General features: G+C 40.5%; 1 protein-coding gene across 2 annotated transcripts; it reads right to left on the minus strand.

Annotated features, from left to right (window-relative positions):
• Window positions 1-12,922: 12,922 nt before the first annotated feature.
• On the minus strand, window positions 12,923-105,899 carry LOC133618569 (zinc finger E-box-binding homeobox 1-like). 2 transcript variants are annotated; one of them, XM_061979052.1, is made up of 8 exons: window positions 105,810-105,899; window positions 59,695-59,865; window positions 43,397-43,585; window positions 35,691-35,890; window positions 33,221-33,338; window positions 19,064-20,751; window positions 18,778-18,928; window positions 12,923-15,297 (listed from the first exon to the last, which is right to left on the minus strand). In XM_061979052.1, exons 1-8 carry the CDS (start codon window positions 105,865-105,867, stop codon window positions 14,522-14,524), a joined length of 3,351 nt encoding a protein of 1,116 aa, XP_061835036.1. In that variant the 5' UTR covers window positions 105,868-105,899; the 3' UTR covers window positions 12,923-14,521. The 2 variants fall into 2 exon arrangements, with proteins under 2 accessions (XP_061835036.1, XP_061835037.1); XM_061979053.2 differs by having other exon boundaries at window positions 104,519-105,894.
• Window positions 105,900-144,179: the final 38,280 nt, after the last annotated feature.

Here is a 144,179-nt window from a genome sequence, read left to right on the forward strand (position 1 = left end):
GCTGAAGCCGCATACCGTTTGGCCTGTCGGTACCTGTCCGCTGCCTCTGGAGTCCTATGAGCCAAAAGAACCCGATAGGACTCCTTCAGCTTGACGGCATCCCTCACCGCCGGTGTCCACAGCTCCAATCAGCCGCCTCGACAATAGAGGTGCGGAACATGGTCCACTCGGACTCAATGTCCAGCACCTCCCTCGTGACATGTTCAAAGTTCTTCCGGAGGTGGGAATTGAAACTCTCTCTGACAGGAGACTCTGCCAGACGTTCCCAGCCGACCCTCACAATGCGTTTGGGCCTGCCAGGTCTGTCCGGCATCCTCCCCCACCATCGTAGCCAACTCACCACCAGGTGGTGATCAGTAGAAAGCTCCGCCCCTCTCTTCACCCGAGTGTCCAAAACATGAGGCCGCAAATCCGATGAAACAACTACAAAGTCGATCATGGAACCGCAGCCTAGGGTGTCCTGGTGCCAAGTGCACATATGGACACCCTTATGTTTGAACATGGTGTTTGTTATGGACAATCTGTGACGAGCACAAAAGTCCAATAACAAAACACCAGTCGGGTTCAGATCCGGGCGGCCATTCTTCCCAATCACGCCTCTCCAGGTTTCACTGTCGTTGCCAACATGAGCGTTGAAGTCCTCCAGTAGGAAAAGGGAATCACCCGGGGGAGCACTTTCCAGTACTCCTTCGAGTGCATCCAAAAAGGGTGTGTACTCTGAGCTGCCGTTTGGTGCGTAAGCACAAACAACAGTCAGGACCCTTCCCCCCACCCGAAGGCGGAGGGAAGCTACCCTCTCGTCCACATTTTATGACATTTGTCATAAAATTCGGACTTTTATCACAATATTGCCAATTTTTTTGTTGTTCTTGTAAAATAGTGACATTTTTCAAGTAAAATTCCGATAATTATTATAATTTTGCCAAAGTTTGAAAGTTTTCTTATAATATTGTGACTTTTGTCAAGTAAAATTGCGGCTCTTTTCATAAAATTGCCAAAATGTTAAGCTTTTCTTGTAAAATTGCGACTGTTATTGAGTAAAATTTAAACTTTTTTCATGATATTGCACAAATGTTCAGGTTTTTCCTTGTAAAATTTTGACTTGTGTTGAGTAAAATTAAGACTTTTATTATAATACTACCACACTGTGTGTGTGTGTGTGTGTGTGTCCTAATACGGAAAACCATCACATCTCATAGAGAATGTCTCATTTGCACCCCTGGTGGTGAAATCTATCAAAATGAGGGTGGTCCCAAAAAGGAGGGATTTTTCAAATTAACTGCGTGTCTCTTTTAAAAGTGCTCCCCCTCTGGCCAACATATGATATAACAAGTGTGTGGCAAAAATCAATTTAAAAAAATTATATATATAAATATATATATATATATATATATATATATATATATATATGTATACATAGACACACAGTAAATAATGAAGATTAAAAACCAATTACAAACAAAAAAAATATTTGCATAGTATGCATGTATTATTAATGTTGAAAATACAAATCTATATATCTAGAAAGGGTGGTCCTAAAGAGGTAGGCTTTTTTCGGATGTCTCAAGTAGGTAACAAATACAAGAGTGTGTGTGTTTTTGTGTGGGTGTAAGTGTGTGTGTGTGTGTGTGCGTGTGTGTATACTGTACTCTATGTATGTATGTATACATTTTGTGTATGTTTCATTTTGTACTTATTATGTACATACATTTGTATATATAGTAAATGTTTTGTACATTTATACAATAATGTAAACTGAATGAAAATAGGTTGAGAAATGAGCAAGAAATTATTTATTTTCAATTTAGATTTGTTGCTTTCATTGAGTACTTTGCTGTCCTTAAAAATGGCCAACTCACAGAACTTTTTACTATGTGTGTGCATGGTCAAATCTACCAAGCAACAGCGGTTGGTCCTCACAACTACAAAAGTAAAATATTGTTTTTACTTTGTGTGTTTTGCATTCTGAAGTGAGGTTGCAACTCTCTACTCCCATATAGTGCTAGATATATTTTTTCATCATTCTAGCTATAGTGGAAAGGGGGGCCCTCACAACCTACTGACCAAACGTGGGTCCACACAAAGTAGGCAAGACATGTATATGTGTGTGTGTGTGTGTGTCAGTGTGTGTGTGTGTGTGTGTGTGTGTGTGTGTGCGTGCGTGTGTGTGCGTGTGTGTGTGTGTGTGTGTGTGTGTGTGTGTGTGTGTGTGTGTGTGTGTGTGTGTGTGTGTGTGTGTGTGTGTGTGGAGGTGCTGAAAGCCACATTTTCAGTGAAAGGACAGAAATGAGGATTTTGGGGAAGTTCTACATGGATGCTGAGATGTTAAAGACATAATTTCAGCTAAAAAAAAGTGCTAACGTGGGTAACACGCACACAAAGAAGCTGTGAGAGTAAGTCAAGCTGTCTAGCAGATTTTGATAAGAAGAAATTTCTGCCGACTTCATTTAAATCCTCAAAGAGATCCACTCTTTCATGTTCATAGGTAAGGTAAGGTAGCATTTAGGGACCCGAGTGGTGTGCAGAGGGTATTAAAGAAAAGTGTGTGGAAAAGTCCACACATTGACAGGTTCAGATTGACAAAATGAGTATTCATTCCTTAAAGGTCAAAAGGCACACCAGTAATGTGCCCTGCAGATCATTTCAAAGTAGAACTTTGCATTCTTTGCAGGAACGTGTTAGTGCTTGTCAGTCATAAAGTGTCACGCTGTGATTGCTGCTAATAAAATGCACTTTTGCCCATTTGAAATTCCCATCTGACACCAAAATAACATGAGCATCAGGTGCCTGCATGTATATTCATCACATTTAGTCCAAAGCACTCAGCTGTCATATTCTGCGGCCTCACATGGATTTGATTTTACATTTTCCTTGCACTTAAAAGGCTCACGTGTTCAATTCAAACTTCACGTTCATCTTGTTTTTCTTGCACTTTTAAAATGTAATGCCTTTTCTTCATGTTTGAGATGTATCAGAAATAATTTTTTTAACAACTTTTCTGCAGTTTAATGTGGAAATTCAAAGACACACACAATGTGTTGTCTTGTCTTTTGGGGCCCTCTGGTGGTGTAAAATACTTCTGCCATACTAGTCCACAGCCTGGTCACCTCTCGCCTGGACTACTGCAACTCTCTCCTGTTTGGTCTCCCTCACAAGTCACTTCACAAACTTCAGCTTCTCCAGAACTCTGCAGTCCGGATAATCACCAGAACCCCTTCAATCCAGCACATCACCCCTGTTCTGCAGCAACTCCACTGGCTACCCATCAAACATCGCATCCACTTTAAAATAATTCTCCTCACTTTCAAAGCCATCCATAACCTCTCTCCATCATATCTCTCTGACCTGATCCTCACGTTCCCTAAGATCCTCTTCATCCATCCATCTCACTGTCCCTTTATCTAAACTGTCCACCATGGGTGCCCGAGCTTTCAGCCGCTCTGCCCCACATCTTTGGAACTCTTTACCACCAGACCTTCGCAACTTAGATTCAATATCCCTCTTCAAATCAAGACTCAAAACATACCTATTCCTGACTGCTTATTCATTGTAATCATCTTTTCTTTTCTCTTTGTTGTTTTTTTTATCCAATTTGATTTTATTGTTGTGATTTTATACGGTGTCCTTGAGTGCCCAGAAAGGCGCCTTATGAATAAAATGTATTATTATTATTATTATTATTATTATTATTAATAAAATGTTCCAAAAAGGTGTTATTCTTCATTGCTGAGCTCACCAATTAGGAAACCAGCAATAAAGTGTAAAACCAACAAGGATCTTCACATTAAAGTTTGTCCTCTGCTTCTCAAAGGTTGTGCAAGGATTATATTTACAAACTACCAGCCATTAAATCCAGGTAAAGTAGAAACTAACCAAAAACCTGGCACAAAAACACAAACTTAGTAGAATTTCTCACATGTCAATAAATGTTTATTTTGTTTGGCCTGCAATCTAAAGTGTAATTTCGGTTTTATATTCAAACATCTGAACGTTCTAGTCATATATTCTACACTCGTAGCCTGGTTCCAGTGAGTACTGGCTGTGTACTATTAAACGGGAACATTATCACAATTTCAGAAGGGTTAAAACTATTAAAAATCAGTTCCCAGTGGCTTATTTTATTTTTCGAAGTTTTTTTCAAAATTTTACCCATCACGCAATATCCCTAAAAAAAAGCTTCAAAGTGCCTGATTTTAACCATCGTTATATACACCCGTCCATTTTCCTGTGACGTCACATAGTGATGCCAATACAAACAAACATGGCGGATGGACAGCAAGGTATAGCGACATTAGCTCGGATTCAGACTCGGATTTCAGCGGCTTAAGCAAAATTGAAGAAGAAACTGAAGCTATTGAGCCATATCGGTTTGAACCGTATGCAAGCGAAACCGACGAAAACGACACGACAGCCAGCGACACGGGAGAAAGCGAGGACGAATTCGGCGATCGCCTTCTAACCAACGATTGGTATGTGTTTGTTTTTAAGTGTTGTAATGTTTTTAAGCTAAATTATTGGTAAACACAGTTTATGTATAATAATTTACGTAAAACTGCGAGTAATAAATAAAGTTTTCATCAATTAATATATTCTGTAGACATACCCTCATCCGCTCTCTTTTCCTGAAAGCTGATCTGTCCAGTTTTGGAGTTGATGTCAGCAGGCCAGGGAAGCTAGGGTCGATAATCTTCTCTTGATCATCTTCGGTGGCTTAAGGGACGGTAGAAGCGGTGTGAGCCAAGACATCCAGGGGGTTTAGCTCGCTCGTCTGCGGGAACAAACTGCCGCCATTGCTTGCCGTGCTACCGAGGTCCTTTGTCCCTGAAAAGCTCACACACTCCGGCAGATTCAATGGGGGTCTGGCGGAAGATTTCTTTGACTTTATCGTTGGAAATGCATCTGCTTTGAGTGTTGCAGGATATCCACACATTCTTGCCATCTCTGTCGTAGCATAGCTTTCGTCGGTAAAGTGTGCAGAACAAACGACTGACCATTTTCGTCGGCTTTCCCCACACCCTCGTATTTTGAACAACATTCGTCCAATTTCTTGCCACTTTCGCATCTTTGCGCCACTGATGCAACTTGAATCCGTCCCTGTTCGTGTTGTTACACCCTCCGACAACACACCGACGAGGCATGATGTCTCCAAGGTACGGAAAACAGTCGAAAAAAGGGAAAATAACAGAGCTGATTTGATTCGGTGATTGTAATGTGTTTGAGAAAATGGCGGATTGCTTCCCGATGTGACGTCACGTTGTGACGTCATCGCTCCGAGAGCGAATAATAGAAAGGCGTTTAATTCGCCAAAATTCACCCATTTAGAGTTCGGAAATCGGTTAAAAGAATATATGGTCTTTTTTCTGCAACATCAAGGTATATATTGACGCTTACGGTACATAGGTCTGGTGATAATGTTCCCCTTTAACGGAAGTAACGGATTCATTTGCGAATGCGCCAAAAGTCAGCCACTTCCGTTCCTTACTGTTTTATTATTTTAAGGTTTGCGAAAGTATCAACTAAAAATCTCAAATAGTCGATAACTACACTTTAAAAGCCGGAAGAGTGTTTTTTTTTTTATGCACCGCATCTTTCTTTACACGGCCCATTGTGTAAAGAAATGGGCTCTGAATACAAGGTACTTCTGTACCATTCTAATGTTTGGTGGTGCTGAATCGTGTTTTTGCCATGCGTGTAGAATTAGCCCTGTTTTTGCAAGAGCACCAACATTATCATGCAGATTGCTTCAAAAATTCTGAGTTCACTCTCATTTTGGCGTACATGGTTGATAAATTTCACAGCGTTCAATCATCTCAATCAGCAGATCCAGGGCAGTGGAGTCAACATCATCGAAGCGGAAGAAAACTTGAAGGTTTTTCAAAACAAGCTACCGTTCAATCGATCAATAAAAGTTATTTACCGTATTTTTCGCACTATAAGTCACAGTTTTTTTTCATAGTTTGGCCGGGGGTGCGACTTATACTCAGGAGTGACTTATGTGTGAAATTATTAACACATTACTGTAAAATATCATATATTATTTAGCTCATTCACGTAAGAGACTAGACCAGGGGTCGGCAACCCAAAATGTTGAAAGAGCCATATTGGACCAAAAATACAAAAACAAATCTGTCTGGAGCCGCAAAAAAAATTAAAAGCCATATTACATACAGATAGTGTGTCATAAGATATAAATTGAAATAAGAGGACTTAAAGGAAACTAAATGACCTCAAATATACCTACAAATGAGGTGTAATGATGCAATATGTACATATAGCTGGCTAAATAGCATGTTAGCATCGATTAGCTTGCAGTCATGCAGTGACCAAATATGTCCGATTAGCACTCCACACAAGTCAATAACATCAACAAAACTCACCTTTGTGCATTCATGCACAACGTTAAAAGTTTGGTGGACAAAATGAGACAGAAAAAGAAGTGGCATAAAACACGTCCGAGAAAGTTATACATGTAAACGAACTACGGTGAGTTCAAGCACCGCCAAAATTAGTGGGACAAAACGGCGCTCGCCAAATACTCGAATCAGTGAGGCATGTTTAATACAAACAGTGTGCTTTATAACAATTGGGGAGGTTTGTGTCATGTTTTTCCTCCTTCAGAAACCATATTAACACAAAAAATGTATTTTTTTTCCCTCATCTTTTTTCATACATTTTCGAAAAAGCTCCAGAGAGCCACTAGGGCGGCGCTAAAGAGACGCATGTTGGTACTCATTTTCATTAATTACTAGTTTCTATGTAACTGTTTTTATATTGTTTTACTTTCTTTTTTATTCAAGAAAATGTTTTTAATTTATTTATCTTATTTTATGAATTTTAAAAAAAAGTACCTTATCTTCACCATACCTGGTTGTCCAAATTAGGCATAATAATGTGTTAATTGCACGACTGCATATATCGGTTGATATCGGTATCGGTTGATATCGGTATCGGTAATTAAAGAGTTGGACAATATCGGAATATCGGATATCGGCAAAAAGCCATTATTGGACATCCCTAGTTTTGTTATTTTCTGCTAGTTTTGGACTCCATAGTTCCTGTTTTTGCACTTCTTTGTTTGTTTTGTCACCATGGCGACTCATTAGTTTCACCTGCCTCATTTGTTTGGACTCACGCACCTGTTATAATCAAGAGACTATTATTTAAACCTGTTTTTTCAGTTAGTCGTCCTGGCGACATTACTCTGTTATTGCTCTGTGCTGATAGTTTCATGTTGATACTCTGTGTTTGCTCTGTCCATGCCATAGTTCCTGTTCATAGTTTCATGCTGATGTTCATTTCTTGCTCTGCCCATGTTGGTACTCTGAATTGCTCTATTGATGATCCTTTCATGCTTGTTTTCATGCGATTGTTCGCTTCATGCTATGCCACAGTAAGTCTTGTTTGTTTATGACCATAGTTCAGGCTAAGTGTTTACGTTTTTTTTTCTTTCGTTCAATTGTGCCTTCGCCTTGAGCGCCTTTTGTTTGTACCCCTTTTTTGAGTCAAGATAAAATCATGTTTTTACCCTCAAGCCATGTCTGGTCTAGTCCGTTTGCTGCGTAAAAATCCACGTCATGACAGAACTAACTTGAACGTCAACACTTTGCATTTCGATATCCAGAAAAACATGCATGCATTTATTTATTTTTTTAAAAAGGACCTTATCTTCACCATACCTGGTTGTCCACATTAGGCATAATAATGTGTTAATTCCACGACTGTATATATTGGTATCGGTTGATATCGGTATCGGCTGATATCGGTATCGGTAATTAAGGGTTTGGTCAATATCGGAATATCGGATATCGGCAAAAAAGCCATTATCGGACATCCCTAGTTGAAACTATACAAGACGGTTGAGTTATTCCCTGCCTTCTAGGCATCACAATGTATTGATATACAAATAAAAGCTGTGCAATGTGTGAACAATTTCAACAAACCAAAAATAAACACTTAAAAGATTGACAGTATGGCAGTAAATCACACACTGTTCACGTTCTTTAAATTTGCACAGAAGACATTAATTTTCACAGAACTATATCAATGTGCAGTGTCTCATGCAGCATTTAAAGTGGGGTTACCAATTGTTTATTTTATTCCTGTTTGCTTTATCTTGTACCTCTTGCTTGGTATACTTGCTCGCCCCGGTATAAACTATTTGCTTGCCTAAGAGAATTGCTATTGCGACATCCTGTGGACCCATTTAGAACAGCAGTATCTTTAATTTAAAAATGCAGCTCAATTTTATGTGGGCTGGATTGAACCTATTTGTCATCCCTGCACTAGGTGGAGACGGTGACCGGTTTAGGATGGCGGCCCTACGGCTCATCAGCGGCAATAGGTACTTGCGGTCGATGAGGCATCTATATATAAGATACTTATGCCCTTCTCGCTTCACTTCTGTTTAAGACGCTTCAGTTCCGTTGTCGTCACCCCTTAGAGTGGGCGCAACTTAGACTTAAAGTTGGGGTGACTTGGAGTGGATGCAATTTAAGAGTAGTTCTGCGCAGCTGCAGCTACCGTATTTTTCGGACTATAAGTTGCTCCGGAGTATAAGTCGCACCGGACAAAAATGCATAATAGAGAAGGAAAAAACATATATAAGTCGCATTTTTTGGGGGGAAATTTATTTGATAAAACCCAACATCAGGAATAGACATTTGAAAGGTAATTTAAAATAAATAAAGAATAGTGAACAACAGGCTGAATAAGTGTACATTATATGAGGCATAAATAACCAACTGAGAACGTGCCTGGTATGTTAACGTAACATATTATGGTAAGAGTCATTCAAATAACTATAACATATAGAACATGCTATACGTTTACCAAACAATCTGTCACTCCTAATCGCTAAATCCCATGAAATCTTATACGTCTAGTCTCTTACGTGAATGAGCTAAATAATATTATTTGATATTTTACGGTAATGTGTTAATAATTTCACACATAAGTCGCTCCTGAGTATAAGTCGCACCAAACTATGAAAAAAACTGCGACTTATAGTCCGAAAAATACGGTAGATGTACTTGAAGAGTACAATATTTGACGAAAAACGACGCTAAAAGTTGCATGCACTCCAGTCCAAGGGAGGAGAGTCGAAAACTGCACAAGTTTGCAGTGATCCCTTTGTTAAATGTTTGTTTGCTACACTTTTAACGTTTATTATTTACCATTTGAGTGTTACCTTGATATTAGGGACGTCCGATAATATCGGACTGCCGATGTTATGTAATATCGGAAATGATCGGTATCGATTTCAAAATTATCGGTATCGGTTTCAAAAAGTAAAATGTATGACTTTTTAAAACGCCGCTGTGTACACGGACGTAGGGAGAAGTACAGAGCGCCAATAAACCTTAAAGGCACTTCCTTTGCGTGCCGGCCCAGTCACATAATATCTACGGCTTTTTACACACACAAGTGAATGCTTGGTCAACAGCCATACAGCCATACAGGTCACACTGAGGGTGGCCGTATAAACAACTTTAACACTGTTACAAATATGCGCCACACTGTGAACCCACACCAAACAAGAATGACAAACACATTTCGGGAGAACATCCGCACCGTAACACAACATAAACACAACAGAACAAATACCCAGAACCCCTTGCAGCACTAACTCTTCCGGGACGCTACAATATAAACCCCCCCGCTACCCCGTACCCCCCCACCCCCGCCCACCTCAACCTCCTCATGCTCTCTCAGGGAGAGCATGTCCCAAATTCCAAGCTGCTGTTTTAAGGCATGTTAAAACAAATAATGCACTTTGTGACTTCAATAACAAATATAACAGTGCCATGTTGGCATTTTTTTTTCCATAACTTGAGTTGATTTATTTTGGAAAACCTTGTTACATTGTTTAATGCATCCAGCGGGGCATCACAACAAAATTAGGCATAATAATGTGTTAATTCCACGACTGTATATATCGGTATCGGTTGATATCGGAATCGGTAATTAAGAGTTGGACAATATCGGAATACCGGATATCGGCAAAAAAGCCGATAGTTTATTACATAAACTTTGTAATTGTGAAAAATAGGGACAATTGTCAAACAAATGCATTATGTTAAACCACTAATTGTATATAAGATAGCCGGTGGTGTTCTTGTTGTATGTTTTAATTTGAAAAATGTGACAGTGAGGAAGTTGCAAACAGCACCGAAATTGTTTGTATATTGTCAATAAATACTGTTTGTGTGTTCAATTGTTCAATACAAAAAAATACGGTTACTACCCATTTATATGACATTGTTCTTGAAATAAAGATCACAAAAATAAGAAAACCTATTCTAAAAGTGACAGCAAGCATAAACTGCCTTAAAACAAGTTGACAGAAAGTGACGTAGACTTCGCGCATGCGTAGACCGATCGGGTCTCCCGGAACTGAAACAAGGTTTGTTAATGGTGATAGTTGTAATACACACTTTACCCACTAGATGGGACTCAGTGATCAGCTGTGGCAGACATAGACATCTTATAAGTAGACGCAGCATGGAGCGCTACTGCCTACTGGCGCTGACGAGACGCGGGGCCGCCATCTTGGAGTGGTGATCCGCTCCACTCAGTGCAACTCATTTGGCAGGACCAATGAACTGTCAGCGAGTTTAATTCATTTTACCTCACTGAATACCACTGATTTTCACGCGTTTTTTTTGTAATACGTGTAGCTATGATAAAGGGCACATGTTTTGGCGTGTTTTATTATTCATAGTTTGCGTGACAGTAATAGAATATTCTTATATGCAATAAGTGACCAGACGTCCGAGATCAAAACTGGGAATATAATCCCAGAAAAGGGGGAAAAAAAACGGTCAGCTATTTTTAAATTGAAAAAACAATATATTATAAAATATTTTGTACTCCCTCGTCCCAGGAAGAATGCTTTGCGGAAATCTTTTATTTATAGATCTTCATCGCTCTGGAATAACCGGCCTCGAATTCTCACCGGCATTGAAAGTAAACAGCTTTTTAAAAAGAAAGTAATATTTTATCTGAGTTTTTAAATTAGTTTGCTCGTTGATGATTTGTTTGGTTTTATATTGTGTAGTTATATTTATATGGTAATTATTATTCTGTGACTGTAAATTGTTTGCTTTGTTTTCTTACTGATGCTTTTATTTTTTTCTGTATTGTATAGTTATAATTACATGCTTTTACTTGTAATTGTATTGAATTGTGGACCCCAGGAAGACTAGTGGGTTGTTGAGGCAACCAGCTAATGGGGATCCTTAATAAAAATCAAAAATCAAATATATACATGCATATATCCTACATAAACAATGTATGAATACATGAGATATCTATATATCTTAGGGACCTATAGACTATATCTCTGTTGCTGCAGCAGCAGAGAGTCTTGACACTTTGTATTGATATTTTCTATTACATTCTTCCCTTAAATGATAATGTTTACAGTGATTGTTTTATATGTGTTTTTTATGTATGTCGCTTTATTGGATAAAAGTCCCAAACACATTTCACATAGGTGGGCTACACAAAATTGGGTTGGAAAAGACTAAATTTAGACTTGTATAATATTGTATAGCCACTGTCCATCTGATTGTCTAGTTAGCTAACATATATTACCCCCCCGACACAATCTGGACTGTGGTCCTAACTTTTACCCCTGTTGGCTTTTACAATCTTCATCTTCATCTTTTATTTCAACTTTGTGTTATTCAAGTATGACATTTTTAAATGTAATTAATTTCATTGACAAGCAATTATATTATGGTCATACTCTTGTTTGCTAGCGGCTACGATTTCAGTACTATTGAAGATCTTTGCTCCTTCTCAACTCTGTGGTAATGTTCTTTTCACAAAATGCAACCAATAGTACGTTAATGTTGAATCTTACTTGTGAAAAGTAATTCCCCGGTTCATATTTTCAACAGTCCGCTCATTTGAGCAGGAAAACGCTGAACACCAGCCCGTCATCTTTGTTTTCTACCTGTCAACTGTCAGTTTCGGCTGCTCGCCGGCTCATCACCACTTCAAGATGGCGGCCGAATTTCTCGCTTCACAGCAGCCAACGCTGTGTCTACTTAAAATATGTCCATGCATTGAACGTAATGATACAAAAAAACTACTTCCGGATTATGGCAAACCACAAAGGACAAAATAAAATGATTGCATACTTGCAAATGAGACTCAGAAATGTAAGAAGACAATATATATAACAACTGGTGTTAAATCAGCTCAGTTAAAATTTGAATGAAAACCAAAATAATATTACATAAATAAAGATGTATTACCACATTAACCTTCAAAAGTACCATATATTGGAGCAGTTTAATACTAATTTCAATTCAAATGTTAGAGGTACTCAGGGTGCCAAAATATATTTTTAAAGCTATGTCCACACAATTTGTGTATATGGCACAACTCAGACGCCTAGTGGTTAGTGTCTGCCCTGAGATCGGTAGGTTGTGAGTTCAAACCCCGGCCGAGTCATACCAAAGACTATAAAAATGGGACCTATTACCTCCCTGCTTGGCACTCAGCATCAAGGGTTGGAATTGGGGGTTAAATCACCAAAAATGATTCCCGGGCGCGGCCACCGCTGCTGCTCACTGCTCCCCTCACCTCTCAGGGGGCGATCAAGGGTGATGGGTCAAATGCGGAGAATAATTTCGCCACACCTGACCTCGTGCGCGTGTGACAATCATTGGTATTTTAACTTTAAATACGGCTACAGTATTTAAAGAGGAATGTGGTTAATCCTGGACAAAATTGGCACCCTTTTACTAATTGAGGGACCAGAGGGCTGAAGACAAAACCAGCATGGACATTGCATGGGCACGACGACCCCAAACGCGCAAAGAAACTGGTCCAGATATAAAGATATGCATTTTTAAGAATATGACAGATTTCTTGGCACTGTGAGCAATGAGGACGCCGAGAAGGCCATTACTCGGGATGCAGTCACATCTTTATTGTGATGGGAGTCATAAAAATGGAGCAGAAGTAAAAGAAAGACATTAGAAAGGACAGTGGGTTCATTGCAAACATGACGCAGCCTTCAATGGGCCGCTGGAACAAATTCATGGCACGGAACAGGACACAAAAAAACCAAAATACTCTATAAAGAAAAAAGTGGGAGGAGAAACGTCTGCGAGGACATCCATCGCTGAAACCACGACGATTCATGCACTTCAAATCAGTAGCTTCATAACGACGATAACATTTTCATTCCTCGTCTTTGTGTTAATAGAATACATGTGGTACATTTTCACCTTTTTGTAAAACAGAAAACGGGATTATTTTTCATACTAAAATATATTATTGTATCAATTCAGCCTACAGTCATGTACACTACAATGTGTAATAAATAACCATCAAAGAAAATACAAAAATAAGACACATAAATATTTAAGAAAAAAAAAAAAGTTGTCTAAAGACTAAAACTGTGGAAAAAAGTTCTAATACTGGCTTTTGTTAAAACATTAAATGAAACAAGTGGGAGGAAACAACAAATACTGTTAAGGTAAAATGAAGCACAAGAACGTCACGTTGGCTGACGTTTGCCACCTGAAGTGCGGGACAGCTCGCCGCCATCTTAACCTGAAGACAAGTGCACAAGTCGGACCAATATAGTTGATGATGTTCAACGTGAGCAAAGATAAAATCCACAGGTGAGTTCAGTGTGCAACATTTTGTCTGCATTAAAAAGCTTCCTCACGTTAATAAAAGCGTCCAACTCAGTAATCAATAAAGATGATCGCAGGCTGATTATGACACCATCAACTTTGTACTAGTACTTCCTGTCATGCTACATGCCATCTTTGGGATAGTTTATTGTAAAAAACCTTGTAAACTTGAGATCTCGGGGAGAAAAATCTCAATGAGCATTTACTTCTTTACCATTTTTAAAAGCATGACTATTTTTGTGTCCTTGGTGGCATGCGGCGGCTGTTGTGAGCAGGCGGTCAAAGGCGAGCCAACGCGGCGCTCGAATCGAGTAACAGACGTAACGAAATAATAGCAATAATACTGTCCAAGCGACAACACTGTTCAATGGCACTTTAACAGCACGCAGGTCTTGCATAAGGCAGGGGGCGCCGGCGTGGAGCAGCTCGACCCGAATGAGGAGTTTGTGTTTTTTTTTCTTCTGCTAGCTTTCTGGTGTTATGACTCCCAGGAACCACCCCAGTTTGTTTTCCTTAAGGCTAACAGTCTGAAACTGAAAACGCCGGCTAGCGCACAAACGTAACACTGAAGGACTTGACGATGGGTGAGGCGCGTACCCGCAGCGGGAATACCGTAGTGCAGAGCGTTTTTGTTCGTAGAACTCAATAAAATACTGACTTTTAGGAAACTTCATTGGCAATAAAAAGGTCGTAGAAACAAGTCGAGCGAGTTAGTAACCGGGAGCAAACAAACGACGTTTATAAACATTTGTAACACTGATATTTTGCACGGGAAAACAAAAAAGCTTGTGGAGTTCAGGCACACCCGGCGGTTTCAACACAGTAGTGGACCGTTCTCGTCAAAGTGTCCTGAAGGAATTCGCTCATTTGGCGTTTGTCACAGCTTCGTCCGAGGATCCCTCGCTGTCCGACCAATCCCTGATGTTTTTGTAGGTGCAGTCCGCTACCTGCTCCAAATTTACACCCGCAGACTCCTCTTTGTCCTCTGTGGATTCCTGCGACTGGTCGTGCGTCAGCTCCACCTCCACAACCCCGCATACAAATTCATCCACTTCCATGTCTGCCGCTTCCGCCTTCTTCCCTTTCCCCTCGTCTTTCTTTTCCCCTTCCTCCTTCGGCGCCTCTTCTTGCAGCATCTCTTCTTGCTCCTCCTCCGGCGCATCTTCTTGCTCCTCCACCTGCGCCTCCACTTGCTCCTCCTCCTCCTCCTCCTCCTCCTCCTCCTCCTCTCCATCCTCCTCGTCCTCTTCCTCGTCATCGTCGTCGAAGTTTCCCTCGTAGATCTCGCACACGCCGTCGTCCACCTGCACCACTCTGACGTCGTCCACGCACATGGCTTCGTCGTCCTCGCTCTCCCTGCCGTCAGAGTCCAGCTGGGAGATCGGCATTGGGCCGAAGCTGTCCGACGTCGGGCCGAAGCTGTCCGATGTCGGGCCGATGTCCTGGCTGAACGCATCTCTCTTGCAGTAGGAGTAGCGGTGGTTCATGTGCTGCGAGTATGAGCCCGAGTGCGAGAAGCGTTTACCACACTTGTTACACTGGTAGGGCTTCTCGCCTGAGTGCAGGCGCGAGTGCTCCAGCAGGTGGTGCTTGTGTTTAAAGGCCTTCTTGCAGACCGGGCACTCATGCGGACGCTTTCCTGCAATATAAGTCAACAGAGAATGTTAAGAGGAAACAGTGGCGTCTTTGGGCAAGGACTACAACTAGAGATGTCCGATAACATCAGACTGCCGATATTATCGGCCGATAAATGCTTTAAAATGTGATATCGGAAATTATCGGTTTCAAAAAGTACAATTTATGAATTTTTAAAACGCAGCTGTGCGGAGGGAGTGGTACACGGACATAGGGAGAAGTACCGTATTTTCCGCATTATAAGGCGCACCTTCAACGAATGGCATATTTCAAAACTTTGTTCATATATAAGGCGCACCTATGCATCCATTAGATGGAGCTGCGCTAAAGTAGTATGGATTAGGGCTGGGCGATATATCGATATACGCGATATATCGCGGGTTTGTCTCTGTGCGATATAGAAAATGACTATATGGTGATATCGAGTATACGTTCTCACACAGTTGCTTTTAGCTGCGGGCATTACACTACAGGCTCTCCTCCTCTTTCCAGTCTCTCCTTCTCACAGACAGACAAGCGCACCTTCTTACATACGTCACATACTGTCACGTCATACGTCACATACGTATACGCCCTCCCTGAGCAGAGAGGTAACAGCATGGCTAACGTTAGCTGTGATGCTAGCGGTAATACAAGAGAAAGAAGGTGCGAATCTGGTAACAAATGGAGGAATAATTAATTCACAAGAAAAACAGCAGGGGGTCTATCGTCTGGCGGTGGTTTGGCTTCAAGTGGGAAGATGTGGAACAGACAACCGTAATTTGTCAAGTGTGGGGCAAAAGCGTTGCTATAAAAAGTAGAATTACTGCTGTAACAAACAGTTCAGGGTGTCCCAAGTTATTGGAGTGTGTTAGGTAAGGAGGAGGAGTGTTGTTCTTCCAGAGTTGCCGTAGGGCTGTGACGTAGGGTGTGTGTGGTTGTGGAAGGAGGTGTGTGATGTTGACATTAAAGAAGCGGTGGCTACCGAACCTGCTCTAATCTCTCCTGTTTATTATTTTATTAGATAAGTACACTGTATAGGCGAACCCAGGACACTCGGCTACACCGCTAATATGTAGCATCATTTGAAAAGTCACCCGCTAGACAATGAAGAGGGCTTACTCCGCACGTCAATATCTCCGTTTGGTGCCACACGTCCACACCATCAAAATGCCGAGGCAAACATTTCCAGATCAACACCGTATGAAAAAAATAGTGATTTTTTTAGTTGTGATTTCCTTCTCTGCATGAAAGTTTAAAAGTAGCATATATTAATTCAGTATGAAGAAGAATGGTTTAATGTAGACACATAGAATCATCATACTGCTGTGATTATATGCATCAAGTGTTCATTCAAGGCTTAGGCAAAATATCGAGATATATATCGTGTTTCGCGATATGGCCTTAAAATATCGCGATATTAAAAAAAGGCAATATCGCCCAGCCCTAGTATGGATGCATAGGTGCGCCTTATAATCCGGTGAATAAAGTACTATCTAAAGGGAATGTCAACAAAACAGTCAGATAGGTCAGTCAAACTTTATTAATAGATTACAAACCAGCGTTCTGACAACTCTGTTCACTCCCAAAATGAATAAACTGCTGTTTTATTATTTTCCCTGAGGTAAAGTCAGTGATGTGGGGTTTTGTTTATCTTTTAACAACAGCAAGGTATAACATGTAGTGCAACATTTATATCACATAGTGGAGGGGAACTTTCCCCTGATTCAATAAACACGTAAAAAACAGTGATACTGTTACGGTAAATCAAACGTTAGTGTAATCACAATATAGTAACACTCGAAATAGTGTAGAGCAATAACAATATATCAATAACTCAACATTGCTCAAACGTTAATGTCACACAACCCAACACACAAAATAAACATGTAAAGCTCACTTTATGAAGTTATTCCTCATCCACGAATCCCTCGAATTCTTCTTCTTCAGTGTCCGAATTAAACACCATTGATTCGTTTATGTTAAGTTCTCTTGCCGCTGCTCTATTCCCGTGTTCTACTGCGTGACTGATCGTCTTAAGTTTAAACTCTGCGTCGTAAGCGTGTCTCTTAATAGGAGCCATTTTTGGGTTAGAAGCGTTTTTCTTCTATGGGGGAAAATGAACTCGGCGGCTGCTTACCGTAGAAGAAGAAGCAGTTACCGTAGTTGCGAGATCTAAACTTTATGAAAATGAAGTTTAGGTTTGTTGTGGCTCAATATTGGTCCATATATAAGGCGCACCGGATTATAAGGCGCACTGTCAGCTTTTGAGAAAATTTGAGGTTTTTAAGTGCGCCTTTTAGTGCGGAAAATACGGTACGGAGCGCCAATAAACCTTAAAGGCACTGCCTTTGCGTGCCGGCCCAATCACATAATATCTACGGCTTTTCACACACACAAGTGAATGCAAGGCATACTTGGTCAACAGCCATACAGGTCACAATGAGGGTGGCCGTATAAACAACTTTAACACTGTTACAAATATGCCCCAGACTGTGAACCCACACCAAACAAGAATGACAAACACATTTCAGGAGAACATCCGCACCGTAACACAACATAAACACAATAGAACAAATACCCAGAACCCCTTGCAGCACTAACTCTTCCGGGACGCTACAATATACCGTATTTTTCAAACTATAAGTCGCAGTTTTTTTCATAGTTTGGCCGGGGGTGCGACTTATACTCAGGAGCGACTTGTGTGTGAAATTATTAACACATTACCGTAAAATATCAAATAATATTATTTAGCTCAGTCACGTAAGAGACTAGGCGTATAAGATTTCATGGGATTTAGCGATTAGGAGTGACAGATTGTTTGGTAAACGTATAGCATGTTCTATATGTTATAGTTATTTGAATGACTCTTACCATAATATGTTACGTTAACATACCGGGCACGTTCTCAGTTGGTTATTTATGCGTCATATAACGTACACTTATTCAGCCTGTTGTTCACTATTCTTTATTTATTTTAAATTGCCTTTCAAGTGTCTATTCTTGGTGTTGGGTTTTATCAAATAAATTTCCCCCACAAATGCGACTTATACTCCAGAGCAACTTATATATGTTTTTTTCCTTCTTTGTTATGCATTTTCGGCCGGTGCGACTTATACTCCAGAGCGACTTATACTACGAAAAAATACTGTACACATCCCCCCCACCTCAACCCCGCCCACCTCAACCTCCTCATGCTCTATCAGGGAGAGCATGTCCCAAATTCCAAGCTGCTGTTTTGAGGCATGTTAAAAAAAAATGCACTTTGTGACTTCAATAATAAATATGGCAGTTGAGTTGAATTATTTTGGAAAACCTTGTTACATTGTTTAATGCATCCATCGGGGCATCACAACAAAATTAGGCATAATAATGTGTTAATTCCACGACTGTATATCGGTATCGGTTGATATCGGAATCGGTAATTAAGAGTTGGACAATATCGGAAATCGGCAAAAAAGCCATTGTCGGACATCTCTAACTACAACTGTGGGAGGCGACTCACCGGTGTGTTCGTATTTGTGCCTGAGCAAGGAGCTGCCCTTTTGGAAGACCTTGGAGCAAAGATCGCAGGCATAGACGCCGTTTTCAAGCCTCGCCTTCTTCAGTTCCTTTTGGTCCTCAGCCGCAGACACGTCAGAACTTGTGTCAGGCGTCTACGAGAAAGAAAGAATACACATGAATCCATCTGTTTATTTCATTAGCAAAAAGCAGCACGCACATGAAAATGAGCTCAAGTGCCGCAAGGTTCTGTCCTGAGACCCCAGTTATTCAGAAAACAGTGTTCTTACCTTGTGTCCGTTGAGGACAACCGTCTTGGCTGCGTTGTCGGTCGTGGCGGCGTAGGTGTAGGTTAGCTGCGGGATGAGGATGGTTCGCTTGGCTGAAGTGTTGAGGGAGCCCAGACAGCCCACCGTGCCCTGACCGGTGATGGCCACCAGGGTGGGCATCTGCGAGGCAGGGACGATGTTGCGGGTCTGAGGTGTGGCTACGTAGACCGTGCGCCCACCGACCTGCTCTTTCCGCAGGCAGGCCAGGTTGAGAGTCTGCGGTGGCTTCTTGGCAGGAGGCGGGTCTTCCGGCACGGCTCGAGCCTGTTTCGGAAGGGAAAGGTCCAAAGGTTCTGCTTGGGAGTCCGGAGCCTCCGGGTCCTCCGGCTCGCTTTTGACAATGACCAGGTCGCTGGGGTTGAGACTTAACGACGAGGAATCGGATGGGGAAGCACTTCCACACTCCAATGAGGCTTTGGTATCTTCCTGTCTCTCTCCACTCTGATTGCAGGAATCCAAGTCAGACTTTGGCGGTAGAATCGGTTTGGAATCTTCCATGTCACTGCTTTTCTTGCCAGTGTTCATCTTGACAAACCATTTCCTAACCACAACCACGGGTATACTGACAGAGTCTGAGATCTTCTCCAGATCTTCCTTGCTAGGGTTGGCGTTGGAGGCGAAGTAGCTCTTGAGGTGCGACAGGAGGTCGTCCACGGGAGGTTCCTGAAGCGTCACCCCTGCCTCGCTGAGAAGATCGGCAAAGGAAGGGTCCAGAGTGGCAGAGTCCACGGCATCGCTGTTGGCCGCCTTGTGGTGCTGGAGCAAGTGCAGCGCCTCCAGGTTTTCAGGACAGTCGTCACAAAGTAAACAAGCATTGGCGCCGTCAGCTTGGGGAACGTCAGCCGCTTCCGTCTTTATGGTCTTCTGCATCTGCTGGTTTGGTTCTGTTTCTGTGACAAGCATTGACTCAGGTTCTTCCTTGACGCGGCTGAGGTCTATTTTTGGAGTGGGTGGTTTGTCCGTTTTAGTGGGGGTAGGGGCAGCGGCGATCGGGGTAAGAGGAGTGAGGGGGAGGTTGTTTTTAACAAAAAGCGACATGGGCTGGGTAGAGGCGGTGGTGGCGGGTGCCGGACCGATGCTGTAGTTGATGATGATCTTGGTGGTGCCGTCATGGTCCACAAAGGCGGGCAGACTGATGATCTGCTGCTGAGGCTGCAACACGGTGCCGTTGGCCGTACCCAGCACCTGCCTGAGCACGTTCCCATCCATGGCCACTTTCAGAACGTTCTGCAGGTCATTCATGTTGATGTTGAGTGGTGCCCCCAGGCCCATGGTGGGCAGAACCATGGCCACGCTCTGAGGCAGCGCAGCAGGCGCCGCTGCTGGCTGGGAGGTCACCGTATTCGCCACCCCGGCCGGTGCGGCCACAGGCGGCTTGCAGGAATGTTCCACTGGTTCTGATTTGATCTGAGTGACGGGGAGCTGTTCTTGGAGAGGTTTGCTATCAGGCTTCTCTTTGAGGGCCGGGCGGACCGGGGCGATGGAGACTCGCATGGCGGCGGAGTTCCCGATGGGCAACTTTGTGGGTTTGTGAGCGACGCCGTTTGGCGTGACTGCTCGCACACACTTCTTGCTGCTGATGTGGGAACTGTATGAGCCCGAGTGGGAGAACCTCTTCTTGCAGTTTGAGCATTCGTACGGTTTCTCTCCTGGAAACGACACATGCAGAAGTCACTGTTAAACACACAATTGTATTTTTTTTTCCAAAACAGGTGGGCTACATTCCAGTGCTAATTTCAACAGCAGTTTTTTTAATTTACTTTTAGTCATAGTCTTTTGATGAAAAACTATTCTAGTTTTAGTCATATTTCAGGCATCTAAATTGATTCTGTTTTAGTCGACTGAATTCCTCAGCATTTTAGTCGACTAAATTTAGTCGTCTTAACAAGTATAAAAGATAACGCATCTTTGAAGTTGTCGTGATACCACTGTTATTGAGGTTATTAAAATTACTTTACAATTAGAGATGTCCGATAATATCGGCTGATAAATGCTTTAAAATGTAATATATCGGAAATTATCGGTATCGGTTTCAAAAAGTAAAATGTATTACTTTTTAAAACGCCGCTGTACGGAGTGGTACACGGACCTATGGAGAAGTACAGAGCGCCAATAAACCTTAAAGGCACTGGCTTTGCGTGCCGGCCCAATCGCAAAATATCTACGGCTTTTCACACACACAAGTGAATGCAAGGCATACTTGGTCAACAGCCATACAGGTCACACTGAGGGTGGCTGTATGAACAACTTTAACACTTTTACAAATATGCGCCACACTGTGAACCCACACCAAACAAGAATGACAAACACTATTCGAGAGAACATCCGCACCGTAACACAACAGAACAAATACCCAGAACCCCTTGCAGCACTAACTCTTCCGGGACACTACAATACACCCCCCCCCCCCCCCCCCCCTCATGCTCTCATGTCCCAAATTCCAAGCTGCTGTTTTGAGGCATGTTAAAAAAAATAATGCACTTTGTGACTTCAATAATAAATATAGCAGTGCCATGTTGACATTTTTTTTTTCCATAACTTGAGTTGATTTATTTTGGAAAACCTTGTTACATTGTTTAATGCATCCAGCGGGACATCACAACAAAATGAGGCATAATAATGTGTTAATTCCACGACTGTATATATTGGTATCGGTAATTAAGAGGACAATATCGGATATCGGCAAAAAAGCCATTATCGGACATCTCTATTTACAACGTAATAGTTTAGTTCCGCACTGCATAACTTAGCATATACAGATGCATCACATTATTTCAGAATCAATTCAGGCTAACAGACTAATTAAAGCTTCAAAATGATTTAGTTAATTTCCGAATGTGCATTCAATAGTGTGTTATGCAACAGAACAGATCGTCCGCCATTGGATTAAGCACACGGGCTGGGTAGAGCTCCGTGCATGGCGGGATACAACGTGTTCACTTGCTCTGAGCAGAATGAAATACTTGTAATAATAAAACAGGAAAACATGGAAATGGAAAATAAACATGTATTTCACTCTCAAATCTTAATATTACGAATGTAATGAGGACTGCTATAATACACGTTACGTTATTTACATACACACAATTGTATATATGAACCGTTTTACATTTGGAGTGCACAACAGCTGACCGGGACATTCGAAAGTTCTCTTGCCGTCTTGAGATGTGTCGTACCCAAAATAGCTGCAATCGCGCGTTTCCTTCACTTAAGGTATTCATGTGTGATTTCCACAAGCGTCTGTACATGTAGAAGAAGGAGAAACACGGGCATGTCTGGATCACTCGCCTCCATTTTTCCAGTGGTTAGCTCTGGTTGTTATGAAGCTGGCTGTGGCGCGTTCTTTCTGACGTCACTTCCTGTGCGGGGCGAGGTCTTTCTGACTTCACTTCTTTTCCGAACTTCCCCCCCCCCCAAAACCTTTATTTATAAGGTTCAACATTTACATACAATCAAATAAATAATAATAACAACAGTACAAAACATCGCCAGGGGGTTGTAAACTCAATAAAGCCTAAAGAAGAATGCAAAAAAAAAAAAAAAAAAAAATTATATATATACATACACAATATATATATATATATATATACTTGTACTTGTACTTGTATAGCGCTTCTACCTTCAAGGTACTCAAAGCGCTTTGACACTACTTCCACATTCACACACTGATGGAGGGAGCTGCCATGCAAGGCGCTAACCAGCACCCATCAGGAGCAAGGGTGAAGTGTCGTGCTCAGGACACAACGGACATGACGAGGTTGGTACTAGGTGGGGATTGAACCAGGGACCCTCGGGTTGCGCACGGCCACTCTTCCACTGCGCCACGCCGTCCCTATATATATATATATATATATATATATATATATATATATATATATATATATATATATATATATATATATATATATATATATACATATAAATAATATATAAATATATACATATGTATATATATATATATATATATATATATATATATATATATATATATATATATATACAGTATATATATAATACAAATATAATAATATATATATATATTTATATAAATAAATATATTTATATATAAATAATTTATATATATATATATATATATATATATATATATATATATATATATATATATATATATATATATATAATAATACGGCGTGGCGAAGTTGGTAGAGTGGCCGTGCCAGCAATCGGAGGGCTGCTGGTTACTGGAGTTCAATCACCACCTTCTACCATCCTAGTCACGTCCGTTGTGTCCTTGGGCAAAACACTTCACCCTTGCTCCTGTTGGGTGCTGGTTAGCGCCTTGCATGGCAGCTCCCTCCATCAGTGTGTGAATGTGTGTGTGAATGGGTGAATGTGGAAATACTGTCAAAGCGCTTTGAGTACCTTGAAGGTAGAAAAGCGCTATACAAGTATAACCCATTTATCATTTATATATTATATATTATTATTTTATATATATATATATATATATATATATATATATATATATATATATATATATATATATATATATGTGTGTGTGTGTGTGTAAAGCCATAGGCTCACACAAGTTCAGTAAATAATCCAAGTTTGAAGCACAGCATCATAGTTTTCACAGCCTTTGGTTGTTAGAGGTAGAAAGCATTTTAAAGTAAATTTCTAATTATTTTTTAAAAGGCACAAAAAACAGGTCTGATATTGAGAAACTTACATTTTTGTATATATAACTTAGCCAATAGTATAATGAGGTTGCAAAGGTAAAATTCCTTTTCAATTTTTTTCCTCATACTGTGTAAATCCAAATAGCAACATCTTTAAAACAAAGCACAAATTTGTTATGAATATTGTCCAGGATTAAACGACAGATGCCCTGCCATAGTGATCGAGTGCTTTCACAAGTCCAAAACAGGTGGTTAACAGTCCCTAGATGCATGTTACATAAGGTGCATGTAATATCAATGTCCTTTTTGTATCTAACCATCACAATCTTTACAGGGTAATAACTATGAATGATTTTCAAAGAAATATCTTTGACTTTGTTCCTAAGTAAATACCGGTTAGGAAGAGACCATGTTTTGACCCAGCAGATGTCATTCACAGCATTATTCCAGAGCGCAACCATTGGAGACAGACACACAATCATTTTGGAATAAGCTGCGGATTTTTCTATTATTTTTCTGATTAAAACAAAGTTTCCCTACAGGAGTGTCAAGTGGCTCATTCACAATTGTTACAGCAGAAAGAGGAAATGAGTAAACCCTGTACAACATAACAACACCTGATGGAATGGCATCAAATACAATGGCAAATTGTTTGGGAGTCACAGGGACCTTGGCGCAGTGGAAGAATGGCCGTGCGCGACCCGAAGGTCCCTGGTTCAATCCCCACCTAGTACCAACCTCGTCATGTCCGTTGTGTCCTGAGCAAGACACTTCACCCTTGCTCTTGATGGGTGCTGGTTAGCGCCTTGCATGGCAGCTCCCTCCATCAGTGTGTGAATGTGTGTGTGAATGGGTAAATGTGGAAGTAGTGTCAAAGCGCTTTGAGTACCTTGAAGGTAGAAAAGCGCTATATAAGTACAACCCATTTATCATAATTTATATCATTTAAAATGGTTGAGAAATCCTTGGTAATTAAAACGTTGACTTTCCTTATTGAAAAGCTGAAATAATACCATTTTTGAACCAATTGTTGCGGAAAAGAGATTTCCTTTTGTAACATATGTCTTTATTGTTCCAGATGAAGTATTTGGTAGGTGAGAAATTCTGCTTGTAGAGAAGAGACCATGCCAGAAGAGCTTGTTTGTGGAAGTTTGAAAGAGCAACAGGAATCCTATCAATGTTGTAGTTACACAATAACAACAATTTTAGGCCTCCGAGATTAGAAAATACATGATGAGAAATGAAGTTCCAAATTGAGGTAGGATCTTTTAAATAGTGTCTTATCCAATTCATCTTGAAGGTGTTGTTTAGTGTAGTGAAATCGAGAAAGTTTAGACTAGCCTGATTGTAATTGTTCATTATAACAGATTTCTTGATATAATGAATTTTGTTTTTGCCAAATAAAGTCAACAAGTATTTTGTCAATAGTCTTACATATTTTTTGGTTTACATCTAAAGAAATAGCCGCATACGTAAGCCTGGAGATACCTTCCGCTTTGGAGAGTAAGGTTCTGCCTTTTTAAGGATAAATCTCTCTGCAGCCATTGGTTAAATCTTTTCTTGTTTTTTTCTACAATTGGAGTAAAGTTTAAGACCGATCTAGAACTCTGATTTTTAGTAATAAGTATTCCTAGGTAATTAATACTCTCCTTAATTGGAATTTTACACATAGACAGCATTTGACATAGCTTCACAGCCATTAGTTCACACTTATTCACATTTAAATGGAGACCAGAAGCCAAAGAGAGTACATGAATCACATCCATCCTCTCCAAACTCAGTTTGTAAACGATCAATGAGTCCATACAAAGCTAAGAGGCGGAGATTCAAGAAATACACGGCAGGCTTACCTGTGTAAAAAAATGTCCGAGTAGAGGGACCTTAAACGATAGTTTAGTGTGGCTGAAACGAGGCTTATGCTAAATGATTATTCGTTTAAGGGTTTATCCGGCTTAGTGTAGACATAGCCTTAGACAATTCATATTTTCACTGTAATGTTCAGTCACATTGTAACTATTTTCTGTTCCATCATTAAAATGAATTGTGTACATTCTATCATGTGGTCAACTATTTATTTAGACAATTATGACCAAGCAAAAATATCACTGATCTATAGTTTGTTCTCAACGCCAACACTCTCAACACCAGTGTAAAGTGCATAAAAATATGTGTGTATGTTTATGGTCATATGAAGAAACAAACTAGTTTTATTCTATATTGCGTACAACTACGCTGAGTGTGCACAATAATTGGCGTCTTGGCAACTGTCCCATATAAATACAGCAACCAGTGTTACAAAACTAACGTATATATACATATAAAACAAATTAAAGTGATATATTGTAAGAATGGATATACCGTATATAGTATTTTATTTACATACTATTGGGTATAATAAGTTTGACTAACGTTCCTCAATGCTTTAATTAGAAAAAAAAGCATCTAAATCGCCTGTCAGAAGAGCGTCAGCTGGTCATGCACCTAAACAGAATAAATTTAAGAGAAAGCTAATTGATGCAATTGTTAGTAAAGCCAGTGTAATCTAATAAATCTTTTGACATTACTATGGAGTCCCGACAATAACGTGTAACGTTACGCCTTGTGCGTCTTCAAACCTCCATTTGGACATCGATGTGTGAAGTGTGCATGTTGTTCTCATGCGTGTGTGGGTTTTCTACGGGCACTCCAGTTTCCTCCCACATTCCAAAAATAGCTTAATTGAAGACTGCAAATTGTCCATGGATATGAATGTTAGTGTGAAGGATTGTCTATATGTGCCCTGCGATTGGCCATGCTAATTTGAGTTAGCTTTTCTATGAGCTAGTCCTTTATATGATAGCATTAAGCAAGTGGCATTAGAGCTCAACCTTCATCCTGCATAATTTAATTGCTTTTTTCAGTTTATTCCAAATTATATTACTAATCTAACGTGATTCCTAAATGTAGGTGCACTTCATGTGTATATATAGTATTTTTTTTTTAGTGTGGTTAGTTCATACTTGCCAACCTTGAGACCTCCGATTTCGGGAGGTGGGGGGTGGGGGCGTGGTAGGGCGTGGTTGGGGGCGTGGTTAAGACGGGAGGAGTATATTGACAGCTAGAATTCACCAAGTCAAGTATTTCATATATATATATATACATATATATATATATATATATATATATATATAGCTACATCCTGAAAATATGCAAACAAAACTGTGTTTAGATAATTAATACTTCAAACTTGCATAAATAAATCTTAAGGAATATAACATAACTTGGCTTCTGAGAGCTTCAAAATGTAATGAATAAAATGCTAAAGTTGTTGATAAACAAGCAATTATTTTAATAATTAAATATGGTCATTTTAAATGAATTATTATGATAATTTAAAATTAATTATTTCAAATATGTTTATTTTAATGTATAATTCTAATGCCTGGATGTAATAAGGAGTCAGAAAAAATACAAATAAAAATACAATTAATTTTGATGTTTTTAGCAAAATATAGTAAAAATGTATTTTTTTTTTTTTTTTTAAATTAATAAATATATTTATTTTTAGGTAAGATAAACATAATAATACAATAATAATACAACCCTCCCGGAAAATTCGGGAGGGTTGGCAAGTATGGGTTAGTTTTATATATAATATATAATTTATACATATACACACACACATACATTATGTGTGTGTGTGTATATATATATATATATATATATATATATATATATATATATATATATATATATATATATATATATATCCATCCATCCATCCATTTTCTATCTCTTGTCCCTTTTGGAGCCTATCTCATATACACACATATACAGTGGGGCAAAAAAGTATTCAGTCACTCACCAATTGTGCAAGTTCTCCCACTTAAAAAGATGAGAGAGGCCTCTAATTGTAGTCATAGGTATACCTCAACTATGAGAGACTAAATAAGAAAAAAAAATCCAGAAAATCACTGTATGATTTTTAAAGTATTTATTTGCAAATTATAGTGGAAAATAAGGATTTGGTCAATAACAAAAGTACATCTGAATACTTTGTTATATACCCTTTGTTGGCAATGACAGAGGTGAAACGTTTTCTGTAAGTCTTCACAAGGTTTTCACACACTGTTGCTGGTATTTTGGCCCATTCCGCCATGCAGATCTTCTCTAGAGCAGTGATGTTTTGGGGCTGTCGCTTGGGCAACACGGACTTCCAACTCCCTCCAAAGATTTTCTACGGGGTTGAGATTTGGAGATTGGCTAAGCCACTCCAGGACCTTGAAATGCTTCTTGCAAAGCCACTCCTTCGTTGCCTGGACGGTGTGTTTTAGTATCACAGTCATGCTGAAAGACCCAGCCATGTTTCATCTCCAATGCCCTTGCTGATGGAAGGAGGTTTTCACTCAAAATCTCACATCATTTTCTTTACATGGATAAGTCGTCCTGGTCCCTTTTGCACAAAAGCTGCCCCAAAACATGATGTTTCCACCACCATGCTTCACAGTAGGTATGGTGTTCTTTGGACGCAATTCAGCATTCCTTCTCCTCCAAACACAACAAGTTGAGTTTTTACCAAACGTTCTATTTTGGTTTCGTCTGACCATATGACATTCTCCCAATAGTCTTCTTGATCATCAGATCTATCATACTTCAGACGGGCCTGGGCATTTACTGGCTTAAGCAGGGCACTGCAGGATTGAAGTCCCATGCGGCGTAGTGTGTTACTGATGGTAGCCTTTGTTACTTTGGTCCCAGCTCTTTGCAGGTAATTCACTAGGTCCCCCCCGTCTAATTGTGGAATTTTGCTCACCGTTCTTGTAATCATTTTGACCCCACGGAGTGAAATCTTGTGTGGAGCCCCAGGTCGAAGGAGATTATCAGTGGTCTGATATGTCTTCCATTTGCTAATAATTTCTCCCACAGTTGATTTCTTCACACCAAGCTGGTGGCCTAGTGGTTAGAGTGTCCGCCCTGAGATTGGTAGGTTGTGAGTTCAAACCCCGGCCGAGTCATACCAAAGACTATAAAAATGGGACCCATTACCTCCCTGCTTGGCATTCAAGGGTTGGAATTGGGGTTAAATCACCAAAATGATTCCCGAGCGTGGCCACCGCTGCTGCTCACTGCTCCCCTCACCTCCCAGCCTGGTGCAGGTCTACAATTTTGTTTCTGGTGTCCTTTGACAGGTCTTTGGTCTTGGCAATAGTGGAGTTTGGAGTGTGACTGTTTGAGGTTGTGCACAGGTGTCTTTTACACTACTGATAAGGCCAAACAGGTGTCATTAATACAGGTAACGAGTGGAGGACAGAGGAGCCTCTTAAAGAAGAAGTTACAGGTCTGTGAAAGCCAGAAATCTTGCTTGATTGTAGGTGACCAAATATTTATTTTACAGAGGAATTTACCAATTAATTAATCAAAAAGCCTACATTGTGATTTCCTGGATTCCTTTCCCCCATTCTGTCTCTCATAGTTGAAGTGTACCTATGATGAAAATTACAGGTCTCTCTCATCTTTTAAAGTGGGAGAACATGCACAATTGGTGGCTGACTACATACCTCTCTGCCCCACTGTGTGTGTGTATATATATATATATATATATATATATATATATATATATATATATATATATATACACATAGTTGTCTTTCTTTGTGTACTAGCTTGAAAAATGACAAATCTGGTCTTTTGGGTTGTCAAGCAATTAATAGCTGAACAGTGTGCCGAGGACATCAATAAAGTGCACTGTACAGGTATATTTATTGGCGGGTAAGCTCGGCTCAGCTGATCGACAACTACAGCAGTTTGTTTTTATGTCAGTACCGGTATTTGTTTTTGGACATGTGGTACTGTAAGCGGTCTTGCTCTTGCTCTACCGTCTTTAATAGTAACAGTAACACAGTACATTATGAGTCATTTCCAAATATTACCGTATTTTTCGGAGTATAAGTCGCTCCGGAGTATAAGTCGCACCGGCCGAAAATGCATAATAAAGAAGGAAAAAAACATATATAAGTCGCATTTTTGGAGGAAATTTATTTGATAAAACCCAACACCAATAATAGACATTTGAAAGGCAATTTATAATAAATAAAGAATAGTGAACAACAGGCTGAATAAGTGTACGTTATATGAGGCATAAATAACCAACTGAGAACATGCCTGGTATGTTAACGTAACATATTATGGTAAGAGTCATTCAAATAACTATAACATATAGAACATGCTATACGTTTACCAAACAATCTGTCACTCCTAATCGCCAAATCCGATGAAATCTTGTACGTCTAGTCTCTTACGTGAATGAGCTAAATAATATTATTTGATATTTTACGGTAATGTGTTAATAATTTCACACATAAGTCGCTCCTGAGTATAAGTCGCACCCCCAGCCAAACTATGAAAAAAACTGCGACTTAAAGTCCAAAAACTAAGGTAGCTTCAGCCTATTTACTGTTGTGGGGATGTCCTGATGGATAGACTGCAGATGGCGCTTCAAGTTTGTAGTATTTTTGTCGAAGAAAATCAAGTCACGGGGGTTTACAAGTTGTTTGTTATCTCCCGCGGCAAAGGTGAAGTGCGTCCAAATGTATGGTCTTCTCTTTCTTTCCGGTGTAGAAGACATATTGTATTGATGTCTTGTATTGATCTTGCTTTCCCACTATTTCTGATTGGATACCCTTCGTGCTTTTCCACCCGCCACTCTCCTACATGCAACCGTGACTGGCTGTTTTGTCCCACCCGCTTAAAGACAAAACTAAATATGATTGCATTTTGTCACCGCCATCATTTTTGTCTCGTTTTAATTAGTTGACTAAATTGTCATTTAATTTCAGTAATTGTTTTAGTCAAAGTGCATTAGTTTCCATTTGTTATCATCTTAATTTCATTAAGGGAAAATAGGTCGTTGACGATATTGAAGACAACATTTTTTAGTCAACTCAATGAACACTGCTGCATTCAAGCTATGAGGGATGTCTTGTCTTGGTTTCTTCTGTCTTGTGAATTGCATGTTTTAGTTTGAAAAGTAACTCTTCTCGTTTCAGATCACTTGCCCTTCCTTTTGTGTCATCAGTCTGACATCATGCCTGACCCTTGATTGTTTCCACCTGTTCCCCATTACCCTCATGTGTCTTATAAGCCCACGCCTCCCTTTGTTCTGTGCCAGATTGTCTCGTTTATTCGTGCCTCTCTAGGTTCCTGTCCATGCCTTGCCTCGTCTCGTGTTTTGAATAACTTGATCCTGAATTCCTTCGTTGCTCTTTTGAGTTCTCTTTTTCTCTTCCTCAGCAGAGTGAATTTGTGTTATTTAGTTTTTCAGCCGAAGTGGTGAGTTTTCAGTTTTTCTTACAGTTCTTCCTTTTCCTCAATTTTTTTGAGTGACATTTTTTCTTAACCTTTATATATTTTTAGATTAGAGAACGTGTATAATTTTCATAGCCATTGTTTCTTCCTCCTGTTGGACCATTTTTTGTTTATAAATACATTTCATAGAATATACGCCAAGTATAGTTCGTTATTGTTTTTGCGTTTTCCTCCTTTCGGAGTGATTTTCGGTTGTTCCTTTTTTGGAACGTTTTTTGCCGACTAGGTTAGTTATAGCCTTTATTGAATTGCCCTGACTCTGGAGGTGAAAGGAAGCTATCAAAATAAAAGCCTGCCGAATTAATCCCTACTCTGCATCAGAGTCCTATCTTTTGACCAAGCCTGACAAGCTTAGCCCGGTGACATTCTTGTCGAAACAAGAACCTTATTGTTGTTGTTGTTTTAATGATCTAGAAACCTGAGGTAGTTGGGTTCAAAGTTCATAGTGCTAAATAGTCTTTGTCACCTATTTACTATTAGTGACTACTGTCAAAAGCAAGAACCCTATTGATTTCAAAACATATCAAATGGTACTTGAGACATCTGTCAGGGGTCAAATCAGTGCAAACTACTAGGCATATTTTTTGTCCTCATAGGAAATTGTTGTAGTGTTATGTCAGAGCAGGAACCCTGATGATTTTGGTAGTGGTTTGTCCACTCACAATATTTAACTAGTCAGCAAACAGTTAAGACTAGAGATGTCCGATAATATCGGCCGATAAATGCTTTAAAATGTAATATCGGAAATTATCAGTATCAATTTCAAAAAGTAAAATTAATGACTTTTTAAAACGCCGCTGTACGGTAAAACACGGACGTAGGGCATACTTGCCAACCCTCACGATTTTCCCGGGAGACTCACATATTTCAGTGCCCCTCCTGAAAATCAAACCATTCTCCCGAATTTCTCCCGATTTCCACCCGGACAACAATATTGGGGACGTGCCTTAAAGGCACTGCCTTTAGCGTCCTCTACAATCTGTCGTCACGTCCGCTTTTCCTTTATACAAACAGCGTGCCGGCCCATTCACATAATATATGCGGCTTTCACACACACATAAGTGAATGCAAACGCATACTTGATCAACAGCCATACAGGTCACACTGAGGGTGGCCGTATAAACAACTTTAACACTGTTACAAATATGCGCTACACTGTGAACCTACACCAAACAAGAATGACAAACACATTTCGGGAGAACATCCGCACCGTAACACAACATAAACCCAACATAACAAATACCCAGAACCCCTTGCAGCACTAACTCTTCCGGGACGCTACAATATACACCCCCGCTACCACCAAACCCCGCCTACCTCAATCCCGCCCGCACCATCTCCCAAATTCGGAGGTCTCAAGGTTGGCAAGTATGCTCTAGTATACTCTGGACTGAAGCTGTGTGCCTTCATTGTTTTTTATAGCTGTTGTTTTGAGGCATGTTTAAAAAAAAATAAAAATAATGCACTTTGTGAAAGTCAAAGTATAGTATTTCCCATAGTTGGAATGGGTATCAGGATTATCTCAGGGAGAGCATGTCCCAAATTCCAAGCTGTTTTGAGGCATGTTAAAAAAAAAAAAGCACTTTGTGCCATGTTGGCACTTTTTTCCATAACTGGAGTTGAAGTTGTTCTCTTATTTTGGAAAACCTTGTTTTTGATTGGTTGATTGATTGAAACTTGTATTAGTAGATTGCACGGTACAGTACATATTCCGTACAATTGACCACTAAATGGTAACACCCGAATAAGTTTTTCAACTTGTTTTAGTCGGGGTCCACGTTAATCAATTCATGGTAAAGTTACATTGTTTAATGCATCCAACGGGGCATCACAACAAAATTAGGCATAATAATGTGTTAAATCCACGACTGTATACATCGGTATCGGTTGATATCGGAATCGGTAATTAAGAGTTGGACAATATCGGAATATCGGATATCGGCAAAAAAGCCATTATGGGACATCTCTAGTTAAAACTGTTCTATGTCAAAACTAGAACCCTAATTATTTTGATACCTGAAATGAACCCTATTGATTTTTCATAGATATCCAACCTTACATGCAGATTTTAGAGCTATTAGAAAAGTGTGCAGTAAAAAAAATAAATTGTAGGGTTGCTATGGCAACAACTCACCACTGTGAATGCGCAGGTGCTCTTTCAGGTGGTGCTTGTACTTGAAGGCCTTGGAACACTCGGTGCACTTGAACTTACGCACCCCTCCGACTCCACAGCTGGACAGCGACACGTGACGCTGACAACAAAGAAGACAAACGTTAAGACGCAAGCAACGGTTTTTGTAAGGGTCAGTATGGCTGGCTGAAAGGACCAGCGTGACCTTCTGTCAGAGTGCTAACATGTAGCGAGCCGCTAAGGCTTGGTCACGCAAGGCAGGTGAGAGAGCATGTGTCACCAACCAGGAAGTTAGAAAACAAGACATGGGCTGTTCCACTGGGATAAGAGTAAAAGGAGTGGCCAGGTGCAGGAGGGGGTTCAGGAAAGGGTCAACTATTTGTATCCAAACAAACTTACTGGAAAAAAAAAAAAAAAAAAAGATTGGTACTCTTGATTTATTTGTAGAAACGTAAAATCAAGTTGATAATTAGGTGGAGTAGAACAGAAGTGGTATGGGTGCAGCTGCTGCTACTTAAGTTAATCATTTTCTTTTCTCCTGTAAGGTGAAGCCGTCACTTTGCTTTGTTGACTGTCAACAATGAAGTAAAACTAGAACGTCTACTTCACCCGGCTACATATTACACACAACCCACTTCATTCCGTGCATGACACTGTCAGGCTTGTCCCTGGCAGTTTGGTTATGTTTTAGTTTTCCTTCTGTTTGTCTGTATTTCCTGTCAGCGCCTTTATTTTGGTTGTTTCCTGCTTGTCTCCCTGAACGCTGTTTCCACTCAGCGGCGGCTGATTGACACCTGGCCACACCTGGTGTCAATCAGCCGGCTGCTATTTATACCTGCCCTGCCCTCCAGTCACTGCTGGAGTATTGTCGATGTCAGTGTAGCTGTAAGCTGAATGCTGTGGACTGATTTTTTTTTTCCATAGTTCCTGTTTTCCTGGTATCCTGTTTCCTGTCTTCAAGTTACTGGTTTGTAGTGATGGGTTGATGAGGCGTCATGAAGTGTTTCGACACATTGCAAAACTGTATTGATACTGTGTCACTAAATACTGACATCTGCTGGACATTAAAAATCCCTACAGGCAACCTATGGACCGACTCAACTGACAATGATTTTATGACCTAGTACAGTGGTTCTCAAATGGGGGTACGCGTACCCCTGGGGGTACTTAAAGGTATGCCAAGGGGTATGTGAGATTTTTTTTAAATATTCTAAAAATAGCAACAATTCAAAAATCCTTTATAAATATATTTATTGAATAATATTTCAACAAAATATGAATGTAAGTTAATAAACTCAGTGAAGCACAAGCTCAGGTTTGTCACTAAAATGTCTGTCAAAAAGAACTGAAAAGAAATGCAACAATGCAATATTCAGTGTTGACAGCTAGATTTTCTGTGGACATGTTCCATAAATATTGATGTTAAAGATTTATTTTTTTGTGAAGAAATGTTTAGAATTAAGTTCATGAATCCAAATGGATCTCTAATACAATCCCCAAAGAGGGCACTTTAAGTTGATGATTACTTCTATGTGTAGAAATCTTTATTTATAATTGAATCACTTGTTTATTTAAGTTTTTAGTTATTTTTATATCTTTGTTTTCCAAATAGTTCAAGAAAGACCACTACAAATGAGCAATATTTTGCACTGTTATACAATTTAATAAATCAGAAACTGATGACATAGTGCTGTATTTTACTTCTTTATCTATTTTTTTCAACCAAAAATGCTTTGCTCTGATTAGGGGCTACTTGAATTTAAAAAAAATTCACAGGGGGTACATCGCTGAAAAAAGGTTGAGAACCACTGACCTAGTATATACAATAATATAAACCAAGTCATTGTATTTCATTTAGGATTATTTCATAACTTCATCTAAATAAAAATATATTTTTTGTCTTTTTTAGATACAGTCAATAAATAATGTGAACATGTATCATAACATGGAAATCTGAGAGAACGTGTTGTGAATGAGGATGCTTGTGGACCTGGAAATTATCATTTTTTTTACACATTTTTATTTTAAAAAAAAACAGTTTTTCCAACGTATTCAATTTTAGACGCTTTCTGTTCTTAGTTATTATTTCTCCGGCTGTAGAAAAGACCCGCTCACAGGGCACAGAGGAGGCGTCAGTGCGACACAGTTCGCGTATCGGTCACGTGACCAAAACAGCTCATGATCGGTCACGTGACTTTCTAAAAGCGGTACGCGCACCGACTCAGGGTTTTGCTCTATGAGCTCGACGCATGCGCCGATGCATCGGTGTTGCCGGACCCATCACTACTGGTTTGTGTTTTCTTTATTTTCAACATTAAATCATGTTTTCCTGCACAAAGCCTGCCTTCTCTGCATCCTGGGGTTCGTCACCAACACACCTTACAAATAAACTAATGCTCACTTTGTGTGTTATTGTGTCGGCTGTACTGCATCTTACCAGCGCCTGTTTCTAGTATTTTGGAGATTGGTGTACCTGCTCCTTGCTGCCCCTGTGGTGGCTCATGTGCCGCTCTAGCTGCGAGCGGTACGTGAAGGTGTAGCTGCAGTGCGAGCAGCTGTAGTTGTCTTCGCTGGTCTCGTGGCGGTACTTGATGTGCTCCTTCAGTGAGGCGTTGCGCTTGTAGCCCCGCGAGCAGTAGGGACACGTGTGCAGCTGCGACGAGTCCGGCGTGCCTGTTTGGCGGCATACAGAGGCAGTTTAGAGCTGTGTTCATTTGAGGGGGGGGAAACAAAATCGTCTTTGATGTTTATTGAAGACTCATATTTGTCTTTGACATATGAGAAACCAGTTAAAACTTTAATTCGTCTTGGATTGTTACGAAAACAGGTTTGTTATGTTCACCGAAGACTTGGAACTTGTCATGTTCTGTGGTCTGGATTATGTTTTGTTTAGAGATGTCCCCGATAAATGCGTTAAAATGTAATATCGGAAATTATCGGTATTGTTTTTTTTATTATCGATATCGTTTTTTTTTTTTTTTTGTTAAATCAACATAAAAAACACAAGATACAATTACAATTAGTGCACCAACCCAAAAAACCTCCCTCCCCCATTTACACTCATTCACACAAAAAGGTTGTTTCTTTCTGTTATTAATATTCTGGTTCCTACATTATATATCAATATATATCAATACAGTCTGCAAGGGATACAGTCCGTAAGCATGCATGATTGTGCGTGCTGCTGGTCCACTAATAGTACTAACCTTTAACAGTTAATTTGACTCATTTTCATTAATTACTAGTTTCTATGTAACTGTTTTTATATTGTTTTACTTTCTTTTTTATTCAAGAAAATGTTTTTTATTTATTTATCTTATTTTATGAATTTTAAAAAAAAGTACCTTATCTTCACCATACCTGGTTGTCCAAATTAGGCATAATAATGTGTTAATTCCACGACTGCATATATCGGTTGATATCGGTATCGGTAATTAAAGAGTTGGACAATATCGGAATATCGGATATCGGCAAAAAGCCATTATCGGACATCCCTAGTTTTGTTATTTTCTGCTAGTTTTGGACTCCATAGTTCCTGTTTTTGCACTTCCTTGTTTGTTTTGTCACCATGGCGACTCATTAGTTTCACCTGCCTCATTTGTTTAGACTCACGCACCTGTTCTAATCAAGAGACTATTATTTAAACCTGTTTTTTCAGTTAGTCGTCCTGGCGACATTACTCTGTTATTGCTCTGTGCTGATAGTTTCATGCTGATACTCTGTGTTTGCTCTGTCCATGCCATAGTTCCTGTTCATAGTTTCATGCTGATGTTCATTTCTTGCTCTGCCCATCTTGGTACTCTGAATTGCTCTATTGATGATCCTTTCATGCTTGTTTTCATGCGATTGTTCACTTCATGCTATGCCACAGTAAGTCTTGTTTGTTTATGACCATAGTTCAGGCTAAGTGTTTACGTTTTTTTTTCTTTCGTTAAATTGTGCTTTCGCCTTGAGCGCCTTTTGTTTGTACCCCTTTTTTGAGTCAAGATAAAATCATGTTTTTACCTTCAAGCCATGGTCTAGTCCAGGGGTCGGCAACCCGCGGCTCCGGAGCCGCATGCGGCTCTTTGATCACTCTGATGCGGCTCAGCAGCTTACTTGCTGAACCCCCCAATTTTCCCGTGAGACTTCCAGATTTCAGTGCCTCTCGCAGAAAACTCCCGGGATCAATATTCACCGATTTTTACCCTTACAGCTATAATAAGGGCGTGCCATGATGTTACAACATTTGGCACCCTCTACAATCTGCATTAACAGCGTGCCAGCATAACACTTGTTATACAATATACATCTTCTGCTTGCACACGTACGTGACAGCAAGGCATACTTGGTCAACAGCCACACAGGTTACACTGACGGTGACCATATAAAACAACTTTAACACTCTTACTAATAATGCGCCACACTTTGAACCAAAACCAAACAAGAATGACAAACACATTTCGGGAGAACATCTGCACCTTAACACAACATAAACACAACAGAACAAACCCCCAGAATCCCATGCAGCCCTAACTCTTCCGGGATACATTATAGACCCCTGCTACCACCAAACCCCGCCCCTACCCCAAGCCTGCTCCCTCACAATGTGCGACGGTTGAGGTGGGCGGGGTTTGGTAGCGGGGGTGTATAATGTATCCCGGAAGAGTTAGGGCTGCATGGGATTCTGGGTATTTGTCCTGTTGTGTTTATGTTGTTGCAGATGTTCTCCCAGTGTGGCGCATTATTAGTAAGAGTGTTAAAGTTTTTTTTTTTTTATACCGCCACCGTCAGTGTAACCTGTGTGGTTGTTGAGCAAGTATGCCTTGCAGTCATCTATGTGAGCAAGCGGAAGCCCCATACAACATGTGGCTGATCTGGCACGCTGGATGTAGTGGGCGCTATATGCTGTACCATCACGGCACGCATGACGCTGACAAACGCTATGCAGTTAGAACCCGCACCAGCCTAAAAATTCCATGTAAAGGTGTGGGCAGCGTGTCTGAGACCCCTGGTTTATACATAGCACAAAGCAAAAAAAAAAAACTTTGTATGCAGTGTTATTTCATTTAAAATTTCAAAAATGTTTGCGGCTCCCATTGTTTTCTATAATTTGTGAAACTGGTCAAAATGGCTCTTTGACTGGTAAAGGTTGCCGACCCCTGGTCTAGTCCGTTTGCATCCCGGGAAAACAATCCACGCAGTAAGCTGCGTAAAAATCCACGTCATGACAGAACTAACTTGAATGTCAACACTTTGCATTTCAGGTTGGTTAAAGACTTTAAATTCAGCTTCGATGGTTACAAAAACACTTGGGAAAACATGTATGCTATGTGTGCTAAAGATCTTAAATTGGCTTTAATGTTTATAAAAAAACACTACAGTATACTGAGCAATCTAAATGTCGTTGGGTTAGTGGAAAAACAACAAAAATCCGCTTTCACAAGTTCGTTGGAAGCCACTCTGACAGAAATCAACGAATGTAAGTAAGTACGTTAAAGGTTAAAAAAATACTTTCTATCTGCGTCAATGTTTATGAAAACTATCAATCAAAGACCCTTAATTACAATGTTCACAGAAATGTGTAGGTTAAGTTCAAGGAAAGGCTTAAATTTGTCTTTCCCGTAAGCGAAAACCAAAACATTTGTCTTTGATAAGTACGCATACGTTGTGTTTTGTTGAAAGTTCGTACAAACTTGACTTTGACGTTAATGACAACACATTCTCACCCTGGTCAACACTTGTTCAACCTGCTGCCATCAGGGAAGAGATTTCGGTCACACAAGAGCAGGACAAATAAGTTAAAAACTATTTTTACCCGTAAGCCATTAGGATATTGAATCTGTACCAATAGCTTACACAGTTTTTCACTGTTGCATAATGTTTATATTGTATTTTAAATGAACCTAATAGAGTAGTTACCTGTATTTTTTTGACATGCTCTCATGATTGATGACAATAAAGCATTCTATTATATCTAAATTTCAAGTCTATACAAAAACGCGTAAACTAGATCCGTTAAAGACAAGCTGATTGGTCGACCTGGAACACCCTGGAGCAGGGGTGTCAAACTCATTTTAGCTCAGGGGCCGTATGGAGGAAAAATCTGTGCACACGCGGGCCGGACTATTAAAATCATGGCATTAAAACAAAAAAATAAAGACAACTTCAGATTGTTTTCTTTGTCATACTTTGGCCAAAAATAGAAAAAACACGTTCTGAAAATATTACAATAAAAATATAGGAAAAAATACCGGCAGCGGTAAAGTTTAGATCCATGAAGGAAAGAAGAAAGTGAATGAATGTTTATAACTGAATACATTTACATATTAGGGGTGTAACGGTACGTGTATTTGTATTGAACCGTTTCGGCACGGGTTTTTTTTTTTTTGTGTTGAAAAAATGCGGAGGCACACCACCAGCAGAAATCATTAAAAAACTAAACTCAGTTGACAGAAAAAAAGTCATTTGGATATGACTTTAAAGCATAACCAAGCAGGCATCACTATAGCTCTTGTCTCAAAGTAGGTGTACTGTCACCACCTGTCACATCACACCCTGACTTATTTGACTTTTTTGCTGTTTTCCTGTGTGTAGTGTTTTTCTTCTTGTCTTGTGCTCCTATTTTAGTGGCTTTTTCTCTTTTTTTGGTATTTTCCTGTAGCAGTTTCATGTCTTCCTTTGAGCGATATTCCCCGCATCTACTTTGTTTTAGCAATCAAGAATATTTCAGTTGTTTTTATCCTTCTTTGTGGGGACATTGTTGATTGTCATGTCATGTTCGGATGTACATTGTCTTGCTCCACAGTAAGTCTTTGCTGTCGTCCAGCATTCTGTTTTTGTTTACTTTGTAGCCAGTTCAGTTTTAGTTTTGTTATCCATAGCCTTCCCTAAGCTTCAATGTCCTTTCTTAGGGGCACTCACCTTTTGTTTATTTTTGGTTTACGACGTTTAAAAAGCGATTAGCTACCTGCTGCCACCTACTGATATGGAAGCGTATTACACAGTTACTCAGCCGAGCTCTAGACAACAACGGCACTATTTTTAACCCAAATAGGTGAAATGACATAATCTCCCACGGCACCCCAGACTGTATCTCACGGCACACCTGTGTGCCACGGCACAGTGGTTGAAAAACACTGATCTATAGCAGGGGTGTCAAAAGTGTGCCCCGGAGGCCATTTGCGGCCCACAGCTAATGTTTTAAAGGACCACGGCACATTCTAAAAATACTATTAAAATAAACAAAAACATAACAAAAGTGAAATAAAAAAGCTTAAAGGTTAAATGTAATTTAGAAAAAGTTGCAATGTTGACTAATAAAACAAAGCTGTTTTTTTTTTTTTCCAAACTGTCATTGTTCAAAACATAATATTGAATCAAAATCAATGTTATTATGAATAATTGACCTATCCAAGGTTCCCATTACTTCACATCACTAAGAAAAATATTTTTGGTGGAAGATTTTGCAAATTTGGTAAATAAATAACCCAAAAATTTATATTTTGTTGTTTTCTTACTGTACCGAAAATGAACCCAACCGTGACCTCTAAACCGAGGTACGTACCGAACCGAAATGTTTGTATACATATTACATATGTATACAAATGTTTTCTTTTGTATTATTTTTTCAATGAATTATGTAACGTTTATGACAACCTTTTTCCAAAACACAATATAAAATGTGAGATACAACAGGATAATGCATACGTTTATGATTTGTTTTCAAAACGGTTACAAATAAGTTGTACCCCAAAAATGTACTGTGGGACCCCATTTTTATGACTTGATGGGGTCCCAGGGACCCCATTTTGAAAATTCCTAGCGCCAACACTGATGGAGTATTGGTGCGTGCAAAACAGCGGGTCGGTTCTAATACTAAATGGTAAATGGGTTATACTTGTATGGCGCTTTTTTACCTTCAACGTACTCAAAGCGCTTTGACACTATTTCCACATTCACCCATTCACACACACATTCACACACTAATGCATACCTGCCAACTTTTGAAATCAGAAAAACATAGTAGCCAGGGTCCAGGGGCCGCAGGCCCCGGTAGGTCCAGGACAAAGTCCTGGTGGGGGTTTCAGGGGGGCGAAGCCCCCCGCCGCAAAATGATTATTAGCATTCAGACAGGTTAAAATGTTGCTAAAACCATCACTGTTTGGGCAACGAAAAACGTTGAAAGTTTTCCACTTGTATCGCTAGCAACGGCATTAGACTTGTGTTTTTTTGTCCCAACGTGGTCTTTTACATCGCTAATTCCTCCGTGTGCGATCGAAAAATCTTGTCTGCACAAGGTGCAATTCGCGTAGTTTTCACCGTTTTTGGAACGGATAATTATTCCCGGATAGGCTTTTGAATATTCTTCACGGAATGACTGCAGTTTTCTTTTCGGTTTAAGACTCGTTTGCGATTTTTCTCCGGCTGATTCCATGATCGTTCGCTCGTTTGGAAACAATGGCAACTGTATGGCGTCACATTAGTGCCAAAAATCCGAGCGCATAAAAACTGTTATCGCGCGCCGATTCTCCACTTCGTGCGCGCGCGCGACACCATTTTGCACGCGCGTGGTGCCTTTCTGAGCGCGTGCGGTGCCTTTTAGCGCGCTTTCTGTGTACTCCTGGCATCTCTCCTCGCGCTGTCATGTTTCTTTTTGGCACTTAGACGGCCCCTTCTTTCTGATTGGCTGTGAGCATTTTTCATATGACCAATCATTCTCCAGTGTAGCAACGTTGTAGCCATCTTACCTCGGACATCTAGCCTCAATCATTACATTGATGTCAATGGTACATGTACTACTTAAATTACCATAACTTGCTCGATTTTCGACCAATTTACAAACGATTTGCCTTGTTACAAATCTTATTACATGTAGATATGACATAGGATGCTGTACCTGTTGAAATTACCTCTTTCGCTTTAAAAAAAAAAAGACTTAATTGTGCAACATAGTTGTGTAGGGTCAGTGTTAGTCAGTTCTCTGATTATTTTAAACTGTTTCAGAATACATTATTAAAAGCTATTTTTAACATTTTAAAAACAAAATTCAAAGATTATTTCATTAATTTTATGGCTGAATCAAAAGAAATTCCATAAATTAGAAAACAAATGTTCAAGAAGAAGTGAAAATATAAAATAATGTTATGGTTGGATGTTATTGCTGGTGGACCAGTTCTGGCTGAAAGATGTGATTATGGTGTTTGTTGTCTTATTATTTATTTGGGTCGCATTTTGTATTACCCTGTATTGTGTTTATGTGGTATGAAATAACCTTCATCAGCGCGCGACATTTTTTTATCCACTTCTTCCTCCGTAAATCTTGATACATATTGACGATGACCCGCCCTGCTATACTTCTGATTGGCTCTGAGCATTTTTCAGCGTTTTTCACCTGACCAATCAGAAAGGAGGGGCCGTCTAAGCGTACCCGCCCCCAAAGTGCCAAAAATAAACATGACAGCGCGAGGAGAGATGCCAGGAGTACACAGAGAGCGCGCAGAAAGGCACCGCGCGCGCGCTAAAAGGCACCATGCGCGCGCAAAATGTTGTCGCGCGCGCACGAAGTGGAGAATCAGCGCGCGATAACAGTTTTTATGCGCTCGGATTTTTGGCACTAATGTGACGCCATACAACTGGTGCCTCGTGCTTGGCAGCGGTGCTATAAATAGCTTCGCGCATGGCATTCGGAATGGCTCGATAGGAAGTTACGGGAAGCAGTGTCGATTGTCATTGTTGTTATGCGATTTCGTGAATAAAACTTAAAAAAAAATTTTTTTTTTTAATTAATGAAAAACCGTATTTTTTATCACTGCAACCGTAACCCGGAATAGGTTGATGAAAACCGTACTAATTACGGGAAAACCGGAGTAGTTGGCAGGTATGCTGATGGCGGGAGTTGCCATGCAAGGCCTTTAACCACGACCCATCAGGAGCAAGGGTGAAGTGTCTTGCTCAAGGACACAACGGACGTGACTAGGTTGGTAGAAGGTGGGGATCGAACCGCGCCATGCCGTCCCCCTACTGTACTAAAGAAATACCATAGATAATTCATTCGCGGGCCGGATCTTTGACACCCCTGGTGGAAATGGAGGGTGTCAGTGCTGTGATGAGTGATCAGTCAAGGATGACTTAGTCTCTCTCTTAATATAACACAAACAACAGAGACACACTACACCATGGATACACAACAAATGTTACCGTTTTCATCCACTCCGCCCATCTCTGCTGGACTCTGGTCATCGTCGGGGGCTTCTGGGTAGATGATGGCCGTGTCTCCTTTCTGGAGGATGCCATCCACCAGATCATCGGTCACTGCATCCTCCTCCTCCTCTTCCTCCCCTGCTTCTTCGTCTTCATCTTCTTCTTCAGACACAAACTCTTCTGTCACTGAAGACACACAACCACACACATACATGCATTTGTCAAATAAAAAAGGAACATCCAAATGGTGACATTTATATGTACCCTGACAGGGCACATCTGTTGTTCTCGGAAGCGCCACTAGAGGGCGCCAGCGCTACATATTCTGCCTGTTTCCTGTGACAAACAGATTCTTCTTAACAAAAAGTTGAGGAACACCAACAAGATAATTTACTTGAATCTTGCAACTGAAGATGTTTACAGACTCAAAGATGATCAGGATTTGGGGCCAGTAGGCTAAGATACGCATTATGCACAACTAAACATTCTCTGGCCAGGCTGAGTCAAGGCATTGTTACTTAATCTGGATCTCCTCCAGGTTTAGTTGCGTGTGACGGTCCAACGAGCCTCCTTGTCCTATGATGGCTGACATAATTCGCCACCTGTTGATCCCGACGGCAGTGTCAACGTGGAAGTGTCGCAGTGCTGAATGCTTTTCTTTAGCAGGCCTGCAGGAAGGGCACACGTGTTTAAACTTTTTTGGCTCCTTATGAGCTTTCCCAGATCGCCATGGAGACTGAGCATTATAATGAGAGCTATAATGGGCGCCAAGTGCCACGCCCCTTCCTGCAGCGCCTGGTCAGGGCCAGGTGAAACTGTGTGTGTGTGTGTGTTGACAAAGAAAGGGTGGTGCTACATTCCTGTTTTGGCCTGCTTGCTTTTCCTGGCTGTATCTCGCTCTCTTTTTATTCGCTGCCCTCAGTTGCCATGGCGCCAGTGGAAGGCGGGCGAACTGAGTACACCTGACTGTAATTACAATGGGCTTCTTAAGCTGATTGCCCGCACCTGCTTCTTGCTGGTTCTTTCCCTCCTGTTCTCTGCCGCACACAGACCATGCCATCAACTTTTTGACCATATCTTTGCTTCTATAGTACTTTTGTGTTGATTATATTTTTTTGCTTAGTTCCTCCCTGCCTTTCTATTTTTTCCCCTAATGTTTTGCAGCAATCGTTACTCCATTCAGTACCATTGTTTTGTGTTCATACCCTACTACATGATTGGTGTTCCCCACAACCTCACCCAAAATGTTCCTTCCTTTGCTCGTCACCTCCACCTGCAGCAGATTATTGTAATGTTTCCTTTTTTAACTAAACTCTATACTACAGCCGTTTCCCAGTGTTTACATGGCTAAAGATTTTTCTTACATTAAAAAAAAACTCATTCGAAAGGGATGCACGCTCAGGAACACACAAAATTACATGTCCATATTCTTTCCCAAATTTTGGAAATGTGAGCCAATACCGTATTTTTCGGACTATAAATCGCAGTTTTTTTCATAGTTTGGCCGGGGGTGCGACTTATACTCAGGAGCGACTTATGTGTGAAATTATTAACACATTACCGTAAAATATCAAATAATATTATTTATCTCATTCACGTAAGAGACTAGTGCAGGGGTCGGCAACTCAAAATGTTGAAAGAGCCATATTGGACCAAAAATACAAAAACAAATCTGTCTGGAGCCGCAACAAATTAAAAGCCATATTACATACATATAGTGTGTCATGAGATATACATTGAATTGAGATGACTTAAAGGAAATATATAAATATAGCTACAAATGAGGCATAATGATGCAATATGTACATATAGCTAGCCTAAATAGCATGTTAGCATCGATTAGCTTGCAGTCTTGCAGTGACCAAATATGTCTGATTAGCACTCCACACAAGTCAATAACATCAACAAAACTCACCTTTGTGCATTCATGCACAACGTTACAAGTTTGGTGGACAAAATGAGACAGAAAAAGAAGTGGCATAAAACACGTCCTCGAAAATCGGAGAAAGTTATACATGTAAACAAACCACGGTGAGTTCAAGGACCGCCAAAATTAGTAGGACAAAACGGCGCTCGCCAAATACTTGAGTCAGTGAAGCATGTTTAATATAAACAGTGTGCTTTATAACAATTAGGGAGGTTTGTGTCATGTTTGTCCTCCTACAAAAACCATATTAAAACAAAAAATATATTTTTTCCGCTCATCTTTTTCCATTTTTCATACATTTTTGAAAAAGCTCCAGAGAGCCACTCGGGCGGCGCTAAAGAGCCGCATGCGGCTCTAGAGCCGCGGGTTGCCGACCCCTGGACTAGACGTATAAGATTTCATGGGATTTAGCGATTAGGAGTGACAGATTGTTTGGTAAACGTATAGCATGTTCTATATGTTATAGTTATTTGAATGACTCTTACCATAATATGTTACGTTAACATACCAGGCACATTCTCAGTCGGTTATTTATACTTATACTCCGGACCTACTTATACTCCGAAAAATACGGTACTAGTTTTGGCTTTTGTTTAGTTATTGTGATCTAGCCGCTTTGCTTGCTAAAAAACATTTTTAAGTTCAATAATCTATTGTCGAATTATCGAATCGGGATTTGAAATTTGATTGGGACATCCCCCATGTTGTGTATAGGGATGTTAAAACACGAACATTTCCAAAGTTATTACCGTATTTTTCGGACTATAAGTCGCAGTTTTTGTCATAGTTTGGTCAGGGGTGCGACTTATACTCAGGAGCGACTTATGTGTGAAATTATTAACACATTACCGTAAAATATCAAATAATATTATTTAGCTCATTCACGTAAGAGACTAGACGTATAAGATTTCATGGGATTTAGCGATTAGGAGTGACAGATTGTTTGGTAAACGTATAGCATGTTCTATATGTTATAGTTATTTGAATGACTCTTACCATAATATGTTACGTTAACATACCAGGCACGTTCTCAGTTGGTTATTTATGTGTCATATAACGTACACTTATTCAGCCTGTTGTTCACTATTCTTTATTTATTTTAAATTGCCTTTCAAATGTCTATTCTTGGTGTTGGGTTTAATCAAATAAATTTCCCCCCTAAAATGCGACTTATACTCCAGTGCGACTTTTATATGTTTTTTTTCCTTCTTTATTATGGATTTTCGGCCGGTGCGACTTATACTCCGGAGCGACTTATACTCCAAAAAATACGGTACTAGTTTTGGCTTTTGTTTAGTTATTGTGATCTAGCCGCTTTATTTTGTTAAAAAAAAATGCATGTAGCATTCAATACCAAAAATGTAATAACTAATTTACAGCAATACTACCAGGTTCTAGATTTAATAAAGTAAGCTTTATAAATATGTGCTATTGTGTTTACTTTAGTTGCTTGCTAAAAAACATTTTTAAGTTCAATAATCTATTGTCGAATTATCGAATTGGGATTTGAAATTTGTTGTGTATAGGGATGTAAAAACACGAAAATTTCCAAAGTTATTACCGTATTTTTCGGACTATAAGTCGCAGTAAAATATCAAATAATATTATTTATCTCATTCACGTAAGAGACTAGACGTATAAGATTTCATGGGATTTAGCGATTAGGAGTGACAGATTGTTTGGTAAACGTATAGCATGTTCTATATGTTATAGTTATTTGAATGACTCTTACCATAATATGTTACGTTAACATACCAGGCACCTTCTCAGTTGGTTATTTATGCCTCATATAACGTACACTTATTCAGCCTGTCGTTCACTATTTTTAATTTATTTTAAATTGCCTTTCAAATGTCTATTCTTGGTGTTGGGTTTTATCAAATAAATTTCCCCCAAAAATGCGACTTATACTCCAGTGCGAGTTATATATCTTCTTTATTATGCATTTTCGGCCGGTGCGACTTATACTCCGGAGCGACTTATACTCGGAAAAATACGATACTATTGCAGAATTTTTTTATGTGCTCAAAAAGTACTTATACACACACTGAAATATTTTGACCAAGTGCTTTTAACTATAATAAATAGGCACACAGTTAGAAAATCTCTATTTTGCATGTTTTCTGTTTGTTTTGCTTCATTGACAGTATTTTAGCATTAGTCTTAAATCTGTTTTAAATAGCTTTGCTTTGAATATTGGTTTGTACTGTTGCCACTTTTAAGGTTTATTTTAAATGAAAAATGTGTAATAAATAAAAAAATATTTATTAAATCTGGTGGGCGTTGTGTCGTCCAATGTTCAGCGGTCTTTGAACGCACCGTAAAAACACCTCTGTTTCATAATCCTCCATGCTAAGAGCGTATAGCTTTTGATTGGTTGATTGATTGAAACTTTCATTAGTAGATTGCACAGTTCAGTACCGTATTTTTCGGACTATAAGTCGCTCCGGAGTATAAGTTGCACCGGCCGAAAATGCATAATAAAGAAGGAAAAAAACATATATAAGTTGCACTGTAGTATAAGTCGCATTTTTGGGGGAAATTTATTTGATAAAACCCAACACCAAGAATAGACATTTGAAACTTTTTGAAACTCAACACTAAGAAAACAGAAATGCTGATTATCGGTCCTGCTCAACACCGACACCTATTTAATAATACCACCTTAACATTTGACAACCAAACAATTACACAAAGCGACTCGGTAAAGAATCTGGGTATTATCTTCGACCCAACTCTCTCCTTTGAGTTACACATTAAGAGTGTTACTAAAACGGCCTTCTTTCATCTCCGTAATATCGCTAAAATTTGTTCCATTTTGTCCACTAGCGACGCTGAGATTATTATTCATGCGTTCGTTACGTCTCGTCTCGATTACTGTAACGTATTATTTTCGGGTCTCCCTATGTCTAGCATTAAAAGACTACAATTGGTACAAAATGCGGCTGCTAGACTTTTGACAAGAACAAGAAAGTTTGATCATATTACGCCTATACTGGCTCACCTGCACTGGCTTCCTGTGCACTTAAGATGCGACTTTAAGGTTTTACTACTTACGTATAAAATACTACACGGTCTAGCTCCGTCCTATCTTGATTTGTATTGTACTGTACCATATGTCCCGGTAAGAAACCTGCGTTCAAAGAACTCTGGCTTATTAGTGATTCCCAGAGCCCATAAAAAGTCTGTGGGCTACAGAGCGTTTTCCATTCGGGCTCCAATACTCTGGAATGCCCTCCTGGTAACAGTTAGAGATGCTACCTCAGTAGAAGCATTTAAGTCCCATCTTAAAACTAATTTGTATACTCTAGCCTTTAAATAGACCCCCTTTTTTAGACCAGTTGATCTGCTGTTTCTTTTCTTTTCTCCTCTGTCCCCTCGCCGGGTTATTCCGGTTCCGGTGACCATGGATGAAGTGCTGGCTGTCCAGAGTGGAGACCCGGGGTGGACCGCTTGCCTGTGCATCGGTTGGGGACATCTCTGTGCTGCTGACCTGTCTCCGCTCGGGATGGTCTCCTGCTGGTCTCCTGCTGGCCCCACTATGGACTGGACTCTCACTACCATGTTAGATCCACTAAGGACTGTTCTTTCACAATATTATGTCACTCGACATCCATTGCTTTCGGTCTCAACTAGAGAGGGGGGGTTACCCACATATGCGGTTTCTCATAGTCATTCACATCAACGTCCCTTATGTGGGCTCTGTACCGAGGATGTCGTTCTGGCTTGTACAGCCCTTTGAGACTTTTGTGATTTAGGGCTATATAAATAAACAAACATTGATTGATTGATTGATTGATTGATTGAAAGGCAATTTAAAATAAATAAAGAATAGTGAACAACAGGCTGAATAAGTGTACGTTATGAGGCATAAATAACCAACTGAGAACGTGCCTGGTATGTTAACGTAACATATTATGGTAAGAGTCATTCAAATAACTATAACATATAGAACATGCTATACGTTTACCAAACAATCTGTCACTCCTAATCGCTAAATCCCATGAAATCTTATACGTCTAGTCTCTTACGTGAATGAGCTAAATAATATTATTTGATATTTTACGTTAATGTGTTAATAATTTCACACATAAGTCGCTCCTGAGTATAAGTCGCATCCCCGGCCAAACTATGAAAAAAACTGCGACTTATAGTCTGAAAAATACGGTACATATTCCGTACAATTGACCACTAAATGGTAACACCCGAATAAGTTTTTCAACTTGTTTAAGTCGGGGTCCACGTAAATCAATTCATGGTAAGCTTTTAGGTTTAATGTGCACAATTAAATGGTTTAGTTGCTCAGACAGTAAAATGTTCCTTAATGGGGAAAATACATTGTCTTTTGTTTTCATGTTAGCATTTAAGCTCGAGAGTTGGCACCGGTCCGTCTGTCAGTTTGTCAAAGTGCAGTTATCAGTCACGGTTTTTCGATATTTTTTAATTTAAAACCGTAATATTCCCTTGTTGTGTGGTTGTGTAGGCTTCACTACTAAGTAGCCACCAGCAGAGGGTGCAATCTTTTTCAGGGAGTTAACAGGAAGTGAAGTTGTTAAAAGGCAATTGTTAGATCTACATTTCTTCTTGAGCTGTTTCAAGAGTTTCATTGGGGAACAGATGCACTTCTTTGAAATGTATGCCATGGAAGTGAGTACTATTCCTCATTGCAGTGATACCTCAGGGATGTTTTTCCGGATACAAGCTATCTCTCATTTATTTATGTTGGAAATAAAAAAATTGGGGTTACGAGCCTCCCCACCGCCCGTTGCCGTAGAAAATGTCACAATAAAATCCCATCTTACTCGCTAGTATTAGCATATTGATAGAGAGTGACATTTTTCCAACCATGGGAAGGAAGAAAGTGAATGTTAAGGACAGCGCTGAAAAAAAAGAAGTGGATGATATCCAATGAAATAAAAATTAAAAAAATATCAAAAACATGACCAAGTGTGTTGGAGCGCATCACTGCTCGTCTGCTCTATACTAAAGCAGAAAGAATTTCTCTGTCGGGTTCTGTTGATCTTGAACCCCAAGATGCAGGGATGGCAGGCGTAGCGCAGGTAAACATGACTTTAATGTCAAAAAGGAAATAGTGCAACTGGTAAGTGCACATGCAGGAAACAGGAAATAATCATCGAGCCCTGACTGGAGGGCGAGGCAGGCATAAATAGCAGCCTGATTGACAACAGGTGTGGCCAGGCTGCCAATCAGCAACAGGTGAGGGGAAATAGCGCTCAGGGAGACAAGCAAGAAAAGGAACCAAACATAAGAGCGCTACAGAGGAAATAAACACAAAACCAAGGAAACGTGACAGATCGTCACAGGATCGAGGACATAAATATCTAAACGTAAATAACACCTAAACAGTGAAAGTTTATCCATGAAAATATGGAGAAACTGCTGATTGTGTGTTTTTGATGGAGAAGGAGCTCCAAGGAGATACTGTAAAAGTCCTTGTACATCATTATTACATTACTTCATAAAACTACCGTCACTCTTATTAGTACATTCTGTTGTATCGTTTTTATAAAATATTTCTGTTGTAAAAGTTAGTACATTTTTTTAAAGGCATTTTATATGTTAAAAATTGTGCTGTTGTTGGGGTGGGGCAAGCACCAATTGAATTGATTTTAATTCATTTTAAATAGGCGACGCTGTTTTGCAGGTTTTTCAAGGTACAAGTTGCATCTTAGAACCATCCATCCATTTCCTACCGCTTGTCCCTTTTGGGGTATAGGGGGGTCGCTGGAGCCTATCTCAGCTGCATTCGGGCGGTAGACGGGGTACACCCTGGACAAGTCGCCACCTCATCGCAGGGCCAACACAGATAGACAGACAACATTCACACTCACATTCACACACTAGGGCCAATTTAGTGTTGCCAATCAACCGATCCCCAGGTGCATGTCTTTGGAGGTGGGAGGAAGCCGGAGTACCCGGAGGGAACCCACGCAGTCACTGGGAGAACATGCAAACTCCACACAGAAAGATCCCGAGCCCGGGATTGAACCCAGGACTACTCAGGACCTTCGTATTGTGAGGCAGATGCACTAACCCGTCTTCCACCGTGCTGCCCCAATCTTAATCTTAGAACCAATTAAACTCATATCTTGAGGTACTACTCTAGTTTCTTGACAATTAGCGTTTCTTGAATGCACCTTGAGGTGAACATTTTAGAATGGATCAAGACCTAAATAAGATACCCGACGTCTCTCTGGTCTGCGGTGTGAATTTTAATCACTGAACAAAAATGGCAGCACCAATTTAGTGACACTACAACATTACCCCTGGAGGATTAGGTCCTAAGAAGTGTGTCCACAAGTGGAGAAAGAAGGTGTAGCGCCAGAGGAATGTTCCCGCAGAAGCTTTACTTTCAAGAAAGATCACAGTAAAAAAAAACTCTGCATGACTGCCAGCAGCAGCAGCTTTGATTCACGACTTTACCTTAGTGCGCTTAATTTCCTCGCCTTGTCTTTAGCTGCCCCCCTCCTTGTTCCTTACATGCTGATCCAGCACTCCTTACACCAGAACATCGCAACCCAGAGCGGCGATCTCGTACTGCATCAATGAATGAATCGATGGGAGGTTGGAGTCTTGAGTTGACCCTGAATCTTAATTCTCCATCTCAGCAAGACATTTTAGACAAAAGTATTGTACTTTGTTGGAACACGTTGGGGAATCTGGTCTGCTTATTCCCGTTAAGTAGGAGGAAAACTCCACTTTTTCTACATGTTATTTACTCACTACTGTAGGTGGAATTTAAACACATTTGGGAAGGGAGTGACGTCTCGTGAATAATTGACCATGTAAAAAAAATGAGAAGCGAAAAAAATTACAAGACAAGATATATATCTTGATAAAACTAACCTTGATTCACAATTCACGAGTCGATTAATTTAATATACCTCTCCATCGATTGGCGATTCGATTAGTTACCACATCACACTTAAAATTTTGTGGCTTCACTGCATTGCAGATTTATTCATATTTTTTACATATTTTTGGCATTTAGGTGTTATATTATATGTCAAGTCTCATATATATTACTATTAGAGATGTCCGATATTATCGGGCGATAAATGCTTTAAAATGTAATATCGGAAATTATCGGTATGGGTTCGGAAATTATCGGTATTGGTTTCAAAAAGTAAAATGTATGACTTTTTAAAACGCCCCTGTACGTAGCGGTACACGGACGGAGGGGGAAGTACAGAGCGCCAATAAACCTTAAAGGCACCGCCTTTGCGTGCCGGTCCAATCACATAATACCTACGCTTTTCACACACACAAGTGAATGCAATGCATACTTGGTCAACAGCCATACAGGTCACACTGAGGGTGGCCGTATAAACAACTTTAGCACTGTTACAAATATGCGCCACACTGTGAACCCACATCAAACAAGAATGACAAACACATTTCGGGAGAACATCCGCACCATAGCATAACATAAACACAACAGAACAAATACCCAGAACCCCTTGCAGCACTAACTCTTCCCGCTACAATATACACACCCTGCTACCCCCTACCCCAACGCTTCTCCCCCCAACTCCGCCCACCTCAACCTCCTCATGCTCTCTCAGGGAGAGCATGTCCTAAATTCCAAGCTGCTGTTTTGAGGCATGTTAAAAAAAAAAAAAAAAAATACACTTTGTGACTTTAATAATAAATATGGCAGTGCCATGTTGGCATTTTTTTCCATAACTTGAGTTGATTTATTTTTGAAAACCTTGTTACATTGTTTAATGCATCCAGCGGGGCATCACAACAAAATTAGGCATAATAATGTGTTAATTCCACGACTGTATATATCGGGATCGGTTGATATCGGAATCGGTAATTAAGAGTTGGACAATATCGGAATATCAGATATCGGTAAAAAAGCCATTATCGGACATCTCTAATTACTATGCAATATTTGTCTTACTCTCGATTATTATGTTGTGGCAATTGATAAAGATATTTACCAAGCGAGACGTCTGTTTTCGGGTTCCTGGTTACAATGCTAACAGCAACACGGCGGCCAATCTTGATGCTATCTTCACCGCGACCAACTTTTGACAGAACAACTTTTTGACGCACCATCTACATTCTGATTAATATGTATCACGATTCAAATGTGTCTAGACGACACTGATTCCATGTAGTTACATGCTTGCCTTTTTATTGTTGTTGCATGCACAGGCCTACACATGATTCCTGTCGCGTAAACTAAAAGGAAGTTATAAACGCAATTTGGCTAATTATTGGTTAGGTTTTTGTTAAAACACATTAAAATTGTTTTCTTTATTCAATACGAGGTAAAACCTGATGCACCTTGATTTTTCCACCTAAACAGAAGTGATTTAAAGCTGCTCTACCGATGCAGCCATATCTTGCATACGCATGTCCGACCTGTTAATCTTCCTATCCCTAATAACTACACATAATATTTCTTCTGTCATTATAATCATGGTTGTCTGTGACTGCTTTTAGATGAAAGGAGTGGGGCACAGCAGCACCTGCTTTGATTGATTGATTGATTGAAACTGTTATTAGTAGATTGCACAGTACAGTACATATTCCGTACAATTGACCACTAAATGGTAACACCCGAATAAGTTTTTCAACTTGTTTAAGTCGGGGTCCTCGTTAATCAATTCATGGTAAATTCATGCTGGTCGTTAAGAAGAGCAATTCGAGCGATTATGTCAGTCTTTTCAGATTTTCTGCGCTTTTTTTGAAAATAGGGCTGATTATTCTAAATAATTGCTAAATTGGCAACTCCTGCTGTGTCCTCTTATGCTCTGGCAGACCAGGTGTTGTTATAATGCCTTTATAGGTACCAACGTAGGTACATGACATACAGTTTATGTTCATAATAATAGCAGTGTGTTTAAAAAGGTGAGTAAACCTCAAACTTATTCAAATAAATTGTATTTTAATGAACACAAATGCATTGGGGACACTGCACATTCTATTTCAAATCCAGAAAATTGGAAAAAAGTAATTTAATTTGTCAATATTTTACAGAAAGTCAAGAAATATAAAACAAAAAAATAGCAGTGTTGACATCTTTTTTTACAAAACTCAAATATACTGTATAAACCAGTGGTTCTTAACCTGGGTTCGATCGAACCTTAGGGGTTCGGTGAGTCGGGCTCAGGGGTTCGGTGGAGGTCAAAACACGCCTGACTCATCGTGTAAATAAAAACTTCTCCATATCGGTGTATTACGGATACGGCAACGGCAGAATACAGACTAATTTGCAGGTGAGTAATTTGTTGTGAGTTTATGCACTGTGTTGGTTTTGTTCTTTGAACAAGGTGATGTTCATGCACGGTTCATGTTGTGCACCAGTAAAAAAACATGGTAACACTTTAGTATGGGGAACATATTCACCATTAATTAGTTGCTTATTAACATGCAAATTAGTAACATATTGGCTCTTAACTAGTCATTATTAAGTACTTATTAATGCCTTATTTGGCATGGCCTTGTTATAACCCTAACTGTCTAACCCTGGCCCTAACCCTCTAACCCTAACCCTAACTAAATAACTCTAAATTAAGTCTTTGTTACTTAGAATATGTTCCCCTAGTGTCCAAAAAACTCTAAATTAAGTCTTTGTTACTTAGAATATGTTCCCCATACTAAAGTGTTACCAAAAACATAACTTTGTCTTGAATTTGAGAAAAAAAATAAACATTTTATTTTTCACTAAAGAAGGGTTCGGTGAATGCGCATATGAAACTGGTGGGGTTCGGTACCTCCAACAAGGTTAAGAACCACTGGTATAAACTAAGAAAGGCTTGCAGATTCAACTTTCCTTCGAATTATTAACTATAATTTAGTTGCATAACCACGGTTTTTGATAACTGCTTCACATCTGTGGCACATGGAGTCGACCAACTTCTGGCACCGGTCAACAGGTATTGCAGCCCAGGACATTTGTACTACGTTCCACAATTCCTCTGCATTTTTTGGTTTTGCCTCATAAACAGCATTTTTTATGTCAGGCCACAAGTTTTCAATGGGATTAGGGTTCGGGGATTGTGCAGGCCTCTCCATTACTTGAATTCTGTTTGTTTGGAAACATGATTTTGCTCGCTTGCTGGTGTGTTTGGGGTCATTGTCTTGTTGAAACACCCATTTCAAGGGCATTTCCTCATGACTACATGACTTCTTCCAGTATTCTGATGTACTCAAACTGATCCATGATCCCTGGTATGCGATAATTAGGACCAACACCATAGTACGAGAAACATCCCCATATTATGATGCTTGCACCACCATGCTTCACCGTCTTCACTGTGTACTGTGGCTTGAATTCAGTGTTTGCAGGACGTCTGACAAACTGTCTGTGGCCCTTAGATCCAAAAAGAACAATCTTACTCTCACCAGTCCCCAAATATTACACCATTTATTTTTAGGCCAGTCAATGTGTTCTTTGGCAAATTGTAACCGCTTCAGCACGTCTTTTTTTTTTAACAATGGGACTTTGTGGGGGCTTCTTGCTGGTAGCTTGGCTTCACGTAGACATGTTCTGATCGTTACAGTACTCACATGCCATCTTAAATCTTCTTTCATCCTCCTGGACCTGATCATTGGCTGAGCCTTTGCCATTTTGGTTATTCTCCCATCCATTCCAATAGTCTTTTTTTCTTTTTCTTCCTCGCCTTTTTGGTTTTGGCTGCCATTTTAAAGCGTTTGATATCATTTTAGCTGAACAGCCTATCGTTTTCTGCACTTCTTTATAGGTTTTCCCCTCTTTTATTAATTTCTTAATCAAAGAACGCTCTTCTTCTGAACAGTGTCTTCAACGACCCATTTTACTCTGTTTTTCCAAGGACAAATTGCACAGCCAGCATATACAGCGTCAGTTGCCTCGATCCTTAAATAAGGGCCACTTGTTTGACACCTTTTTTTCCCACATAATCAATGACCTCACTAATTGAACTACGCACTGCTATTTTTTTGAACACGCCCCTTTCAGTAAATTATTCAGTTTCACAGAATCAGCAGCATGCACGTCATGCCTGTTGGGTCTGTTGGTTTTCTATACCTTTACTAAACATTCTAGAAACTTACTTGCCGTGTAGAAGTTGAAATTCTAACAAAAACAGTGATGTATCTTGCTAGTGATGTGGGACTGCTATTATTTTGAACACAACTGTACATAAATGAATTGGGAAAAAATGTAAGAGGTCCTGAATAGGGATGTTCCGATCCAGGTTTTTGCACTTCCGATCCGATACCGATATTGTTTTTGCATTTCCGATCCGATACCGATACTGACCGATACCGATACTGACCGATACTGGCCTATCCGAGCATGTATTAAAGTTTAAAGTTATTTAGCCTACCGTATTTTCCGCACTATAAGGCGCACCTAAAAACCACAAATTTTCTCAAAAGCTGACAGTGCGCCTTATAACCCGGTGCGCTTTATATATGGATAAATATTAAGATTCATTTTCATAAAGTTTAGGTCTCGCAACTACGGTAAACAGCCGCCATCTTTTTTTCCCCGTAGAAGAAGCGCGCGGTGCATGCTGGGATATGTGACGTTTCATTTCCATTTGTGTGTTTATGTAAAGACCCCAAAATGGCTCCTATTAAGTGTGTTGTCTGTCTAATTATAAATAATGCAGACGAGGCGTGTTAACTGAGTTCTCAACGTTTACTCACAGCGTGCTCATAACCACATTCTAACTGCCAGCATACAACGCTTCTCAGGGCTACCGCGCATGCTCGTAACTATCGTTGCATGCTGGGTAGTGTAGTTGTTATATTTGCTAGCTCATAACAGCACATTAAGAGACACGCTTACGCGCTTAATTCAATACTCGCCGTCATTCCGGGTGGATTGACAAAAGACCTCCAGCCGCTAGATATTGGTGTCAACAGGGCATTCGAAGCTAGACTGCTAACTGCGTGGGAACAGTGGATGACGAAGAAGCGCGCGGTGCATGCTGGGATATGTGACGTTTCATTTCCATTTGTGTGTTTATGTAAAGACCCCAAAATGGCTCCTATTAAGTGTGTTGTCTGTCTAATTATAAATAATGCAGACGAGGCGTGTTAACTGAGTTCTCAACGTTTACTCACAGCGTGCTCATAACCACATTCTAACTGCCAGCATACAACGCTTCTCAGGGCTACCGCGCATGCTCGTAACTATCGTTGCATGCTGGGTAGTGTAGTTGTTATATTTGCTAGCTCATAACAGCACATTAAGAGACACGCTTACTTACGCGCTTAATTCAATACTCGCCGTCATTCCGGGTGGATTGACAAAAGACCTCCAGCCGCTAGATATTGGTGTCAACAGGGCATTCGAAGCTAGACTGCTAACTGCGTGGGAACAATGGATGACAGAAGGCGAACACACCTTCACTAAGACGAGGAGGCAGCGCCAGACGACGCCAACATCTGCCAGTGGATCGTAAATTTGCCCAACTTTTCACTTCGGACACCGAAGACGAAGGATTTACGAATGAAGAATAACTTCAGAAAGTGAGCGCTATGTTTATTTTGTGTGTTGTGACATTAACGTTCGAGCAACATTATGTTGCTATTGCTCTGCACTATTTTGAATTTTACTATGTTTGTGATTGCACATTTGCGTACATTTTGGGAGTGAACAGAGTTGTTAGAACGCTGGTTTTTAATATATTATTAAAGTTTGACTGACCTATCTGACTGTTTTTTTGACATTCCCTTTAGCGCAGCGTAGGCGCGGCTTATAGTCCGGGGCGGCTTATTGGTGGACAAAGTTATGAAATATGCCATTCATTGAAGGTGCGGCTAATAATCCGGTGCGCCTTATAGTGCGGAAAATACGGTACTTAGTTGTCAGAATCATGTTGAAAAGGGTTTTAGTACTCTTGATAACAACTAGCCAGCTGAATTAGGGGAGTTTGAATAATACACAATGGTTGGTAACAAGAAACTGACCTGTTTATTCAAGGATAAACACAAAATAGACAAAATTATACATGACAAACAGAAATGGCATCATTGAACTAGGGCTGGGCGATATGGCCTTTTTTTAATATTGCGATATTTTAAGGCCATATTGCGATACACAATATATATCTCGATATTTTGCCTTAGCCTTGAATGAACACTTGATGCATATAATCACAGCAGTATGATGATTCTATGTGTTTTGATTGATTGATTGAGACTTTTATTAGTAGGTTGCACAGTGAAGTACATATTCCGTACAATTGACCACTAAATGGTAACACCCCAATAAGCTTATCAACTTGTTTAAGTCGGGATCCACTTAAATTGATTCATGATACAGATATATACTATCAGATATATACTATCATCATAATACAGTCATCACACAAGATAATCACATTGAATTATTTACATTATTTATAATCCAGGGTGTGGAGGGGGGCGCCGGATGTAAGTGTCAAAAAGACAGCCAAAAGAGTTTGATATGAGAATAAATCTAAAGTTAAAATATAGGGTAGATTTGCAGGAAATGTAGTCTTGATTTTCAAAATTTTCTTTCAAGGCTTGCATGTCTACATTAAAACATTCTTCTTCATACTGCATTAATATATGCTACTTTTAAACTTGCAGAGAAGGAAATCACAACTAAAAAAATCACTAATTTTTTCATACGGTGTTGATGTGGAAATTATTGCCTCGGCATTTTGATGGTGTGGACGTGTGGCACCGAATGGAGATAGGCGTCTCGACAGACGTCACAATATTTGAACAATGATGACGAAAACTGTTTTCTCTTTCGTGTCCGTGTGTCGAAAATTGTTATGCGCTTATTTTTTTATTTGATTTTGTGCGTGGCATAGATTTGCTATGCGCAGAGGACGCTTAAACAGTGCGCAATTGCACAGGCGAGCACCTTAGAGGGAGCGTTGCTCGCACGGCTGCGCTAGCATCACAGCTAACGTTAGCCATGCTGCTACCTCTCTGCTCGAAGAGGGCGTATACGTATGTGACGTATGACGTGACAGTATGTGACGTGTGTAAGAAGGTGCACTTGCTGTCTGTGAGAGGGAGACACAGGAAAGAGTGAGAAGAGCCTGTCGTGTAATGCCAGCAGCTAAAAGCAACTGCGTGAGAATTCACAGACCTATGGATGTGTTGAAGGTGTGCTGGAAAAAGGCGGAACGGAAATTAGGAAGCAGCAGAAAAGTGGAATGTATTATTTAAATCGGTGCGTTGGAAAACACGGACCGGAGTTTTTTTTTAAACTGGATCTGGATCGGCATTTTCCCATGCCTTGCCGATACGCAATTTTTGGCAAATATCGGCAGCCGATTCGATCCAAATATCGGATCGAGACATCCCTAGTCCTGAAGCTCCATTGCTGAAAGACTTTTCTATGGTAATGTCTTACCTCCTTTCCAGAAGCCGTTTTGTGGTAATAGTCTGGCGGCACCGCCACGGGTTTCCTTTGCCTTGGCATTGGCAACATCCGGCTCCAGCAGACTGTCCTCCTCCACAATATGTAGCTTGTCGTCATCGTCCGAGTCTGAACTGGCCTCCAGGCCGCCGTTCAAGTTTGGCACTGAAAAGAAAAACAGAATGTCCCAATCAGCGCAGATGAGACACCTTACTGCTGCAATCAGCATCACATTAACAGCGTAGCAGGTAGGCACAATTAGACGGATGATGTCTTGGGAGATGGGCTGATTGCTCCCCTTTGTCTGTGTGTGTGTTTAAATGATACCAAGTAAGCATACGTATGTAGGTAAAAAAAAAAAAAGTAAAAACATTATAACATATACATAGTGCATCGGAAAAGTATTCACAGCGCTTCACTTTTTCCACATATGTTCATGTATTTCAAAATGGGATGAATTTATTTTGCCCTCAAAATTCTACATGCATTACTCCATAATGACAATGTCAAAAGTTTTTTTTAGAGCTTTTAAAATGTATTAAAAAGAGTAAGAACTTACATGTAAATAAAAATTCACAGCTTTTGTTCAAAACTTTGTGTAACGATCGGGTCGCATTGTGAAGTGAAGTGAAGTGAATTAGATTTATAAAGCGCTTTTCTCTAGTGACTCAAAGCGCTTTACATAGTGAAACCCCATATCTAAGTTACATTCAAACCAGTGTGGGTGGCACTGGGAGCAGGTGGGTAAAGTGTCTTGCCCAAGGACACAACGGCAGTGACTAGGATGGCGGAAGCGGGAATCGAACCTGGAACCCTCAAGTTGCTGGCACGGCCACTCTACCAACCGAGCTATGCCGCCCAACCGAGCTATGCGGGGGTTGTCCTCCCAAGATGCAGACGGACTCCGGACACAGTGTGAAGGTAGAAAATGATTTATTTTAACAATAAATTAGGCAGGAAAAAACCAAAAGCGTGCTCATAGCACACGAGGCAAAGCTGAGGAGGCTAGCGTGGGAGCTAGCATACAAAGAAGGAGTGTTGCGTAGCATTCAAAAGGAATCAAAATACCGTTGTTAACTGTTGCGTGTAGCATACTAGGAAGCCACTCTGACTGACCGGAAAAGGCAGTTCTAAATAGCTCTCTGATTAGTGCTTGGCAGCAGGTGAGCGTGCCGAATACTAATCAGAGGCAGGTGAAACCAATAAGCACCCATGGTAACTGAAAAACACAAACTCAGGGGTGCAGAAAACAGGACTGAGGAAGTCAAAACATGATCCGGGCTACGGATCATAACACTTTGTTGATGCACCTTTGGTAATACAATGCCACAAGCTTGGCACACCTATCTTTGGGCAATTCCGACCATTCCTATCAGGTTGGATGGGAAGCGTCGATGCAGAGCACTTTTATGATTTCTCCAGATATGTTCAATGGGATTCAAGTCTGGGCTCTGGCCACTCAAGGACATTTACAGACTTGTCCTGAAGCCATTCTTTTGATATCTTGGCTGTGTGCTTAGGGTCGTTGTCCTGCTGAAAGATGAACCGTCTCCCCAGTCTGAGTTCAAGAGCGCTCTACAGCAGGTTTTTATTCAGGATGTCTCTGTACATTTCTGCAATCATCTTTCCCTCTATCCTGATTAGTCTCTCAGTTCCTTCTGCTGAAAAACATCCCCACAGCATGATGCTGCCACCACCATGCTACACTATTGGAATGAATGGCCTGGTGATGAGCGGTGCCTGGTTTGCTCCAAAAATGACGCCTGGCATTCATGCCAAAGAGTTCAATCTTTGTCTCATCAGACCAGATAATTTAGTTTCTCATGGTTTGAGGGTCTTTCAGGTGCATTTTGGCAAACATTCACGTAAGAATGGCTTCCGCCTGGCCACTCTACCATATTGGCCTGATTGGTGGATTGCTGCAGAGATGGTTTTCCCTCTGGAAGTTTCTCCTCTCTCCACAGGGGAATGCTGTAGCTCTGACAGAGTGAAAATACGGTTCTTGGTCACCTCCCTGAGTAGGGCCCTTCTCCCCCAATACCTTAGTTTAGACTACTGGCCAGCTTTAGTAAGAGTTCTGGTGGATCCAAACTTCTTACATTTACGAATGATGAAGGCCACTATGCTCGTTGGGACCTTCAAAACAGCAGATATTTTTTTGTACCCTTCCCCAGATTTGTGTCTCAACACAATCCTGTCTCAGAGGTCTACAAACAATTCATGCTTCATGCTTGGTTTGTGCTCTGCCATGCACTGTCAAGTGTGGGACCTTATATTGCTTGTATTCTGACACGTGACTGCTTCCCAAAAGTAAAAACCAGTGGTGGTCAACCCAGCCAAAATGACTGTGGTACAGCAAGCAAAGCGCAAATTATCTGAGTACAAAAGAGGCTTAAATATTTCTGAAAAAAGCAGATACGGTCAAAAATGCAAACTATGCAATATAATCTATACATATACTTTATCAAAAGAAAGATTTTGTCGAGTGATAAAGGATTATACGTCGGTCGCCTTCCCAGACACATCAAACTATTGAGCTCTAGACACCATTTTACACGACAAAACAGATAGAAACTTGGAAAAGCATGGAGGTCTACAACTTATTAGTGTGTGGTTGGGTCAAGGGAATTAGTATCGAAACTCTTTCGGATAAATATGCATCGTTTTTGCTCGGGTAAGGTTGCATTTCATGATTTAACTTCGTGTACTGCCATGTTTGTTGCTGTTGCAGGTGCCGTTTACGAGTAGCGTGTTTTTCCCCGTCTTTATCAAAATATACTTATAGATGGCAACATTGTGTATGTGCTGAATTATTTACGATTGCTGCCTTTGCTAAAAACTCAAAACTTTTAGGTTTTGTGCACGTTTGCTTTCTTTTAGACTCGCCGAGTTCATGCTTTTCGAAAAACTTGTAGCAAACATGTTTAAGAAATACAAATCATATTAAAATAATACTTAAATTGGAAATAATAAATGTTAAAAGTATGTCAAACAAACCTTTAACGAAGTGATCACTGCAAACTCATGCATTATTTGACTCTGCTCCCTTGGCTGCTTTACTCGCCGTTTTTTCGAAAAATCTTGCATTGTTGCGGCCTTTTTGATTACCTCTCAAGGAACTCCGAAGAAATGTTTATCTTTTTTGCGATTTGATTAATTCGTACACCCGATAACGCATGCATAGGGCATTTTTTTTCCCAAGTATGGCGCCTAGTACCCAATAAGAACAGCGCTAGCTTGGCCACCAAGCATATATAACGGGCGGGACATGAGCCGGATGTGAAGTCTTTAAAATCAAAGCAATATAGACAGGTATGTGCCTCTCCAAATCATGTCCAACCAAATGAATTTACCACAGGTGGACTCAAGGATGATTAGTTGAAGCAAGATGAATTTGAGCTCACTTTTAAGCTTCATGGCAAAGGCTGTAAATACTTATGTACGTGCAATTTAAGTTTATTTCAAATAAATTTGAAAAAAAAGCCTAAAAAAAAACGTTGCCACATTGTCATTATGGGGTATTATTGTGTGTAGAATTCTGAGCAACAAAAAAATAATTTATTCCATTTGGTAATAAGGCTGTAACATAAAAAAAATGCAGAAAAACTGAAGCGCTGTGAATACTTTGTGGATGCTCTGTATGCAAGTATATATTAAAAATAAATAAATAAATAAATAAAACAATTTAAAAAAAACAAATAAATTTAAAAAAATACAAAAAATATATATTAGACTTAGACTTTCTTTTTATTGTCATTCAAATTTCAACTTTACAGTATAGATAAGAACGACATTTCGTTGCATTAGCTCATGGTAGTGCAGGATAAAAAAATCAATAACGTTCAGATATAAATAAATAGATTACTGTACAGATAAATATATTGCACTTTTGCATATGCATCCACATTTATGGATGTATGTTACAGTATATTGTCTTTATATTCCAGCGAGTTAATCCAAAAGGTATATACAGTGGGGCAAAAAGGTATTTAGTCAGCCACCGATTGTGCAAGTTCTCCCACTTAAAATGATGACAGAGGTCTGTAATTTTCATCATAGGTACACTTCAACTGTAAGAGACAGAATGTGAAAAAAAATCCAGGAATTCACATTGTAGGAATTTTAAAGAATTTATTTGTAAATTATGTTGGAAAATATGTATTTGGTCACATCAAACAAGAAAGATCTCTGGCTCTCACAGACCTGTAACTTCTTCTTTAAGAAGCTCTTCTGTCCTCCACTCGTTACCTGTATTAATGGCACCTGTTTGAACTCGTTATCTGTATAAAAGACACCTGTCCACAGCTTTTTGGTATAAACTCAACTCGTCGTGTTTGGAGGAAGAAGAATACTGAGTTGCATCCCAAGAACACCATACCCACTGTGAAGCATGGGGGTGGAAACATCATGCTTTGGGGCTGTTTTTCTGCTAAGGAGACAGGACGACTGATCCGTGTTAAGGAAAGAATGAATGGGGCCATGTATCGTGAGATTTTGAGCCAAAACCTCCTTCCATCAGTGAGAGCTTTGAAGATGAAACGTGGCTGAGTCTTCCAGCATGACAATGATCCCAAACACACCGCCCGGGCAACGAAGGAGTGGCTCCGTAAGAAGCATTTCAAAGTCCTGGAGTGGCCTAGCCAGTCTCCAGACCTCAACCCCATAGAAAATCTGTGAAGGGAGTTGAAAGTCTGTGTTTCTCGGCGACAGCCCCAAAACATCACTGCTCTCGAGAAGATCTGCATAGAGGAAAGGGCCAAAATACCAGCTACTGTGTGTGCAAACCTGGTAAAGACCTATAGTAATCGTTTGACCTCTGTTATTGCCAACAAAGGTTATATTACAGAGTATTGAGTTGAATTTTTGTTATTGACCAAATACTTATTTTCCACCATAATTTACAAATAAATTCTTTAAAAATCCCACAATGTGAATTCCTGGATTTTTTTTTCACGTTCTGTCTCTCACAGTTGAAGTGTACCTATGATGAAAATTACAGACCTCTGTCATCATTTTAGGTGGGAGAACTTGCACAATTGGTGGCTGACTAAATACTTTTTTGCCCCACTGTATATATATTTATATATATATATATATATATATATATATATATATATATATAATATGTGTGTGTGTGTGGTGTGTGTATGTGTATATTAATTTATATATATATATATATATATATATATATATATATATATATATATATATATTAGCGTGTGAATGTGAATGTGATTGGTTGTCTGTGTTGGCCCAATGAGGTGGCGACTTGGCCAAGGTGTACTCTGCCTTCCGCCCAAGTGCAGCTGGGATAGGCTCCAGCCCCCCTTTGGCCCCGAAAGGGACAAGTAGTAGAAAATGGATGGATATAAATATATACACACTGGAGTTAGTCACATGTTTTGAAAGTGAAAAATTAAACTGCCTGTTATCGCTTCCTGGTCGGAACAAAGCGAGCACGATCCTTGGCCCACATGCACCACTGACTTCCTGTTTAGGGTCACTGTTGGGTGGCACACCGCAAAAAAAAAGTGACTCAGCCGCATCTGGGTCAAAGGTCGAGGAAGGTAGCGTGGCAGAATAGCCCACACCCGAAGAGAGCATCTGGCCAAAATAAGAGTTTGGCCAATATTCCTATCTGATGTCATCATGATGTGATGACTGGCTGCTACAGGTGAGCAAACATGTGTCATTATGACAACGTGACAAATTTAAGGTGCTCAGCAAACAAGCATGATGACACCACTGTTACAATGTGCGTGCTTGTGTGCACATACGTGTGCACGTGTTGACCCAGTGCAGCTGTGCAGCACGGGAAGACCGCCAAGCCCCCAACAGACAATTACCCCACTGTGTGTGTGTATATACGCGTGTGCATCAGTGAAGTTGTCTGTCTACGACTGGATGTGACCAGACTTTAACACAGTAAGCAGCTGCAAGACCTCTTAAAGGGACAGTCACACTGTTTTCCTGCTTTATTATTAAAAATATTTAATGTATATTTATCACAAAATACAAAATGTTAAATATGTCAAGTGTCACCAGGATGCTTAAAGGGGAACATTATCACCAGACCTATGTAAGCGTCAATATATACCTTGATGTTGCAGAAAAAAGACCTTTTTTTTTTTTAACCGATTTCCGAACTCTAAATGGGTGAATTCTGGCGAATTAAAAGCCTTTCTAATATACGCTCTTGGAGCGATGACGTCACGTCGGGAAGCAATCCGCCATTTTCTCAAACACCGAGTCAAATCAGCTCTGTTATTTTCCGTTTTTTCGACTGTTTTCCGTACCTTGGAGACATCATGCCTCGTCGGTGTGTTGTCGGAGGGTGTAACAACACGAACAGGGACGGATACAAGTTGCACCAGTGGCCCAAAGATGCGAAAGTGGCAAGAAATTGGACATTTGTTCCGCACACTTTACCGACAAAAGCTATGCTACGACAGAGATGGCAAGAATGTGTGGATATCCTGCGACACTCAAAGCATATGCATTTCCAACGATAAAGTCAAAGAAATCTGCCGCCAGACACCCATTGAATCTGCCGGAGTGTGTGAGCAATTCAGGGACAAAGGACCTCGGTAGCACGGCAAGCAATGGCGGCAGTTTGTTCCCGCAGACGAGCGAGCTAAACCCCCTATCGACCCTAGCTTCCCTGGCCTGCTAACATCAACTCCAAAACTGGACAGATCAGCTTTCAGGAAAAGATAGCGGATGAGGGTATGTCTATAGAATATATTAATTGATGAAAATTGGGCTGTCTGCACTCTCAAAGTGCATGTTGTTGCCAAATGTATTTCATATGCTATAAACCTAGTTCATAGTTGTTAGTTTCCTTTAATGCCAAACAAACACATACCAATCGTTGGTTAGAAGGCGATCGCCGAATTTGTCCTCGCTTTCTCTCGTGTCGCTGGCTGCCGTGTCGTTTTCGTCGGTTTCGCTTGCATACGGTTCAAACCGATATGGCTCAATAGCTTCAGTTTCTTCTTCAATTTCGTTTTCGCTACCTGCCTCCACACTACAACCATCCGTTTCAATACATGCGTAATCTGTTGAATCGCTTAAGCCGCTGAAATCCGAGTCTGAATCCGAGCTAATGTCGCTATAGCTTGCTGTTCTTTCCGCCATGTTTGTTTGTGTTGGCTTCACTATGTGACGTCACAGGAAAATGGACGGGTGTTTATAACGATGGTTAAAATCAGGCACTTTGAAGCTTTTTTTAGGGATATTGCGTGATGGGTAAAATTTTGAAAAAAAACTTCGAAAAATATAATAAGCCACTGGGAACTGATTTTTAATGGTTTTAACCATTCTGAAATTGTGATAATGTTCCCCTTTAACAATGCACAAAAGGCGTGGTGTTAATGGCGTGCATGACAACAACATGATTCACCAACGTGAACCACACAAAACAATATGTTGGCCATCTGCAGTATTTTAGTGGATTTTACATTCATTTCTTCAAGTTGAGTTAAACGCAAAACAGCTGATTGCCGATTGATACAATCCACCAAAGGGTACAGTCACTTCCTGTCTAGTCCTTTCAGTATAAAGCTTCACAGTCAGAAGCTGTTTTAAACAATGCAACATTATTTAGCCAAATGTCACATAAAAAGCCATGCGGTGCATTTATGATCACCTTTAACCTACATCGACAAAACAAAACCATGGCACACAACAGGAAGTGACATACGAGTAAGTGAGGTGCTGGCAGGGGGGAAGTGACGTCTGAGGAAGTGGAGGTTAAAAGTGGATAGCAGCTACTTCCTGTTTATCTTCTCCTGTCCGTCACCACCCGGCTCTGTTCTGCCTTCGGGACGTCTCACTGTGGATTGTGGAATATAAATAAGCACACGTTTAAAGCATACTGATGCTTTTCAGTCGGGGAGATGTGGATGAGGGGTTAAAAATGAGGCTTATGAGCAAAGGGTTGCATGTTTGATTCCCCTTGAGTCATAGTTGAGCTGGCTTTCTATCCTAAACATCACTCATCTCAAACAGGAAGTTTGTTTACCACGGTCAGGCATGGAACAACTGTTTATTAACACAAGAAAGAGATTTGGATAGATACTGTAGATTTGAAATCAATTGCTGTATCGTGATAATGCACGTTGATGGCACATTCTAGCTGTGTCCCGCAAATTTTGCAATGGCGTGTCCTCAAAGCAATGTTGCATCCTTGCGAGCAAGTAGCCTTCCCTTCACAGTGCTAAGCCGCTTCTAAGTCACTAATCCTCAGATCTATGTGTCATGTTTGTGTAATCATGTTTTGTTTTAAGTCATGTTTTGTTTAGTTTCTGGCTTTTCATTCCCTTGTCTTGTCACCATAGCAACCATTAGTTTTCACCTGTCACGTCACGCACCTGTTTCACGTCTTGAGTCACGCACCTGTTTTCGTTAATCATGTCTGTAGTATTTAAGCTCAGTGTTTTTCAGTTTGTTTTTCTGACGACCTCGCACCCCATACCGCACCACATTTATGCTCTGTCCATTCCTCTATGATCCTGCTTCATGTCCCTTGTCACAGTAAGTTTTGGTTCCTGTCAGAGTTTGTAGGTGACGAACCCCAAGATGCAGAGAAGGCGGAAGGCGTGATACGGGAAAACATGATTTAATGTTCAAAATAAAGTAAAAACACAAACTAGGAACAGGCAAAATGGAAACAGGAACCAGAAAACAGAAAAACTGGAAATAGCAAACGGCTAACAGGATCTGGCTAACAGGAAAACAAGAAGCTAGGAGAAACCAACCGTAAATAGCTATAAGGAACAGCTTACCGCTATGACGACAGCGACAAGGACAGGTAGACACTACAATGACATTGGCAATGACACGACAGGTAGTGATGACAGCATACAGCAAACAACGACACGACAGGTAGGAACGACAATGATCCAGCCATGACTGGAGGAGAAGGCAGGTTTAAATAGTAGCTGGCTGATTGACACCAGGTGTGGCCAGGTGCCAATCAGCCACAGCTGAGGGGAAGCAGCACTCAGGGAGACACTCAGGAAATGAAGACAAAATAAAAGCGCTGACAGGAAACTAAGACAAACAGAGAAAAAACTCAAACATAGTCAAACTGTCAGGGACAAGCCTGACAGTTCCATGTTTATAGTCTTTTTGTTTTTTCATAGTTTATTCTCCGCCACTGTGCGCGCTTTCATTTATTCCTTTTTTGATATATTAAATAAATCATGTACCTCCATTCCCGTCTCGCACGAGCCAACTTTCCGTTGCATCCTGGAAAAGCAAACACCCCGGACCAAGTCGTGACACTATGGCAGCAACTAAACTACGTTTCTTACAGGTATCACTATCACTGGAGGGCTGGATGACAATGATTAGCTAAACATGCAATACTACACAATATACAATAAGCCATGCTAGAGCTCTTGATTGTAAACAAGGGTGGATCAATACCAATATTGATACCAAGCATTAGAGGTGGGTATCTTTGGGCACCTCACAATTCGATTATACTTCAGGGGCTACGATTCGATAATAAATGTATTATTTATACATCTATAATTGTATATTATTATCCATCCATTCATCCATTTTGTAAATTGCTAATATATTGTAAATTATTAACATATATCCTAAATCTATTACATATATTTATTAATAATATTAACTAGAGATGTCCGATAATGGCTTTTTTGCCGATATCTGATATTCCGATATTGTCCAACTCTTAATTACCGATTCCGATATCAACCAATACCGATATATACAGTCGTGGAATTAACACATTATTATGCCTAATTTTGTTGTGATGCCCCGCTGGATGCATTAAACAATGTAACAAGGTTTTCCAAAATAAATCAACTCAAGTTATGGAAAAAAATGCCAACATGGTACTGCCATATTTATTATTGAAGTCACAAAGTGCATGATTTTTTTTAACATGCCTCAAAACAGCAGCTTGGAATTTGGGACATGCTCTCCCTGAGAGAGCATGAGGAGGTTGAGGTGGGCGGGGTTGGGGGGGCGGGGTTAAGGTGTGTGTGGGGGTGGGGGATGGGGGGGTAGGGGGTAGTGGGGTGTGTATATTGTAGCGTCCCGGAAGAGTTAGTGCTGCATGGGGTTCTGGTTATTTGTTCTGTTGCGTTTATGTTGTGTTACGGTGCGGATGTTCTCCCGAAATGTGTTTGTCATTCTTGTTTGGTGTGGGTTCACAGTGTGGCGCATATTTGTAACAGTGTTAAAGTTGTTTATACGGCCACCCTCAGTGGGATGTGTATGGATGTTAACCAAGTATGCATTGCATTCGCTTGTGTGTGTGAAAAGCCGTAGATATTATGTGATTGGGCCGGCACGCAAAGGCAGTGCCTTTAAGGTTTATTGGCACTCTGTACTTCTCCCTACGTCCGTGTACCACTCCGTACAGCGGCGTTTTAAAAAGTCATAAATTTTACTTTTTTGAAACCGATACCTATCATTTCCGATATTACATTTTTAAAGCATTTATCGGCCGATAATATCGGCAGTCCGATATCATCGGACATCTCTTGTAGAAAGGAGTAGGCAAAAACGTAGTCAAAGGCAAAAATAGTTCAGCATCAAACAAAGACTAAAGCTAAACGCTACAAACGGACAGGACCGTGTGGTCAGGCTAAACAATACTGCCTGAGGCAGCTGGGCTGAGGAGGGTATATATATAGATGTTTGGTAATGAGTCACAGGTGAGTGTGGAATGGCCGAGTTTGATTGGCTGTGAGGCAATGAGCAGATGAGCAGACAGCTGAGTGTCGTTAATAGACTGGAGATGAGGATCTCTGGAGAGAGGGACTCGGCGTGATCCTGACAGTTGCCTAAATGTTTTATGGCAAGAATATTTTTGTAAGTAGAAACATATCGTGTTGTTTATTCTTATAAAGTAATTAGTTAGCCGTTACTATGTCAAAGCAGTTTCTGTTAATTTTGTTCATTAACGTGAGGTCAGTGAGATTCTACTCGCTCACTACGGTGAAGGCCGCCGGCTGTCCAGTTTGAAACTATTCTTTAGCCACCCAGCCGCTATGATAGGTTAGTCCGCACTGGCTATGTGGAGAGGCTTTTTCAAGCCGAGGTGTCGCTAAACATTTGACACACCGAGTGAGCAGCAGAGAGGAGCTATTGCTAGTTGCTGTGCTAGGTCGCTAACAGAACTGAACAACATAAACAGATGAGATTAGTGATAACGTCGCTACAAGGGGAGATATAGGCTCTCAAGCAAATTGGTGTAAGTGTAAATAAGGCTGTATAGCCAAATGCAGTCGGTTTTGATTGATTGATTGAGACTTTTATTAGTAGGTTGCACAGTGAAGTACATATTCCGTACAATTGACCACTAAATGGTAACACCCGAATAAGTTTTTCAACTTGTTTAAGTCGGGGTCCACTTAAATTGATTCATGATACAGATATATACTATCATATATACTATCATCATAATACAGTCATCACACAAGATAATCATCAGGGTGTATACATTGAATTATTTACATTATTTACAATTCGGGGTGTGTGGGGGGGGGGGGGGGGGTGGTTTGGTTGTTATCATCAGTCATCAACAATTAAGAACAGAGAAATGGATATTGAAACAGTGTAGGTCTGACTTGGTAGGATATGTACAGCAAGTAGTGGACATAGAGAGAGAGAGAGAGATCAGAAGGTATAAGAAAAATATCTGCATTTGATTGTTTACATTTGATTATTAACAACAATCCGGGGAGGGTGTTAGTTTAGGGTTGAAGTTGCCTGGAGGTGTACTTTTATTGTGGTTTTGAAGGAGGATAGAGATGCCCTTTCTTTTACACCTGTTGGGAGCGCATTCCACATTGATGTGGCATATAAAGAGAATGAGTTAAGACTTTTGTTAGATCGGAATCTGGGTTTAACGTGGTTAGTAGAGCTCCCCCTGGTGTTGTGGTTATGGCGGTCATTTACGTTAAGGAAGTAGTTTGACATGTACTTCGGTATCAGGGAGGTGTAGCGGATTTTATAGACTAGGCTCAGTGCAAGTTGTTTTACTCTGTCTTACTCTGACCAAGAAGTCAGCACCGGAGACGCCATTTTCTTTTAAAAAGTTTGTTGTGTTGCGTCATTGTGCGTCAGAGGGGCCAACGTAAACACGCAAAGGGAATGGGTTGAGCCAAAAGGAAGGCCCCTGTGCTTCGTCCGTCAGGCGCAGAAAAGAGCAAACGGCCGTAACAAAGGCATGGTACTGTCTCAAATATGTGTGTGTGACAATCATTGGTGCTTGAACTTTAACTTCCATCCATCCATCCATTTCCTTCCGCTTATCTGAGGTCGGGTCGTGGGGGCAGCAGCCTAAGCAGAGAAGCCCAGACTTCCCTCTCCCCAGCCACTTCGTCCAGCTCCTCCCGGGGGATCCCGAGGCGTTCCCAGGCCAGCCGGGAGACATAGTCTTCCCAACGTGTCCTGGGTCTTCCCCGTGGCCTCCTGCCGGCCGGACGTGCCCTAAACACCTTCCTAGGGAGGCGTTCGGGTGGCATCCTGAGCAGATGCCCGAACCACCTCATCTGGCTCCTCCCAATGTGGAGGAGCAGCGGCTTTAGTCTGAGTTCCTCCCGGATGACAGAGCTTCTCACCCTATCTCTAAGGGAGAGACCCGCCACCCGGCGGAGGAAACTCATTTCGGCCGCTTGTACCCGTGATCTTGTCCTTTCGGTCATAACCCAAAGCTCATGACCATAGGTGAGGATGGGAACGTAGATCGACCGGTAAATTGAGAGCTTTGCCTTCTGGCTCAGTTCCTTATTCACCACAACATACAGTGTCCGTATTACTGAAGACGCCACACGATCCACTCTTCCCTCACTCGTGAACAAGACTCTGAGGTACTTGAACTCCTCCACTGAACTTTAACTTAATATCTCTAAAATATACTAGTGTTAACTCTAATTTAGACGGCGTGGCGAAGTTGGGAGAGTGGCCGTGACAGCAATCTGAGGGTTACTGGTTCAATCCCCACCTTCTACCATCCTGGTCACGTCCGTTGTGTCCTTGAGCAAGACACTTCACCCTTGCTCCTGATGGGACCGGTTAGCGCCGTGCATGGCAGCTCCCGCCATCAGTGTGTGAATGTGTGTGTGTGAATGGGTGAATGTGGAAAATAGTGTCAAAGCGCTTTGAGTTCCTTAAAAAGGTAGAAAAGCGCTATACAAGTACGACCTATTTACCATTTACCATAATACCGGTATAGCGCCCAGCCCATATCCCACATGACAGTTTGGGCTTTTTGTGCTTTCCTGTGTTTGTTATCATTATCTGTCCTAGTGCTCTTGTTTTGGTAGTATTTCCTGTTTTGGTCTCTGTGTAACCCTAACACTTGTGTTCCTTGTTCCGCATGGCTCATTATCTTCTGTATACCAGAGTGTTTCGTTGTGTTCCTGTTAGAACTGAGTTACTTTATTCTACCTGCTCCCTGATAAAAGGACCTCCTGCTTGCACTTTGCCTACCTTCTTTGCATCCTGGGATCATGCCAACGCCAACATGTGGCATCGTCACACTATATTTTTTTAATTATTCCCAGCTGATTTTCAGGTCCTACCCGTGTCCCTTTATTATGCGTTGCTGTGGCACCTGACAGCAGTGTCATAATTACGTGACGGTTAACTGGTTTAAAAAAAAATCATTGGTCCAGAATATTAACGGTCCTCCTTTACCAACCCAATTAGGAATCGGTACCAAATAATCCTGATGCTTGGTGTACATCCCTATTCGTAATGGAATCTACTAAATACCAAACCATCATCACAGCAAACTCCTTCTGTGTGTGCATGTTTGTGCGTGTCTTTCACGTCTACCTTGAGCATAGCTTGTAGACGAAAGCTGCCTTAGTAACACACGCATTAATCTGCCGCATCAGAAGGTGCGCACTAATCTGGTCTACACGTGGATTATAAAAGATATACAGTCATAAACCACAGATGACGGACGACAACACGAGCGGGGGAGCACATAACGGAACACGCTGATGCGTTTAATGCAGATGGCGTAGGTTTAGATTCCCGACCAGGACCCCAACACCCAGCCATTGGAGATGTCCACTGCGGTTCCCAAATCGGACAAATAGAAGGGTTTCGCTTGAGAAAAGACATCCGGTATAAGAAAAATGTTTAATCCTGAAAAATGTTTGTCTTTAAGACTATTGGACACGTGTGTGTGGTTTTTTTTATTTGTGTTTCCACACTGCAAAAAGTCAGTGTTCAAAAACAAGAAAACATTTTTTTAAATGAGGGGTATTTTATTTGAACTAAGCAAAATTATCTGCCAACGGAACAAGAAAATTCGGCTTGTCAAGACTTTCCAAAACAAGTCAAATTAGCTAACCTCAATGAACCCCAAAATACCTTAAAATAAGTATATTCCCACTAATAACAAGTGCACTTTTCTTGGTAGAAAAAAAAGAGACCTTTTTGCTCAATATGTTGAAAAATATTCTTAAATTAAGTAAATTCTAGTGCCATTATCTTGACATAATGATATGCGCTCGGCATTACATTTCTTAAAATTAGCAAACTTATAATAAAAACTAGTTCATTTTCTTAAAGGGGAACATTATCACCAGACCTATGTAAGCGTCAATATATACCTTGATGTTGCAGAAAAAAGACCATATATTTTTTTAACCGATTTTCGAACTCTAAATGGGTGAATTTTGGCGAATTTAACGCCTTTCTATTATTCGCTCTCGGAGCGATGACGTCACAACGTAACGTCATATCGGGAAGCAATCCGCCATTTTCTCAAACACATTACAAACACCGAGTCAAATCAGCTCTGTTATTTTCCGTTTTTTCGACTGTTTTCCGTACCTTGGAGACATCATGCCTCGTCGGTGTGTTGTCGGAGGGTGTAACAACACGAACAGGGACGGATTCAAGTTGCACCAGTGGCCCAAAAATGCGAAAGTGGCAAGAAATTGGACGTTTGTTCCGCACACTTTACCGACGAAAGCTATGCTACGACAGAGATGGCAAGAATGTGTGGATATCCTGCGACACTCAAAGCAGATGCATTTCCAACTGGACTGGACAGATCAGCTTCCAGGAAAAGAGAGCAGATGAGGGTATGTCTACAGAATATATTAATTGATGAAAACTGGGCTGTCTGCACTCTCAAAGTGCATGTTGTTGCCAAATGTATTCCATAAGCTGTAAACCTAGTTCATAGTTGTTAGTTTCCTTTAATGCCAAACAAACACATACCAATCGTTGGTTAGAAGGCGATCGCCGAATTCGTCCTCGCTTTCTCCCGTGTCGCTGGCTGTCGTGTCGTTTTCGTCGGTTTCGCTTGCATACGGTTCAAACCGATATGGCTCAATAGCTTCAGTTTCTTCTTCAATTTCGTTTTCGCTACCTGCCTCCACACTACAACCATCCGTTTCAATACATGCGTAATCTGTTGAATCGCTTAAGCCGCTGAAATCCGAGTCTGAATCCGAGCTAATGTCGCTATAGCTTGCTGTTCTATGCGCCATGTTTGTTTGTATTGGCATCACTGTGTGACGTCACAGGAAAATGGACGGGTGTATATAACGATGGTTAAAATCAGGCACTTTGAAGCTTTTTTTAAGGATATTGCGTGATGAGTAAAATTTTGAAAAAAACTTCGAAAAATAAAATAAGCCACTGGGAACTGATTTTTAATGGTTTTAACCCTTCTGAAATTGTGATAATGTTCCCCTTTAATGGAAAGGCAACAAGGCAACCGCTTGTTACTCCCGGGGTCTCCTAGCCGCTCAGGCAAATCATATGGTCTAAAGATGCATTTTTCCATCGATAACATGACATCATTGCGCCAAGTGCGTGCTCTTTCAGTCAATTAGTGCACATATATACAGCCCGGCCCCCGGCCAAATTTTTTTTAATTAAAATTTTGAAGAATTTATCTGAATGTGCATGAACTATTTCTGTTCAAAATCGTTTGAAACGTCACAAGTTAAATGTTTAAATATTAACTGTCAGTTTACTGTACTGTGCCAACTGTACTACTATATGAGTACGTATTTTCTATTGTTTCATTGAAAATAAAACAGCAAAGTCCATTCGGCTGTCATCTGTTTTAATTATGAGACACATTTGTGTCAAAATCATGATTTTTTTTTTTTCCACGCATGAAGTAAGAAATTATTATTTTAAAAAAGAAGTTTTATACTTGTGAGTGTTAATGACAAAGCTTTGCAACAGTTGATATTCTAGTTTCAAGCATGTTTTACTCAATATAGGTCATAAAATCTCAGCAACAAGCTGTAATATCTTACTGAGATCATTTAGGACCAAAACCCTTAAAACAAGTAAAACACTCAATAATAAAATCTGCTTAGTGAGAAGAATTATCTTATCAGACAGAAAATAAGCAAATATCACCCTTATTTGAGATGTTTAATCTTACTTAGATTTCAGTTTTTGCAGTGCAGTCACACAATACAAGGAGGGAGGAGGGGTTAGGAAAACATGGCGACCAAAAGGCTCAGCAAAATTCAAATTCTCTGGCATTCAAGTGACTTTTGTGAAGCTCTGAATGTGACATTTGGGGATGCAGGGACAGGGAGGGCAAGGCTTCACCCTCTATGACACTATTATCACTAATATCTTTTTAAAACTGATTTATTTTTATTACTTTTGGATCTCATTCGCTGGTGTTCCTAATGGAAACAGCCACAATGCTGATGACGCGGCAAAAAAAGACATGCATGTTCGGCAGTTAGCAAACCAAGCTGCCGCCACAGCTGCCATCTATCCATCAGGCAGGCCCGGGTGGCCTCCATTAGCGCTACTCCTTGGGGACACGGCCGCCTCCGGAGGTGCGGGAACCTTAGCTTCGTTACTTACTCCCCCCCTCACCTAACCTCGCCAGGAGACTCATGCACACTCCCAACACACACACCTATAATTCAATCACGACAATTCTACTAGGTTATCCCTGCTTTGCATCTGTGTCTACAATTAGTAGAGTAATAATAAGCTGCACAATAATTCATTGATTAATCGTTTTGAGTTGAATGCTTAAAAAAACATTTTTCAGAAACAATTATCTTCTGCTACGGTCTTCAAAAGCAAAAAAAAAAAAAAGTACAAAAGACGACGTCACTGTTGTATTTTAATGTGAGTCATGCCCATAAATCATGACTTGTCATAGGCCGGTGTGTTGTCCTTCATCACATTTCTGTTGCCGCAGCAACAGGAGACAAAATGTCTGACGGCCGGGCCGCCAGCATGCCGCAGACGCAGTAAATCACCTTGTTGGGCCTCTTAATCGAATTGTCTGCTTCCACTCCCTCCCTGATCACACCCACCTGTCCTGCTGCTGCCCTCTTATATAACGGCTCAGCGGTGTCTTTCGTGACTTCAAGCTCCTCCCAGCACACCTGTCCGCTGCTGACGAACCATGTCCCCCGAGAGGCTGCCTGATGCCATACTTGCCAACCCTCCCGGAATTTCCGGGAGACTCCCGAAATTCAGCGCCTCTCCCGAAAACCTCCCGGGGCACATTTTCTCCCGAAAATCTCCCGAAATTCAGGTGGACCTGGAGGCCACGCCCCCTCCAGGTCTGCATGCATGGAGCAATGTTGTTGTAATATTTTGAGTTGGAGGCAATAAACAGGCGAGGGGATGAAGTATGTTCCTTTACTGTAGACTTCAGAACAGACTCACACACTTGACGTCAGGTGCGCAACACCACGTAAATCGTTGGCCAACCAAAAAGTAACCCCAGTACGCTATAGCCAACATTCACCAGGAGATGGCAACAGACAAACATAGATCACTCTATTACATTCCAGTCTCTCCATGTTTTCTCGCCATGGTAACATGTGATCCACATGCACTGTGCGCTGTCTCTGTCCCTCTTTATATATATATATATATATATATATATATATATATATATATATATATATATATATATATATATATATACATATATATATATATATATATATATGTATATGTGTATATATATATATATATATATATATATATATATATATATATGAAATACTTGACTTGGTGAATTCTAGCTGTAAATATACTCCTCCCCTCTTAGCCACGCCCCCAACCACGCCCCCGCCCCACCCCGACCACGCCCCCCCACCCCCCACCTCCCGAAATCGGAGGTCTCAAGGTTGGCAAGTATGCCTGATGCTGTCATGATATGTTTTGACTGTCTCGTCTTCCTACATGAAATAACCGAAATATTAGAAACACTAGGGGGCCTGATTTACTAGAGGTTTGCAAAACACGTGCAAACTTGATAGCACATGCAAAGCCGACCTACTAAACGTGTGCAAAGTGGATTGTGTCTGTTCAGTGAGCAAAATAAAGCGTGTCCATTTTGCGTCTCTGTCTTCATTAATATGCAGAATATATGCTGATCATCAAAATGCCCCAAAAATGGGAGGAGAAAATGCAAATACAATTATTTAGCACGCACAATGTGATTTATCAACACTCATCACTGTTTTGTGAGCACTATTTTGCGTTTTATTTAGCAGGATCGGTGCCCACGCTGCACAGGGGACAGAGGAGAATCTCCCGTCCTACGTGTGTGTGTCAACATTTTGGACAGTCAGAGGTTAAAAAAAATATTAGACATCTATTCAGCAAAATAATTTTATAAAGTCATAACTGCTAGGGCAGTGTTTTTCAACCACTGTGCTGTGGCACCGTGCGAGACAGTTTGGTGTGCCGTGGGAGATTATCTAATTTCACCTATTTGGGTTAATAATATTTTTTGCAAACCAGTAATTATAGTCTGCAAATGATGTGTTGTTGTTGAGTGTCTGTACTGTCTAGACCTCTTCCATATCAGTAGTTGGCAGTAGGTAGCTAATTGCTTTGTAGATGTCGGAAACAGCGGGAGGCAAGTGCAGGTAAAAAAGGAGTCTAATGCTTAAACCAAAAATAAACAAAAGGTGAGTGCCCCTAAGAAAAGGCATTGAAGCTTAGGGAAGGCTATGCAGAACGAAACTAAAACTGAACTGGCTGCAAAGTAAACAAAAACAGAATGCTGGACGACCGCAAAGACTTACTGTGGAGCAAAGACAGCATCCACAATGTACAGTACATCCGAACATGACATGACAATCAATGTCCCCACAAAAAAGGATAAAAATAACTGAAATATTCTTGATTGCTAAAACTAAGTAGATGCGGGAAATATCGCTGAAAGGAAGACAGGAAACTGCTACAGGAAAATACCAAAAAAAGGGAAAAAGCCACCGAAATAGGAGCGCAAGACAAGAACTAAAACACTACACACAGGAAAACAGCAAAAAAAACTCAAAATAAGTCACGGCGTGATGTAACAGGTCGTGACAGTACACCTACTTTGAGACAAGAGCTATAGTGATGCATGCTTGGTTATGGTTTAAAGTCGATTCCAACAATTGCGACAACGACTTTTTACTGTCAACTGAGTTTCGTTTTTTAATTATTTCTGCTGGTGGTGTGCCTCCGGATTTTTTCAACGCAAAAAATGTGCCTTGGCTCAAAAAAGGTTGAAAAACAACTGTGCTCGGGGACTTAAAAGTACCAGTAGAGTAGAAAAACAAGTTGACTTTATATTCTTATTGTGTTTCATTGTATCCAATAAACCATATCCCAGTTGTATTCACAAAGGACAGTCAGAAGTAAAAAAAAATATTAAGACATCTATTCAGCAACATCATTTTATAAAGTCATAGCTGCTAGGGGACTTAAAGTACCAATAGAGTAGAAAAACAAGTTGACTTTATATGCTTATTGTGTTTCATTGTATCCAATAAACCATATCCAATTGTATTCACAAAGGACAGTCAGAAGTCAAAAAAAAAAAATTAAACATCTATTCAGCAACATCATTTCATAAAGTCAAAGCTGCTAGGGGACTTAAAGTACCAGTAGAGTAGAAAAACAAGTTGACTTTATATTCTTATTGTGTTTCATTGTATCAAATAAACCATATCCAGTTGTATTTACAATCCGCAAAGTATGTGAAAATATTGTCTAAACGTCACAAAATACCACAAATTCAGTCAGCCATTTTGAATATTCCACTCCGAATATCTTGGGCAATTTTCGTAGATTCTACGTCACTGGAGTGATGCCCCACTGGATGCATTAAACAATGTAACAAGGTTTTCCAAAATAAATCAACTCAAGTTATGGAAAAAAATGCCAACATGGCACTGCCATATTTATTATTGAAGCATACCTGCCAACTTTTGAAATCAGAAAAACCTAGTAGCCAGGGTCCAGGGGCCGCAGGCCCCGGTAGGTCCAGGACAAAGTCCTGGTGGGGGGTTCAGGCTTCGCCCCCCGACGCAAAATGATTTGCATTCAGACAGGTTAAAATGTTGCTAAAACCATAACATCAGTCACAGTGACTTTTCAGAACCAAAATTTTACAGCAAAAATCATATGGGTTGATTGACATGTTTATTCTGTAAGCTAACTTCAATAGTTTGAAATTATTTTGACAGTTAATGCCAGTTATCCTGTCAACCTTTCACAAGACTTCAATTTGTTAATTGAAAGTATAAACAGTATAAACACTTTTTACAGTAAACAAATGGTAAAACAGTACTAAACAATTCCATTAAAAAAAAAATTGGTGTCATTATTAACTTTCTGTCCAAGCTTGTATAATCTACTGCCTTGTTCAATTGTAAAAAATATTCTGTGCCTAAAATTCACATTTCTATCACAATTATCATACTGTAAACATGGTAAGCTAACTTCATTAAAATTAATAGTCCTGTCAATAGCATGGAATTACAATTCAAATGTAGTTTTTTTGTAAGCCTTTCAAAATAATTCAAAATATGAAAAATTAATGAAAATTAATTTAAGCCATCAGACACTTGAAAAGTGGCACATCACATCTCTAATGTAATCATTTTAACTTTTCAACAGAAATAGCACTGCAAAAATATTAAGGACATACTTCTGTATTTTGGTAGTTATGCTGTCAACATTTAACAAGATTTCTTCAACTTGGACTTGAAAGCATAAATAGTATAAACACTTTTAACAGTATAACAGTACTAAACAATTCCAATAGATAACATTGGTGTCATTACCTTTTTGTGGCTAAAATCCGAAAAACGTTGAAAGTTTTCCACTTGTATCGCTAGCAACGGCATTAGACTTGTGTTTTTTTGTCCCAATGTGGTCTTTTACATCGCTAATTCCTCCGTGTCCGATCGAAAAATCTTGTCTGCACAAAGTGCAATTCGCGTAGTTTTCACCCTTTTTGGAACGGATAATTATTCCCGGATAGGCTTTTGAATATTCTTCACGGAATGACTGCAGTTTTCTTTTCGGTTTAAGACTCGTATGCGATTTTTCTCCGGCTGATTCCATGATCGTTCGCTCGTTTGGAAACAATGACAACAGGTGCCTCGTGCTTGGCAGCGGTGCTATAAATAGCCTCACGGAATGGCTCGATAGGAAGTTACGGGAAGCAGGTCGAATGTCATTGTTGTTATGCGATTTCGTGAATAAAACTTTTTTTTAAATATATTTTTTTAATTAATGAAAAACCGTATTTTTTATCACTGCAACCGTAACCCGGAATAGGTTGATGAAAACCGTACTAATTACGGGAAAACCGGAGTAGTTGGCAGGTATGTTGAAGTCACAAAGTGCATTATTTTTTTTAACATGCCTCAAAACAGCGTTAAGAGTTTGAGAAGAAATAGGTCGAATAGGAAGTAACTATACACCATGAAACATTAATAAAATGTTAAGTCTGTCACGTCGGGGTCGCATTGTACCGCGTGGGTCGTTCTCCCGGGATGCAGACAGAACTCCGGACGAAGCGTGCAGGTAAGAATATGATTTATTGCTCATAAATCATACAGAATACAAAAATACCGTAAATAAACAAAGAGACACGTGCCGATCGCACGGGGAGCTAAGGCTAAAACTTAACACAGGAATCATAAGCAAGTAAATGAGAAATCCTCCAACGTAACTGTTGCTTACAGCAAACAAGGAAGCCAGACAGTGAGTAACTCTCTGATTAGTGCCCGGCAGCAGGTGAGCGTGCCGAACATTAATCAGAGGCAGGTGAAACTAATCAGCACCCATGGTAACCAAAACACAAACCCAGGGGTGCTGAAAACAGAACTGAGGTAGTGGAACAAAGAACAAAACTAAACAAAACATGATCCGGGCAACGGATCATGACAATGTCACATGAATGGTTTTTAAAGTAACAACTTTTTGACTTGAAAAAAACCCCACAAGAAATGTAAAAAACATGGTGTTTACTTTTTGATATCAATTAGAGCTGCAACAACTAATCGATTAAATCGATTAAAATCGATTATAAAAATAGTTGGCGATTCATTTAGTCATCGATTCGTTGGATCTATGCTATGCGTATGCGCAGAGGCAATTTTTATTATTATTATTTTTTATTTTTTTTATAAACCTTTATTTATAAACTGCAACATGTACAAACAGCTGAGATACAATAATCAAAATAAGTATGGTGCCAGTATGCTGTTTGTTTTTTTCAATAAAATACTGGAAAGGATAGAAATGTAGTTTGTCTCTTTTATCCGATTATTAATCGATGAATCGAAGTAACAATCGACAGATTAATCGATTATCAAATTAATCGTTAGTTGCAGCCCTAATATCAATATAAAAAAACAAATCAGTTTGGTTAATGAATATAAAGTCAAATAAACATTGCTTTGTTCTTCTCCAACAACACGTTTTGTGCCTCTGGCAACTCAACGTGTTGTCACTTCGCAGCCTGTGTTCAATTCAATGAGATGACAAAACATTTGAGCTAGTATTGATGTTATTGCAACACTGACAAAGTTAGCAGTTAAATAAGAGACGAGATATCGTCCTAGTAAACAAACGGCTAGATTTTATAAACCAGTTGTGGAAAAGTTTCCTACACATTATTTGTGACGGTAAGGGCATGGTTAGGGGTGCTGTGGGGGCGTGGTCACAATGATGTAATCGTATAATTCCCTTTGATATGATATTCTTTAAGAATGCTCAAAATATATATATATACATTTTAAAACAAATATAATATTAGTAATAATAACAAGTATACATTGAATTTATATTTAAGAAATACAAAGACACTTTACAATATACAGATACAAATAATTAAAAGATAATTATAAAAACAACAAAAGATAAAATCGGCAAGTACAGATAAAATAATTAAAAAGATAATGGTAAACAAATAGAGGACAGTGTAGAAGCAGTTATAGTAAGTAAGCAATTTTATACAAATGGTAGGGGTGTAACGGTACACAGAAATTTCGGTTCGGTACGTACCTCGGTTTAGAAGTCACGGTTTGGTTCATTTTCGGTACAGTAAGAAAACAACAAAATATACATTTTTGGGTTATTTATTTACCAAATTTGTAAACAACGGCTATATCCATTTAACATTGGGAACACTATAATAATTCTGCCCACGTTAATCAACATTAAACTGCCTCAAGTTGTTGCTCAGAATAAATACAATGACAAAACTTTTCTTCTACATATAAAAAGTGCAACATTAAACAGTTTCAAGTCAACTCATCATGCTTAATTTATTACAGCATTTGGGAAGCCTGTAGTTGATTTTTATTATGTAAATGTTATATTTTTATCAACATGTGATAGCAGGGACCCTGCCATTCAAAACTGCTGCATTTCTAATGATTAATGTAACTTTAGCTGAAAAAAATGGTACAATAGCAATAGGAGAGACTATTCATCCCTGAACACCATGGAGTTAATGTAGGCTTAATGATGCAGTTACATTATTATATCAACTATCAGAGACAGAAACTCTTCATTTAACATTATGTCCTTTTTTGCTGCTTCAACACAGCTCAATCAACACAGAAAAAGGTAAAGTGAAATAACAGACAGACAGGGCTTTGCTGTCCGTAACACACACACACACACACACACACACCAAAATGAGCTAACGTTACGCTAAAAGCGAATTAGCCTTCACCTCAAGTCAGGACTGCGAGCGAGCTGAACTGCCTTTTATATTTCTAGAAGGTCAACGGGCTCATAGTGATGTTACTAGTAGTTGACTGGGAGGTCCGCTGCCTGATGCTTACCTGCTAAACGCTAAGCACTGACTACATGCGCTCTGAATACGCACTGCTGATTGGCTGTTACTGCTCTGTTTGTAACCAATCAGATGGTTGTGTGGGTGGGACAATGCTGGATGCTGTGTAGAGTCCTGACAGAGACAGAGGCAGAAGGAAGCGGAGGCGGCTACTTAATATGTTCGTGTGGAAACTCGTTCGGTACACCTCCGAACCGAACCAAATCCCCCGTAGCGAAACAGTTCAATACAAATACACGTACAGTTACACCCCTAACAAATGGGTTTTGAGTCTTGATTTAAATGTATGAAGGCAGTCAATAATGCGGATTTCAGGTGGGAGAGAATTCCAAAGTTTGAGAACAGAGTAACTGAAAGCTCTGCTCCCCATGGTGAGGAGGCGGGTTGATGGCACAGCAAGGTGTATGGAAGAGGAGGATCTGAGGGAGCGTGCTGAAGTAATGATGTGGAGAAAGTCGGACGAATAAGGAGGGGTTAAATTGTGGATGGCCTTGAAGGTATATAGATGGATTTTTTTAATTCTTTGCCTAACCGGGAGCCAGTGAAATGTTTGCAAGATGGGTGTGATGTGATGGAATGAGGGGGTTTGGTTATGATTCGGGCAGCAGAGTTATGGACCAGTTGGAGCTTGTGGAGGGACTCCTGGGTGAAGCCAAAGAGAAGGGATTTACAGTAATCAATGCGGGAGGTGACCTGACTGTGAACAAAGATGCAGGCAGCATGGATAGTAAGACAGGGGTGGAGCCGGTTAATATTACGCAGGTGGAAATAAGCAGTGCGAATTACGTTATTGATGTGAGATTGGAATGGCAGTTTGCTGTCTCAGATGACACCCAGACTCACCCAGTATTAACATATATTGTTATATCATTTACAAATGACGTTTGATATTTTACATACGTTTACATAAATAGCTAAAACACTGCCGATGGACGTTAGCCGCAAGCTGGCTATGTTTTAAAGCACCTTTTCCAGGGCGAGGCTTCAGTGTTTATAGCTTCAACTTTATCGTTCGTTTTTAAGCCCAAATGCATCCATTCTCCCTTTTCTGTCTCCACACTGTGTCTGCTTGTAAGTACTCAGTGCATGTGTGTTGCCTCATATGCGCCTCTGCACGTTTTACCAGCGATGTCACGACGACGCAACTTCATGTCCGGAAAAAAAAAGTACCCGAATTTTTCAGAAGCACTATAGTACTGTTTTTAATTCATTAATATCACGGTACATTATTCGTATGGGTATACCGTACAACCCTATTTTAATTTTTTTTTTTTTTACTATTTTGAAGTTGGGGTGGCTATGAATTTGACCTGGCTGTGCCCCACAGTCAGTTACATTAGGGGGACACCCTGCCTGTTTATATTGACAAATGTGCTGTTTTAGACTGCAATATTGTTAATTAAGGACACTTATTAGGATTGTATCGATACAATACCTTTGTCAGGCTTGTCACTGACCGTTTGGGTATGTTTTAGTTTTTCCTCTGTGTTTGTGTTTTATTTCCTGTCAGCGCTCTTATTTTGGTTGAGTTTCCTGCTTGTCTCCCTGAGCGCTGTTTCCCCTCACCTGCGGCTGGCAGCCTGGCCACACCTGGCGTCAATCAGCCGACTACTATTTATACCTGCCTCGCCCTCCTGAAGTATTGTTTGCTGTTTCCTGTTAGCTGTTTCTAGTTTGCCTGTTTCCTGGTTCCTGATTCCTGTTTTCCTGCATTTTATTTTTGAAATTAAAAGTCATGTTTTCCTGCATCAAGCCTGCCATCTCTGCATCTTGTGGTTCATCACCAACACTTCCTGACAACCTTATTGATACCGGTATTTAACGGTACTCTTATCGGTACTGTATGTAATTGGTGTACATAAAGATGTTTAAAAAATAATTCCTATTACAATTTTTGTTAACACAAAAGCTTAACATGTGCAACATCTTACAGCAGGGAAGTTTTTAATCTCAACACCTGCTTTGTAAGTCTTAAATAAATCAAGTATGTTTTCATCTACCGTATTTTTCGGAGTATAAGTCGCTCCGGAGTATAAGTCACACGGCCGAAAATGCATAATAAAGAAGGAAAAAAACATATATAAGTCGCATTTTTGGGGGAAATTTATTTGATAAAACCCAACACCAAGAATAGACATTTGAAAGGCAATTTAAAATAAATAAAGAATAGTGAACAACAGGCTGAATAAGTGTACGTTATATGAAGCATAAATAACCAACTGAGAACGTGCCTGGTATGTTAACGTAACATATTATGGTAAGAGTCATTCAAATAACTATAACATATAGAACATGCTATACGTTTACCAAACAATCTGATCGCTAAATCCCATGAAATCTTATACGTCTAGTCTCTTACGTGAATGAGCTAAATAATATTATTTGATATTTTACGGTAATGTGTTAATAATTCCACACATAGGTCGCTCCTGAGTATAAGTCGCACCCCCGGCCAAACTATGAAAAAAAACTGCGACTTATAGTCCGAAAAGTACGCTACACTCAGCTGGAAATTATATTTACAGGGCTCAAATGTAACCACGGCAACCGCTGCAGACCGCCCTTGTCACTTTACATAATGCCCTAAAAAATTGACCAGCATTTAGCACTGCAGCGTTGTCATATTTAATTGCCAAACTTTCAAATAGTTGAGAGGTGTTCTCTAATATGTGTAAGACTCGACCTCTTATACATCAACGCTCTTGCTGTATACTAGGACAAAAAGTGCAGTTACATCTTATGGCCATCTTTCACATTTTTACATTTATTTCTATTTATGTTATTTTATTTCTGCCATATTACTCTGTTAATAATACCTATGTTGCTTTCATATGCACATTTATTTTCAACTTGAGGTACATGTAACAGTTATCTACAATGTTTATTCTACAAAGTATATCATTTTGAATGTGTTATTGTCATGATCCGTGGTCGGATCATATTTTGTGTTATCGGTTTGTTTTGGACTCCTTTTAGTTCCTGGTTATGCACTTCCTGAGTTTAGTCACCATGGTTACTTATGATTTTCACCTGCCTTTTCGCGCACCTGTTGCTCATCAGAGACTCTATTTAGTTCTGCCTTTTCCGGTCACTCGGTGTGGATTCATTATTTGTATCACGCCTGTCACCAAGTAAGTTTTGTAGTTCCATGTCATAGCATCTGTTTAAGTGATTAGCCTCTCGTGTTTTAGGCACGCCTGCCTTTCTTTTTGTTGTGTAGCCTGCACTGTTGGTAGTTTGAATTATTTATGTTTAATAAACCAAAGCCTACCTTCACGCTGTCGTCCGGAGCCGTCAATTGTTGCATTGAGAGAACGAACCGCAGCAAGCTGCAACCCCCACGTGACAGTTATTTGTTTTTTAAAAGGTGCCATATGTAATAATATGGCCAGAAATGGTACTGCAATCACGGTCATAATTCTGTAGTCCCCTCCCCGTCTCCCTGACTGAGGTTGCCAGATACACAGCCGAATCCAGCTCGATGGACTGGACTACTCCAAGGAACTACAAACTTCCACTGCCTCTTACTAGGGGTTGAGGTCCTGGACCGTAATAGCTGAATAGACAAGCGTTTTGTTAATAACAAATCTCTAACCAACACATTTTACACAGAAATTAGGCTATTTTCAAGAAGAAGTACATCATGCCTGCGTACAATATCACAACAAATGACAATCATATGGTTATTGTCCGTACTACCAGAAAACAAAGACTACAACAAACTACAACCAACGCTAGCAATGGTTATACTGGTGAAAATAAGTAGAGCATGCTTAGCAGCCTAATGTACGCCCAAAACTAAAGAGGAGACAATTTACCAAGGTATGCTGATAGGCTACACCAGTGATTTTCAACCTTTTTTGAGCCAAGGCACATTTTTTGTGTTGACAAAATCCGAAGGCACACCACCAGCAGAAATCATTAAACAACGAAACTCAGTTGACAGTAAAAAGTCGTTGTCGCAATTGTTGGATATGACTTTAAACCATAACCAACCATGCATCAATATAGCTCTTGTCTCAAAGTAGGTGTACTGTCACCACCTGTCACATCACGCCATGACTTATTTGGAGTTTTTTGCTGTTTTCCTGTGTGTAGTGTTTTAGTTATTGTCTTGCACTCCAATTTTGGTGGCTTTTTCACTTTTTTTGGTATTTTCCTGGAGCAGTTTCAGGTCTTCCTTTGAGCGATATTTCCCACATCTACTTTGTTTTTATCCTTCTTCGTGGGGACTTTGTCGATTGTCATGTCATGTTCGGATGTTACATTGTGGACACCATCTTTGCTCCACAGTAAGTCTTTGCTGTCGTCCAGCATTCTGTTTTTGTTTACTTTGTAGCCAGTTCAGTTTTACTTTCGTTCTGCATAGCCTTCCCTAAGCTTCAATGCCTTTTCTTAGGGGAACTCACCTTTTATTTATTTTTGGTTAAAGCATTAGACACCCTTTTACCTCCACGCTGCCTCCCGCTGTTTTCGAAATCTACAAAGCAATTAGCTACCTGCTGCCACCTACTGATATGGAAGAGTATTACACGGTTACTCTGTCGAGCTCTCGACAACACATCATTTACAGACTATAATTAATGGTTTGCAAAAAATATTTTTTACCCCAAATCGGTGAAATTAGATAATCTCCCACGGCACACTAGACTGTATCTCACGGCCGCGGCACAGTGGTTGAAAAACACTGGGCTACACGAAAGAGGAATTATTTTATCATGTGATTTGTCTCCATACGTTTCACATTGCCATGATGACATCCATGCTAATGTTGGAATCCATTTCCTCTGCGTATCAGCATATTGAGAACGAAATAGGCACTGACACTACCCCTATTCACATAGGTTTTAGGCATGATATATATATATATATATATATATATATATATATATATATATATATATATATATATATATATATATATATATATATATATGTCTTAATAAGGTTATCCAAAAAATAGTGCTCGATACCGTAGTAGAGCGCAATATATGTATGTGTGGGAAAAAAATCACAAGACTACTTCATCTCAGAGATGAAGTAGTCTTGTGATTTTTTTCCCACACATACATATATATATATATATATATATATATATATATATATATATATATATATATATATATATATATATATATATATATATATATATATATATCACTGCTCAATATATATATACAAATTATATGTAAACAATGTTAAAAAAACATTGTAAAACTTAACTAGGAATGTGCAGAGAAAGGTGAGTAAAAATAAAGGCAATTTAAACAAGGTTTTCCTGGTATGTAGTTTAGGTGTAAGTGGTTGCTGCTTCGCTTAAATGAAACTTTGCTGCACTCAACTGCTTCTTTTCAGCCTCTCAGGCTGGGAAGAAGAAAGAGAAAGTAGGACGGCGAGATATGCAAATTGTTCCGCCACCAAAAGAGAGAGAGAGGAGTTTCCCACCGCTAAGATACAGAAGAGGAGGAGGGATTTGTCTTATACACGTACACACTCACACACTCACACACACACACACACACACACACACACACACACACACACACACACACACGCACACACACACACAGTTTGAATAGCTGGCGACACATACACACACAGGCCCACGTGCACCCCCCGCCACACACACACACACACACACACACATTTAAACCCCAAAAGCCATCGTGGAATTCCTTACACATGACCACGTGTTCTCACGTGGGAATGAGTGGAGAAACATTTTTTTTTTCTTTCTTTCAGGGCTCGAAAAAAAAAAAGTGTCGGTGCACCGCAGGACGTCTTTCACAGCTCAGGACAGATTAAAGCTTTAGCGGTTACATGAATATTCAGGTGGATAAATGGATGAATAGGGGATGAAGATGCCAACAAATCAGGTGAATGATTACAGCAGAGAACCAGAAGAAGAACACAAAGATTAAAAACCTCTCCTGCAAAGTCATAGAATGCTTTAAAAGCCCACAAAACGACACATCGCTCTAAAGATTTGTACTTTTATGTTGTCTTTAAATCAGACGACCCAATTAAAGTGTATTAGGATAATTCAAACAAAAAGTGTGTCTTGAAAAAAATTATGTCATAGCATGTTTGTGCGAGATGTAATCTGATTACTTCAGCGTCCACACTGTGCTGGGAGCACATGTGTCCCATGTGCTCTGCAGGCGAACAAAGCGTGAGAGGCAGCCGGTGTGACCTCTAACCTCTGCGGGGGTGGGGGTTGGAGGGCCGCCCGTCCAAATGCGGCATTGTCCAGTCGCGTAGGCCACGCCGCCTCGACACAGAGCGACACAGCGCGCTCGGTTTCGAGCTGAATTGGCTCCTCTCACTTCCTCTTTCCGCCAAAATAAGACTTTGCGAGGCAGATGCGTTACGTGGAGTCATGTGACGTGGCGCAGGAAATGAGGTCAGCAACAACAACAACAACATTCTCCTGACACCAACAAGGCGAAATAAGACAGTTTGCTGACACGTAGCCAGCAATTCCCTTTGTTTACACCTATGAGGCATTAACTTTAAAGGTGTGAATGTCACCTGGCAGCAACACAACAACAACAACAACATCAGCAGCAGGAAGTGCTGCTTGTCCCTCACGGGCGCCGTCTTAATGCATGTAAATCCAGACAAACGGTGTGTTGTTATGCAAAGCCTGTAGGAAAGTAGCTGTTTCCCACTTTGCCACAAACACACACTCTCTATCTCGCTCATGCATGCAATGCAAATACACACACACACACACACACACACACACAGACACGCACGCTGCACTGCTCAATTAGTCACAGAGGTAGCATCAGTGGCCTGGGCGCCCCTCCCCCTGAACCATAAAAGGCAAAAGGAGAGGAGGAGTTAATGCTAACTTGCTAAAGACGTCCTGTTGTGCTTTGTCATTCCATTTGTGAGCACGCACACACACACACACACACACTGCCCCAGGCCGTGCAGCACAAAGAGAAAGTAACACAAATGACCAGGCAGCTCCTGTTGACCACGACAACAAATCAGAGCCAGTTCACCTTTGACCCCATCCTTGCAGCATCCACTTCCACGTGGTCAACCATGTGAAAACCTAAGTACGATAAAATAATAACTAGTCTATGCACATGTATGAGGCGCTGATGTCATGGAGGAGAGAGCTGATTGGCCAAAACCGAAATAAAGCAGTCATAAGACTCCACAGCCCTGAGTGAAGCACCTCAAGGTAAAGAGCATTCCAAACTAAAAGACAAAATATGATGCAGTAGAGGCGGCACGGCAGTGACTACACACACATTGGGTGCGTGATCTAATGAGACCAACAGACTGTGACGAGACACGAGAGTCAAAGTGGGTCAAAACGAGTCGTAACGTACGACATCCCGCCATGAGCGGGTTTGTGTCTACGGCCAAAATCAACGCCCCAAAATTCCAACCTGCAGACACAAATCATTGCCGTGTTTATCCTAACGACATATGCCAACTGCAGGATGAAGTCCTGCAAATGATACATTCGAAGCCAACAGAGGGCGCGCTCGACACGTCAACTGTCTTATTTATGTAGCGTCAATTCACAACAGACCATGAATTGATTAACGTGGACCCCGACTTAAACAAGTTGAAAAACTTATTCGGGTGTTACCATTGAGTGGTCAATAGTACGGAATATGTACTGTACTGTGCAATCTACTAATAAAAGTCTCAATCAATCAGTCAATCAGAAGTTAAAATAAAAATAAAAGCCGCCACATCCTAAATATTAGTATTTTTTTATATGAAAACAAATACAATTAAAATTAATATAATATATAAATGAATATACATATGTAGGACTGGACAATGAATACAAATTTTACTTCAATTTCAGCATGTCACAATCATGAAAATATAGTAATCGAAGAAAAAAAAAATACGATTAATGGACCGCGCAACTTGCATGCAAATTCCGGTGCTTGTGACGTTGAAACAGATGAGTTTCAAAAGAGGACCTTACACAAGCATAATGTACCTAAAGCACTTATTGATACATTTACACAATTATTATGCTTTAACCTAAAATACTGGTCAAAATTGTCCAAAGATGTATTGCACCAGTAAATGTGAGGATTTTTGCATTTACTGTATTTTTCGGAGTATAAGACGCTCCGGAGTATAAGTCTCACCGGCCGAAAATGCATAATAAAGAAGGGAAAAAACATATATAAGTCGCACTGGAGTATAAGTCACATTTTTGGGGAAAATGTATTTGATAAAAGCCAACACCAAGAATACACATTTGAAAGGCAATTTAAAATAAAGAATAGTGAACAACAGGCTGAATAAGTGTACGTTATATGAGGCATAAATAACCAACTGAGAACGTGCCTGGTATGTTAACGTAACATATTATGGTAAGAGTCATTCAAATAACTATAACATATAGAACATGCTATACGTTTACCAAACAATCTGTCACTCCTAATCGCTAAATCCCATGAAATCTTATACGTCTAGTCTCTTACGTGAATGAGCTAAATAATATTATTTGATATTTTACGGTAATGTGTTAATAATTTCACACATAAGTCGCTCCTGAGTATAAGTTGCACCCCCGGCCAAACTACGAAAAAAACTGCGATTTATAGTCCGAAAAATATGGTAATTAAGAAACATTTTATACCATTTTATTTGACACAAAATGCATGCTCTATAGTGGTAAAATAAGTGTAAAAGATAAAAAAGAGATTTAAAAACAATTAAGATGGAAAAACTGAATTGTATTGTTTTTTTATATTGCTTTTGTTATTCAAAGGTATTGTTATTTCTATTATTATATTACTAATTTATATCTGTTTTTAACTATATTTAAAGTTGAGTTTTGGCGGTACAATAAATACAAACATTTTCAAATGAAAGAATAATCGTGATTACAATATCAATCAAAATGATCATGATTATTATTTTTACCATAATCGTCTCGCCCTAATATATAGTGTAATATATTTGGGGCGGGGGTTTCTTATCTTTTTAAATGGTAAATGGGTTATACTTGTATAGTGCTTTTCTACCTTCAAGGTACTCAAAGCGCTTTGACACTATTTCCACATTCACCCATTCACACACACATTCACACACTTTATGGCTGTTAGGTAGAGGAGACACAGGGTGGATTTACATTAGCTCTATTTTTTAACTCACCTATGTAAACAACTAACGCAATATATGTAGCATGTATGCAACTGCGCCACAGTGTACACGTCATTTCCAGTCCTTCAACAATCACCATTTCTTAGGAATCAAAGTATATATACAGTACAGGTCAAAAGTTTGGACACACCTTCTCCTCATTCAATGTGTTTTCTTTATTTTGATGATTATTTACATTGTAAATTGTCACTGAATGCATCAAAACTATGAATGAACACATGTGGGGTTATGTACTTAACAAAAAAAGGTGAAATAACTGAAAACATGTTTTATATTCTAGTTTCTTCAAAATAGCCACCCTTTGCTCTGATTACTGCTTTGCACCTTGGCATTCTCTCGATGAGCTTCAAGCACACCTGTGAAGTGAAAACCATTTCAGGTGACTACCTCTTGAAGCTCATCGAGAAAATGCCAAGAGATTGCGAAAAAGTTTTGGCCTGTACTGCTATGTGTATATCCCGGAACACATATCCATATCCTAAAACCAACATGGATATTGATACTTTTCAAGATAAAGGCAACTACAAAAAATGTCAATATTGGCTTTATTTTAACAGAAAATACTACAATACATTAAACATATGTTTACTATTGCATTTAAAGAACAATTTTAGATGGTTAAAAAGTAAAAGGCTTTAAACACATTGGGCTTTTCTTGTTGCACTCAAAGCAAAATTGACAATTTCCCATATTAAATATAGTCTGCCATTATCAAGGATTGGTTTGGACTACAATAAAAAGCTTTATTGACAATATATTAATTTAGTCATGATTTTTGGTTGCCACTCCTGGTCTATGCAATAAGAAAAATAGAATTATTAGTAAATATTAAAAACTAAAAACAAATCTATGGCTAAAAGTCCACAAGACATGTAGCAGGTAAAACACACATTGTTAAAGATAAAACACAAATGGTAGGAATGTGTTAAGAAATTCAGTCATTTCACTTGCATTAGTTGACGCTAATTGGGCAGTTTTAATTAGCATGTACATACGTCTACGTATCTACATGTCCACAGCAGGGGAGCTGGTTAACTATGTTATGAGAGTCGCATATTTGTGTTTGCGAGAATGGCAACGTGTTGGCTGAGTGACTTCAGTGAGTGAGTGGGCGAGTAAAAAGAGAGAGGGTGTGCACTGTGCACTGTGCACTGCGCAGTAGAGTGATGACCGGGTCCGGTTGTTTCCTGCAAAACTAATAATAAAGTGACTGACACAAAATCGGCGGCCTCGTCATTCTGACCTGAAAGCGAAGCTTAGCCGGGTAAAGTGAAGGGTGTTACCCCCGACGAAAAAAATTGGCCATGGCAGGAACGTCTCCCCTGTGCTCCTCGACTACGGTCTGCATGGGAGTCGAACAGCAGGAAAGGTGTTACAACATTATTACCTGTCACTCATTATAACTCCCTGTGCAGATCTGAATGCTTACATTTTAAATCTTAACCTAAGTTTGAAGCAAAAGTGGTAATACTAATCACTAAGTTTGAAGAGGCATGTTTTAAAGCAGCACTTGCAGCGTTGCGCCTTCCATGTTTAAAGCTTCACTTTTATCGTTAGTTTTGAAGCCCAAATACTTCCATATTGCGCTTCACGCACCCTCTTTATTAGTATAACCAGAAGAATTGTAGTTTTTTGCTCTTCTTCCTCTCCACAATGTTATTGCTTGTATGCACTTTGTGTGTGTGTTTTGACATCGCCGCACAGCAGCATGTGGATGAAACTGTACCGATATTTTTCAGAAGCAGTATAGTACAGTTTCCAATTCATTAGTACTGCGGTACTTTATTAGTACCCCAATACATATATATATACATATATATATATATATATATATATATATATATATATATATATATATATATATATATATATATATACATAAAGATATATATATATCTATATGTATATGTATATATATATATATATATATATATATATATATATATATATATGTATTGGGGTACTAATAAAGTACCGCGGTACATATATATATATATGTATTGGGGTACTAATAAAGTACCGCGGTACTAATGAATTGGAAACTGTACTACCGGTATACTGCTTCTGAAAAATACCGGTACAGTTTCATCCACATGCTGCTATATGTATATTAGGGCTGCAACTAACGATTGATTTGATCATCGATTAATCTGTCGATTATTACTTTGATTAATCGATTAATAATCGGATAAAAGAGACAAACTACATTTCTATCCTTTCCAGTATTTTATTGGAAAAAAACAGCATACTAGCACCATACTTATTTTGATTATTGTTTCTCAGCCGTTTGTACATGTTGCAGTTTATAAATAAATGTTTATAAAAAAATAAAATAAAATTAAAGACAATGCCTCTGCGCATGCGCATAGCATAGATCCAACGAATCGATGACTAAATTAATCGCCAACTATGTTTATAATCGATTAGTTGTTGCAGCCTTAACATATATATATATATATATATATATATATATATATATATACACGCACATACACATAACACACACACATATATGTGTGTGTGTGTGTGTGTGTGTGTGTGTGTGTGTGTGTGTGTGTGTGTGTGTGTGTGTGTGTGTGTTTATATATTACATATAGCCTATTATTTGTGCACAATTGACAAGTGATGCACCAAAAATTTGGCGTCCAAAAAAAGACTACGCACTGGATTGTTTGGAGCTGAGGTGTAGCATGTCTGCAATGTGGATGTAGCGAGATATACCCGCAAACAGCAATCTACAAAATGCGCAATGTGCAAATATTACGAGGAGAGTGGCGGCTTTTAAGAAGAGTAAACGCAGTGAGAGCAGCAGCGAGAAGTGTGACGTCAAACTTTAAGGAGTCCTTTTGTCGCCTGGCCGTGTTATAAAGAGCATGCACTCCCCTCTACCGTTGCACAAAGCGAAACCCAACACTGGTAAGTAAATAAGCTTCATTTTCTGTTGTTAAATAAAGAGTTAAGACATGGGATAATGGCACACCTTTCTTATGACACACACCAAAAAGTTGCTTGTCAAAGTTTTCTCATCAGCTGAAGATCCAATCTGGATCTTACCCCCAAACTACCGTTGTTGGCGCTAAAGTAGCAGTGAAATTAAATTTAAACTATGGCTGTCAAATTATTCAAATTTTGTATCATATTTATCATTAATTAGAATTTGGATTAATCACAAGTTATTACTTGCTTGCCATGATTTAAATTAACTTATTTGGACGCCAATGGAATGTTATTGTCAGAATGTCATCGAGGAAAATGTATCAAGCGTTCTACTTGAATGCAGGTCATTTATTTGCTCAAAAACTTGCATTTTTATCTAAAATCCCAGTCAGGGTGAATTTTGCCAGCGAGCACAAGAGTTGAAGTCCCCTTACTCATCTTTGCACTGAAGTATGCATTGACTTGATCACTCAACATATAACAACTCACACCTTTCAAGTAACCATTGGGTTAAGGAAAAGGAGCATGTGCAGTCAAAATAAATTGCATGATTAATCAGCTTATGTACATGATCAATGTAATATTTGTTTGTCACATGAGTTAATTTGTTATAATTTGACAGCCCTAATTTAAACATATAAAAAGTCTTCAATCGGCCGGATTTACTAAAAGTTTGCGTGTACTACAACGTGCTAACTTCATGAATATCTGTATGTTGATCATCTGAACGCCCACATTTCTGGGAGGTGAAAATGCAAATGTAATTATTTTGCACACACAGCTAACAAGAATAGAACTCAACTGCGTTTTTGTTTAGCACGTCTGAAATGTAAACGGAAACTGACACAGTTATACACACGGCTGTGAGAAAGGAGGCGATTGCACTGCAACTCCATCCTACTTATTCTTGTCAACACATATAGACTGCCAAAAATGAAAATGTCAGACATATTGTCTAAACACCAATATCACTTTATAATTATATTGCTGCTGTATGATGTAAAACCCCAAAACCGCAAAAACCTCATTTAAAAAAGGTGATCTGCATTACAATTTAATTGCACACACATTCTTAGTAGATCACACGCTACACTACACGCCCATTAATAGTACACGCTATTTTATAGTTTGCACATGCTGTTTTTAGCGCGTGCTATTTGGATCTGGGTCGATCAGGATCTTTCTTTGTTTAAGACAGTGTTATTTCTCATTGTATTATGGCGGTCGCCACGCTGAAGACAAGAGTTTTGAAACTCATCAGCGTTTTCAAAAGAGTTTTTAAGGGCAAAAGTATGCATTTGTGTGTGGACAACAGGCCAAAACACATAGAAAAGTACCCGTGTTTGAGTTGGTATGGCCTTAAATAAAATTACCTACAATTTAATTTACAAAATTGCGCCCTATTTCTTGTAATATCGGTATATTTTCGTGACATTACGATGAAACTCTCCAACTTAAGGGGGAACTGGCCTCATTTTAGAATTGTGCCTAGCATTCACAATCCTTAAGTAGGACAAGCACACATGTTTTTATGCATTCTAACTAGTACCGTATTTTTCGGACTATAAGTCGCAGTTTTTTTCATAGTTTGGCCGGGGGTGCGACTTATACTCAGGAGCGACTTATGTGTGAAATTATTAACACATTATCGTAAAATATCAAATAATATTATTTAGCTCATTCGCGTAAGAGACTAGACGTATAAGATTTCATGGGATTTAGCGATTAGGAGTGACAGATTGTTTGGTAAACGAATAGCATGTTCTATATGTTATAGTTATTTGAATGACGTTACGTTAACATACCAGGCACGTTCTCAGTTGGTTATTTATGCCTCATATAACGTACACTTATTCAGCCTGTTGTTCACTATTCTTTATTTATTTTAAATTGCCTTTCAAATGTCTATTCTTGGTGTTGGGTTTTCCATCCATCCATCCATTTTCTACCGCTTATTCCCTTTGGGGTCGCGGGGGGCGCTGGAGCCTATCTCAGCTACAATCGGGCGGAAGGCGGTGTACACGCTGGACAAGTCGCCACCTCATCGCAGGGCCAACACAGATAGACATACAACATTCACACTCACATCCACTCACTAGGGCCAATTTAGTGTTGCCAATCAACTTATCCCCAGGTGCATGTCTTTGGAGGTGGGAGGAAGCCGGAGTACCCGGAGGGAACCCACGCAGTCACGGGGAGAACATGCAAACTCCACACAGAAAGATCCCGAGCCCGGGATTGAACCCAAGACTACTCAGGACCTTCGTATTGTGAGGCAGATGCACTAACCCCTCTGCCACCGTGAAGCGGTGTTGGGTTTTATCAAATAAATTTCCCCAAAAAATGCGACTTATACTACAGTGCGACTTATATATGTTTTTTTCCTTCTTTATTGTGCATTTTCGGCCGGTGCAACTTATACTCCGGAGCGACTTATTCTCCGAACAATATGGTAAATAAATGCGATCAAAAGTCCACTTAATGGGGCCTATGGCAGTCGCTCTATTCCATTCTATAAAGCACTCTAAAAAACATCCAAAGACCACCATCAAGGTTTGATACACACACTGTAAGTATATACGTAATGTAGTAATGGGCACATTAATAATGACATGTAATATTTAGGTATTATGATCATTTTAAGCATATGGCGGCGTATTAATTTCAAAAACATTATGATGTTCGCTTTTTCCTTCCACAACATCAACAAACATAACACAACATCACTTACTGTACAATGTTTGCTCTCCCTCGGATGCCGACTGATATTTCTGTTTAGATGATGAACGACTCATAATTCTTGCGTAGAACATGTCTTATTTACCATTTCTGGGTCTAAATTGGATGACAAAATTGACCAACTTGTCAAGTTAAGTCCTCATTTTTCTACTAGCAGTATTTATGTTTTAGAATAAACTTTCACAAGCTATGAGGCGAGAAAGCAGCTCACCAGCCGATGATGCCAACACAGACACACAAGCCAGTTACTGTAGCTCTCTGTGATCATGGCGCTTTATAAATAGTTTGTCTGTGTTAGCGCTTATAATAACAATATCACTGAGAGTGGTTAAGATTCAGGTCAGGAATTGATCAGTCGCCTTGTGTGGAGTGTCCGCCCTGAGATTGGTAGGTCGTGAGTTCAAACCCCGGCCGAGTCATACCAAAGACTATAAAAATTGGACCCATTACCTCCCTGCTTGGCACTCAGCATCAAGGGTTGGAATAGGGGGTTAAATCACCAAAAATGATTAGGGCTGCAACAACTAATCGATTATAAAAATAGTTGGCGATTAATTTAGTCATTCGTTGGATCTATGCTATGCGCATGGGCAGAGGCTACTTTTTTATTTAATTTAAAAAAATAAAAATAAAAAATTGTTTTTATAAACCTTTATTTATAAACTGCAACATTTACAAACAACTGAGAAACAATAATCAACATAAGTATGGTGCCAGTATGCTGTTTTTGTTTTTTCAATAAAATACTGGAAAGGATAGAAATTTTGTCTCTTTTAACCGATTATTAATTGATTAATCGAAGTAATAATCGACAGATTATTCAATTATCAAATTAGTTGTTAGTTGCAGCCCTAAAATTTATTCTCTGCTGCTCACTGCTCCCCTCACCTCCCAGGGGGTAAGGGTAATGGATCAAATGCAGAGGATAATTGCACCACACCTAGTGTGTGTGTGACTATCAGTGGTACTTTAACTTTAACTTTAAAGGCTTTTATTGGCTCCATTGTAAGCAGACTTTTGTTTATGTTTATTTACAAGTTAGAACGCATTAAGAAAAAATACATCCGTCTTCTTGTCTCTCATGATAGCAAACAATCGGCACAATTCCAAACAAAGTGCAGTTCACCTTCAATGCTTGTGGCATTTTGACTCTTTTCTCATAAATGGATGGCTTTATTATGGTATTATAAGTACTTTTTTAGTGTTGACTTTATATACATGACATTGCATTATTAGCCCAAGCTATCTATCTATCATGTCATTTAAACCATTTCCAGGCTTAGTGTCCGCCCTGGTATTGGTAGGTCGTGAGTTCAAACCCCGACCGAGTCATACCATCCATCCATCCATTTTCTACCGCTTGTCCCTTTTGAGGTCGCGGGGGGTGCTGGAGCTATCTCAGCTGCATTCGGGCGGAAGGCGGGGTACACCCTGGACAAGTCGCCACCTCATCGCAGGGCCAACACAGATAGACAGACAACATTCACACTCACATTCACACACTAGGGCCAATTTAGTGTTGCCAATCAACTTATCCCCAGGTGCATGACCCACGCAGTCACGGGGAGGACATGCAAACTCCAAACAGAAAGATCCCGAGCCCGGGATTGAACTCAGAACTACTCAGGACCTTTGTATTGTGAGGCACAGAGGCACATGCACTAACCCCTGTTCCACCGTGCTGCCCGAGAGTCATACCAAAGACTATAAAAATGGGACCCATTACCTGCCTGCTTGGCACTCAGTATCAAGGGTTGGAAATGGGGGTTAAATCACCTAAATGATTAATGAGTGCAGCCACCGCTGCTACTCACTGCTCCCCTCACCTCCCAGGGGGTGGAACAAGGGGATGGGTAAAATCAGTGGTATCTATCAGTGGTACTTTAACTTTAAAGGGTTTTATGGGCAGAATAGAGGAGCTCTCATTGGCTCCATTGTAAGCAGACTTTAGTTTGTTTATTTACAAGTTAGAATGCATTAAGAAAAAAATACATCCGTCTTCTTGTCTCTCATGCAATCGGCAAAATTCCAAACAAAGTGCAGTTCACCTTTAATGCTTGCGGCATTTCACTCATGGTATTACGACGTGACATTTTGACTCTTTTCTCATAAATGGATGGATTTATCATGGTATTATACGCACTTTTTTAGTGTTGACTTTATATACATTACATTGCATTATTAGCCCAAGCTATCCATCCATCATGTCATTTAACCCATTTCCAGGCTTAGTGTCCGCCTTGAGATTGGTAGGTAGTGAGTTCAAACATGATAACAGTAGAGTCATAGCAAAGACTATAAAAATGGGACCCATTACCTCCCTGCTTGGCACTCAGCATCAAGGGTTGGAATTGGGGGTTAAGTCATCAAAAAATTATTCCCGGGCGCGGCGACCGCTGCTACTCACTGCTCCCCTCACCTCCCAGGGGATGGAACAAGGGGATGGGTAAAATCAGTGGTATCTATCAGTGGTACTTTAACTTTAACTTTAAAGGGCTTTATGGGCGGAATAGAGGAGCTCTCATTGGCTCCATTGTAAGCAGACTTTTGTTATGTTTATTTACAAGTTAGAATGCATTAAGAAAAAAATACATCCGTCTTCTTGTCGCTCATGCAATCGGCATAATTCCAAACAAAGTGCAGTTCACCTTTAATGCTTGCGGCATTTCGCTCACGGTATTACGACGTGACATTTTGACTCTTTTCTCATAAATGGATGGCTTTATCATGGTATTATACGTACTTTTTTGGCATTATTAGCCCAAGCTATCTATCTATCATGTCATTTAACCAAGTGGTCCCCAACCACCGGTCCGGGGACCGGTACCGGTCCGTGACGCATTTGCTACCGGGCCGCAGGGAAACATTAAATAATTTATAAACGACTGCATTTTCTCTGACTTAACTTTCGCCTGTCCCTCTAGTCACACCAATAAATAAGCTTGTTTATACTGTAGATGCACACTGATAGGAAGTTGCCATTTGTTATATTTATCATAACTTTGTGACATGATACAATGCAGATTAATTAACATATAAAATATAAACGAGACAGATTGTAGCCAAAGGCTGATTTCCATCTGCATCTCATTGCAAAGAAACAAGCCCAGGTCTTCCACTAATTCAGAATTATAGTGAGTTGTATTTTTCATGCACTTATTTTTGCTGTATTTACAAACCCCGTTTCCATATGAGTTGGGAAATTGTGTTAGATGTAAATATAAACGGAATACAATGATTTACAAATCCTTTTCAACCCATATTCAATTGAATGCACTACAAAGACAAGATATTTGATGGTAAAACTGATAAACTTTTTTTTTTTTTTTGCAAATAATAATTAACTTAGAATTTCATGGCTGCAACACGTGCCAAAGTAGTTGGGAAAAGGCATGTTCACCACTGTGTTACATGGCCTTTCCTTTTAACAACACTCAGTAAACGTTTGGGAACTGAGGACACACATTTTTTAAGCTTCTCAGGTGGAATTCTTTCCCATTCTTGCTTGATGTACAGCTTAAGTTGTTCAACAGTCCGGGGGTCTTCGTTGTGGTATTTTAGGCTTCATAATGCGCCACACATTTTCAACGGGAGACAGGTCTGGACTACAGGCAGGCCAGTCTAGTACCCGCACTCTTTTACCATGAAGCCACGTTGATGTAACACGTGGCTTGGCATTGTTGCCATCCAAAACCTGTATGTACCTTTCAGCATTAATGGCACCTTCACAGATGTGTAAGTTACCCATGTCTTGGGCACTAATACACCCCCATACCATCACATATGCTGTCTTTTTCAACTTTGCGCCTATAATAATCCGGATGGTTCTTTTCTTCTTTGGTCCGGAGGACACGACGTCCACAGTTTCCAAAAACAATTTGAAATGTGGACTCGTCAGACCACAGAACACTTTTCCACTTTGTATCAGTCCATCTTAGATGAGCTCAGGTATTTTATTGCCACCTTTCCCAACTTCTTTGTCACGTGTTGCTGGCATCAAATTCTAAAGTTAACTACTGTAACGTATTATTTTTGGGTCTCCCTATGTCTAGCATTAAAAGATTACAATTGGTACAAAATGCGGCTGCTCGACTTTTGACAAGAACAAGAAAGTTTGATCATATTACGCCTATACTGGCTCACCTGCACTGGCTTCCTGTGCACTTAAGATGTGACTTTAAGGTTTTACTACTTACGTATAAAATACTACACGGTCTAGCTCCGTCCTATCTTGTCGATTGTATTGTACCATATGTCCCGGCAAGAAATCTGCGTTCAAAGAACTCCGGCTTATTAGTGATTCCCAGAGCCCCAAAAAAGTCTGCGGGCTATGGAGCGTTTCCTATTCGGGCTCCAGTATTATGGAATGCCCTCCCGGTAACAATTAGAGATGCTACCTCAGTAGAAGCATTTAAGTCCCATCTTAAAACTCATTTGTATACTCTAACCTTTAAATAGACCCCCCTTTTAGACCAGTTGATCTGCCGTTTCTTTTCTTTTCTCCTCTGCTCCCCTCTTCCTTGTGGAGGGGGGGGGGCACAGGTCCGGTGGCCATGGATGAAGTGCTGGCTGTCCAGAGTCGGGACCCGGGGTGGACCGCTCGCCTGTGCATCGGCTGGGAACATCTCTGCGCTGCTGACCCGTCTCCGCTCGGGATGGTGTCCTGCTGGGCCCACTATGGACTGGACTCTTACTATTATGTTGGATCCACTATGGACTGGATTCTCACAATATTATGTCAGACCCACTCGACATCCATTGCATTCGGTCTCCCCTAGAGGGGGGGGGGGGGGGGGGGGGGGGGTTACCCACATATGCGGTCCTCTCCAAGGTTTCTCATAGTCATTCACATTGACGTCCCACTGGGATGAGTTTTTCCTTGCCCTTATGTGGGATCTGAACCAAGGATGTCGTCGTTGCTTGTGCAGCCCTTTGAGACACTTGTGATTTAGGGCTATATAAATAAACATTGATTGATTGATTGATTGATTAATGATTATTTGCACAAAAAAAATGTTTATCAGTTTGAACATCAAATATGTTGTCTTTGTAGCATATTCAACTGAATATGGGTTATTTGCAAATCATTGTATTCCGTTTATATTTACATCTAACACAGTTTCCCAACTCATATGGAAACAGGGTTTGTACATGGCACAAGTGGAAAGCCGGTCCCTGAAAATAATGCCTACATTAAACCGGTCCATGTTGCAAAAAAAGGCCGGGGACCACTGATTTAACCCATTTCCAGGCTTTGGTACTAATGGTGGACCAGTTATATCATCACATGGTTCAGCCTCGTGCTGCTGATTTGCTTCATCTGTCTGCTGCTGCTGATGATGATGATGATGAAGAAGAAGTGGGGGGAGGGGAGAAACAAGCCAACACCTGCGGCCATGACGGCACCTTGAGCCCACCCCCTCCCCTACCCCTCCTCGCACGTTCCATTTCCTCACAGCGTCCAAGGACCGTAAACGCACCACCCACGTCACGTGCCTTCCTGTCTCTCCCTCCGCACAAAAAAAAAAAAACAAAAAAAAAAAAACGCACCTTTTAAACTGAAAGGTGTTGCATCACCTTGCGTGCGGTACCTGTCTCCGAGCAGGACTGAGCTGCGACCCCGCCTTCCTTCACTGCAGTGACGGTACCGACCGCCATTGCCCAAACTGTGCCACGAATTAGCGCCTACAGCATTATCATCATCAGCAGCAGCAACACAATGAACGCCAACACAAAGCAAAGGGCCGAAAAGGGAGTGGAATTCAAATAAAACACGCACAAGTGGGTCAGGATGATATAAATCCCGCGAGAATGAAAGCTAAAAACACGAGAGGGGATGGAAGGGGAAAAACCCCGCATATCTACCTGCGCAGGTTGACATTTGGAGCATGTGTTCCGAGCTCCTCACGACATGCGAGTAGATCCGGTTCCGCCGAAATATATATATATATATATATTTCTAGGCCATCAATCAGCCCCGTTAACCGCGTTCAGGTAAACATGAGGAAGGATGAGGAGGATGAGGAGGAGGGTGCTGCTGGTGGAGATGATGGCTCCTGTACGGACGCACCGTCGTGACGTCAGCACGGCAAGAGAGAGAAAAAAAAAGGTGTTCGTTCACCCACCCACCCCCAGCAGGAATAAAAATAAACAGGTATAAAAACAACACAGAAAATGTTTTGTTTAGAAAAAAAAACACGCTATATTTATTAAACACCACACTTTTAAGTGATGGAAACATTTATGGAATTAAAGCCGAATTGCAGGTGCCTAAAACAACAACGACGTGGGTGCCATGTGGTCTGCTTCCTGTGCCGTCAACACGAACGTCCACGCAGGTTTTTTTGAGCAGCAAACGGGTGCCATATCAAGCCAATCCGGTCGTGAGCGATGACGAAATGCCAGATAAAAGTACTTTTGGCGCAATCACTTCCAAGCTTTTACCTTCTACGAGGCGACTTTTTTTTTTTTTTTTTTTTTTTGCTGCATTTTGGGACTTAAGGCGAAGGAGGGGGGGGGATGAAGAGGAGGAAGGGAAGTGGTCATCCAATAATAAACATCCCATCGCTCTCTTTTTCGATGCCATCACTCACCACCGGGGCAGAACCTCGTTTAGAAAGCTACGCACTTTAGCACCCCCCCAAGGTCCCCCGCTATCAAAGCAAAGAACCCCCCCTCAAAGTTGTTTTGATGCTAACGGTAGACGCCAACCGCTCCGGTCGGCGGGGCGAGGTTCGTCCCAGCTTTCATCCACTCCCCGTCAACAAAGTGCGCGCAGAGCGGCCACGTTGTGGAGGGCGATAAAGCTCGCCAAAAAAAGGGTGTGGGGGGGGAAAGTGGGCCAAAAAGTGCATAAAAGCAAAGTGAAAGAGCGGACGAGTGTTGTCGTGAAAAGCGTTATAAGTCAAGGAAAGTACGGAGAGGCGCTCCTGGAGTTATTCCCAGCAGCGGATAACGGTTCGCTGAGGCCCGCAGAGCACCGCTAGGCGGTGAGAGAGAGGACGCCGTCCAGGTATAACGGTACACCACAACACCCGCCCCAAAGTCCGCTAAATGTGCCCGAACTCGCCCGCAACAACTCCCACGGCGTTCCCGCCGAGCGAGAGTGGTCAGCCCGGCCCAGCTCGGCGGCCGGCCGGACCGTGTTGGGACTTACCGCTGCTTCTCTTCGGGTTGGCCTGCTTTCTGCGCTTACACCTGGGGCCATCCGCCATGATCGCCTCGCTCCAGTCTGAAACACAGCGAGTCACCTCCCACCCCCGCCTCCTCCTCCTCCTCACCCACCCCTGTCTGCTTTACGACGTCACCTTCCCCCCCGCCCCCTCCTCCTCCTCCCCCCTCTTCTCACGCGGAACACCTGGTTTGCGACGCTGCCGTCTCCTTTACGGCATCACCTTCTCGTACACCTCTGCACACGGCCCCTCCTACTGGACGCTAGCGGAAGCGGCTTTGTGGGACGTCTAAACACTTCCTCTACTCGACTATAACTGCCAGAGGGCCACACAAACACGATAACAGTAAACCAACATGGATAATGAAAACGACAACTTATATAGGTGGCACATGGAGAAACGTGACAAGAAGAAAAAAAAGAACATAATGTTTTCAGCAATTTGTACTGCTTTACGGCAGTCCCATCACATTCACTAGAATAAAACGACACAATTCCAAGAAGTATTGGGTGCTTTTCTTAAATACGTAAAGTAAACTGTTATTCAATTTAACCCCGACTAAAATACACAGATAACTAATAATTGTATTTTTTAAAACTTTTTTACTCATATATATTTGCCAGTGGTTCTTAACCTTGTTGGAGGTACCGAACCCCACCAGTTTCATATGCGCATTCACCGAACCCTGCTTTAGTGGGGAAAAAAAGTTGTTGTTTTTTCAAATTCAAGAAAAAGTTATATGTTTTTGGTAACACTTTAGAATGGGGAACATATTCTAAGTAACAAAGACTTAATTTAGAGTTATTTGGTTAGGGTTAGTGTTAGAGGGTTAGGGTCAGGGTTAGAGGGTTAGGGTTATAACATTGGCGTTGTTAGGCCTATTTTAGGGGGGCTCAAGCCCCCCTAAAATATTTTTAAGTCCCCCTAAATAATTTGGTGTTATATTTTATATTTTATTGACATATTATAAAGTGGCCCAAATATGTGTTTAAATAATCATATAACCTGTCATTATTCACTTCATAGCGTAAGGTAGAGAGCCCCTTTAGTGTGTCGGTATCCAATCCATTCCACTTGTTCATATAGAAAATGCCCACATAACTCAAACTCCAGTCCGCATTTTCTCTGAGACCTTGCTTGCGGTCCTTGGACTTGTTCATATAAAAAATGCCCACATCATTCATAGAATCTATATCAAGTAATATACATAAAATAATGGAAAAAAAACATCATTAAATATATTTGTTTTATTGTATTGTTACATTAATATCTGGTGTATTATAGGATGGCTTGTTATTTCATAGGATTTTCAGAGGGAGGAAAAACCAAGACATTTAATATAAAATGTCAAATTAATAAATACATAAAAAGAAAAAGAAAAAAAATGGTTAAAGCCATCGTCCCGGGGAGCATTTCATTTCGTCCCGTGCAATAATAATAACAATGGATAATTTCTAAGTCTTTGTTAGCCGTTTGTGAAGTTTTGTGCTCGTGCGCTACGTTCGCTCGCATCTTGTGCATCTCTTGGGGGCTAAGCCCCCCCTGTCCTTAAAAGCTAGTGACGCCCCTGGGTTATAATAAGGCCATGCCGAATAAGGCATTGATAAGTACTTAATAATGATTAGTTAAGAGCCAATATTGTTACGCCTTCGAGGCATTGTGATGCCGGAGGTCGTCTTTTCAAGATGCAGAGGGATGTCAGGAAGCGGCTTGCAGGTGAGAATAAATGATTTATTCTGATTGCAGAACAAAATGCTGCGCGGTGCACCACGGCACGGAAAACAAGAGGGTAGCAAAGATGCTAATATCAAACGTGTAAACTATGAGCGAAACTAGGAGCGTAACTTGTTGCGTAGGAGCAAACAAAACCAACAGACCAAATGAGGCCAGCGCGTAAACTAAATAGCCCTCTGATTAGTGCCCGGGCAACAGGTGCGCGTCCGGGACACTAACCAGAGGCAGGTGACTCTAATCTGCCGTCATGGCAACAGAAACAAACTCAAGAGGTGCTGAAAAACACAAGTGACTTGAAAACAAAAACAAAAATATGATCCGGGCAGCGGATCATAACAGTACCCCCCCCTTAAGGGACAGATTCCAGATGTCCCCTGGCAAAACTAAAACCCCCCCGACTATAACAAAGTTCAAGAGTCAAGGGAGGGTGGAGGGAGGATTTGGCGGAGGGTCGCCAGGCCACGTGTCCCCGAATCCACCGGGGACGAGTCAGGTGGCGGCGGCGAATGGAACGCCGCTGCCGGAGGCGAGGCGGGCGACCACGGAAAGGCCACATTCGTGGCTGCCGAGAAGGTGGGCGTGAGTGGCGCCAGAAGTTCAGCAGCCGGAGAGTTCTGAGACTACGTCTCGGGTGTCGCTGCTGTTTGCGCCACTGGCGTCCATACACAAACCTCCGAGAGCGCCGCTTGCGCAGCCAGACCACTCGAGGTCGCTGAGACGACGATGAGGGCGAGAGAGCAGACGTCGCCGTGGAAGCAGGAGGAGTCGTCGTCGCCGTGGAAACAGGAAGCGTCGTCGTCGCCGTGGAAACAGGAAGCGTCGTCGTCGCCGTGGAAACAGGAAGCGTCGTCGTCGCCGTGGAAACAGGAAGCGTCGTCGCCGTGGAAGCAGGCGTTGTCGTCGCCGTGGAAACAGGAAGCGTTGTCGTCGCCGTGGAAACAGGAAGCGTCGTCGTCGCCGTGGAAACAGGAAGCGTCGTCGTCGCCGTGGAAACAGGGAGCGTCGTCGTCGCCGTGGAAACAGGAAGCGTCGTCGCCGTGGAAGCAGGAAGCGTCGTCGCCGTAGAAACAGGAAGCGTCGTCGCCGTGGAAACAGGAAGCGTCGTCGCCGTGGAAACAGGAAGCGTCGTCGCTGTCGGCGTGGGCGGAGCAGGCGGCTCGTCTGTCGGCGTGGGCGGAGTCAGAGGCGGAGCAGGCGGCTCGTCTGTCGGCGTGGGCGGAGCCAGAGGCGGAGCAGGCGGCTCGTCTGCCGGCATGAGCGGAGCAAGTGCTGGTGTGGGAACCAGACTTGGAGCAGGTGCTGGTGTGGGAACCAGACTTGGAGCAGGTGCTGGTGTGGGAACCAGACTTGGAGCAGGTGCTGGGCGTGACTTTGGCGGAGGTGGCCTGGCCGGGGGTTGCGGCTTAGCACGCCGAAGGACTGGTGGTGGCGGCCGGGCAGGGGGTTGCGGCTTAGCATGCCGAAAAACCGGTGGTGGCGGCCGGGCAGGGGGTTGCGGCTTAGCACGCCGAAGGACTGGTGGTGGCGGCCGGGCAGGAGGTTGCGGCTTAGCATGCCGAAAAACCGGTGGTGGCGGCCGGGCAGGGGGTTGCGGCTTAGCATGCCGGAGGACTGGTGGCGGCGGCCGGGCAGGAGGTTGCGGCTTAGCATGCCGAAAAACCGGTGGTGGCGGCCGGGCAGGGGGTTGCGGCTTAGCATGCCGGAGGACTGGTGGCGGAGGCCGGCATGGAGGTTTGGGTTTGGCTGGGCGCAGCTGTGCCTGCCCACTAGCAAAGCACCCAGTACTAGCCCCCCCCTCAAGAAGCGGATCCCAGACGCGTCTTGTGCAGTCTGGAATAGTCTTTAGGGGTGGGAGGGAGGAGGTGAGGAGGGGGGTAGGCTCCTCCCCTTTTGATTGTCCAAAACCTCTATTCTGCTCTTCAATATCATGTGGAGTGTCCTTTGCCGCTTGGGATTGTTCCTCAAGTTTTAGTTCAATCAGTACCTTCCGGTACCACTCATCCACCCAAGCAGGACTATACTTCTCAAGGGGTGTCTCAGAAGATGACTGGGCTGGAACAGGAAGTGGAGAAGGCAGAGCAGCACGTGGCACAGCAGACAGAGGAGTGGGTGGAGCTTGAGCCTTAGGGGGTGGGGCCAAAGTAATTGGGGGCTGAGCTTGAAAATCAGAAGGTGAGTGGGACTGACTAGACCTAGAATTAACAAAAATGTCCTGATAGTATTTAATTGTTGAATTAAAGTCATTTGGAGGCGGCTGACAGAAAGAGTTGACTGAATTTAAAAAAATGTCTTCGTCTATGACGTCATCACCAGTGGACGGGATGACGTCATCCGCGCGGGTCTCCAGCTGACTGACAGCCCAATCAGTGAACTGTTTGGCAAAGTGAGTGATGGGATTACCAAACATCGGCGGAGGGGAATCATGGGCTGGTTGTAGCTGGCTGTGCTCCGGAGGGAAAAGTTGTGGGATAGGTGCGTCTTTGCCGCGAGCCGAAGTCTTCTTGGCTGACTTCCGCTTTCGCTGACGCGTTCGGGCTGGCTGTGAGCGGACATCCCCGGGCCAGATGGAGTCGATATGGACCAACGAACCGTCAGGCCCCCACAAAAGGTCTTCGCGCTCCAAAGGGGAATACTGGAGAGTCTCTCTCTCCATCGCCTTTAAAACCAGCCACGTCCCGTAGCCGGAATCCTCCACGCCCTCTTCGAAAAGACTGTCTGCTGTTGGTTTTCTGTTACGGTAGCGAGGCATTGTGATGCCGGAGGTCGTCTTTTCAAGATGCAGAGGGATGTCAGGAAGCGGCTTGCAGGTGAGAATAAATGATTTATTCTGATTGCAGAACAAAATGCTGCGCGGTGCACCACGGCACGGAAAACAAGAGGGTAGCAAAGATGCTAATATCAAACGTGTAAACTATGAGCTAAACTAGGAGCGTAACTTGTTGCGTAGGAGCAAACAAAACCAACAGACCAAATGAGGCCAGCGCGTAAACTAAATAGCCCTCTGATTAGTGCCCGGGCAACAGGTGCGCGTCCGGGACACTAACCAGAGGCAGGTGACTCTAATCTGCCGTCATGGCAACAGAAACAAACTCAAGAGGTGCTGAAAAACACAAGTGACTTGAAAACAAAAACAAAAATATGATCCGGGCAGCGGATCATAACACAATATGTTACTAATTTGCATGTTAATAAGCAACTAATTAATGGTGAATATGTTCCCCATACTAAAGTGTTACCATGTTTTTTTTTTACTGGTGCACAAAATGAACCGTGCATGAACATCTCTTTGTTCAAAGAACAAAACCAACACAGTGCATAAACTCACAACAAATTACACACCCGCACATCAGTCTGACTTCTGCTGTTGTCTTATCCGTAATACGCCGATAGGTAGAAGTTTTTATTTACACGATGAATCGGGTGTGTTTTGACCTCCGCTGAACCCCTGAGCCCGACTCACCGAACCCCGAGGGTTCGATCGAATCCAGGTTAAGAACCACTGATATTTGCCCTGAATATAGTTGACTTCTGTCACGACTTGGACTATGGCGTGGTTTGTTCTCCCAAGGTGCAAAAGATTTGGACCAGATATGACTTGCAGGTGAATACATATTTAATTTTACTATAACAAAAGGAACAAACTAAAGGTGCGCACAAGGCGGAAGTACAAACTTGACAAATGAAACAAATACTTGCACGTGGGCAAAAAAACTAAGGACATGAACAAAGGTCGCTAACTGTGGCATGAATCGAAAAAAAACGTACTTGGACATGGCATGAAGTGCGCAGAGGTAAACAGAGTGTGACAGGGGTATGATGTCGCCAGAAAGACAAACTGAAAACAATGAACTTAAATACAACAGACATGATTAGCGAAAACAGGTGCGTGACTCAAAATGTGAAACAGGTGCGTGACGTGACAGGTGAAAACTAATGGTTGCTATGGTGACAAAACAAGAGTGCACAATGAGTCCAAACGTGGAACAGGTGAAACTAATGGGTAACCATGGAAACAAGACAAGGGAGTGAAAAGCAGGAACAAAAAAGAGTCCAAAACCAGACAGCACAAGGCCAAACAAAAACATGATCAACACATACATGACAACTTCAGCTTTGTGTATTTTCTTTCATGTACATTTTTGACTAATGTATTTATTTGGATTTAGAAATTTAGATTTTATTTTATTGTCATTTATTTATTGTCCCTTTTTTTGAATCTCTTGTTTTTTGGGGGCGAAAAAGTGAAAATTTGATTCTATTCCATGAAGTGATTAACGTGGACCCCGACTTAAAGAAGTTGAAAAACTTATTCGGGTGTTACCATTTAGTGGTCAATTGTACGTAATATGTACTGTACTGTGCAATCTACTAATAAGAGTCTCAATCAATCAATCAATCAAACTTGTATCTGCGTTAAAACTTAATAAACAAATGTTTTAAAATTAAAAAAGAGACTATGATACTGTATTATTTATTTTTTCAGATAGAGCAGTGGTCCTCAACCGGTACCGGTCCGTGGATCGATTGCCGCACAAGAAAAAAAGAAAAAAAATGTACAATTAGTGCAGCAACCCAAAAAACCTCACTCCCCCAATACATTCATTCACACTCATTCACACAAAAGGGTTGTTTCTTTCTGTTATTAATATTTATGGTTCCTACATTATACATCAAAATAGATCAATACAGTCTGCAGGGATACAGTCCGTAAGCACACATGATTGTATTTTTTTATGACAAAAAAAACGTTAACTCTCCCCCTCCCCGGTCCGTGGGACAAATTTTTAAGCGTTGACCGGTCCGCAGTTACCAAAAGATTGGGGACCACTGAGATAGAGTACATCATATAATTGTTAATGCCCTCACTACAATGAAATTGTGCTTTTTGTTATTTGTACATGAATTGTAATTCATGTCAGTCGACTGTAATGTAAACTATATTTGGATGCATAGTAGTTCAGATTCCTTTAGTAAGGAATGATCCATACTTTGCACTGTTTTTGTTGAACAACTAGGAAATAGTAGTGACAAGCAATTGTTAATTCTTCATTCACAATTGAAGTTAAAAAAGTGGCTTTGGAGCAATCAAAGCTGCTCACACTGTCACTAAGGTGGGCACTATGATTGACACATCAACTTAATGTGTATTATATTTATCCATAAGAGCATTTTTGTTGTAAATTGTGAGGTGTGTCTGTTAAAATCATGGTTGTTTTTACAAATGATGACAGATGTGAACAAGAGCATGTATTGTCTTTGTGTGATGATGTAAATGAGGTGTGGTTGTATTGTATATTAAGTATGTGTCAATGAAAAGGAATTTTATGACTTTTCTTAATATGATTACATGCCATAGTATGATTTTACTGTCATAATTTTATTGCATGATTTTTGTATCCCTTTAATTTAGGTAGCCAGGGTCTGCAGATGGAAATTGGCTATTTGGCTATAATCTGGTACAGAACATATCTGTCTTTGAGCTTAATGTTTCTGTGCATTGTCCCTTCAAATAAAGACTAAACTAAACTAATATTATCCATTCACAAATACCATCAACATGAGTATTTTTACCTATATACCATAGGTACAGTTCAACTCCAAAACCCTATCCAAAAGATACAAACCTAAGAAATGGTTGTATCAAAAAGAAAATGTGTGTCCTCCTCATACAAACAGATGTGCAACAATCTCAGCAAAGCACAAGTAAGCACATTGTTGCACCTTTTACATCCTAAAAAAAAAAAAATCTTTCCAACCTTTTGTGTACCAAGTCTATGAGGGAGATAACGTGCCGGCCGTTTGTCAACTTCCTGTCCAACCCACTGCGTCACACACACGTCAATGCTGTGCTTATTTGGAATGCAGAGATAACCTGCTCAATGGATATTACTGTACGAGTTCACTAATTATGACACTGCTATAATGAATATGCAAAATATATTGTGTTTATGAGTGAATATTGTACAACATTTGCTTTGGATTCACATTCAAAAAGGCAGAAAATTGCATGTGGAGAGCTTAGGCCGGGGTCCTCAACTCAACAGGAAGTCACAGCAGGTCAGCGGATTGGCCTTTGCGGTCCCCATCGAGCTATTCTGGTACCTGCAGACGATCAGGTTTCTAGCCCTGAGTGCACCAGGTGTTCCTGAACGCCACACACGTGCAGAGTTTCTCCTTGAGATAAAGACTACAGTGGGAGAAATCAGAGAGGTGGCAGACAAACAAGCAATTTGGGTGAGGAAACTAGTGTCAGTTCTAGCGTTATTACTGTCATCCCTTGCCAAATCACGTTTCAAAGTTTGCGGTTTTTACTCAATTGCAGGATTTTTATTTTTTCAAACATAATCTCCTAATTTTTGGCCTAAAATAAGCATTTTCAACATTATAAATGGCCAAATGTACATAACTGTCAACTTCACTGACAGTGTTTAAGGCATTAGCTTTTATTGTTTGAAACATGAATTTGTACTATAGATCTTTAAGATTTATCTATCCATCCATTTTCTACCGCTTGTCCCACTCGGGGTCGCAGGGGTGGCTGTAGCCCATACATGCCAACCCTCCCGAATTTTCCGGGAGACTCCCGAATTTCAGTGCCTCTCCCGAAAATCTCCCGGGACAACCATTCCCCCGAATTTCTCCCGATTTCCAGCCGGACAACAAAGGCACGCCCCCTCCAGGTCCATGCGGACCTGAGTGAGGACAACCTGTCGTCACGTCCGCTTTTCTTCCATATAAACAGCGTGCCGGCCCAGTCACGTTATGACATCTACGGCTTTTGGAGAGTGCACAACTTGCACACACAACAAGAAGGAGACAAAGCAGAAGAACAAAGACGAGACAGTCATGGCGACGACGAGTGTGGAATGGAAGATTCCAGACTCTGGTGCATTTGATGAAGGCACTTTTGTGCAATGCATCATCAGAGAGGGTGTTCAGCATGGTTCGAAAGATAGTGACAGAGAATAGAACGAGGATGGACAATTCAACCCTAAACTCACTCCTTTCCTGCAAATTAAATTTCACAGATGCTGCCCATACCTATGCTCCTTCAAAGGCTGTGCTACTGCCTGCAAAGCATTGCACTTTCAAATACAACAAAGAGTAGAGGAGTGTTATGTGTGTGTATATGTGTAAATAAATGAACACTGAAATTCAAGTATTTATTTTATTTATATATATAATAATAAAAATAAAAAAAATTAAAAATAAAAAAATATATATATATATATATATATGTCTTAATAAGGTTATCCAAAAAATAGTGCTCGATACCGTAGTAGAGTGCAATATATGTATGTGTGGGGAAAAAAAATCACAAGACTATTTCATCTCTACAGGCCTGTTTCATGAGGGGGGTACCCTCAATCGTCAGGAGACGATTGAGGGTACCCCCCTCATGAAACAGGCCTGTAGAGATGAAATAGTCTTGTGATTTTTTTCCCCCACACATACATATATATATATATATATATATATATATATATATATATATCACTGAATATCAAGTATTTATTTTATATATATATATATATATATATATATATATATATATATATATATATATATATATATATATATATATATATATATATATATATATATATATAAAATACTTGGATTTCAGTGAATTCTAGCTATAAATATACTCCTCCCCCCTTGACCCCGCCCGCCTCTAACCCCCCCCAATCTCCCGAATTCGGAGGTCTCAAGGTTGGCAAGTATGCTGTAGCCTATCCGGTGATGGTTAAGCTACATGTAGCTAAACTACATGTAGCTTAACTACATTTTTCAGTAGCTTAACTACTTTTTTACGAGTAGCTTTTCCTGTAGCTTAGCTACCTTTGGACCCATGTAGCGAGGTAGCTTACATCAAAGCTACAAGCTACAAAGAGACGAAATGCACTGGGAATCCATGCCAAAAAAATATGGAGAAAATACACTGACCTGGATAAATGAGAACGTCCATACATACGGAGAAAATCCATGATGATTGGTTGGCGTTTGTACAATGAGTCAAATTGGCTAAGGTTAGGACAAAATATTACAGACTGGAAAATCAGAGGCAAGATATTGCGGGTTTTTGAAACTAGTAAGCAAAATCATAACAGATACACACTCATGTTACATGATGAGGAGGGAGTCGGAGGCAGAGGGACGCTTAAAGCTGACCACTCAAAAAAAAAAGAAACATACTTGAAAATGGCAAAGGGATTCTCTCTTGCAGATGAGATTTTTCCTTTAGTGATGAAGACGACGCGCCGGAAACCCAAAATAATACGTGTCCTTGGCCATATTTAGACAAATTTATGCGTTGAGAGAAAACAATGCCGAAAACCTTAGTTTTTATTTGTTTACTCTGTAAGCCAAAATCATAACTGCTCTCTTCATCTAAGACGTCCAACACACATTTAGGAACACACATTAAGGTGAGTTTTTATAAAGTTTTACTGCACATAAACATTACCAACTGTTCCCGAACAACACACAAGTCTTTTTTTTTTGTCAAGATATAGATGGATGTTGTTTTTTTACTGCAGGCAGAGAAAATGAATAACATCATAGGGGTGTGCCAAAGAAAAGGCAAATACATACAGTGGGGTGCGGGGGACCCCTGGAGGTAGTTGTAGGGTGTCTCCAGCTAAATGACAGATAGTTAATAGTAATGGACCCAATTGTACACTCTCAGTTACATTAAAATTGCTATTATACATGTGGGCCCATAGATAGAAATGTTGTAGCTTGTAGTGTAGCTTGCTACAACTTTCTGGGGATAGCTTCCCCTGTAGCTTAGCTACATTTAATCGAGAGTAATTTGTTGCTAAGCGCACTACATTTTCCAAGGAGCTTACCCATCGCTGAGCCTATCCCAGCTGCATTTGGGCAGAAGGCGGGGTATATCTTGGAGAAGTCACCACCCAGTCGCTGACTTTAAGATGTATTTAAAAGAAAAGTGTGTTTTGATTGATTGATTGAAACTTTTATTAGTAGATTGCACAGTACAGTACATATTCCGTACAATTGACCACTAAATAGTAACGCCCGAATAAGTTTTTCAACTTGTTTAAGTCGGGGTCCACGTTAATCAATTCATGGTAAATAAATAGATAAATAAAATGTATTATTATTATTTATTATTTTTGGCGGGCATTGTGTCCTACTCTGTTCAGCGGTAGGCTACCTAAACACACCGTAAAAACACCTGTGTCTCGTAATCCTCGATCACTCACGCTAAGAAAGCACAGCTTGTAGGTTGAATGTGCACTGTTGAATAGCTTAGTTGGTCAGACAGCAATGTGTTTATATACGCTTAGATTGGGGTGTCCATCCATCCATTTTCCTACCGCTTGTCCCTCTCTGGATCGCGGGGGTGCCTGGACAGAAAACAATACAAAATACAAAAAAACTAATAATGGCTGTAATGTGAGATCGTGATTGTTGGCCCCTAGATGAGACCACGGCTCCTAAATTAATTTTATTTTCCAATATGTCTACTATATTGGATTTAAGGAGTGTAAAGCTGAATATGTGGGTGTTATTTCATGTGTAGAGGACTCTCATCATTTTAAAACACGTATTTAAAAGGTTTCATTAAAAAAAATATACAAATATTTGATTTATAACTAGCAAAACCTGCTCAGTGGCCTTGTGGTTAGAGTGTCTGCCCTGACATCAGTAGGTTGTGAGTTCAAACCCCGGCCGAGTCATACACTGCAAAAACTGAAATCTAAGTAAGATTAAATATTTCAAATAAGGGTGATATTTGCTTATTTTCTGTCTGATAAGATAATTCTTCTCACTAAGCAGATGTTATGTTAGAGTGTTTTACTTGTTTTAAGGGTTTTGGTCCTAAATGATCTCAGTAAGATATTACAGCTTGTTGCTGAGATTTGATGACCTATATTGAGTAAAACATGCTTGAAACTAGAATATCAACTGTTGCAAAGCTGTGTCATCAACACTCACAAGTATAAAACCGCTTTTTCAAAGTAATAATTTCTTATTTCAAGCATGAAAAAAAAAAATCGTGACTTTGACACAGTTGTGTCTCATAAATAAAACAGACGACAGCCAAATGGACTTTGTTGTTTTATTTTCAATGAAACAAGAGAAAATACGTACTCATATAGTAGTACAGTAAACTGACAGTTAATATTTAAACATTCGACATTTGACATTTCAAACAATTTTGAACAGAAATAGTTCATGCATATTCAGATAAATTCTTCAAAATTACAATAAAAAAAAAATTGGGCTGTATATATATATATATATATATATATATATATATTTTTTTTTCCTTGCGCACTAATTGACTGAAAGAGCACGCATTTGGCACGATAATGTCATGTTATGGATGGAAAAATGCATTTTTAGACCATATGATTTGCCTGAGCGGCTAGGAGACCCTGAGAGTAACAAGCGGTTGCCTTGTTGCTTTTTCATTAAGAAAAATAAACTTGTTTTTAGTATAAGTTTGCTGGTTTCAAGAAATGTAATGCCGAGCGCATATCATTATGTCAAGATAATGGCACTAGCATTTACTTCATTTAAGAATATTTTTCAACATATTGAGCAAAAAGGTTTCATATTTGTTTTTTCTATCAAGAAAAGTGCACTTGTTATTAGTGAGAATATACTTGTATTAAGGTATTTTGGGGTTCATTGAGGTTAGCTAATTTTACTTGTTTTGGAAAGTCTTGACAAGCCAAATGTTCTTGTTCTATTGGCAGATAATTTTGCTTAGTTCAAATAAAATACCCCTAATTTTTGTATTTTTTTTTCTTTCTTGTTTTTGAACACTGACTTTTTGCGGTGTACCAAAGACTACAAAAATGGGACCTTTTGCCTCCCTGCTTGCACATTCAGCATCAAGGGTTCGAATTGGGGGTTATATCACCAAAAATGATTCCCGGGCGCGGCCACCGCTGCTGCTCACTGCTCCTCTCACCTCCCGGGGGGTGCAACAAGGGGATGGGTCAAATGCAGAGGATAATTTCACCACACCTTGTGTGTGTCGGACTTTAACTTGAACTTAATTCCTTTACCAACCAATTACCGTATTTTTCGGACTATAAGTCGCAGTTTTTTTCATAGTTTGGCCGGGCTCCAGTGCGACTTATATATGTTTTTTTCCTTTTTTATTATGCATTTTCGGCAGGTGCGACTTATACTCCGGTGCGACTTATACTCCGAAAAATACGGTACCAGAAATAACGGTACTCTGATATTAAATGTAGAACTTAATTGTACAAGATGTCCGAGTGCAGCTGGGATAGGTTCCAGCGTCCCCGCAACCGTAAAAGGGACAAAGTGGTAAAAAATGGATGCATGTTCCCTGCTGTCAAATGACACAACAAAAGGTGCAACAAAGCCATGCTAAATTGACGTTTGATGCGATGCTCTCCTCAAGGGGACAGTAAGGGGAGGAGGGGTCCACTACATGACAACACCTCCACAGGTGAGCGTCGACTTTCTTAACCGGCAGCGAATGAGGAAATGGAGCTTTTATTCAACTCCTCCGAGCAGGAAACAGAAAGAAGACGAGGCTCAAAGGCTCCTTCTGTTCCAGGCTAACTGTTAATACTTCTCACCGTGGAGGACCCTCAGGCTAAATGTGTCTTTTATGCCCTCCACACTGGTGCTCTGCTTTGTTCCGAGTCCGGCGGGAGTCCTACCTGAGGAGTAAAGCTGACAGGGGGGCCGAAAGAAGCACTAAAATTAACTTTTATAACTGCCAGTGTGATATTCTTCACATTTTCATTCATTAACAAGGCTAATGTGTGCTAAGCTATTCAAATAATGTCAAGACCAAACAGCAAATGCCAGCTTTATGATGTATATGTGGCCTAGGAACACTTTTAAAGTGCTTTATTTTATTTCTTACTACTGTTAATATTATCAATATTGTTCCGGCAACTAAATAATCTCTTTAAAGATTGTTAACTTGCCAGATATTCACATAAAATTGTGATCATCACGACAGAAAGCATAGAAATCATCAACCACACTACAAGACGAACAGGAAGTAGGACATTTTTGTTTTCTACTTTTCCTTTGTTGTCTATGTAATGTTCTACGGTGGCCGAGAGGGGTCAAACAATTGCAAACGTCGCAACAAATACAAACACAACATGAAGCCACAATACAACAACACAAGTCAATACACAACAACATGAAACCACAACACAACAACACAAGTCAAAACACAACAACATAAAGCCACAACACAACAACATAAAGACACAACACGACAACATAAAGCCACAACACAACAACACAAGTCAAAACACAACAACATAAAGCCATAACACAATGACATAAAGTCACAACACAACAACACAAGTCAAAAGACAACAGCACAAGTCAAAACACAACAACACAAATTAAAACACAACAACATAAAGCCACAACACAATGACATAAAGCCACAACACAACAACACAAGTCAAAACACAACAACATAAAGCGACAACACAACAACACAAGTCAAAACACAACAACATGAAACCACAACACAACAACACAAGTCAAAACACAACAACATAAAGCAACAACACAAGTCAAAACACAACAACATGAAACCACAACACAACAACATAAAGCCACAGCACAACAACACAATTCAAAACACAACAACATAAAGCAACAACACAAGTCAAAACACAACAACATAAAGCCACAACACAAGGACACGTGTCAAAACACAACAACATAAAGAAACAACACAAGTCAAAATACAACAACATAAAGTCACAACACAACGACACGTGTCAAAACACAACAACATAAAGCTACAACACAAGTCAAAACACAACAACAACATAAAGCCACAACACAACGACACGTGTCAAAACACAACAACATAAAGCCACAACACAACACAAGTCAAAACACAACAACATAAAGCCACAACACAACACAAGTCAAAACACAACAACATAAAGCCACAACAACATAAAGCCACAACACGACAACATAAAGCCACAACACAACAACACCAGTCAAAACACAACAACATAAAGCCACAACACAACAACATAAAGCCACAACACGACAACATAAAGCCACAAAACAACAACACAAGACAAAACAAAACAACATAAAGTCACAACACAACAACATAAAGCCACAGCACAACAACACAATTCAAAACACAACAACATAAAGCAACAACACAAGTCAAAACACAACAACATAAAGCCACAACACAAGGACACGTGTCAAAACACAACAACATAAAGCAACAACACAAGTCAAAATACAACAACATAAAGCCACAACACAATGACATAAAGCCACAACACAACAACACAAGTCAAAACACAACAACATAAAGCGACAACACAACAACACAAGTCAAAACACAACAACATGAAACCACAACACAACAACACAAGTCAAAACACAACAACATAAAGCAACAACACAAGTCAAAACACAACAACATGAAACCACAACACAACAACATAAAGCCACAGCACAACAACACAATTCAAAACACAACAACATAAAGCAACAACACAAGTCAAAACACAACAACATAAAGCCACAACACAAGGACACGTGTCAAAACACAACAACATAAAGAAACAACACAAGTCAAAATACAACAACATAAAGTCACAACACAACGACACGTGTCAAAACACAACAACATAAAGCTACAACACAAGTCAAAACACAACAACAACATAAAGCCACAACACAACGACACGTGTCAAAACACAACAACATAAAGCCACAACACAACACAAGTCAAAACACAACAACATAAAGCCACAACACAAGTCAAAATACAACAACATAAAGCCACAACACAATGACATAAAGCCACAACACAACAACACAAGTCAAAACACAACAACATAAAGCGACAACACAACAACACAAGTCAAAACACAACAACATGAAACCACAACACAACAACACAAGTCAAAACACAACAACATAAAGCAACAACACAAGTCAAAACACAACAACATGAAACCACAACACAACAACATAAAGCCACAGCACAACAACACAATTCAAAACACAACAACATAAAGCAACAACACAAGTCAAAACACAACAACATAAAGCCACAACACAAGGACACGTGTCAAAACACAACAACATAAAGAAACAACACAAGTCAAAATACAACAACATAAAGTCACAACACAACGACACGTGTCAAAACACAACAACATAAAGCTACAACACAAGTCAAAACACAACAACAACATAAAGCCACAACACAACGACACGTGTCAAAACACAACAACATAAAGCCACAACACAACACAAGTCAAAACACAACAACATAAAGCCACAACACAACACAAGTCAAAACACAACAACATAAAGCCACAACAACATAAAGCCACAACACGACAACATAAAGCCACAACACAACAACACCAGTCAAAACACAACAACATAAAGCCACAACACAACAACATAAAGCCACAACACGACAACATAAAGCCACAAAACAACAACACAAGACAAAACAAAACAACATAAAGTCACAACACAACAACATAAAGCCACAGCACAACAACACAATTCAAAACACAACAACATAAAGCAACAACACAAGTCAAAACACAACAACATAAAGCCACAACACAAGGACACGTGTCAAAACACAACAACATAAAGCAACAACACAAGTCAAAATACAACAACATAAAGTCACAACACAACGACACGTGTCAAAACACAACAACATAAAGCTACAACACAAGTCAAAACACAACAACAACATAAAGCCACAACACAACGACACGTGTCAAAACACAACAACATAAAGCCACAACACAACACAAGTCAAAACACAACAACATAAAGCCACAACACAACACAAGTCAAAACACAACAACATAAAGCCACAACAACATAAAGCCACAACACGACAACATAAAGCCACAACACAACAACACCAGTCAAAACACAACAACATAAAGCCACAACACAACAACATAAAGCCACAACACGACAACATAAAGCCACAAAACAACAACACAAGACAAAACAAAACAACATAAAGTCACAACACAACAACATAAAGCCACAACACAACAACACAAGTCAAAACACAACAACATAAAGCCACAACACAACAACATAAAGCCACAACACAACAACACAAGTCAAAACACAACAACACAAGTCAAAACACAACAACATAAAGTCACAACACAACAACATAAAGTCACAACACAACAACATAGAGTCACAACACAACAACATGAAGTCAAAACACAACAACAAAGTCACAACACAACAACACAAGTCAAAACATAACAACATGAATCCACAACACAACGACATAAGCCACAACACAACAACACAAGTCAAAACACAACAACACAAATTAAAACACAACAACATGAAGCCACAACACAACGAAATAAAGCCACAACACATCAACACAAGTTAAAACACAACAACACAAGTCAAAACACAACAACATAAAGCCACAACACAAGTCAAAACACAACACCATAAAGCCACAACACAACGACACGTGTCAAAACACAACAACATAAAGCCACAACACAAGTCAAAACACAACAACATAAAGCCACAACACAACAACACAAGTCAAAACACAACAACATAAAGCCACAACACAACAACATAAAGCCACAACACAACAACATAAGTCAAAACACAACAACATAAAGTCACAACACAAGTCTTCTTCTTCTTTTCGTGTCACAGGTCAAAACACAACAACATAAAGCCACAACACAACAACATAAAGCCACAACACAAGTCAAAACACAACAACATAAAGTCACAACACAACAACACAAGTCAAAACACAACATAAAACCACAACACAATAACACAAGTCAAAACCCAACAACATGCAGCAACAACAAAACAACACAAGTTAAAACACAACAACACAAGTCACAACACAACAACATAAAGCCACAACACAACAACACGTTTCAAAACACCACCAGAATGGCCAAAGGTATAGATGTGTGTGTCCAAGTTAAAGGAAACGGCAGGCTGTCTTCTTCTAATGGATTTATTACAATCTTTGCAAGCTGGGTAACGTTTGCTGTGGTCTGGAACAACATGGCACACAGACAACTATGAGAAATGCAGCCAATATTACATCCAGATAATGTGTCATGAGACATGCAAATATAAATGAAATACACAGAGGACATAAGTAAAGTAAATTAAATGTGTTAAAATATAGCTACAAACGAGGCATAATGATGCATTATGTACATATAGCTAGCCTAAATAGCATGTTAGCATCGATTAGCTTGCAGTCATGCAGTGACCAAATATACCTGATTGTCATGATCCGGTTTTGTTTAGTCATGTTCTGTTTAAGTGTGGACTCCCTGAGTTCCTGTTTTGTGCACCCCTGGGTTTGTTTTGGTTACAATGCGTGCTGATTGGTTTCAGCTGCCTCTGATTAGTGTCTGGGATGCTCACCTGCTGCCGGGCACTAATCAGAGAGCTACTTACTCACGTTGCTCGCCACACACTGTCTGGCTTCGTTATTTGCTACAAGCAATGACTTCTTGTTTCCATGCCGTGGATTCCCGCGCTAAGTCTCACCTTAGCTTCCCGTGCGATCGGCACGCATCCCTTTTGTTTTGTTTTCTGTCTGTTTGTATTTACGGTGTATGACTTATGAACAATAAAACATATCCTACCTGCACGCTTCGTCCCGAGTTGTCCGTCTGGAGAAAGACCCCACCAGTTACATGCGACCTCGACGTGACACTGATAAGCACTCCAGCAAATCAATACAATCAACAAAGCTCACCTTTGAGCATTGACGCACAGTATACAACGTTTGGTGGACAAAATGAGACATAGAAGGAAGTTAAAGTTAAAGTACCAATGATTGTCACACACACACTAGGCGTGGCGAAATTATTCTCTGCATTTGACCCATCAACCTTGAACACCCCCTGGGAGGTGAGAGGAGGAGTGAGCAGCAGCTGTGGCCGCGCCCGGGAATCATTTTTGGTGATTTAACCCCCAATTCCAACCCTTGATGCTGAGTGCCAAGCAGGGAGGTAATGGCTCCCATTTTTATAGTCTTTGGTATGACTCGGCCGGGGTTTGAACTCACAACCTACCGATCTCAGGGCGGACACTCTAACCACTAGACCACTGAGTAGTTGTCCGTCTGCATCCCGGGAGAACGACCCCCCAGTAACATGCGACCCCGACGTGAGACTGATAAGCACTCCAGCAATTCAATAACATCGACAAAGCTCACCTTTGTGCATTGACGACGCACAGTATAAAAGGTTTGGTGGACAAAATTGAGACAAAGAAGGAGTGGCATAAAACAGGTCTTTCTGTGGCAGCATCGGAGAAAGTCGTACATGTAAACAAACTACGATGAGTTCAAGGATCTCCAAATTAGTAGGAAAAAAACGGTGCTCGCCCAACACTCTCATCAGTGAAGCATTTATAACATAAACAGTGGGATTTCTAACAATTTGGTTTGTGTCATGTTCGTTCTCCTTCAGAAAAGATATTAAAAAACAAAAAATTATTTTTTTTCTTCATCTTTTTCCATTTTCAAACAGCTTGAAAGAGGTCCAGGGAGCCACTAGGGTGGCGCTAAAGAGCCGGGCTGTACTAAAGCCTGTACACTTTAGATGACGATTTTTCCTTCTTAATTAAGGTTGACTCCCAATGTTATTTCTATGAGAAAGAGTGGTCACTGGAATGAGCTGGAATAGTCTAGAATTTAATCCATGTACCACGTTATTATTAATACAAGCACTGCGGAATATGTTATGCTCGGTAAGCTTCAGGATCTTGTAGCTATTAACAAGAGGATCTTAAAAGGAGCGTTCAAGTTTGCCCATGATATCAAACACGTATGACGTTCTTCTGAAGAATCTCCAGTTTTTTAAGATAGTTAGGATACATGTTACACCAATACGACATTGCAATCATTTATATTTGGTTCAAATAGAGTCCCATACAGAATTAGGAGAGCGTCAAGAGGAAGAAAGTGCCTCAAATTTGAGAGTAGAGTAGACCGACATATTTAGATCATTTATTCATTGAATATTCAGTAGGGTTTTTAAAATTTTTAAATCCATACACTCCAAGGAATGTAGTGCTCTCAACTCTCTCAAATGCTCTACCACAGTGTTTTTCAACCTTTTTTGAGCCAAGGCACATTTTTTGCGTTGAAAAAATCCAGAGGCACACCACCAGCGGAAATCTTTAAAAAACGAAACTCACTTGACAGTAAAAAGTCGTTGTCGCAATTGTTAGATATGAATTTAAACCATAACCATCAATATAACGCTTGACTCAAAGTACTGTCACGACCTGTCACATCACGCCGTGACTCATTTTGACTTTTTTTCCTTCTTTTTTTGCTGTGTGTAGTGTTTTAGTTCTTGTCTTGCGCTCCTATTTTGGTGGCTTTTTGTCTTTTTTGGGTATTTTCCTGTAGCAGTTTCATGTCTCCCTTTGAGCGATATTTCCCGCATAAACTTTGTTTTAGCAATCAAGAATATTTCAGTTGTTTTTATCCTTTTTTGTGGGGACATTGTTGATTGTCACGTCATGTTAAGATGTACCGTCTGTGCTCCACAGTAAGTTTTTGCTGTCGTCCAGCATTCTGTTTTTGTTTACTTTGTAGCCAGTTCAGTTTTAGTTTCGTTCTACTTAGCCTTGCCTAAGCTTCAATGCCTTTTCCTAGGGGCACTCACCTTTTGTTTATTTTTGGTTTAGGCATTAGATACTTTTTTACCTCCACGCTGCCTCCCGCTGTTCCCGACTTTAGCTACCTGCTGCCACCTACTGATCTGGAAGAGTATTACATGGTTACTCTGCCGAGCTCTAGACAGCACCGACACTCAAAAACAACACATAATTTGCAGACTATAATTACTGGTTTGCAAAAAATATTTTTAACCCAAATAACCCAACGGCACACCAGACTGTATCTCACGGCACACTAGTGTGCCGCGGCACAGTGGTTGAAAAACATCGCTCTACCATTTATTCCAATCTGTATCTTATCAACATTTTTTTACGGCTTCGGTTTAAACGAAATATATTTGTTTTATCTATATTTAAGTATATATTATTACTATAGATGGCCCTGCGATGAGGTGGCGACTTGTCCAGGGTGTACCCCGCCTTCCGCCCGATTGTAGCTGAGATAGGCTCCAGCGCCCCCCGCGACCCCAAAGGGAATAAGCGGTAGAAAATGGATGGATGGATTACTAGAGATGTCCGATAATGGCTTTTTTGCCGATATCCGATATTCCGATATTGTCCAACTCTTAATTACCGATTCCGATATCAACCGATACCGATATATACAGTCGTGGAATTAACACATTATTATGCCTAATTTTGTTGTGATGCCCCGCTGGATGCATTAAACAATGTAACAAGGTTTTCCAAAATAAATCAACTCAAGTTATGGAAAAAAAAAATGCCAACATGGTACTGCCATATTTATTGTTGAAGTCACAAAGTGAAGTGAAGTGAAGTGAACTATATTTATATAGCGCTTTTTCTCCAGTGACTCAAAGCGCTTTACATTGTGAAACCCAATATCTAAGTTACATTTAAACCAATGTGGGTGGCACTGGGAGCAGGTGGGTAAAGTGTCTTGCCCAAGGACACAACGGCAGTGACTAGGATGGCGGAAGCGGGTATCGAACCTGAAACCCTCAAGTTGCTGGCACGGCCACTCTACCAACCGAGCTATACCGCCCCAGTGCATTATTTTTTTGTAACATGCCTCAAAACAGCAGCTTGGAATTTGGGACATTCTCTCCCTGAGACAGCATGAGGAGGTTGAGGTGGGCGGGGTTTGTTGAGGTGGAGGGGGTAGGAAGTAGCGGGGGGTGTATATTGTAGCGTCCCGGAAGAGTTAGTGCTGCAAGGGGTTCTGGGTATTTGTTCTGTTGTGTTTATGTTGTGTTACGGTGCGGATGTCATTCTTGTTTGGTGTGAGTTCACAGTGTGGCGCATATTTGTAACAGTGTTAAAGTTGTTTATACGGCCACCCTCAGTGTGACCTGTATGGCTGTTGACCAAGTATGCTTTGCATTCACTTGTGTGTGTGTGAAAAGCCGTAGATATTATGTGATTGGTTAGGCACACAAAGGCAGTGCCTTTAAGGCACGCCTCCAATATTATATTATTGTCTGGGTGGAAATTGGGAGAAATTGGGGAGAATGGTTGCCCTGGGAGATTTTCGGGAGGGGCACTGAAATTCGGGAGTCTCCTGGGAAAATCGGGAGGGTTGACAAGTATGACTGGGAGACGCAACTGCTCTGTACTCCTCCCTACGTCCGTGTACCACTCCGTACAGCGGCGTTTTAAAAAGTCATACATTTTACTTTTTGAAACCGATACCGATAATTTCCGATATTACATTTTAATACATTTATCGGACTGCCGATATTATCGGACATCTCTAGTTATTACCTTTGTACCAACTTTAGCTAATCCACTATTGACAATAGTTTGGATTTTTGTGTGAAAAAACGAATTGTCAGAAAAAATTACTTTGTGAAGAGTAATGGAGTTCGCAAATTCATTTATATGTGACATGAAGAGAAGTGGTCCCAATATGGAGCCTTGTGGATTTTATTAGGAGATTTGCTGTTATTTGTTTGCACATATTTCTCCCTTTCAAATAAATAACTTCAGAACCAATATATGCTCTAAATGTACACTACTATTTTTTTATTTAAACATCTAATACATTTAGTTAAAGATGTTGTGTGTTTCAGGTGGCATTAAACAGGTGCGTTAATGTAAATGAGGAGCGGGAGGTCATCTTAATTAAAAAAAAACTATGGGCCCACTTTTCACATGCTAACGCCGAAATGCTAATGTTGAAATGCTAATGTCGAGATGTTAATACAAAATCGAGGCTAAGTGTGAAAAGGCGTACTTAATCGTCTTTGATGCTTTTGGTTGTTAGCATCCAGTCCCACCTTCATTTCAATAAGAACTTCACACTCTCATCTGCTGGGTGTTATGAGCTGCTCGCATTTAGATAAGATAAGAAAATAAGGCTATGTCTACATTAAGCCGGATAACCCCTTAAACGAATAATTATTTAGCATAAGCCCCGTGTCAGCCACACTAACCAATCGTTTAAGGTTCCCCTCCTCGGATCACTTTTTACACGGGTAAATGAGCCGTGTGTTTCTTGAATCTCTTAGCTTTGTATGGACTCATTGATGGTTTACAAACTTGACAACTTGTTTGTCAACAAGTGTGTTGTGCATAAGCAATGGCAAGAGAACTTTCCAATGTCCGGGCCAGCTGTGATTCTACTTACCGAAAAACTTTGTCCATTTGTCGAAGGAAAGACAACGAGAATGCGAGACAAAGCAGACTATATCAGTTATTGTCCGCCATGCATGTCGCGGACTCAACGTCTCGGTTCAGAGTAAATAAAGTTTGCTAACAAGTTGTTTACTTTCACGTGTCCATTAAAGATTTGATTAGTTTATGATGGCTCAGGTGTGATTCACAACAATAGGGCAACACAGCACACTGGATTCCAGTTAATTGAAATACCACAACACTGGATATTGTTCAGATAAGTTACATTTAATTTAAGAACTTGCACACAAAGCAACACTAGAGGTGACTATGACGTGCGCATTTTCAGGTCGCGTTGGGACGGCGGGCGGAGGGGTGAGGGGGTCTTAAACGGTGGCATTGTTGTGTGTGGACATGGATATGGTTAGGTGGGATTTACCCTCGATAATTTTAGTCGGTTTAGTGTAGCAGGGGCCTAAGTTACGCATAGGCACTAGAAAAAAGGAATGCAAAACATGTCTATAATGTACATGCTCCACTTTAAACCTGCCACGAAAAATGTAGATAACCAGCCAATTTGACACTTTTATAGATTACAACCTCATCACAATTCAACATTCCCCTTTTTAAAAAAAAAAAAACCTACCTTCTCTGAAAATAAACAGTTTTCTTCTGCAGAAACCATCTTTTTCACCATAAGTCTGTGATGTTTTTAATTGCATAATAATAAAGCACAACATATATAGCAGGGGTCCCCAAACTTTTTGGCTCGGGGGCCGCATTGGGTTAAAAAAGATTGTGTGTATATATATATATATATATATATATATATATATTTTTTTTTTTTAATATATATATATATATATATATATATATATATATAGGTCAATAAAAAACACAGAGGCTATTTCATCTCTACAAGCCTGTTTCGCAGGTTTCCCTGCTCTTCAGGGGATTTTATATACTTCAATAAAATCCCCTGAAGAGCAGGCTTGTAGGGATGAAATAGCCCCTGTGTTTCTTCCTGACCTAACGTATATTCTGCTCTACCCCGGTATTGAGCACTGTATAACGGATAAACCACAAAAACATCGACTATATATACAAAACCCGTTTCCATATGAGTTGAGAAATTGTGTTAGATGTAAAAATAAACGGAATACAATGATTTGCAAATCCTTTTCAACCCATATTCAGTTGAATATGCTACAAAGACAACATATTTGATGTTCAAACTGTGAAACTTTTTTTTTTTTGCAAATAATCATTAACTTTAGAATTTGATGCCAGCAACACGTGACAAAGAAGTTGGGAAAGGTGGCAATAAATACTGATAAAGTTGAGGAATGCTCATCAAACACTTATTTGGAACATCCCACAGGTGTGCAGGCTAATTGGGAACAGGTGGGTGCCATGATTGGGTATAAAAGTAGATTCCATGAAATGTTCAATCATTCACAAACAAGGATGGGGCGAAGGTTACCACTTTGTCAACAAATGCGTGAGCAAATTGTTGAACAGTTTAAGAAAAACCTTTCTCAACCAGCTATTGCAAGGAATTTAGGGATTTCACCATCTACGGTCCGTAATATCATCAAAGGGTTCAGAGAATCTGGAGAAATCACTGCACGTAAGCAGCTAAGCCCGTGACCTTCGATCCCTCAGGCTGTACAGCATCAACAAGCTACACCAGTGTGTAAAGGATATCACCACATGGGCTCAGGAACACTTAAGAAAGCCACTGTCAGTAACTACAGTTGGTCGCTACATCTGTAAGTGCAAGTTAAAACTCTCCTATGCAAGGCGAAAACCGTTTATCAACAACACCCAAAAACGCCGTCGGCTTCGCTGGGCCTGAGCTCATCTAAGATGGACTGATACAAAGTGGAAAAGTGTTCTGTGGTCTGACGAGTCCACATTTCAAACTGTTTTTGGAAACTGTGGACGTCGTGTCCTCCGGACCAAAGAGGAAAAGAACCATCCGGATTGTTATAGGCGCAAAGTTGAAAAGCCAGCATGTGTGATGGTATGGGGGTGTATTAGTGCCCAAGACATGGGTAACTTACACATCTGTGAAGACGCCATTAATTTTAACTTGGGACTTCCCACAGGCCGGATTTTGGACACTGGCGAGCCGGACCTGGCCCGCGGGCCGTAGTTTGGGGACCCCTGATATACAGCATACGTGAACAAAATTATGTGACGCTGTCACAGATCTGGTGAGCGTGACCCCAAGGATGCAGAGATGGCAGGTAGAAGCATATTTATTGGCAACCGGGAGGTGGACAGGAAGCACAATGATCCAGCACAGAAAGAGGGACCCAGGTGGAACTAAGTAGAACTAATTAATGAGAATCAGGTGCGTTGGCAGGACATGGAACAGAAAGTAAAAGGTGCTTTAAAACACAGAGAACAAACAGGAAATACTGACAAAACAAGAGCACCAGTAGAGTAAAAACTAGAAATAAGAGCACTGGACGGGAATTAAAACGCCAAACACAGGAAAACACAAACATGACCAAACTGTCAGTAGCAATTCTGACACTATCCCCCCCTTCCTCTAACGGACACCAGATGTTTTAAGTTCAACAGAAAGTCCAAAACCAAGGGAGGGTGGAGGGAGGAATGGCGGAGGGTCGCCAAACTGCGCCCCCGTGTGTCCCTGGAAAAGCTAGGTGTCGGCGGCGGGTGGAACTCCGCTGCAGCTGGCGAAGGGGGAACACGAGACCCGGCAGTAGCAGCAGAGGTCCACGCCCAGGTCCCATGATCTGCTGCTGGAGGGGGAAGATAAATGCCACACGGGCGCTTCTGCAGCAGGCATGAAGTACATGCTGTTGTAGTGTGTCACTGTCTCTCTCACTCAAAGACACACACACACACACACACACACACACGCATACCAGTGGTGTGCCGTCAGGACCAGCAAGGCCTTCTCTGCTGGCCTAACATAACCAGAAGTCATGATCATATTTAAAGATAAAAGTAACTTTTTATTTACTTTCCCTAAATATCGAAAAGTATTCACATTCTCTTCATGTCATATTATGCTCATTCCAGCGATGTTGTTTTTTAGGTTATAGAGGTTTTTATCCAATCAGAATTCAGCTAGCTTATGTTGCCATGCTGTACCAAATCTGCCAGAGGCCTTCAGAATCAACAATGCGAGCGTCTGTGCACTGTAAGTGAACGGGGACATACAGTTGATAGACAGTTGCGATAGCCAATCAGATCACGAGCTGTTGTCAGTAAGGCCTTCTAGCTGGCCTAAGACAGATATATATTGTGATGTTATGAGCTAGGTCAGTGTGTGCTGCGAAATATTGTCTGGTGTGCTGTGGGAAATTATGCAACTTCACCTAATTGGTCCAAAAAATATTTTTTGAGATACTATACCAGGTCTGGGCAATTATTTTGACTCGGGGGCCACATTTAGAGAAAAAAATGTGTCTGTGCCATTCATATTTTGTCAATATTCAGTGTTTTATCGTTCATACAAAAATTTAAAACTCCATTACATTTTTTAAGGCGGTCTGTCCTAACGTTTTTAGCATTCAATCAGACATTATTGTGAGGTTTTGTATAAGTGTTCTTAGAAATAGATATACCGGCCCCCAGACACATTTTTTTCTCTAAATGTGGTCCCCGAGTCAAAATAATTGCCCAGGCCTGGTATAGTATTCCTCCAGCAATGGTCATGTGGTGACATCAATGATGGACTGACGCATGCACAAATAAATCAAAAGTTACTCACCAGTTACTCTGTGATTTAGTAGTAGCATTTGAGCAGTGGGCAGCAGCAGTGGCCACGCCCGGGAATAATTTTTGGTGATTTAACCCCCAATTCCAACCCTTGATGCTGAGTGCCAAGCAGGGAGGTAATGGGTCCCATGTTTATAGTCTTTGGCATGACTCGGCCGGGGTTTGAACTCACGACCTACCGATCTCAGGGCAGACACTCTAACCACTAATCCACTGAGTAGGTTACTCTTACTCAGGTAATTATTTGGATGACGACTTCTACTTTTGATTCTCATTACTCTCACTCGAGTACAATGTCTGCCACCTCTGCTAATTAGTGACCTGATTTGAACTTTGACCTCGTTTACCACTCTAAATCTTTTTAATAGGCTTTACATGTGTTCAGAAAAGCAGGTCACAACGACGAAAGCCAAGTTCATTTCCTGTGCGGCGATCAAGTTAGGTGATAAGCGGCGCCGCCTGGTTTGTTTGTCGCTGCTGCGGATCACACATTAACAAGAGGAGTGATGATGTCACTCAGCATCGTCTCACACACCTGACCGTGTGCATCCACCCCGGGCACCGCCTGCTGTTCCACCTGGAGGCTGACCTCGTTTGGTGAAGCACCAGATGTGTGCATACGGAAGAGAGTACACACCAATGAATGTTGCACACATGACTGAAGGCAGCATGAAGACACGACTCACCCAGGTTGCATGTACTGAAAAGACGACACTTCATGGCGGCTGTTGGCACGCAGAGACAGTAGGCGACGTGCAGGTAAAAAAATGAGGATTTAATCGTCTTTGTATATGCGGCAAAACGGGATAATGTCGAGTAACAAAAGGCAATGTTGAGAAACAATTCAGAAGAAATGACCAGCCTGGCGTAAAAAGCCTCCTGATTGACAACCAGCGAGTGCTGTGTCTGCTAAAATCCATTTTCTACCGCTTGTTACTCTCAGTGTCTCCTAGCCGCTCAGGCAAATCATATTGTCTAAAAATGAATTTTCCCATCGATAACGTGACAATGTTAAATGTCAAAACGGATTAAAAAGTCAATGTGTATATATAAATATATATAAATATATATATATACAGCCCGGCCCCCGGGCAAATTTTTTTTAACCCAATGCGGCCCACGAGTCAAAACGTTTGGAGACCCCTGCTCTAAAGGCTTCGTGGCCACATGCGTGGACAGCACCTTTTAGCTCTTATTTCCAAAATTGTGTACACTACTGAATTGGGGTCTTATGCCGACATGTGGACACTTATACTCCTATCTGGTGGTGTCAGAAGAGTATAAAAATACAATGGAATTTGGAAAAGAAGTATACAAATATTTGTGTACACATTTGTGTACTTATGGACTAAGTACATCATATAAAAAGATTATTTTTAGTTTTTATTCTAATTAGGGTTCAATAAGCCCAAATAGCAAAGAGAAATATAAAAAAAGCATGTAAACAAACAGCTTGGGCCTTAAGAGGTTAAGTAATTGCTAGTGCCATTATCTTGACATAATGATATGCGCTCGGCATCACGATTTTTTTTTTTCATGTTTGAAGTAAGAAATTATTACTTTAAAAAATGTGTTTTTATACTTATGAGTGTTGATGACACAGCTTTGCATCAGTTGATATTCTAATTTCAAGCATGTTTTATTCAATATAGGTCATAAAATCTTAGCAACAAGCTGTAATATCTTACTGAGATCATTTAGGACCAAAACCCTTAAATTTTAAAACAAGTAAAACACTCTAACATAAAATCTGCTTAGTGAGAAGAATGATTTTATCAGACAGAAAATAAGCAAATATCACCCTTATTTGAGATATTTAATCTTACTTAGATTTCAGTTTTTGCAGTGTATAGGTTTTATTTTATTTTAAAAAAATGGTTAAAACGATTAGTGTATATTGTATTTGAAAACAAAACGTGTCCGCTTTATGGTATAGGTGATATAGTGCTTTATTATCATTATTCTGTGATACCCTTGGCCCCAGTGCATGATGGGATACAGGCAGACACGTCCTGAGTCACTAGTTGGATGTTAAATCATTGTGACTCACCTGGGTGACATCATTCAAGATGAACCCCAGCTGGATACTTGTCATGCTCCTGCTAATGATGGGAGCTAGGGAAGGAAATACAGGAACAAGGAAAGGAGAGAAGAAGGAAAGGATGGGGAGGAAGATGAGTAAAGGATGGGTAGGGAGGAATAAAAAAGAAGCAAATAGGGAAACAATATTAGACAAATAATAGACAAAAGGGAAGGAAATAAAGGGAAAAATAGACATCTCCATCAATTTTAGTTTTATGTGAAACTGGTGAGAGGAACATATTTTTACTCATTTTAAAAAGGTGGCGCTAGAGAGCCAATTAAAACATTTCATAGGTTGATTGGCAACACTAAATTGCGCCGAGTGTGCGAATGTTGTCTATATGTGAGGGGGCGACTTGTCCAGGGTGTACGCCGCCCGAGTGCAGCTGGGAGAGGCACCCCCGCAACCCCGAGAGGGACAAGCGATAGAAAATGGATGGATTTTCGGGAACCCAAAAATGTAAAATTTTTCGCCAATCATGATTAGAGATGTCCGATAATATCGGACTGCCAATATTATCGGCCGATAAATGCTTTAAAATGTAATATCGGAACTTATCGGTTTCAAAAAGTAACATTTATGACTGTTTAATACGCCGCTGTACGGAGTGGTACACGGACGTAGGGAGAAGTACAGAGCGCCAATAAACCTTAAAGGCACTGCCTTTGCGTGCCGGCCCAATCACATAATATCTACGGCTTTTCACACACACAAGTGAATGCAAGCATACTTGGTCAACAGCCATACAGGTCACACTGAGGGTGGCCGTATAAACAACTTTAACACTGCTACAAATATACGCCACACTGTGAACCCACACCAAACAAGAATGACAAACACATTTCGGGAGAACATCCGCACCGTAACACAACATAAACACAACAGAACAAATACCCAGAACCCCTTGCAGCACTAACTCTTCCGGGACGCTACAATATACATCCCCCGCTACTAACTACCCCCCGCCCCCCACCTCAACCTCCTCATGCTCTCTCAGGGAGAGCGTGTCCCAAATTCCAAGCTGCTGTTTTGAGGCATATTAAAAAAAATAATGCACTTTGTGACTTCAATAATAAATATGGCAGTGCCATGTTGGCATTTTTTTTCCATAACTTGAGTTGATTTATTTTGAAAAACCTTGTTACATTGTTTAATGCATTCAGCGGGCATCACAACAAAATCAGGCATAATAATGTGTTAATTCCACGACTGTATATATCGGTATCGGTTGGTATCGGAATCTGTAATTAAGAGTTAGACAATATCGGAATATTGGATATCGGCAAAACAGCCATTATCGGACATCTCTAATAATGATGCATATGCAAAATTTAGGGATTTTTCGTGTATGTTAAAGGGGAACATTATCACAATTTCAGAAGGGTTAAAACCATTAAAAATCAGTTCCCAGTGGCTTATTTTATTTTTCGAAGTTTTTTTCAAAATTTTACCACGCAAAATTCCTAAAAAAAGCTTCAAAGTGCCTGATTTTAACCATCGTTATATACACCCGTCCATTTTCCTGTGACGTCACACAGTGATGCCAACACAAACAAACATGGCGCATAGAACAGCAAGCTATAGCGACATTAGCTCGGATTCAGACTCGGATTTCAGCGGCTTAAGCGATTCAACAGATTACGCATGTATTGAAACGGATGGTTGTAGTGTGGAGGCAGGTAGCGAAAACGAAATTGAAGAAACTGAAGCTATTGAGCCATATCGGTTTGAACCGTATGCAAGCGAAACCGACGAAAACGACACGACAGCCAGCGACCCGGGAGAAAGCGAGGACGAATTCGGCGATCGCCTTCTAACCAACGATTGGTATGTGTTTGTTTGGCATTAAAGGAAACTAACAACTATGAACTAGGTTTACAGCTTATGGAATACATTTGGCAACAACATGCACTTTGAGAGTGCAGACAGCCCATTTCAGGCGCGCTAAGAACATATATTTTTCCACGATTTCAGCACTCAGGTTAACCATACCTAAATAGACACAAAATTACATTACACAAGACTACCCGAATGTACTCGAATGATTGAAAAAAATAAATGTTTTTAAGCTAAATTATTGGTAAACACAGTTTATGTATAATAATTTACGTAAAACCGCGAGTAATGAATAAAGTTTTCGTCAATTAATATATTCTGTAGACATACCCTCATCCGCTCTCTTTTCCTGAAAGCTGATCTGTCCAGTTTTGGAGTTGATGTCAGCAGGCCAGGGAAGCTAGGGTCGATATTCTTCTCTTGATCACCTTCGGTGGCATAAGGGACGGTTTCCATCTCTGTCGTAGCATAGCTTTCGTCGGTAAAGTGTGCGGAACAAACGACCGACCATTTCGTCGGCTTTCCCCACAGCCTCGTATTTTGAACAAATTTCGTCCAATTTCTTGCCACTTTCGCATCTTTGGGCCACTGGTGCAACTTGAATCCGTCCCTGTTCGTGTTGTTACACCCTCCGACAACACACCGACGAAAGTGAGAAAATGGCGGATTGCTTCCGATGTGACGTTTAGAAAGGCGTTTAATTCGCCAAAATTCACCCATTTAGATTTCGGAAATCGGTTAAAAAAATATATGGTCTTTTTTCTGCAACATCAAGGTATATATTGACGCTTACATAGGTCTGGTGATAATGTTCCCCTTTAAGGGCCTCAAAAAAGCGTTGAAACCTGGAGAATAATAATAATAATAATAATAATGACAAAAACACAGCAATGTCATTAGGCCCTTGTAGTGCTTTGCATCACACCTGCAGTGCTTGCCACTCGGGCTCAAATAAAAAGGAAATTACAGGACAGGAATAGGAAATGAAAAAGGAAAAAGGAAAGATGAAAGGAAACTAAATAATAGAATTGAAAGAAAAGGCAAGAGAATAAAGACATGGGTAAAATATTGATCATTTCATTTGAATATTCATGTACAGTAGTACTTCTGTCACGTCGGGGTCGCATGTTACTGCCTGGTCGTTCTCCCAGGATGTAGACGGATCACTCCGGACGAAGCGTGCAGGTAAGAAAATTATTTAATGTCCATAAATCATGCGGGATACAAACAAAAGAACATCAGCGTGTCGGTAGCACGGGAATCTAACAGAATAGCAAACAAGAAACGCCCAACAAATGACAAAGCTTAGCTCTGGAATCCAAATGGTAACCGACGTAAACTGTTGCATGAAAGCAAAAGAGGAAGCCAGACTGATTGGGGCGAGAAACGGGAATAAATAGCTCTCTGATTAGTGCCCGGCAGCAGGTGAGCGTCCCTGACACTAATCAGAGGCAGGTGAAACTAATCAGTACCCATGGAAACCAAAACACAAACCCAGGGTTGCTGAAAACAGAACTGAGGTAGTCAAACAACAAAACTAAACAAAACATGATCCGGGCAACGGATCGTGACAACTTTAACTTTAACCTTTTCCAGCAGACTGAAGAGACTGAAGATTGAGAAATACTTTTCAGATTTTTTTAAATTGGTGTCTTCCCGTTTCATTAGATCCAACATGGACAATGAGCCAAGTTACCAAAGAGGGACGGCTGGTCAATAAGGCTGCGATATCAGTGACGATTGGAGTTGAAAAAGCGGATATTTCTCGTTAAGCTCCCACAATAAAAGTAGTGGGGGGAGAAGAGTGGACGCTTTTCAGGCTATGTGCTGTGAGGGTTAGGATAACACGAGGCTGGGTAGCAGAGACACTGCCAATTCTTCGGGCGCCAGAGCAAAAGACCACCATGTATGATATGTTATTGTAACATAGGCCAGAGTCGACTCTCATTCGAGGGTCCCAAATTCGAGCCCCAAGCGGAATTAAAGTAGAGGCTGAACCAGGTGGGTCACAGTGGTGCGGTGACCCGGTTGAGTGAGTTTTAGAGAGGTTAGTGGGCCAATGCGGCTCTGCCAATGTGTAAGTTAATAAACTTCACTCTCGAACACCTTAAAAGTTAGAACTGGACGTAGAGTAGACAGCTCTGGCTTTTAGCTCAATGCCTAGCGCTCTTGACTCTCATCCGGAGAACCCAGGTTCGAACTACAGGCGGAACGTGCAGAGGCTGGACCAGGCAGGTTGCATTATGTAGAACAGGTGAGTCCAAACTGAAAGATGGCGAACCGTTTGCATACATTTTGTACATAAAAATGCTAAAAAACTATCCAATCCAAGTCAATGTATGCTAATGTATCTAAACAAAATACCTTAGCTTTGCATTATGGGTTTTAGTGCTGAAACTATTGATTATATTAGTAATCGACGGCGTGGCACAGTGGAAGAGTGGCCGTGCGCAACCCGAGGGTCCCTGGTTCAATCCCCACCTAGTACCAACCTCGTCATGTCCGTTGTGTCCTGAGCAAGACACTTCACCCTTGCTCCTGATGGGTGCTGGTTAGCGCCTTGCATGGCAGCTCCCTCCATCAGTGTGTGAATGTGTGTGTGAATGGGTAAATGTGGAAGTAGTGTCAAAGCGCTTTGAGTACCTTGAAGGTAGAAAAGCGCTATACAAGTACAACCCATTTATCATTTATCGAGAAATCTATGGATTAGTTTGCTCTATTAATCATTGTTGGGCTGCGAATAATTATTTTTCTAATCAGCCTGACATAAGTGATAAATTAATAATAATGTTTGTGATTAAAAATGTTTTCTATTTGCGACATTAACATTTAAATTGAACTTTTAACATATGTGCAATACCTTTTAAAAAAACAAATCAAATGTATGACACACCAGTTGGTCCTCATATTTAAAGGGGAACATTATCACAATTTCAGAAGGGTTAAAACCATCACAAATCAGTTCCCAGTGGCTTATTTTATTTTTCGAAGTTTTTTTCAAAATTTTACCCATCACGCAATATCCCTAAAAAAAGCTTCAAAGTGCCTGATTTTAACCATCGTTATATACACCCGTCCATTTTTCTGTGACGTCACACAGTGATGCCAATACAAACAAACAGCAAGGTATAGCGACATTAGCTCGGATTCAGACTCGGATTTCAGCGGCTTAACACTGTCTGATAAGATAATTACTAACAACTATGAACTAGGTTTACAGCATATGAAATACATTTGGCAACAACATGCACTTTGAGAGTGCAGACAGCCCATTTCAGGCGCGCTAAGAACATATATTTTTCCACGATTTCAGCACTCAGGTTAACCATACCTAAATAGACACAAAATACTGCATTACACAAGACTACCCAAATGTACTCGAATGATTGAAAAAAATAAATGTTTTTAAGCAAAATTATTGGTAAACACAGTTTATGTATAATAATTTACGTAAAACCGTGAGTAATGAATAAAGTTTTCATCAATTGATATATTCTGTAGACATACCCTCATCCGCTCTCTTTTCCTGAAAGCTGATCTGTCCAGTTTTGGAGTTGATGTCAGCAGGCCAGGGAAGCTAGGGTTGATATTCTTCTCTTGATCATCTTCGGTGGCATAAGGGACGGTGTGAGCCAAGACATCCAGGGGGTTTAGCTCGCTCGTCTGCGGGAACAAACTGCCGCCATTGCTTGCCGTGCTACCGAGGTCCTTTGTTCCTGAATTGCTCACACACTCCGGCAGATTCAATGGGGGTCTGGCGGCAGATTTCTTTGACTTTATCGTTGGAAATGCATCTGCTTTGAGTGTCGCAGGATATCCACACATTCTTGCCATCTCTGTCGTAGCATAGCTTTCGTCGGTAAAGTGTGCGGAACAAACGACTGACCATTTCGTCGGCTTTCCCCACACCCTCGTATTTTGAACAAATTTCGTCCAATTTCTTGCCACTTTCGCATCTTTGGGCCACTGGTGCAACTTGAATCCGTCCCTGTTCGTGTTGTTACACCCTCCGACAACACACCGACGAAAGTGAGAAAATGGCGGATTGCTTCCTGATGCTCCGAGAGCGAATAATAGAAAGGCGTTTAATTTGCCAAAATTCACCCATTTAGAGTCGGAAATCGGTTAAAAAAAATATGGTCTTTTTTCTGCAACATCAATATTGACGCTTACATAGGTCTGGTGATAATGTTCCCCTTTAAAGTTCCAACCCCTCCATGTGGTTACACTCATTAAACAATTAATTGAAGAAACAAAATATAAATCTAAGCTTTTTTTTTTAATCAATTGATCGCTGCAGCCCAAATAGGTTTTTTTTTTTTTTTACATTTCTGACAAAGATTTCTCCCAGTTTTTCTTTATCGTCTCGGTTGTCATGTATGACCAAACCTTGCATGTATCAAACAAAAACTCAGGTAACAACAATGAAATCTTTAATAATGACTTAATTCTATTTTTAGAATATGCCCGTAAAGGGTAGACACCGCTAATGTAAAAAAAGGAAAATGACAGGAATGAAGGGTTGAGATTAGAGATGTCCGATAATGGCTTTTTTTGCCGATATCCGATATTCCGATATTGTCCAACTCTTAATTACAGATTCCGATATCAACCGATACCGATATATACAGTCGTGGAATTAACACATTATTATGCCTAATTTTGTTGTGATGCCCCGCTGGATACATTAAACAATGTAACAAGGTTTTCCAAAATAAATCAACTCCAGTTATGGAAAAAAATGTCAACATGGCACTGACATATTTATTATTGAAGTCACAAAGTGCATTATCTTTTTTAACATGCCTCAAAACAGCAGCTTGGAATTTTGGACATGCTCTCCCTGAGAGAGCATGAGGAGGTTGAGGTGGGTGGGGTTGGGGGGCAGGGGGGGCTGAGGTGGGGGGTGTAAATTGTAGCGTCACGGAAGAGTTAGTGTTGCAAGGGGTTCTGGGTTTTTGTTCTGTTGTGTTCATGTTGTGTTACGGTGCGGATGTTCTCCCGAAATGTGTTTGTCATTCTTGTTTGGTGTGGGTTCACAGTGTGGCGCATATTTGTAACAGTGTTAAAGTTGTTTATACGGCCATTTTCAGTGTGACCTGTATGGCTGTTGATCAAGTATAAATTGCATTCACTTATGTGTGTGTAAAAGCCGTAGATATTATGTGACTGGGCCGGCATGCAAAGGCAGTGCCTTTAAGGTTTATTGGCGCTCCGTCCGTGTACACAGCAGCGTTTTAAAAACTCATAAATTTTACTTTTTGAAACAGATACCGATCATTTTGAAACCGATACCGATAATTTCCGATGTTACATTTTAAAGCATTTATCGGCCGACAATATCGGACATCTCTAGTTGGGATCATGATGGGTAAAGGAGGAAAATATGGTTATGGTGTTAGTTTATTTCGAACAAGAACACAATTATAATTATAATATAATACATTGTTATGATCTGTTGCCCGGATCATCGTTTATTTACGTTTTTGATTCACTTGTTGTTTATGTTCCATTTCAGCACCCTTGTTTTGTGTCTCTCCTTGGTTGCTACAGTTATTCATTGTGTTCACCTGCCTCTGATTAGTGTTCGGAACGTTCACCTGTTCCCGGGCACTAATCGGAGAGCTATTTTGTCCTGCCTTTTCGCCTCACTCATTCTGGTGCTTTTGTTTGATCTCATGCAACTGTTACGTTTATTCCTTGTGTTTCCTGCGCTAAGTTCCGCCTTAGTTTTTCCTGTGACGCTATCCCGTTAGCTTCCAGTGCTACAAGCACGCTTGTGTTTGTTTGTTCCGGCCTGATTTATGAGAATAAATCATACTTGTACCTGCACAACGTTTTCTGTCGTTCCGTCTGCACCCTGGAAGAACAATCCGCGCGTCACCATGCGACCACCACGGTACAGAAAAGCACCAGCAAACAAAAGCTGGGCAAAAAAGGCAGGACTAAATAGCTCTCTGATTAGTGCGTGGGAACAGGCGAAGGTCCCGGACACTAATCAGAGGCAGGTGAACACAATGAGCAGTGTTGGGACTATTGCGTTACCAAGTAACGCCGTTAGTTTCGGCGGTAACTAGTAATCTAACGCGTTATTTTTTATATTCAGTAACCCAGTTACCGTTACTACATGATGCGTTACTGCGTTATTTTACGTTATTTTTTATGTCGTATAAAGTGTGTTTTATTGGAGTGCTGCAGTGTTGTCGTTCTGATTCTTCTTGTGTCACAAGGAAGAGGCGCATTCTGTGTGTGTCTGGGTGTGAGTGTGGGGAGGGGGCGGGGGGGCGTGTCTGATCATGGCGGAGCCAGAAGTCGAGTTTCTTAACATGTAGATATTCTCACTACTTTTCTTCTGTCGAGCACAAAGAAAAGAACATTTTAGTTAAATGTATATTGTGTCTTGGATCAAAGATCCTATCTACTGCCCACAACAGCAATTCAAATCTGCTGAAACAAGCTACAAAAGCAACATGCTTCGACGACGCTAGTAAAGAGAGACGGAGACTCCAATGCCACTTCACTTCCACCTCCACCATCTAAGGATTAACGCTGCCTCTGCTCATCATTCAGCACTGAAGGTACACACACTCTGTCAATTCTCTTATATAATCTTTCATTCTAGACTTCTAGGGTGTTTATCACATCACTCTAAATGTATGGACTATAAAGTTCACAAACATAAAGAGGGATCCTAGTGGGCCAGGCCAATCTTTCCTTATCTCTAAACTAAAACTGGGGAAATGTGTAGAGTGTTCTGGGCTTCAGACATGATTTTGTGTCAGAATTCCTTGAGGAAAAAATGCCTGGTTATGCTTTGTGTATGTAGTGTGTGCCTTCCTTGCTTTACAGCTATGTTGTTATTATGCTGTTTGTTACTTATGTATGTTATGTTGCAGCTATTTAAATGAAACAAATCAGCCCTTTGAAACATATCTTTGTCTTTGTGTGTTGTATGTAGACCACATTGCTTAGCAGTAACGCATTACTTTTTAGTGTAAGTAACTGAGTTAGCAACTGAGTTACTTTTGAAATAAAGTAACTAGTAACTGTAACTAGTTACTGGTTTTCAGTAACTAACCCAACACTGACAATGAACAACCACAGCAACCAAGGAGACACAAAACAGGGGTGCTGAAATGGAACATAAACATGTGAATAAAAAACGTAAATAAACTATGATCCGGGCAACGGATCATAACATACATCACATATTTCCAGTTTCTCATTGCAGCAATGGTCCGAAAAGGAGTACACTAGAAAGAAGCAGATGCATATAACAGAGTTATTATAGGAAACAAACTCGGGGTAAGGGAAGCTCATTTGGGAATAATAAGGAAAAGAAAGCAAGAGAAAATAAAGGTTAGGAAATGTCAAAGCAAGGAAGGAGAAAGTAAAGGTTGGAATTAGGGCTGGGCGATTTATCGAATATACACGATATATCGCGGGTTTGTCTCTGTGCGATGTAGAAAATGACTATATCGTGATATTCGAGTATACGATCTCAGGCAGTTGCTTTTAGCTGCGGGCATTAGACTACAGGCTTTTCTCACTCTTTTTTGTCTCGCCTTCGCACAGAGACATAAAACAAGCGCACCTTCTTACATACGTAGAGGTAGCAGAGAGGAATGTACCATAG

Source organism: Nerophis lumbriciformis, linkage group LG19 (assembly GCF_033978685.3).
Source record: "Nerophis lumbriciformis linkage group LG19, RoL_Nlum_v2.1, whole genome shotgun sequence".
Lineage (NCBI taxonomy): Eukaryota > Metazoa > Chordata > Actinopteri > Syngnathiformes > Syngnathidae > Nerophis > Nerophis lumbriciformis.

What these genes read in the sequence shown, in the direction of transcription:
- LOC133618569 (XM_061979052.1), bottom strand. Translation starts at nt 105,867, where the DNA reads ATGGCGGATGGCCCCAGGTGTAAGCGCAGAAAGCAGGCCAACCCGAAG. An exon ending in ACAGGGGCAGCAAGGAGCAG is followed by an intron (nt 33,339 to 35,690) that starts GTACACCAATCT and finishes CTTTGTTGTCAG; the next exon opens with CGTCACGTGTCGCTGTCCAG. An exon ending in GCACCTGCGCATTCACAGTG is followed by an intron (nt 20,752 to 33,220) that starts GTGAGTTGTTGC and finishes TGTCGTTTCCAG; the next exon opens with GAGAGAAACCGTACGAATGC.